The sequence below is a fragment of the Marmota flaviventris genome, chromosome 18 (assembly GCF_047511675.1).
Source record: "Marmota flaviventris isolate mMarFla1 chromosome 18, mMarFla1.hap1, whole genome shotgun sequence".
NCBI lineage: Eukaryota > Metazoa > Chordata > Mammalia > Rodentia > Sciuridae > Marmota > Marmota flaviventris.
In genome coordinates, this window is record NC_092515.1 from 12,304,519 (window position 1) to 12,443,936 (window position 139,418).

General features: G+C 53.8%; 3 protein-coding genes and 1 long non-coding RNA gene across 4 annotated transcripts in view; all 4 read right to left on the reverse strand.

The window, feature by feature from the left end:
• Positions 1-8,126: 8,126 nt before the first annotated feature.
• On the reverse strand, positions 8,127-8,946 carry LOC139702818 (uncharacterized). Its single transcript, XR_011705409.1, has 2 exons — positions 8,731-8,946; positions 8,127-8,468 (listed from the first exon to the last, which is right to left on the reverse strand). It is a non-coding gene; the product is annotated as an uncharacterized lncRNA (long non-coding RNA).
• Positions 8,947-16,711: 7,765 nt separating this feature from the next.
• Positions 16,712-73,888, reverse strand: LOC139702646 (cell adhesion molecule CEACAM5-like). The gene is made up of 19 exons (XM_071604175.1): positions 73,792-73,888; positions 72,580-72,939; positions 68,563-68,841; positions 67,800-68,054; positions 67,407-67,673; positions 66,644-66,764; positions 65,654-65,706; positions 65,288-65,319; positions 64,751-64,792; positions 64,436-64,500; positions 55,807-55,904; positions 54,606-54,965; positions 45,856-46,131; positions 45,124-45,399; positions 20,386-20,506; positions 19,424-19,476; positions 19,046-19,077; positions 18,507-18,548; positions 16,712-17,198 (listed from the first exon to the last, which is right to left on the reverse strand). Exons 1-19 carry the CDS (start codon positions 73,853-73,855, stop codon positions 16,983-16,985), a joined length of 3,012 nt encoding a protein of 1,003 aa, XP_071460276.1. The 5' UTR covers positions 73,856-73,888; the 3' UTR covers positions 16,712-16,982.
• Positions 20,462-27,378, reverse strand: LOC139702817 (cell adhesion molecule CEACAM6-like). Its single transcript, XM_071605229.1, has 5 exons — positions 27,259-27,378; positions 26,042-26,401; positions 22,305-22,583; positions 21,541-21,795; positions 20,462-21,414 (listed from the first exon to the last, which is right to left on the reverse strand). The coding sequence occupies exons 1-5, from the start codon at positions 27,320-27,322 to the stop codon at positions 21,122-21,124; spliced, it is 1,251 nt and encodes a 416-aa protein (XP_071461330.1). The 5' UTR covers positions 27,323-27,378; the 3' UTR covers positions 20,462-21,121.
• A 22,800-nt stretch (positions 73,889-96,688) lies between the features above and the next one.
• LOC139702647 (uncharacterized) overlaps positions 96,689-139,418 on the reverse strand; it is an 80,460-nt gene continuing 37,730 nt past the window's right edge. The window contains exons 21-39 of the mRNA XM_071604176.1: positions 136,416-136,682; positions 135,654-135,774; positions 134,669-134,721; positions 134,291-134,322; positions 133,752-133,793; positions 133,443-133,496; positions 126,891-127,026; positions 125,671-126,034; positions 110,256-110,341; positions 109,021-109,380; positions 104,999-105,277; positions 104,242-104,496; positions 102,646-102,921; positions 99,952-100,218; positions 99,190-99,310; positions 98,198-98,250; positions 97,820-97,851; positions 97,282-97,323; positions 96,689-97,026 (exon numbers count right to left, since the gene is read on the reverse strand). Of these exons, the coding sequence (XP_071460277.1) occupies positions 96,961-97,026; positions 97,282-97,323; positions 97,820-97,851; positions 98,198-98,250; positions 99,190-99,310; positions 99,952-100,218; positions 102,646-102,921; positions 104,242-104,496; positions 104,999-105,277; positions 109,021-109,380; positions 110,256-110,341; positions 125,671-126,034; positions 126,891-127,026; positions 133,443-133,496; positions 133,752-133,793; positions 134,291-134,322; positions 134,669-134,721; positions 135,654-135,774; positions 136,416-136,682 (2,906 nt within the window). The 3' untranslated portion in view covers positions 96,689-96,960. The remainder of the gene's footprint in view (positions 97,027-97,281; positions 97,324-97,819; positions 97,852-98,197; positions 98,251-99,189; positions 99,311-99,951; positions 100,219-102,645; positions 102,922-104,241; positions 104,497-104,998; positions 105,278-109,020; positions 109,381-110,255; positions 110,342-125,670; positions 126,035-126,890; positions 127,027-133,442; positions 133,497-133,751; positions 133,794-134,290; positions 134,323-134,668; positions 134,722-135,653; positions 135,775-136,415; positions 136,683-139,418) is intronic.

A 139,418-nucleotide genomic window follows, 5' to 3' on the forward strand; every position in this document is an offset into this window, starting at 1 on the left:
AAAGGCCTTGTAGCTTTACCTAGGTGAAATCTCCATTGCAATGTTCAAAAACTCCACAGTCAAAAAATAAAACTGATCAGAGAAAACATTAACCTAGGTCTGTATGAGCTCAAAAATAAAATAGAACTTTATGATGTGGGAAAAAGCAATAATAAAATAGATATTGAAAAAAGCATCCTGGTTAATCACTGTCGCAGATGTAAGAATAGCCAAGCTGGAGATCTGGATATCAGCTGTTATGGATTTGAGTCGAATCATTTTCCTTTTGGCCTGTAGAAATTGTTTTAGTTAATCTCTCTGGAATCCAAATTGGCTGCTGTTCTTCCTGTGGAAAAACACAAACAGAGCCCCGACTCCAGACTATCACTGGGTCAGGACCTTTCCATTGTCCTGTTAGAATATCTTTCCAAAGTACCTTAGGCTTATGTACATTTTTTGGATACAAATGTCTTTCCGCAGCACTAAGCCCTGATGAATCCAAATTTAAAAAGTTTAGAGTAAAAAGGGTTATTTTAAGTTTATCTTTGGGGGATATATACCCCTTTCCAATTCCCTCCTTTTGTTTTAATAAGTACATTTTAATAGTTTGATGAGCTCTTTCAACTATGCCTTGTCCTTGTGGATTGTATGGAATTCCTGTTATGTGAGTAATGCCAAATGATGAGCAAAATTGTTTAAAAGAGGTAGAGGTATAGCCAGGACCATTATCGGTTTTTTACTGTTTTGGAACGCCCACAGTGGCAAAATTTTGTAAGCAATGAGCTATAACATCTTTAGTTTTTTCTCCAGCATGAAGGGAGCCCATCAGAAATCCGGAAGAAGTATCAACTGTAACATGTAAATATTTTAATTTTCCAAATTCTGGCAAGTGTGTGACGTCCATCTGCCAAATATGGTTAGGTATCAGTCCTCTAGGATTGACTCCAAGATTAACTTGTGGTAAAAATGTCACACAATTTTGACATTGTTTTATTATATGTCGGGCTTGTTCTTTAGTTATTTTAAAACGCTTTTGTAAAGTATTAGCATTGACATGGAACCTTTTATGAAAATTTATAGCTTCTTCTATTGTGGAGAAAATATGTATGTCATGTGTAGATTTATCTGCTAACTCATTGCCCAAACTAAGGGCTCCAGGCAATCCTGTATGTGCCCTGATATGTCCTATAAAGAATGGATCTTTTCTGTCCCAGATTAGACTTTGTATAGTGGAAAACAAAGAGAAAACAGTAGAAGAAGGGGAAATCCTACCAGCATCTTCAAGGGATACTATAGCATTAACTACATACTGACTATCAGAAAATAAATTAAATACAGAATCTTTAAACATCATAAAAGCTTGTAATACTGCATTAAGCTCTACCTTTTGAGCTGATTGTTTGGGTACTAAAAATGTAAAAGTTTGATCAGGGGTAACTACTGTTGCTGTACCATTATTTGACCCATCAGTGAATATATTTGGAGCATTTATGATAGGGTTTTTTTTTTTTGTCATCTTTGGAAAAACTACAGGATGTTTAGACCAAAAAGACAACAAAGGATTAGACGGTAAGTGATTATCAAATGAAACATTAGATTTACACATGATTATTGCCCAAGTATTTAACTCATTAGCTAACTCATCAATTTGATCTATAGTATATGGAGTAATAATTTTATTGGGAGAAATCCCAAACACTCCCTTGGCTGCTTTTATTCCTTTGAGTATTAATTGTCCTACAGCCTCAGGATACCTAGTAAGAATAGTGTTAGGAGAATAAGATAAATGTATCCACAATAATGGACCTTCTTGCCAGAATACTCATGTAGGAATATTTTTTGTTGGCAGTACAATAAATAATAAAGGCAAACTTATATCAATTCTATCCAAATGCATATTTTCTATATATGTTTCAATGATTTTTAATGCCTTTCTTGCTTCAGGCGTCAACATGTGGGGTGAATTTGGATCTGATGGACCTTTTAGACTATCAAATAAAGGTCCCAACTCTCCTGTTGGTATGCCTAGATAAGGCCTTATCCAATTTATGTCTCCTAATAACTTTTGAAAGTCGTTAAGTGATTTGAGTTGATCTACTCGTATTTGAATTTTGGGTGGACGGACCATGGTTGAGGATAATAAAACCCCTAAATAATTAATTGGAAGATTTAATTGTACTTTATCTATTGCTATCTCTAGATTATAATTTTTTAATAAATTTGTAAGTGTGGCATAACATTTTAGCAATGTGTTTTTATCTTTATGTGCCAATAACACATCATCCATATAGTGAAATATTTGTAGTTCAGGATTTTGATTTCTAAGTGGCTGGATTGCTTTGTTAACATAAATTTGACACATAGTTGGACTATTAGCCATCCCTTGAGGGAGTACTTTCCATTCATATCTCTGATCAGGACCTTTATGATTTAGTGCAGGGATAGTAAATGCAAAATGTGGACTATCCTCGGGATGAATTGGAATTGAAAAAAAACAATCTTTAATATCTATAGCTAAAACATACCAGGTTTTTGGTAAAGCAGACAATTGGGGAATCCCTGATTGAGCAGGTCCCATAATAACCATCTCATTATTAATGGCTCTTAAATCTTGTAATAATCTCCATTTACCAGATTTTTTTTTTAATGACAAAAATGGGAGTATTATGGGGAGATACGGAAGGTTGTATATGTCCCTCCGCTAATTGTTGTTCGACCAGGTCATGGGATATTTGTATCTTTTCCTTAGTCAGGGGCCACTGAGGAACCCACACTGGTCTTTCTGATTTCCAAGTAATTTTGATTGTCTCAGTGGCCCTTTCTGAAAACCCAATCCATGTCTATTTGTTTCTTGATCTATTTGAATTGGTGCTGTCATACCTTGTTCTTGTTCTCTTAATCTTTCTTCTTTCCTAAAGCCTTGTCTAGCCCTAGTAGTGGGCGCATTAGGATTGATGTTATTTGTTAATGTCAAACCTAATTGATCTAGGACATCTCGTCCCCATAAATTTATAGGAAGATGATCCAATACATAGGGCTGTATAGTTCCTTCACATCCTTCAGGATCCTTCCAATCTAATACCATTGCACTTCTATGGGGATTAGTTGCCACTCCTAGGCCTCGAAGCGTTTGAGTGGCTTGTTGTAATGGCCAATGTTTCGGCCATTCTTGATGAGATATGATGCTAAGGTCTGCACCTGTATCAAGTAGCCCATTAAAGTCATGTCCTTGAATATTTAGTTTTAGCATTGGGCGAGAATCTAGATTTAAAGACAGCATAGCCCAATCTACACCTGTGGAGCCTAATCCCCTGGAACCTCTTTCTACAGTACGACTGGAAAATTTATCATGTAGGCTGGGTATTATTAATAACTGTGCTATTCTATCTCCTGGTGAAATTACTGATATACCTCTTGGAGAACTAGCTATAATTTTTATTTCACCTTCATAATTGGGATCAATTACCCCAGGACTTATCATAAGTCCTTTTAGTGTTGAAGAACTGCGTCCCAATAATAAGCCTACTGTTCCTTGGGGAAGAGGTCCTTTTACTCCTGTGGGAATGATTTGAACTCCCATCTCTGGAGTTAGTACTGCTCTGGCAGAGGCGCAGATGTCCAACCCTGCGCTCCCTCTAGTTTGTCTGATGAGGGATTTAATGGATAATGCGTCCTGGGCACTACCTTGATGGTGTTGCTGGGTTCCTCCACTGCCCCGTATATTTGTGGTTTTGGGCCCTGGAGCATTGGGCCCTCCAGTCCGTTTTTTGGCAATGGAGCCTGATGTCTTTCTCCAGGATATTGTGGGTAAACACTTGGTCCTTGTCTGTTTTTTGATAACGGAATACCCTCTATGGTGGTTTGAGAACGGCATTCATTAGCCCAATGTTTCCCTCTACGGCATCGTGGGCAAATACCCGGTATTCTATTCCTCTGATACCTAGCCTTGTTAAACCCTCCTCCTATGGGGCAACTCCTTTTAAAATGTCCTGTTTGATCACAATTATAGCATGTTTTTGGCCTGGCATCTAAAGCCTGTTGTACTGCTGCTAAGACTTGCCCTTGTTTATTAATGTCTCTACATAATTTAATATATGTGTTTAAATCTTTATGTTTCCATGGTCTGATGACCTCTCTGTAGCAACGATTTGCTTGGTCATAAGCCAGTTGTTTTATAAATGGCATTGCCTGTTCTGTATCTCCAAATACTCTAGATGCTGTCTGAATAAGCCTATCTACAAATTTAGCGTAAGGTTCATTAGCTCCTTGTATTACCTTAGATAATTGTCCTTGTAAATCTCCATGCCCCTGTAAAGTTTTCCATGCCTTAATTGCATCTACAGCAATTTGTGCATATATGCCAGGATCATATTCAATTTGTTGCCGTTGACCCTCATAAGGTCCTTTTTTTAATAACATATCTAGATTTCTTTGAGGGTAACCGGCTGCTGCATTTCGCCTAGCTGTCTCCATGCAAAATTCCTCATTGGCAACCTTCCATAACAAATATTGTCCTCCATTTAGCACAGATCGACACATGTTAGCCCAATCTGCTGGCTTCATGTCTAAGTTGGTAATGGATTCGACCATGCTCACAGTGAAGGGTGCTTGCGGCCAGTAGGTTGTTACAGCCTCCTTTAATTGCTTCACTGTTTTGAAATCTAAAGCACGGTGAATTCGTTGCCCTCCTGCCTGCTCAAGTACAGGGCATGCTAATCTTTGGGGTCCTGCCTCAGGATTCCGTCCATCAACTACGGGAGTTGAGGGCCGCTCAGCTGTAGATGGAGCTGTTGGTTGAATTACGCCCTCTGGTGATAGAACGGGTTTAGTAGCAGCCTCCTATTGTAATTCCCCGCCTGATGGTTGTTTTTCCTCTAAGCTTTCTTTCTTCAAATCTTTCTCTGTCTGACTAGCTTGAGAGACCTTCTCTTTTGCTTGACCTAACATGTTTTCTACCATAGTCTGGACCTCTAACAATTTACTTAACAGTCTTTCAGTTTGTTTTTTACTAGTTTCTAATCTACTATAAAGGTAACGCAACCCAATAAGATAGCATAAAACAAAACCGAAACAGAATGAAACAAAAACCGAACAAAGAATAGTTGTATCAATTTTCTCTTTCTCAGGGCCGAACAACTTCAAACCTTGAGCCAACCATTTTTCCCAGTTTGCCTGAGAAAATTTTAGGGATAGGCAGCTTGAAACAAAAACAAGATAAATCAAAACGAGAACACATTGTTTTTTGAAATGGTCACCCATTTTGTTGCCTTCCCTCAGGGGCGAGCAATTTTACTCACCTCCAAGCTTCAGGCGTTCCCCGTACGGGCCACCAGTTGCCGCAGTCTGGCTGGGCACAAAATCACGAGCCACTCAAGCAGGAACAAAGTTTATTTTTTGAAACTGCCGCCAATGTCCGGTACCGCCCGGGCAGATTTTTTTCACCCACGCGGCCTCCTCCCAGACCGCAGAGAGAGCTCCTCCCCCGGAACTCCCTCCTACTGTACTTCCCCAACCAATGGGAACTCTCCAGGAGTCCCGTAGCCGGCCTAGGTGAACAGCAGGAGTCCAATATCCATATGAATGCAAATCTTAACATAATCATATCATCTCAATGGCTAGCTGGCGTCACCTTTCGACCAAAAATGCCATGCATCATATACTTGGCTCTTAGCAGGTTCCCTGACCGGGTGGAGGGTACCCCAGGCAAAAGAGCACCTGCTGTCACAGGGAGAGAGCAGCAAGGGGGTTGCTCTTCAGGCTGCAGCTGACAAGGGGTGGTAGGTAGCCTGGGAGTGGCCTTCATGCTGGATGGTGAGGCCAGGTGTGTTGTACGTGTCTGTCCCTCTCACAGGTGTGAGGAGGGATGGGCTGAGGGTGTCCTTGGCAGTGGAATTTCCTAGTGGCAGCTACCTCAGTGCCTGTCCCTGGAGAGGGACCTGAAGCTGTGCTCTGGACAAAAATCTGGTTGGGCCTGCTGCCCTCAGGGAGGGAGGAGAGGGACTAGGGTGCTCCTGCATGCTGGAGCCTCAGGTGTCCCACCTGGTGAGTCTGCTCAGACACCTGCCGTGGGTGAAGATGTCGGAGCTGGTGGCTGTCACTGACCTGAAGCCGACATGAGTGGGGGCAGGTGTTCAGGAGCCCAGAGCACAAGGCACCTGTAGAGAGGAGGGTCACAAGGGCCTGAGCATCATCACGAGGTAGGAATGGGAAGGACTCCTGGAGAGACAGCACCTTAACTCTGCCTGTCAGGATCTGAGGCTGTGTCCAGGGAGAAACAGTGGTACAGAGGACCCTGGGAACTGCTCAGATGCAGAAGGTGAGGAGGACTCCACCCCATCCAAGCCAGAGAGCCTCCCCTGAGGGCACAGGTGACCCTTCCCCTGGGCAGCCTGGGTAGTGTGAGTGTGACCTGCAGGGACACTGCAGGGACTGCACCTGAGTCCCTTGAGGGCCAGGGCTGGCTCTATAGGAGCAGAATTGTCTATGTGGATGGGACGAGATGGGAATGACTACGATGGGGTGACACTCTTGGCTTGGAGGACTCTGCTTGGCTCCCAGGGGCTCACGTGTGGCTCAGGGAGCAGGATGCTGTGCTCATGGGGAGCTCCAGCTGGTGTGGTTCCCGGATGGGCCCTGGGGCCAGAAGTGAGTTAAAAGTTCCTATCAAGTTTTAAGATGCAGCAGTGACCTGAGGCACAGGGGACTGTGTTCCTGTGCACATGCTGGAGCTTCGGAAGAATGCAGCTTCAGGACACCTTGATTCTGTTTTCTGAGCCACTGTGTTGGAGCCAGTCTGTGGCAACAGCACCAGGAAACCAAGGCTAGAGAAGTCACCATGTGTGACCTGATGCTATGTTCATGCAGGATGAGCCTCACTAGAGCTGGGTCACGGGGGAATCTCCGAGGGTCTCTTCCTACTTCTCATCTCAGGACAGACAACTCTCAGGCATCAGCAGAGTGTCTTCTGATTTCCATGAATGTAGTGGCCTGATCCACGTGAACCTATCTGACAATGTCACCCTTCCCAGCCTTCAGCGAAGAAGTCAGAGCAGTGGCCAGGTGTGTGGAGGAGGCTGCAGTGGACATCCTGGGCCCAGGTCAGGGAGGAGACCCTCTGTCCCATCACCATGGAGCCTGGAGAGCCCCATGTGGGGAGCCCTGAGCCTCTGCCCTGGGTGCTGGAGTGTGCAGAGGAGGCTGGTCCCAGAGAGACCAGGCAGGACAGAGTGGAAGGTGATGGGAGGGCAGGGCTGGAGCCTCGGGCAGGGCCTGAGGCCCTTGTTCAGGGCTGAGTCTGGGTCTGGCCCTGTCCCCTGATTACTCTGACAGCCTCAGTCTATGTCCCCGCAGAGGTGAAGATGTCCTGAGTACTGGCCTTTTGGCGGAGAAGCAATCAGTGGCCTTGGAATGTGAGGGCCACTGAGTGCTCTGCTGGCTGCAGGGCCTTGGGACCCTCACCCTTCCCTGTGGACAGACCCGACCTTTGCCCTGGCTCCCACCTCCCAGTGAAGCCAGATTTAAAGTTAGGTAGTCAGTGTAGTTAGGTAAATTGGGTCTAATATGGGTCTAATATCAGTGAAATCTAAAATGGAGGCCGTGCAGAGAATGACTCAGGGAAAACACAGGACAACTCATGGAATGTTAATGAAGTCCCGAAAAGGCCCTAGGCCAAAGTCCACCTCAAAGAAATGTTAATGAACAGCCCCCAGCAAAAAGGTGCTGACTCAGAAGTCCTTCCTGACCAGATTACTTCTTTGGCCCACCTGTGTCCCACCCCTCGGGCCTTCCCACTTACATTCCATCACTGAAAGAACTATAAAAAGGGGAGACAACATCCCTTCCACGGATTCCACCTCTTGGGTCCCCTTCTTCCTCCGGGAGAAGTCTTTTCTGCTGTCCTTTAATAAACTTCTAATTTCTACTCTGACCTTGCCTCGGCGTGCTTCTTTGGTGTTATTCTTCAACATTGGGGAAGCAAGGACTCGTCACCGGTCAACAGCGGTAACACCAGCTCCTGTCTCCCAGGAAGAGAAACCCTGTGGGAGCAACTCAGAGACCACGGTTCCCCTGCGTGACACAGGAGAGAGCTGACCTGGAACTTGAGGGGAGTGTCTGCCAAGATACGTTCCCACAAGAACCAAAAGAGCGAAGGAGGGAAGGGGGTCTTTATTCAGCGCCTTCCCAGGTGACCCACAGGGCCCTTCCCTCTCCCTGAAGCCCCTGCTCCTGGGCACGGGCAGCCTGGTTCTGGCCATTCAGAGCCCAGGGCAGCCTGTCTGGGTCTCCAGGAACCCAGGGACCCTGTAGCACTTCAAGGTGCCAGAGTCTCCCAGGGCTCTGGATTCACTTCTGCCCCATCACCCAAAGTCTGTGGTCCTAGTGGGACCCTCCCTCAGCCCATATGGAGCCTTGTCTGGTGGGAACTAAGAATCCACATCAGCCTTGTGGTCGACCCAGCAGTAGATGTCCAGGTCAGGGTTTAGTAATTCCTGAAAAAGAACAAAGAGGCTCTGACCCTGTGGCTCTCTGAGAACAGGAAGCAGGTGTCCTAGCCCCTGGCCCACCTGACTGCTCTGCCTCTGCCCCTGGCTGGGCTCAGAGGATCCTGTTCTCAGGCCCCTCCCCCTCTTACTCTCCACCCCCTGATCCTGTTTTGGCTGGTGTCTCCTGGAAAGCTCAGGAAGGTCTGCCTATGGGTACCTCCTGGGTCCCCCTTAAATTGTGGGCAGGATATGCATCACTCACACTCACCTGGTAAATGGGAACAGCTACTCTGTGGCCAGGGATAGGGCCTGGGCAGGGGAATGAGAGTGGACATCAGTATCACTAAGGGAGGGTCATCAAGGCTGAGACTAGAGTATGTGGGCAGACAGCATGTCCTTGGGGAGACCCTGTAGCCCTTTCCGTGGCCCAGGGAGCCAGGGAACCTGATGCCACAGTTGTGGGCTGACTTGACCAGTTGTGTCTGCTGACCTGAGTGTTTGATGACAGGGTTCTTGAAGCACCAGGAAAATGACTCTGAAGGGGTAGGTGACTGCAAGAGTGGACACTGTGGGGCAGGCCTAGGGGCTTCCAGCCAACCTTAGGCTGAAGGGGCATTCACCAGGTCTTGATGCTGGGGTGCGGTGGTCTCTGAGGCTATGCTGGACACTGGCCCTAGTAAAGGTCAGGCTTAATCATGAGTGTGCAGGGAGAGGTCATGAACTGGAGTCAGATAGGGGATGAGGAGGGTACCCCATTTTCCAAGGAGGGTGTGAAACCTTTCTTACTCCATCAGGTCTGTGTACACGGGGGCCCAGGAGAGGGGAGCAGAGGAAAAGCCTTAAGAAGCCCCTTCTGCCCTGGGCCAGACGTGAACGTCCCTTCCAGATGCAAACCCAGGAGAACATTGGCCGAGGGACCCAGAAAACGGACTGAGGGATGAGGAAGAATTAGAGCAGGAGGGTTTGACTGCGTGGAAGGGTCCAGGGCCTGGGGGCAGGAAAGTAGGGACACTCTGGGGCAGGACACTGGGGGAGCCACGTGCATGTTTACTCTTCCTGACCTCAGTGTCCCTGCTGTGGCCACACACTCTTCTCAGACCAGGATGTGCTGAAATGTGACAGTGGCCTTGTCCTCTATCCACCCACCTGGCCATAAGGCAAAAGGCATTCCAGGACATACTATCCTGGCGAGTCTTGGGACTCCCATCTACATATCAGGGGTCGCGGGGAACCCAGCTGCTGAGGAGGGCCGGGCGCACCAGGCTTCAAGGCCCCTCTAATGCGTTGAGTGACCTCGGAAAGACCACCCCTCGGATACACAGCTTCACCCCTCACTTTGGCTGAATGAAATAAACTAGGACATGGCAATTCTGAGCAGGAGGTGCAGCACCTTGGCCTTGTGAGGAAAGAAGGACAGTGCTGTGGGGAAGGTCCCTAGTGACCAATGTGCAGAGGAGGGAGCTGTTGAGGCAGCAGCCCAGGGCCAGCAGCTGGTGAGGGACAATCTGGGGCTGATGAGAGGATGGTGTCCTCGGGAAGTGGGGAGGTCGGGGTCAGGCCAGAGTCTGAGGATGGGTCTCCTTCCCTCAGGCCTGGGGTCACCTGGAGCCAGGAGCCTGGGACAGAGGTCTGGGGCATGGCTTCCTGGGCTGACCTTCTCTGTGAGGACTCCAGGGCCCTCAGGTCAGGCCTGACTCAGTCCTGCAGGGTCTTTCTCAGGGCCATGCTCCTGGGAAGGACACAGGGGCTGGGCTGAGACTGTTCTGCCTGGGCTTAGTCTCCCACCAGACCACCCTGCTCTCTGCCAGTGGATTCAGGCAGAGGACTCGGATCTTTTGAAGTCTGTCTGCACTGTGTGTGTCCTGCAGTAAGTGCTCCAGCTCCACTGTGGGGATGTAATGCACAGGAGGAGGTAGGCAGAGTTCAGTCCTCAGCGTCCTGTGTGTGCAGTGGAGTTAACCCCACCAACACCCAGAGGGCTGGGACATCACTCACCATGTACACAGAACCCTCCAGTTGCTGTGACAGCATCAAAATTGGCAGTTGTGGTTTGCAGGGTGTAGAATCCTGTGTCCTCCTGTGTCACATTCATGAGCAGAAGGGACCCATTGGGGTATATTCTCTCTCGACCACTGAATGCAGAACCTTGGGTAATTGAGTGTGTGACATTCGAGTAGGATACAATTACATGGTCATGGTCTGTTATTTGCCCTCTGTACCAGTGGTAGCCTATGGCATTCTCTAGAGCATCGTGGACAAGTAGAATAACGTCTCTCCCTTCAGCAGCATCGAAAGGCACTGGTTCAATAGTGAGCTGGGCAGTGGGGTGCAGGTTCCAGAAGGTTAACAGTGAGACTAGGAGGGAAGAGAGAGAAATCCATCAATACTGGGACCTCATACTGGGTGGAAAGTTGGAACTCAGGTCCGCAGCAGGAGTCCTCACTCCTCAGCCTTGGGGTGTGTGGTGTGTGTGTGTGTCCCTGGGTCAAGGCCAGCTGCATGACCTCCATACCTTCAATACCCCTGTACCTGTCATCCTCTCCTAGGAACAGCTTTCCCCAGGTGTCTGCAAGGCTGGCCCCTCAGTGCCCTCAGATCCCTGCTCACACCCAGGGCACCTGGGCACCCACCTCCTTACAGACCCGACGGCTTCCCTGTGGACATTTCCCTGCTCTCTGCCCTCCTAGATCTACACAGCACCTGGCCTCACCTGCAGATCTCCCTCTGGCCTGGCTTCCTGCCCTCTAGAGAGGAAGCTCCAGGAGGCAGAGACTAGTCTGACCCTTGTGGTAGCCCAGGGCCTGGACCAGGCTCAGCCTCCTGTGGATGAGTGAAGCAGGGTCCCCACCCTGAGGGTCCAGGTGTCTCTGTGCCAATATCTGAGTCTGGTAGCTGTAGACAATGTCCACTTGTCTTTCTATTTGGAGAGTGGCCCTGACAGAGCTGTTAACACCGATTTTCAAAATATAATGGCCCCTGGTGAGGAACTTGGGGAAGAGAACCCCTGAGCTTTCCATCCCCCTTCATCAGCTCCAGGTCACTGAGAGTTCCCTGTTGGTGAGCTTCTGTCTTCTGTGTTCTGTTCCCATCAGGTTCCCCATGAAGCCCTGTGTCCCCTGTGAGGGTTATGTCCTCCCCAGGGGGCACCAGCAAGACTGTGCTCCACCTTCCGCCCTCTTTCGGGGAACTGTCCCCTCTTACCTGCCAGCAGGATCCCCTGCCAGGGGATGCCCCCTCTGCAGGGACAGGCTGAGGGGGGCTGCATGGTCCCTCTGCTCTGTCCCCTCTGTGGAAGGAGCTTCACTGAGACCCGCTGGGAAGCCCAGGTCCAGGCCACTCAGCCCTGCTGCCTGCTCCTCTCTGAGCTCAGCCTCCTCCCAGGGCAGGAGCACTTTCCTGGGTCACAGGGCTGGGGGCGGGGTCTCTGTGGAGGAACCTCTCTGTCCCTTCCCTCTCAGTCCTGCCTCCTGTCCCTTCTGCTTTCCCTGTTGGGTTTCACTACTGCATGCCACACCCTGAGGAGCAAGGCAGGTGGGGACGCTGTCCCCTGAGAGAAGTGGCTCACCCAGCACTGGCCTCAGCTGTGTCCTGGCCTCAGGGCTCTCAGCACCACCCAGGGAGCCCCTGGGGTCCCCTCACCCCTGGGCATATTTTCCTTCATGACAGAGAACCCCAGTTTGGCCCATGTCTCCCCCTTGTTCTCCCCCCTCTGGGAAGGTGGATTGCTCCTGGCAGGAAGGGGTCCTACTTGGCTCTGGAGCTAGAATGGGTCCCACTGAGGAATGACTGTGTGTGGGGGGGGGGACCTGTCCTCTATCTCTGTGTCACCACCTAGCTCAGAGTTCCACATCCACATGTCTCAGAGGGAGCCTTGGTGTGCAGGGGCAGGCGACCTGTGTCCTTGGAAGGGAGGATGTGGCAGTGGGAGGCAGGTGACCCTGGCTCTGCTGCCCTTGGTGAAGGATTTCAGGAGAGATTTTCTCTTCATTTCTTGGTAGAGCCGTGGCTCAGACCTGTCATGGCCTCTTGGGTGGCCTCTGTCCTCTCTGGATTGTTCTTTTGTGGTCACCCTGCTTTTCCCCAGGTGTGATACCAGGAAGGAGGGAAATACATGTGGTAGAACAGGGTTCTCCAGGACCAAAAAGGATTGGTGGGGACAGCAGGCATGAGGGTGGGAGCCCATGTGGCCATTGGTTCCAAGGTGGAAATCAGGCTATGTGTGCACCTCCATCTCTAGCCAAAACCAATCTCCTGTCTCAAAGAATCAGCATGCAGAGGGTTGGCTGTGAGTCTAAGTGATCACCAGTTGAGCTCCTGAGAAGACCCATGGTCAGTGTCAGGGACTGTAGCAGGGATGCTGCCCTGGGTCTAAATGCTGAGAGCTGGCCCTGACACCCAGGCACAGGTGGCCCTAACCTCCAACTGCAGGGCGAGTCCTATTCACCTTGGGTCCCAGGCTGCCTGACACCCAGTGAAGAGTGAGTGTAGGGAGATGACAGGAGTTGTCCTGAGGACTGCTGCTCAGAGTTGGGAGAGTTTTGCACCCGGGGATGGGCAGCCCAGGAGGAGCCATCTGTCCCAAGGTTTCAATGGAAGGACATGGGTGGTGTCTCTTGGATCTTTGGGGAGAGGGAACCAGCATGGGAGCTGGTCCAAGAATACCAGGTTTCTCCAAAGTCAGGTCCTGTGTGCTGAGCTCCCCTCATGCCCCAGACTCCTTGGGCTGCTGAGATGTCTGCAGGGACCATAGGCACAGGAATCCTCAGGCCTGGTGCCCTTGAGGCTGAGAGTCACCTTCCTCTGTGGTCACATGGGGCTCTGGCTTTCCCTGGTAGAAATTCCATCTGGGATGGGGAATCTGGAGTGAATGGAGGAAGGACAGGCAGCTGCCCAGACCTCCTGGGAAAAGTGATGTCACTCACTGGGTAGAGATGGGGAGAGGCTGTCAGGGCTGTGGAAAGAATCAGGAATGACCCCTCACTGTTAGGAGGCCTCTGTCTTCCCCAACACTACCAGCATGAAGGCCTCATCTCTGGGCAGCTTCAGGCACTTGCTGGCCTTCTCCAGAGCTGAGGCCAGTGTTCCTTTGTGCACATGGAACATACTCTGACTTTGGTGGCCACATGGAGGTCATGTGCTTTGAGTGATTGGTTCTCCCTACATTTCATGAGTATTCATTGAGCATCTGTTACGCGTCAGGCACTGGGCTGGGAGTCCCACGGAGGGCAGGACAGACGTGGTCCCTGCATTCATGGAGTCTCTCTTGTTCGTGGCAGACAGACACTCGGGGAGCACCTGGAACCGAGGAGCCAGCTGAGACAGAGAGAAGGGCCACTAGTGACAGAGCTTAGGCAGCCAGGTCCTGTGCTGGTTTGGGAGCTTAGAAGGCTACTCTGGGAAAGGGCCTTTCTGACCAGAACTTGAAGCCAGAGGACATTGCCAGGGAAGACCTGAAGGAACAGGGGCAGGAGCTGGCTGCAGAGGATGGCCTTCAGCATGGAGCTGGCAGAGGCCATCTGGGGCAGCTTAGAGAGGCAGGAGGACTGTGGGCTGAGGCAGAGCTGGGGAGCCCTGGGGAGCAGCCAGGTTGGACTCTGCTGCCCTCTGGTGGACAGTGAGGAGAGCACAAATGGGAGTCTCGGAATTGTTTTCTTATATTGTCTTTAAGCCTGTAAGAAATGTGCGTTTAATTTCAAAAAAGTACCACTTTTAGTCTTAAATTCTCAATATCACCCAACAAAGCCCTTCTGTGACCTCAGGTTTGTGGTCTCATGTCCAGTCTAGTTTTGTCTGTAGTACTGGGGATCCAGCACCACGTCACTACCCTGTGGAGCCTGGACCACAACGGAGGTTCAATATCCATGACCCTCACATGAGCCGGAGTGTTCAGGTGGACAGGTGCTGCCCCCTTCCTCACCATCAAAGACCTGAGAGTCTGCTTAAATCAGAACCCAGGGTGGTGAGGGTCTCTGGGACTCCTCTTCCCTCCTCAGGGACTTCCCCATCCCCTCTGTCCTCAGGGTGTCTGGGCTGCACTGTCAGGAAAGCTGGAGGATCCTTCCAGACCCCACCTGGAGACACCTTAGGCAGAGAATCAGGCTCAGGGTCAGAGACCCTGTCACACCTCATGGTTCCCAATCCTCCACAAAAGTCACACTGCTGAGGCTCGGCTTGGAATCAGAGTCCTCAGCTCTGCAGATTCTCCCAGAGCCACAGAATTTGTCGAAGATCATTTGGAGGTTTCTTCTAGCCATTCACAAAGAAGGTCTGGATGGGATTGGAGAGGATCACGCTGCCCTCTCCGTGCAGTGTGACCCAGGGAGCATCCTAGGAGGCACGGCACTGTGTGGGATGGGGAAGGAAGGGGTCCCAGGAACCTGCCATTTCTCCCTGACAAGGTGCCATCAGCCTTCCTGGGTGGTGATAACAGGGTGGCTAGGGCCATCCAGATCATCCACCTGAGCCTGTGTCTGTCACGTCACCTGGCTCAGCGCCCTACTCATGATTGTGTTTTGAGGAGCTTCCTCATCTGCACAGAGAGGGGGAGATAACAGTTCCCAAGAGTGTAAGTTATTTTTCCCTAGGGAGCACTAGGCTGGGAAGTTCAAGGCCAAGGTGGTGCACTATTAGGAATTCAGGGGAGTCTTTTGCCTTCTGATTTCTGGTTAGACATTGCTCATCTTCAAAGGCATGTGGGAGGCTTTTTATTTCTTCCTGTCCCTCAGATTACCTGACCTGAGCACAGGTGACTCTGAAGAACCCGTATGATCACTGAAGGCTGGCAGTGAGCAGGGAGAGTGCTAGGAGGGCTGTCCCCTCTCCGTGCAGGATTAGGGAAGATGGAGGGGAGCAGGTGGCTGAGGAGTTTGGCTGGAGGCAGGTGCACAGGCAGGTTTGGGTGCCTGGGGCTGGAGGTTGGGGGCAGCCTGTGGGGCCTGTTGCCCTCAGGGAGGGAGGAGAGGGACTAGGGTGCTGCTGCATGCTGAAGCCTCAGGTGTCCCACCTGGTGAGTCTGCTCAGACACCTGCCTTGGGTGAGATTGTCAGAGCTGTTGGTTGTCATTGACCTGAAGCTGGCATGATGTGGGGGCAGGTGTTCAGGACCCCAGGGTACAAGGCACTTTAGAGAGGAGGGTCCCATAGGATGAGCATCTTCCTGTGGTAAGAATGGGAAGGACTCCTGGAGAGACAGCACCTCAAATGCCCCTGTCAGGATCTGAGGCTGTGTCCAGGGAGAATCATTGAGCAGAGAGACAGGGTACAGAGGACCCTGGTGACTGCTGAGATGCAGAAGGTGAGGAGGAATCACCCCACTGTAGTCAGGGAGGCTCCCCTGAGCGCATAGATGACCCTTCCTCTGGGCAACCTGTTGCTGTAAGTGTGACCTGCAGGGACACTGGATGGCTAGAGCCAGTTTCCCAGGGGCTCATGTGTGGCTCAGGGAGCAGGATGCTGTGCTCAGGGGTTGCTCCAGACTGGTGTGGTTCTCAGGACAGGCACTGGGGACAGAAGTTAGGGAAAAGTTCCCACCAGGTTTTAGGCCACAACAGGGACTTGAGTTTCAGGGGACTTGTGTTGGCGTGTGCATAAACACATGCACGTATCATGCTGGGATCATCCCCAGGGCCTCATGTAGGCAAGGCAACTGCCTCTCACTGAGCTTGAACCCAGCCCCTGAGTCTCAGTCACCAGGAGCCTGCAGCAGGCTCTCAGCCTCCTGAGGTCCACTGTGGTGCAGCAATCTGCTAGTGGACGAGTCAACAACCCTCACGCCCCGACATGTGCAGAGGCCTCACAGTATAGTAGAGGCCACTCGGATCATGCCTGGAATAACTCTCTTGTGCAGAATGGAAATGGGCGGATTTCCCAGTAGACACTTCTCTGGGTCCTGCCTGCTGCATTGCCTGGGAACCAGCAGCCTGGGACTCTGTCCGTGGTGCTGACAACCAGCAACTGCTGAAGGCTGCTGAGCTGGGATCTCAGGGTTCTGTTGTTCCTAAGATCTGAGCATCATCAGCAGGGAGAAGGTGGGGAGGGGCTGGAGTGTGGCCTGTCCCCTGCCTCCCTTTCAGGAGCTAGAGGTGCTGTAGATGTCACTTCAGATTACAGGTGACCCAGTTCAGCTACCCATGTGCACTTTTCAGTGAAAGAAGAAGAAAAAAAAAATGTCCTTGAGAAGTGTGGTCGATAGAGAAATGTCCCCACAGAGATATCCCCATCCTCACCCACAGAATCAGAATTTGCCACATGGTAGAAAATGCCTTACAGATGACATTAATTTTCGTGAGATTTAGAGGTTCTTGTGGCCATCTGGTGGGTCCATGTATCACAAGGTCCTTCCCTTGCAAGTGAGAGAGGGAGGCAGGACTGCAGGGGTGGGGGGAGCAGAGCAGAGAGGATGCAGGGTGACGCTGCTGGCTTCAAAGGGGAGTCGGGCCCACAGGCCAGGGAAGCAGGCAGCAGCTAGAAGCTGGGAAAAGTGAGGAAACTGACTCCCTTGGAGCCTCCAGAAGAATGCAGCTCATGGCCACCTTGGTATCTGCTGTTGGAGCCACTGTGTGGGAGCCAGTCTGTACCAAGAGCACCAGGACACCAAGGCGAGAGCAGTCACCGTGTGTGACGTGATGCTGTTCATGCAGAGGAGCCTCACTAGAGCTGAGTCAGGCTGCACACTCCGAGGGTCTCTTCCTACTTCTCCTCTCAGCACAGACCACTGTGAGGCATCAGGAGAGCGTCCCTGAGCTTTAGTACACGAACCGTTTATTTCCAGGAATGTAGTAGCCTGGTCCATGTGAACCTACCTGAGAGTGTCACCCTTGCAAGCCTTAGGGAATGAGCTGGGCAGTGCTCCAGGTTTGTGGAGAGGTGGCAGTGGACATCCTTGGCCCCAGGTCAGGGAGAAGACCCTCTGTCCTGTCACCATGGAGCCTGGAGAGCCCCATGTGGGGAGCCCTGAGCCTCTGCCCTGGGTGCTGGAGTGTGCAGAGGAGGCTGGTCCCAGGGAGACCAGGCAGGGCAGAGTGGAAGGTGATGGGAGGGCAGGGCTGGAGCCTCGGGCAGGGCCTGAGGCCCTTGTTCAGGGCTGAGTCTGGGTCTGGCCCTGTCCCCTGATTACTATGACAGTCCCATGTCCCAGCAGAGGTGAAGATGTGCTGAGTACTGGCCTTTGAGTAGGAAAGAAACCAGTGGCCACAGCTAGCCACCCTGGGTCCCTGGAGTGTGAGGGCCACTGAGTGCTCTGCTGGCTGCAGGGCCTTGGGACCCTCACCCTTCCCTGTGGACAGACCTGACCTTTGCCCTGGCTCCACCTCCCAGCTCCTGTCTCCCAGGAAGAGAAACCCTGTGGGAGCAACTTAGAGACCACGATTCCCCTGCGTGACACAGGAGAGAGCTGACCTGGAACTTGAGGGGAGTGTCTGCCAAGAGACGATCCCATATGAACCAAAAGAGTGAAGGAGGGAAGGGGGTCTTTATTCAGTGCCTTCCCAGGTGACCCACAGGGCCCTTCCCTCTCCCTGAAGCCCCTGCTCCTGGGCACAGAGAGCCTATATGTGGCCATTCAGAACCCAGGGCAGCCTGTCTGGGTCTCCAAAACCCCAGAGACCCCACCCCCTCTAGGTTCCAGAGTCCAGTAGGGCTCAGGCTCCACCTCTGTCCCATCACCCAGCATCTGGGGTCTGGAAGGACCCTCCCTCAGCCCACATGGAGCATCCTGTGGTGGAAACTAAGAAGCCACATGAGCCTTGTGGTCGACCCGGCAGTAGATGTCCAGGTCAGGGTTTAGTAATTCCTGAAAAAGAACAAAGAGTCTCTGACCCTTCTGAACCAGGGGACCATGAACTCCTAGGCCCTGGCCCACTGGGGACTGCTCTGTCCTTGTGTCTGTCTGGGCTCAGAGGCTCCTGTTCTCAGGCCCCCCATCCCCTGCTCACCACCCCCTGATCCCATTTTGGCTGCTGTTTCCTGGCAAGATCAGGAAGGTGTGGGGAGGGGCATCTCTTGGGTATGCCCTGGACTGTGGGCAAGGGTCATCACCCACACTCACCTGGTAGATGGGAACAGCAGCTCCGTGGCCAGGGGGTGGGGCCTGGCAGGGAGGGAGATTGGAAATCAGGGTCAGCAAAGGGAGGATCATCAAGGCTGAGACTCCAGTGAGCAGGTGCTGGGTGGTGCCTGGAAGGTTCTGGTCTCTGACAGGCCAGAGCTTACTCCCTGTGTCTGCTTTAGCCCTTTCTTCTCAAGAGTTACCAGCTCTGGGTCCTGAGGACCAGCCTCCATTTCTGGACAGACACCCCAGTTTCTGTCCAGACTATGGTCCCCATCATTAACCCAGGGCCACTGATAGAAGCTCCCAACACCCATTCTGCACCAGGACTCTCCTGAGATGGCAGGAAGTAGGGTGGGCTGAGGACAGAGTGATGGTGGTCCTGTCCCTGAGAGTGGCCAAGTCTCTGGCCAGGGCCAGGCTAACCTTGTCCTGGTCCAACATGAGTGGGGCTGTCTGTGCTGTGTGGGGGTTGACAGTGCCCAAGCCCTGAGACTGCACAGCTCGTCCCCTGTGTAGAGACAGCTGGGGGGACTTACCAGGGAGGTGGAAGTGTCAGAGGGACCTTGGCCTGGGGACAGAGACAAGAGTTAGCAGTAGTGTGAAGAGGGATGGGCCCCTTCTGCAGGTAGGGCTGGGGGACCTCAACTATCAGAGTGTCAGGGGAGGCACTATGTCCTGGGAGAGACCCTTTTGCCCTTGTAGTGGTCCAAAGAACCAAGGAACATGAGGAGGAGACCAGATGCCACAAGTCTGGGCTGGCTTGGCCAGGTGGGTCCCCTGTTGTGTTTGATGACAGGGATCCTTGAATCCCCAGGGTAAACATTCAACCCTGGACGTGTGGTTGTGGGCAAGAGTGGACACTGTGGGGCTGGCCTAGGGGCTCCCAGCCACCCTCAGGCTGAGGGGACACTTACCAGGTCTTGATGCTGGGGTGCGGTGGTCTCTGAGGCCAAGCTGGACACTGGCCCTAGGAAAAGTCAGCCTTATTTATGAGGGTCATGGACTGGGACAAGATAGGGGATGAGGAGGGTACCCCATTTCCAAGGAGGGTGTGAAACCTTCCTCTCTCCATCAGGTCTGTGTACCAGGGGGCCCAGGGGAGGGGAGCAGAGGAAAGGCCTTAAGAAGACACTGCTGCCCTGGGCCAAGGTGAAAGACCCTCCCAGGTGCAGACCCAGGAGAATGTTGGCTGAAGGACCCAGAAAATGGACTGAAATTGAGGAAGAATTAAAGCAGGAGAGTTTGAGTGGAAGGATGCATGCCATGGGGGTGGGGACAGGGAAGCAGGGTCACCACGTGCATCTTGAAAATCCCTGACCCCCATTGGTGATCCTGCTGTGGAGGACCCTCTGCTCAGGCCAGGAGATGAGGTGATGTGACAGTGGCCTTTTGTGCTCTCCACCCACCTGACCAGGAGACAGAGAACTTTCCAGGACACATGACTGGCTGGGCCCTGGGATCCCACCTCACACATCAGGGGCCTTGGGTCACAGAGGAGGTGTGGAGAGTGGACCCACCTTCCTCTCCAGGCCCCAGCCGTTGCCCTGAGTGACCTGGGACAGGACCCCTCATACACATAGCTCAGCCCTCTATTGGTGTGGGGGCAAACACTGCAGGAGGTGCCGTTTTTGAACCCTAGTCTAGGGAGGGACACCAGTGCTATGGGGACAGGTCCTGGTGACCAATGTGCAGAGGAGGCAGCTGTTGAGCAATCAGCCCAGGGCCAGCAGCTGGTGAGGGACAGGGGGCGGCTGGGGTGAGAGGGGAGGGTCCCCGGGAATTGGGGAGGTCGGAGTCAGGCCAGAGTCTGAGGATGGTCTCCTTCCCTCAGGCCTGGGGTCACCTGGGTGGGATCAGGTGGGGGAAGCCTGGGTACCTTCCAGTTCTTGTGTGGAGCAGGAAACACCCCAGAGCAGCCACCAGAGCCACCCCGACCAGGACCCCAGTCACGATGCCAGCGACAGCCCCCACAGGGAGGCCTGGGGTCCTCTCTTCTGCTGAAAGAGAAGAGAAAGGGGCTGAAGGGCAGGTCTTCAGGGGAACCAGCTGGGCCCTGCAGGGGGCCACAGAGGGTGGAAGGAAATGGCACCAAGGTCCCAGTGCAGTTTGTCATGTCGTCACCATGTCCTCCTGACTCTGCTTCTGGAGATTTCCTCACGTTTGGTTTTGAAACCTGCATGTGCTCTAGCCTGACCCTCTCCACATGGAGCTGGGCCACATCCTGGTCATGCTCCTGTTAAGGTCTCTTCCTCTTCTCTTTCATTTTAATATATATTTTTTAGATGTTGAAGGACCTTTATTTAATTCATTTGTTTGTTTGATGCTGAGAATTGAACCCAGGTTCTCACACAGGCTGGGCAAGTGCTCTACCACTGAGCCACACCCCACCCCCTCTTCCTCTTTTCTTCCTTCCCATCACAGGACAGTGTCAGTGGGCAGCCCTCACAGACTGTCTAGCCCAGGCCTAGCCTCGGGTACAGATCAGAACCAAGGCGACATCAAGGCACCTAATTTCTGCGTAGTCAACCACATTCTCTCCAAGCTCTGGCATCTACCCCATGCTCATGGCTGGTGCCATATGATGGCCCTTGACAGTGAAATATATGACAGAATCACTGGTGGCTCGGGGGCCACTCACAGATCACAGCCAGTCTGTAGTGGTCACTCCTGGTGGAACTGGCGGGGTTGGAGGCCTCACACTGATACTCCCCTGCATCCTCCTGTCTGATGGGGTCTATGCTGAGGGTCCTGTGGTCCGGGGAGAGCTGCATCCTGTCTGTGAGCTGCAGAGTCTGGCTATTGAAGATCCACGTGATGGAGATTCCAGGGTCATCTGAGAGGCAGGTCATGGCCACAGAGTATGGTTCTGTGTTGGTGGCTCTGAGGGTGGGCTGGGCCACAAGCCCTGTGGAAAAACAGCAGGGGGCTGACTGAGAGTGGGCCTGAAGCTAGGAAGTAACTTCTTCCATGTTGTTTCCAGAAAATCAAAACTCCACCCAGTACTTGATACTGTGCTCCTGGGTCCACTTACCAGAGACAGCAATATTCTTGGTTGTGGTCCTATTGAGGTTAGTGACAGGGTTATGGGCGACACACACATAGGATCCACTATTATTTGTAGAGAGGTTGGGGACTGAGAGCTGTTGTGTGGATTCCAGGGGCCTCCCATTGAAAGACCAAGAGTACTGAGCAGGCGGGTTAGAGTCTGTGTGGCAGGAGAGGTTGAGATTTGTCCCTGGACGGAAATGTGAGTCTGGGGGATTTATGATGGGAGTATCCGGGCCATCTGGAGCAAACAGAATAAAGCCACATATAATGACATCAGAGGGAAAGGGAACTTCCTAGACTGTAGAAGACAACAATATAACTACTGATCTATGTCACAACCTTGTTTCTTTTTTTTTTTTTAAGTCACAACTAGGCTGGGGAGTACAGGGGTACAGCACCTGCCCAGCATGCAAGAGGCCCTGGGTTCAAATCCCAGCACCATACACACTCACAGAAACTCTCAACCAAACCCCCTTGGTTCACTGAAATTAATCTGTGACTTTCCCCTGCTTCTCAGTTCCAGGTGGCTGACCCCAGGCCTCTCCAGGGAACCACAAGCCCTCCCCTCCTATTCATGGCCCAAGGCTGGGCCTGCCTGGATATGCCTGGGGCAAATGGCACAGCCCGACCAGGTGCCCAGGAGAGAGGGTCTGTGTACTTGGACCCAAGAGGGACTAAGTGGCCCAGCCTCTGGCCCTGTGTATTTGAGTTCACAGCCAGGGTAATGGAGGAATAGAAGTTACTCACAGGAAATATTCAGAGTGAGTGGGTCACTGCGGTTGGCACTCACTGGGTTCTGGGTTTCACACTCATAGGGTCCTGTGTCATTCCTTGTGACATTGAATAAAGTGAGAGTCCTGTTGTTGTTGGACAGCTTCAGCCTGTCACCATCTGGGATCATCTGATTGTTTATCTTCCACAGGTAGGTTGCATAATTAATCTCAGGTTCACACGTTAATGCTAGAGAGTCCTCACCCTCCATGGGTTGGGAGTTGTTGATTGTGATGTTGGGTTTGGGTAATTTCTCTGTGCAGACACCAAAGAGAGGATTGCCCTGTGATCCCCACAAAAGCATCTTTCCACCTGAGCTGGCCTCTCACCTCCCACCAACCTGAGTCCTGAAGAACCAGGCAGAGTGGGTATCCTGGGCAGATGTAGGAGGATCTGAGGGATCAGAGGTCGTGGGGCCCCCTGGGCTGTGTCTGGGAGAAGCACAGAGTTTCTCACAGGTGCACTTAATTCCAGAGTTTGGTCCTGGACAGACCCAGGACTGGGAGTTAGAAACCCCGTGTCTCTGCTGGTCCTTGCTGGCCCTGCTGGCCTTGAGACACAGAGTCCCTTCAGCTGCACAGACTCCAGGGCTCGGCCCACGTATGTGTCCTCTGAGCCTTTGGTTCTCAAGGCCATCCTAGAGGTGGGTCATGATGGGACACCCCATTGTGCCTAAACCCCAAGAAGATCCCACAGCCTGATGTGAGAATGGGGTTGTGAACAGAAATCCCACACTAGGAGACCAGGGGGCATTCAGTTGGGTGGTCAGCCTGGGGCCACAAGGGGGCAGTTCTGCTCAGGTGTTTCCTGGTGACTGAGAGGAGCCAGTGACACCTGAAAGGCAAAGCATGAGTCCAAAGAATGCTCTAAGGTGAGGGGGACAGACAAGGTTTAGAGCAGAATCATGTTCCTGTCCTTGGTCTTTACATCCCTTCTCCCCCTGCAGAGAGCAGGTGAGGCATGTGGAATGCCTTCTTCCTTTTCTTTTCACCCCAGGAAGTGCAGTGAGATCATCAAATTGATCCAAATCAGAGCCTACAGCCTAATGTAAATGACCGTGGCTGGAGCATCACACCATGTGGGGACAGACCTCCCTTGTGGTGACGGTGTCCTCCTGAGGACACAGGCACATATGGAATAGACAGTTAGCCCCTGAGACAGCACCGTTCAGTCCAGCTCCCCCTTGGGGAAGGTCCTGGGAGTCACTGGAGGAGCGTGAGCCCCACTTAGGGACCAGGATGGAGCCACCAGTCATCTGGGTGTAAGGAGCCTGGGACCTAGGGGCTTGCCGCCCTGTCCTGCCTGTGCCCCCCTCGCTGAGTCAGTGCAGAGAGTGGATGGAGGAGATGCTCAGGCCTGTGTCCTGGCCTATTTCATATGTCATTGTCATGGAAGGAAGGAGCCCTGGAAGGGACACAGTGGGGACTCCTTCACAGTCAGGGACATTGTCCCTGATGCAGCCTGACAGGGGCACCTGCCTCGACTGTTTCTGTGCCCTTTACTATGGCCAGGAGGGGGTCTGGCCCCAGGTGTTAGCAGGAAGTAGACAGGACAGATGGCCATTAGTGCAGGAGGGAAGGGCATGGCTCATTGTGCAGGGCAGGGCCAGTCCTGCCTGAATGAGAAGGAGGGAGAGGACGGACAGGCAGGAGCAAGACAGCCAGAATCGCCATGGCAGGGAGCAGTGGCTACAGTGACTTAAAGCCCCAGGTCCAAGAGCCTCATGGCCACCTCAGAACTGACCCAGGGCCACCCTGAAGACCCTCCACAGCCCGGCCACCCCAAGGGCATCCTGTGATGTGGCTCCTGGGTGGCCTCAGGAGAAGTGGTTGATGGGACGGAGCAAGAGCCTCAGCCTCCAGGAGGGACAGGGAGCAGGTGGCAGAACCCCCTGGGATTGCACATGCAGGTTCCAGGCTCTGAAGGGGTTCAGGGTCATTCATTTATGATCCCTCCCCCCCTTATCCCAAAACCATTGAGAGTTGGCCACACACTGGGCCCTGTGCTGGTTGGAGGGTCTTGTGGGGAGTGAGAAAGTCCTGTTCTTTATGCTGCAGAGTGAGTGACACCCAACACACCAAGAAACACATGACCTCAAGTCCACCAAGGGAGCTCGTGGACCTACTTATGAAGGGGAATCCTGGACATATTGTTGAGGAAGGGGATTTGGTTCTAGAATAAAACTTGATTATTCTCCATTTGCTCTCACTCCCAGACCACAGTGTCCCCTCCAGGCTGCCAGTGCCCAGGACTAAACTACCTGAGCCAATGTCTGGTCTCTGGTTCACCGATACCTAATAGGCCCTCAGCATGCAGAGCACGAGGCTCTAGCTGCACAGTGACATGCACCACTGATCTGCCACCCATGGTCTGTGTGGCCTGATTCAGCAACTGTGTTCCCTGTGCCTCAGTTTCCTGTGGGAAGCCATTCTCACACGTGACTGGGCAACTCCCAGTTTGGGTCTGAGGCGCTCTGGCTAAACTGTGTCTGAGCTTTCCCGACCCCCTTCTGGTGCGAGAGCCTGTCCGTGTGGGGGTGTGTCTTGACCACTGACCCTGGGGCCAATCACTGACCCTGACCTTGGAGTGCTGCCCCCCTCAACCTTCATTGGATGGAATTCTCCCCTGAATTTCTTGTTCCCCAATAAAAGGCTACTCCCTGGCGTGCTCTCTCTCTCTCTCTCCTGCTAGCCCTGAGTAATCCCTGCTGCCCTACCGGGTGGTTTGAGGTGGGAACCAGAGGGGGAGCCGTCTCGGACCTGGTCATAGAAAAAGGTAACTGAGTCTCTGTGTTTATTTCGATCTCACTAGTTAACTTTTATGCCAAGAACCTCATTAATGAAACCAGTGCGCTGGTCGCATGGTAGAAGTTTCCCTTTATTGGATACATGGGAAGTGGTGTCTGGTTCACCATGTTGTCTATAAATTAACCTTGAAATCCTCACAGTAACTGACTTGGTTTAGAGGAGCTGCCCCCAAAGAAAAAGCCCCTACTCTGATCTGCCTCCCAGTGAGAGCGCCCTGGGCTGGTCCCGGGAGGACCAGGAGCTCCAGGGGCATCTCTTTCCTCTGTTCCTCCCCTTGGGGACATGGACCTTCCTGTGGAGCCTCATAGAGGTCCATCAGGGCACCTGACTTGGCCTGAGGCACCTGTCCCTCTGTGCTCACCACACCTAGTCCCAGGAGAAGGAGATGCCCAGGTGCCCTTGCCCAGATGTGGCTCCTGGGACTGTGCCCTGGCTGGTGGCCACCTCCAGGAGCTACCAGATCAGGTAGCCAGTAAATCATTGCTCCCCAGCGGACCTCAACAGGAAGCCAAACTCCAACCCTGGCCACATGTCCTCAGGGTCACCTGGAGCCAGGAGCCTGGGACAGAGATCTGGGACAGGAGTTTCCTGGGCTGACCTTCTCTGTGAGGACTCCAGGGCCCTCAGGACAGGCCTGACTCAGTCCTGCAGGGTCTTTCTCAGGGCCATGCTCCTGGGAAGGGCACAGGGGCTGGGCTGAGACTGCTCTGCCTGGGCTGAGTCTCCCACCAGACCACCCTGCTCTCTGCCAGTGGATTCAGGCAGAGGACTCGGATATTCTGAAGTCTGTCTGCCCTGCGTGTGTCCTGAGTTAAATTCTCCAACGCAAAGTCCAGGCCTCAGGGTCCTGTGTGTGCAGTGGAGTTAACCCCTTCAACACCCAGCAGGCCTTGGGATGTCACTCACCATGTACGAGGAACTCTCCAGTTGCTAATTCAACTATAGCATCGGCAGTTACAGTTTGCAGGGTGTAGAATCCTGTGTCGTTCTGTGTCACTTTCTGTAACAGCAGGGATCCATTGGAGTATATTTTCTCTCCACCATTGAATGCAGGCCCTGGGGTAGTCATCTGTGAGGATACCAGGTATGATATAATTTTGAAACTGTTGTTTGCTGTGTTTCCTTTGAACCAGTTGTAGCCTATTGCATTCTCTGGCACATTGTGGACAAGGAGAAGAACGTCTCTCCCTTCAGCAGCATCGAAAGGCACTGGTTCAATAGTGAGCAGGGCAGTGGGGTGCGGGTACCAGAAGGTTAACAGTGAGACTAGGAGGGAAGAGAGAGAAATCCATCAATACTGGGCTCTTTATATGGGGTGGGAAGATGGGGCCCAGGTCCTCAGCAGGAGTCCTCATCCTCAGCCTTGGAGTGTATGGTGTGTATGTTCCTGGGTCAAGGCCAGCAGATTGATTTACATTCCTTCAGTACCCCTGTCCCTATCATCCTCTCTTAGAAACACCTTTCCCCAGGTGTCAGCAAGGCTGGCCCCTCAGTGCTGTCAGATCTCTGCTCTGACCAGGGCACCTGGGCACCCGCCTCACCTGACCACCTCCTTACAGACCCCAGGTCTTCCCTGTGGACATTTCCCTGCTCTCTGCCCTCCTAGATCTACACAGCACCTGGCCTCACCTGCAGATCTCCCTCTGGCCTGGCTTCCTGCCCTCTAGAGAGGAAGCTCCAGGAGGCAGAGACTAGTCTGACCCTTGTTGTGGCCCAGGGCCTGGACCAGGCTCAGCCTCCTGTGGATGAGTGAAGCAGGGTCCCCACCCTGAGGGTCCAGGTGTCTGTGCCAATGTCTGAGGCTGGTGGCTGCAGACAGTGTCCACTGCTCAAATTCCTTTCTATTTGGAGGGTGGCCCTGACAGAGCTGTTAACACTGATTTTCAAAATATAATGGCCCCTGGTGAGTCACTTGGGGAAGAGAACCCCTGAGCTTTCCATCCCCCTCATCAGCTCCAGGTCACTGAGAGTTCCCTGTTGGTGAGCTTCTGTCTTCTGTGTTCTGTTCCCATTGGGTTCTCAGTGAATGCTTGTGTCCCCTGTGAGGGTCGTGTCCTCCCCGGGGGACACCAGCAAGACTGTGTTCCACCTCCCACCCTCCTCAGGGAACTGTCCCCTCTTACCTGCCAGCAGGACCCCCTGCCAGGGGATGCCCCCTCTGCAGGGACAGGCTGAGGGGGGCTGCATGGTCCCTCTGCTCTGTCCCCTCTGTGGAAGGAGCTTCACTGAGACCCGCTGGGAAGCCGAGGTCCAGGCCACTCAGCCCTGCTGCCTGCTCCTCTCTGAGCTCAGCCTCCTCCCAGGGCAGGAGCACTTTCCTGGGTCACAGGGCTGGGGGCGGGGTCTCTGTGGAGGAACCTCTCTGTCCCCTCCCTCTCAGTCCTGCCTCCTGTCCCTTCTGCTTTCCCTGTTGGGTTTCACTACTGCATGCCACACCCTGAGGAGCAAGGCAGGTGGGGACGCTGTCCCCTGAGAGAAGTGGCTCACCCAGCACTGGCCTCAGCTGTGTCCTGGCCTCAGGGCTCTCAGCACCACACAGGGAACCCCTGGGGTCCCCTCACCCCTGGGCATATTTCCTTTATGATGAGAGTCCCAGTTTAGCCCTGTGTCTTCCCCAAAGCTCTAGGAAGGAGGATTTCCTCCCTGCAGGAAGGGGACAGAGAGAGCTCTGGGGTCAGGAAAGGGGCCCACTGAGTGATGGCTGGTGAGGGGACCTGCTCTCTGTACCTGGTGTCCCCAGCTTGGCCTCTGAGTGGCTATCTCAGGACTTCAGACCTTTTGTGTCCTGGGAGGGGAGGACTGTGGTAGTGGAGGTAGGTGACCATGGGCTCTTTGTTCCTCAGGGAGAGATTTTAGGGAGACCCTCTCTCTCCAATTTTTGGCAGAGCTGTGGCTCAGGCCTGCCCATGCCTTCCTTGGGTGGCCTCTGTCCTCTACCTAGTGATTCTCCTGTGGTCACCCTGACTTTCCCCATGGGTGATGCCTGGGTGCAGGGCCTGCTCAGAGACCCCTGGCAGTGCAGGGTCCTCACAGGTCCAGGAAGGAACACTAGTGGGAGCCGAGAAGGTTCGTGGGAGGCACCCTGCAGTCTACTGGGGATGGAAATCAGACCACACTTCCACCTCCTGACTCAAAGCCTAGTCCAAGTGTCAGAATCAATCTGCCAAGTGTTGACTGTGAGTCCCATGTCGCCCCCTGGTGGTTATGAGGAGACCTGTGGCCAGTGTCAGGGACTCAAGCAGGGATGCTGTCCAGGATCCAAATGGTGAGAACTGGCCCTGACCCTGGGCACAGGAGGCTCTGACAGGCTGTATGATGGTTCCTGTTCACCTTGGGTCCCAAGGCTGACTGACTCTGTCCAATGCAGGGTGAATATAGGGAATGACGGGAGCTGTCCTGGGGACTCCTGCTCAAGAGTAGGGAGAACTGTGCACCCAGGGGATGGGCAGCCTCAGGAGGGGCCATCTGTTCTTGAGCTTTCAAAGGAAGGGCCTTGGGAAGAGCTCTCGAAGCTTTAGGGTGGAAGCACTGGCTTTGTGAGCAGGGTCTGCAGTTGGCTGGTTTGTTTCTTGTGTTTAAATACTTGGATCTTAGTCTCAAGGTCCTGCAGGGTTGTCATGTGAGTATTTTGAAGACTATCCGGCCAGATGCATGACACAGCCTCTCATCCCAGCTGTTCAGGAGGCTGTGGCAGGAGGAGCACTAGTTTGAGGACAGCCCATGCAACTTAGTGAGACCCTGTTGCAAAATAAAAAATGAAATGTAGTCCAGTGGCAGAGTGCCCTGGGGCCAATCCCCAGTTCCTCACGCCTGTCCCCTACCTTACAGACACACACACATACACACACACAAAAAAAATACCTGAGCAGAATGGGTGTATTTTACACACCTTTCCTAAAGACGTTTCCTTGTGTAGTGTTTATAACAAAAATGTGCTATATGAACCCTTTTAACTGTACAAATACATGCCATGATTCCAGTCAAATATACAGTGACCACTACTATTTCCAGAATCTTTTTATCGCCTGCACTAAAACTCTAAGCATTATGCAATCACATCTCAGGACCCCCAAGCCCCAGGTAAACTTGAATCTATTTCCTGTCTCTATGAATTTCCCTATTCCAGATATTTCATATGAATGAAATTAAACAACCACGTACCATTTTGCCTTGTTTAATCATGTTTTCAGGTTTACTCAGGTTGTGGTGTGCATCAGAAGTTTATTTTTTTGTGGCTGATTAATACTCCAACATATTTATTTGTAAGCCATGTTTATTTATGTATTCCTCTATTGATGGACACTTGTGTGGTTTCCACACTCGGTCTACGGTTAAAAATGGTGTGTCGAGCCTTAGCCTGTGAGGAACTATTGGAGTCCCTGTTTCCATCCTCTGGGCACATGCCCAGCTGTGGGAGTGCTGGGTAATGAGCTTCTGCCTGGCTCTGTTAGAAGTGCTGAAGTCCACAGCGCTTAGAGTCCCTCAGGAATGTAGGAAGGTGTGGGGTGAGAAGTTGTGATTTGGGTTTGTTTCCATAGTGACTGATGACACTGAGCATCTTGTCATGTGCTTATTGGCCACGCAACGTCTCTGGAGATGTGGCTATCCAAACCCTTTGCCCTCCCCCTTCTCTTTCACTGCTGGGGTTTGATCTGAGGGGTGCTGTCCCTCTGAGCTACACCCCCGAGCCCTTTACATATATCTATTTATTTTTGGTTTGAGACAGTTCCCCAGGCTGGCTTCAAACTTGCCAATCTCATGTCTTAGACACCTAGGGTTACAGACACCCAGGACTGTGCCAGGCTCCTTGGCCTCTTTTTTTTTTTTAGTTATACACGGACAGAATATCTTTATTTTGTTTATTTATTTTTATGTGGTGCTGAGAATCTAAACCAGTGCCTCACATGTGCAAGGCATGTACTCTGCCACTGAGCCATAACCCCAGCCCTCCTAGGCCTCTTTTAAACATCGGTTATTCTTTGGTTGCACATTTGTACCTGTTCTTTATATATTCTAGCATGAAACCCATATCCCATGTATGATTTGCAAATATTTTCTTCCATTCTGTAACTTCAATTTCTTTTTTTAAAAAATTCATCCCTAATTATTTTATTAGTAATTTTGTTAAAAGCCCATGGATCAATATTCATTTACAAAAACAGTATTTTATGGTAAATACTTTATGGTTTTAAAAAATAAATTCGTTTTCCACATTTGAACATCTTTACAAGTGAGGATCCATTGTCCCTCTGCCTCCTGCTTCCTGGAAGGTGCTGTTGAGGTGGGTCTGTTCGGGATTCTTCTCCTCCTTCTTGGTCTCTCCCCCTCTCTCTTTCCAGAAGCAGAGGATTTTGTGTCCTGGGCATTTTTCTTTCTCTCCCAACAGCTCAAAGGACTGGGGCAGCTTATTTTCCTGCAGTTGTTCTTCTCTGTGCAGAGTTTCTGCTAAACCTGCTCTTCTTGGAGTTGCTGCTACTCTGTCCCTCGAAGACATGGACAAGCTGGTCACGGTCATAAAGCAGCTGTGTTGGTAGAGTTTGTGCAAAACCTTTAGAGTTCTGAATACTAAGCCTGAGAGGAGCTCCAGCCAACCCTCTTTACCTTCAAAGACAGATTCTGATCCCATTTTGCCACAAAATCATGATGCGGATCGCCCTGTCCAAACATGAAAGAGGACATTCTGATCCACTGATGGCATTCTTGGGATGGGGACAATGTCAGAGTTGGTTTTCCTGTGCCATCAGTTTTGCTCCATGGAAGTCCTTCCCCGTGTCTTTTTGCTGGCACCCATCTGGGGGTACCCAGCTACATCTCCCCTCTAACACAGTGAGGCAGCTGCTCCCACAGCTGGATGTGGCCCCAAGGAGCTCCTGGTGCTTGGGTGGGACCAGGCAGTGCCCAACAGACCTGAAAATAGGTGGCTGCTTTCCAATGGGGGTTCAGCTTCCAGAAGTTCCCAGTACCTGTGAGCAGAGTCAGAGGCAGAGAAGGCGGGATTCCAGGGAGAACTGGAATTGTAGGGGGAAAAAAAGAGCCTGAGACTTTTCATGTCCAACTCCTCAGCCACCAGCCAGGGCTCCTGTGGACATGGGATATCCCAGGCTCAAGGACAGCACTGGGAAGTGCCCAGCTGCAGTGGGTGGCACTGTTGGCCCTGGAGGATGTTAGGAGCTGCTTTTAGTAATGTAACAAATTCAAGGAGGAGAAACATTGTAATTTCCACCAGAACACAATGCTGGAGATGGTACATGAGCACCTTTTCAACATCTTAAAAATGAGCAGAACACACTTGTATGGAAAATAATACCAGTAATTGTGATGCGTGTTCTGTTCTTCTAGAAGCCTGTGAATGCCACATTTTGCAATTTCTCTCTTAAGGAGCTGGGAGAGCTGTCCCCACAATGTGGATTTAAGTGGACTGTGCTGTCCATGTAGCTGCCATACATTCTTGTGGCTCACCCTCTCTGCATAGCAACGAGGTGCTCTGTGTCTCTGTCCACTGTCACCCCTGCACACAGCGGGAGGAGGCTCATGCTCCCCCTAAGAGCTGGAAAGTGTCTTGGTTCCTCTTCATCCCACCATTCAGAATGGTCCAAATTCTGCTGGTCACAGTGTTGGGACCCCAGGTCGAGGTCTGTTCAGGATGATGTGAAGGAAACCGTCTCTGAGAACATGTCCCTCCAGATCACCTGCAGAGGGCATTTTGGACCTGTGATGATGTCAAGATAAGTGAGAGAAGCAGAGGTCAGGGATAAGGACACTGAATCCAAGAGTGGACAACAGAATTGCCCAGAGACTGAGAGGTGGTGGGTAAACAGTGAGGACCCTAAAAGCTCCCTCTCACCTGCCCCCTGAAGAAAAATCAGCGAAGGCCCCTGTGGCTCTGAATGGGCCCAGAGTTGGGGCAGCAGAGTGCTGAAGGCCCAGGGGCTGGTGAGACCCCAGCTCTGTCCAGCCACTTGGTCAGTTTGGGGTCAAGTCAACTTAATGAACGATCCACAGTCTACAATTTGAACATGAAGAGAAATTCCTGTGCTGTCCTTTCCTCTTACTAAGACCTTTCTTCCTAACTTAGAATTGACTTTGCCGTCTTTGCTTAGAAGCCTCCTGAGTGGCCCAGGGACTGTCCAGGGTGCTGTTTCTGGGCTCAGATCACAGGCTTCCTGTGCACAGAGCTCCCTGCATCCACGATGTCATGGACCCAGCAGGTGTCACTGATGTATGGCTACAGATCCTTGGGAAGCCCACAGTGCTGTGGAGGTTCAGGCAGGTATGCAGCCTTCACCTAGAAACATGTCTTCTCCAGGGACTTCAAGTGATTGACAGTGACCAGCACCAGTCAGTCTCTGCCCCCCCCCCCCCATCAGGGCCTGAGGGAGCAGAAGGTCTCTGGACTTAACTGTCACCCTTGAGTCAAGACAGGAAGTTGGCTGTGTGTGGTCCTGCCCACTCACCTCAGCAGGGGCCATTGCTGGTTATCTGTAGAGAACCTGGATTCCCTCCACCCCCTTGCAGGGTAGAGGAGGATCTGAGGTCTCCTGACAAGAGGGGAGATTTTATCTGTGGAGTTATTTACTGCAGGTTGGTGTAGACCAGTGAGTCTCAGCCAGGGGCCATGTTGCCATCCAAGGGACAGCGGCAGCATCTGGAGACACTTTATGTTGTCACATCTGGAGGAGAGAGTCCTACTGGACTTAGTAGATGGGATCCCAGATGGTGCTCAACACCCCACAGCACACAGCCCCCCAAGGATGGCCAGCCCCAGTGTCAGTGGAGAGGAGGGGGGAGCCCTGCTCTATGTCCTCCATCGACCTCCCTAAGCTTCCCCTCCCTCTGCTCCTTCCCACCCTCCCCACCTCTATCCCTCCTCAGTCCCCTCCCCTTGCATCTTCAGTTCCATCCTCTGAAGGTGCCCTTTGCCCAAGGTCAGCCCTCACTGGCCCTGAGGGCCCCTTTGCGCCTCTAGTAGGAAGCGTCCACTAGAGGGCGAGCGTGCTCTTCCCTGAGCTCAGGGGAGCCTTGCTGTCCTCTGAGACCAGTGCAGCTGCTTTTCTCACTCCAGCTGGAGTCCTGGCTGAGCTGCAGATTTTCCCAGTAGGAAGCTCCTGGGACAGGCACCAGGAACCCCAGGGAAGAACCTCACGTAGGAGGTGGGCAACACAGCCTGGCAACCCGGAAATAATGCCAGCGCCCTGGTCAGTGGGGAAGGAGTAGATCTCAGACTCAGTGACTGGACACTAAGTGCCCTGATGCCCCTGCCCATGTGGTCTCTGGGGAAATGGCTGTGAGCCTGTGTCCCTAAAGGCTGTGTCACCTGGGATTTGTGTAAATAGGTGTCAGCAGGGCTGCTGTGGAACATTCTAGACTGGACCTTCTACAATGGGATACGGGTCCTCCCAGGTATGCTCACTTGGAAGAATCAGGAGGGATGTGACAGTCACCAGGCACAGATGCCCATCAGGGTCTGAGGGAGCAGGAGGTCTCTAGGCCTCACTTTCAACCCTGAGTCAGGACCAGGAAGTTGAGGGTGTGTGGTCCTGCCCACTCACCTCAGCAGGGGCCATTGCTGGTTGTCTGTAGGGGACTGGGCTTCCCACCACCCCCTTGCAGGGCAGAGGAGGATCTGGAACCTTCCCCTAGAGTCAAACCGTGGAGGAAGCAGGTGAGATACGAGATGGAGGTGGGAGCTCTTGGTTGATGGGCAGCCAGGAGGTGCCCAGCCTGAGTGCAGTGGCTGACAGTAGTCAGGGTGGTCCTCTGGGAATCCAGTCTTGTCCCTGCAAATGTTCATGAACTTCCCACCGCTGTGCTCCTAGTTTTGTTCCTGAGCTCCTCGCCACAGCCACCTTCACATTTGGATCCTGCACCAGCACTTTGTCCCCATCTCCCTTTGCAGCTCTGTATGATCTCCTATCCCCAGGTAGGTGGCTGTCATTATGCCCCTGTCCCCACACAGGTAAATGGCCAGCTGAAGGCAGAGTCCTTCCTGATGGGCTGTAGGACCAGCACTGGGACCCTGGGTCCTGATTATCAGTGAGTCCCCAGGAGGTAAGCTGGGGAGCCAGGGACTCGGGTGGGTGGGGCCCAGGAATGACTGAACTTGCTAATGTTGATGGCAGGTGGCTTGTGCTGTGGGAACAGGGAATTTAATGGGAAATGTGAGGTGTTTTCTTATTTCTTAGATTTTGGAGTTTGGAGCTGCAGGTTCCCTTGAATGTCCCTGTCAACCTCAGTGCTATGCATGCAAGGCACAGACTTCAGTTTCCACACTCCGATGCAGGTTGGTACTGGGAGCTCCATCAGCCTGGCCCAGGGGACCCTCTGCATGTGCAGCTGCTGCAGACAGCTTTGCCCTCTCTTGGGAATTGTGCTCCTTCCCCCCTGGGCCTCCTGATCCCAGGTCCCGGAAGCCCCAGCCTCCTGGCAGACCCAACATCTCAGTCCTCACAGAGGTCCGTGAGCTGACTGCCCAGGGACATCGTGCCTGTCATTGGCTGCATGTGCTCCTGATGTCTGTCTGGTGCTGTCCAATGCCACCTGCGTCCAGTACAGATGGCTAACTTAAGGTCACTCAGGGGAAATTCCCAAGATATTAAAATAAAATAAAGACACACAATTTACCTTTAAACCAAGCTGCAGGATGGCTCCTCTACCCTCGACCTCAAGCTCTCTAAACGGGAGAGCGAGGAACTGCACGAGTGGCTGGTGAGAGTGAGCGAGAAGGCTTTGGAGTGGACTTTTACGAGGGGGACTCTAAATTCTTAGGAATTCCCATCCAATGAAGGTCAAGGGGGTAGGGTTACAAGGACAGTAAGGTAATTGGATCCCTGGGGATGGGGGAAGGCACACCCATGCAGGAAGACACAGTTGCTTGCATCCTAGAAGATCAGGGCAATTGTCTCGGTTACCTAGGCAACCAGACTGACAAAGGCTGCACTGGTCAGCAGGGCAGTCAGACACAGTCATGTGCAAGTTCGGCCTCCCACAGTCCAAGATCCTGCAGGTATCCTGAGGGGAGAGTGGGGGAGGGGGCAACGTCATACATGTGCAACCTCAGTCTACTGCATTTTGAGTCATTTAACAGATATTTATTCAAATGTAAGAATCAAAGGAGCAGGACTTGTATCTATAATAAATGGTGTTTGCTGCTGTGGACTGTCCACTCTTGTTCGCTGTTCATTTTGACAACGCATTGACACTCTTGGCCACTGACCTTGGAATTATACCTACGAGACAGAAGCATATGGATGGACTGCAGGGGAGGGACCTGAGTCAGCTCTCCCTCACCAGAGAAGGCTCAGCACCTTGCCCTCACTCTGTCCAGATCTGCCACAAGAAGTATGTTTTCTGTAGGCGCCTTGATCTACAGTGTATGTGGGGACCCTGCTGGGTGCCTCACTCCTGGTCACCTCAGAGTCGCCCCCTGGGAAAGGTCCAGGCTGGCTTCCCATGGGTGGTCTGTGGTCCGGGAGGTGAGCCTGGCTCTCTGGGTCCCTGGAGCTGCCCTCTCTGAGGCCCAGGTCTCCTCAGGAAGCTCTGCCCCCACCAGGGTGCCACTCACCCACCCTCCTGTCAGGAGTGGCAAATCAATTATGGCTCTGAACTCTACAGCCCTGGACGGCTTGACTGCCCCATCTGGGAATCTTCCCATGTGAAGGTGTATAAAGACATGCCCATTTGCAGGCACCCACTGTTAATGGGGCTGAATCCGTGCCTGACTAGGAATCTGTGAGGTCAGTAGTGTTGGCTTTAGATGCCTGTTGGCCTTGGTGAAAGAGATAGCAGTGTGCCTATTCAGCCTGAGGCGCCAGCTGCCTGGGGGAGGAAGAATGACTGTGAAGGTGATGGACCTCACACCAGCTCAGCTCAGGGAGCCCAGTCTTTTAGTGGTGATCAGTGAGTCTGATGCTTGCTGTAAGATTTGTCAATAGACACAGTTACCGGGCTGGGTTTGTGGCTCAGTGGCAGAGTGCTTGCCTAGCACATGAGAGGCACTGGGTTCGATCCTCAGCACCACATAAAAACAAACAAAATAAATGCACTGTAATGCCAGATTCGTGGGACCCCAGTAGACCTCCAGGAGCCGCATCCGACGCAATCACACAAGAGTCTTTATTGCAAGCTCGAGCCTGGAGTCACAACCGTTCTTGATGCAGCGGTCCCAGGGAGTGAGTCCCGGTCCTTTGTTCAGTGAGATTTTATAGGTTTGGGGGATACTCTATGCATCACAACATCACCCAGTAAATCATTCCATACTTCGGGAAAATCAAACAACAACTCTTAACATTGATTAGCACATTCACTGGCGGGAACAAGTTGGGTAGGGGTGATTGGTTAGTACAACAGGGGGATTTGTTTGAACTGATTGGTTTGGGCCACAAGGGGTGTACGTGCTAAACTACATGGTTTCCCAACATGTTGTCAACCACCATTAACTACTGGGGGGTCATCTGGCATCCCAGGTATTTTCCCTGTCTCATGCTGATTGGTGGTTGCTAGGGGGGTTGCTATGGGTTCTCACCTAGCCTAACTGCTGCCATGTTGTGCAGCAATGTTTATGGTGGAAAATGGAAGTGAGGTGTGGAGACTGCAGTGAGGTTCAGAGTCTGGCTCATTTGCTTTTTTGAATCAGTTGGCTGCCCAGGACAGATTGATTGACACCTGTGTCCCACTGAAGCTCCGTAACTGTAACCAACAGTCACTCAGCCATTGTTACAAGAAAGACTGCTCTGCTGATCAGTTTCATTTAGTAGAATGACTCCAAGTTTGATTGTTCTTTTGGGCTCAGTGTAGGGGCCAGTCAAATCCAAGGGCTTCCTAAGATATTTATTCAGCTGTTTTGGTTTGTTTGCTTGCTTGTTTATTTTTTGGTACCAGGGATTGTGCTCAAGGGCATTTGACCACTAAGCTTCGTCTTCAGTCCTTTTTATTTTTTTTCCTTTTGGACAGAATCTCACTAAGTTTTGGGGGGTCTTGCTAGGTTGCTGAGACTGGCCTGAAACTGGTGCTCCTCCTGCCTCAACTTCATGAACCACTGGGATTACAGTCCTGTGCCATGATGCCAGCAATTTACTAGGTGAAGGAGTCCCCCTCTTTCCATAGTTTGTCATTGGTTTCTGTGTTGTCTGAATCACAAGGGGATGGCAATCAAAGGCCATTACAGATTTCTCCTGCTTCAAGGTGTGGAATCATCTGTCCTGGAATTTCTGGTTCTTTTAATGAAGAGAAGAGAAAAGAAATCTCACAGACTACAGTCTGGGCTTTAGAGAATTTGTAGCTGTTGCCCATGAAGGCATGTGTCAGGGTGGATGATCATGTGGGAGGTCATACCTCTAAGACAACTAGAACAAATATTTATTTACATCTCCTAGTTCATAAGAAATTTCCAAAATTACCTTCAAGGGCCAGGGAATGCAGCTCCCTGGCAGAGTGCGTGCCTAGCATGTGCTAGGTTTCTGTCCCTAGAACCTCAAAAAACAAGCTAGTCAGTGAGTCAACCCTCAGTTCTGTAGTGACCTGAGTGTTAATTTTCCTCCTCTGTGACCTGCCTCCTCCTACTGATCTCCACCCACGTGCTTCTTGGCCCTGCTTCTATGTGGACCCCCATTTCTCATTCACTCCACTCTGCAGGGATCCTACCCCACAGTGAGGTGGACCCTGAAGGTCCAGTTCCACTGCCACCTGTTGACACCAGTAACTTGACAGATGGAGTGAGGGGGAGTAAGCATTATTGACAATGAGCGGGCAACTTAGCAGGTGGGGATTTCCATCCTGAGAAAGCCACTGTGCCAGGGGGTCACAGACACAGGGCCTGGGTGGGGACTTTAGTGAAATTTCTCTTTAGTTCCAGGCAGCGTGGGTGCTAGAGGCTCATAAATCCTGTGGTGCTCTGCTTTTCTTTTCTTTCTTCTTTTTTTAAACTGGGATTGAAGCCATAGTGTTTACTACTTAACTACAGCCCCAGCCCTTTTTCTTTTTTCTCTTGAAACAGGGTCTTGCTAAGTTGCTGAGGCTGGCCTTGAACTTGTGACCTCCTGCCTCAGCCTCTGGAGTCACTGGGGGGCCAGGAGTTTGCCACTGGGCCCAGCGGGGGTCTGAGTTTCTGGTGCATGTGCTATTGTTATCTGAAAGTCATCAAATGTTCTGGGATCTGTAACTCTAGAGATCAGTTACTGATTGGACACTGTCTTTCTTTAGGAATAGCTGACCTATTGTTTAAGATAACAGAAGAAGAGCTGGGCACAGTGGTGCACACCTGTAATCTCTGTAACTCTGCAGGGTGAGGCAGGAGGAGCCTAGGTTTGAGGCCAGTCTCAGCAACTTAGCAAGGCCCCCAAAACATAGTGAGATCCTGTCTCAAAATAAAAGGGGTTAGCAGGGCATGTTGGCACATGCCTGTAATCCCAGCGGCTCAGGAGGCTTAGGCAGGAAGCCAGCCTCAGCTAAACTGAGGTGCTAAGCAACTCAGTGAGACCCTGTATCTAAATAAAATATAAAATAGGGCTGAGGATGTAGCTCAGTGGTTGAGTGTACCTGAGTTCAATCCCCGGTGTCAAAAAATAAAAAATAAAAAATGCTGGAGATGTGATTCAATAATTAAGCACCCCTGGGTTGGATCTTTTTTTTTGGGGGGGGGTTATTTTTTTTTTATTTTTTATTTTTTTTTTTTAATTTTTTATTGTTGGTTGTTCAAAACATTACAAATTTCTTGACATATCATATTCCACACTTTGATTCATGTGGGTTATGAACTCCCACCTTCACCCCATACACAGATTGCAGAATCACATCAGTTACACATCCATTGATTTACATATTGCCATACTAGTGTCTGTTGTGCTCCGCTGCCTTTCCCATCCTCCACCATCCCCCCTCCCCACCTCTCCCCTCCCCTCCCCTCCTCTCTCTCTACCCCCTCCACTGTATAACCCTGAGGGTCTCCTTCCATTTCCATGCAATTTCCCTTCTCTCTCCCTTTCCCTCCCACCTCTCATCCCTGTTAAATGTTAATCTTCTTCTCCTGCTCTTCGTCCCCACTCTGATCTTAGTTACTCTCCTTATATCAAAGAAGACATTTGGCATTTGTTTTTTAGGGATTGGCTAGCTTCACTTAGCATAATCTGCTCTAATGCCATCCATTTCCCTGCAAATTCTATGATTTTGTCATTTTTTAATGCAGAGTAATACTCCATTATGTATAAATGCCACATTTTTTTTATCCATTCGTCTATTGAAGGGCATCTAGGTTGGTTCCACAGCCTTGCTATTGTGAATTGTGCTGCTATGAACATCGATGTAGCAGTGTCCCTGTAGCATGCTCTTTTTAGGTCTTTAGGGATCTTAAAGCCCACAAAAAACAAAACAAAACAAAAAGACCAAAAGATGACAACAACAACAACAAAACAATGGCAGAACAAGTGAGAAGAGCAAAAAACAAACAATTTTTAAAACACCCCAACTTTGCTGGAGAACAGTTTAACCCATGTTGGCCAAATAGTGAGAGGCTAATAGTGGATCGCTCCAGGTTGTGACCTCCCAAACTAGTGCTATTTAAAGTCAACTAAAAGGAATTCAAGCTAGACAGTGTATTTAGGGTCTCCCCCAGTTACAAGGGGAGGGTGTGCCTTTGTGAGGAGGAGAGTGAGGTCTTCAGGAGGAGGTGTGGGCGCTCAGCCTTGGAAAGTTCCAGAGCCAGAGCAGCAGGTGCTGAGGGTTTCCTCTCCCCTGTGTGTTTATGGCTCCTGACGTGAGTCAGTGGGAAAAGCATTGATCTGTGAGGCACATGAGGCATCCTGATGCCCTGGCATCCCCTGGGAGACAGCAGAGGCCCTGAGGAGGCCAAACCTGCTGGCATTTGGGGAATTAGACCTAGTGATTTGCACTGAAGCGACAATCTGCGGATTCTGTCCTGCAGGCTGACAATGTCAGTCCCTTGGGCTGCATGTGGCCCTCAATGAGACTCCACCTGTTGGGGCCAAACCCCCTTTAGGGCAGGTCCTAAAGCGGGGTGGGGCAGACCCCCATATTCAGCTTGGAGAGGTTCTCTGTGGGGTGTTTTGCTGACTGGAATCTGCCCATCCCCACAAATCACCACCAGTGTCTGGAGCTCTGCTGTCTCCCCAGCAGGAAGCTCAATGCCTGGCCACATGTGGTTCCCCTCAGCACCCCCAGTTCTCCATATCCCAACAGTAGCCACCATCTGCATTCCCTGGATGGTCAAGAAGACATGACCCTGCCTGTGGCCAGGCCTAGACCTCCCCCATGGGCCCTGTGAGTCTGTCAGAGAAGGATCTGGAAGGGCTCTGTGAGTCAGGAGGAGGGGGAGATGGGACCTCCTTGCTTCTGGGGTGACTGTGGTTTGTGACATTCATCAGTGATTGAGACTAGGAAGAGGAGGAGGGGTCAGAGCAGGGCAAAGACACACTTTATTTATGGGCAGAAAGATCCTTTCTGTGCATGCAGAACTGAGGCCTGAGGGGCCTGTGTCCTGAAGAAAGTGTCCCATCCTGGCCTGGTGTCATGGGAACAGAGCATCAGCCTCCCCAGACACAGACTGCAGGATGCGCTGACACAGGAGGGCCTGGCCCAGGTCTTGCTGCAGGGTGACCAGGCCTGACTCTCTGCAGAAGGACCCATGCAGCACTTAGGGAACCCAGGATTGGCACTTCCTGTCTCACATGGAGGAGCTGGAGCCCTGTCCCTCCTCTTCAGTCCTGGACACCAGAGATGTTCGTGATGTGGCTCTGAGACACATGCCCCAGAGACTCAGCCTCTCCACACACCTCACAGGGGCACAGCCACACCAGGTTTGTCTAGAGGCACCTGGAGAAGGACCCAGGGAGTGGGCTGGGCAGGGCAGGGCAGGGCAGGAGGGCGTAGACACTGTCCACAGAGCCAGGCTGGGCAGAGGGACACCCTCTTGGACAGCAGCTTCAGGACATGCCCTTGGGAAGGCATGCAGCAGGGCCCAGGGCTTCCATGTGTCCATTTGTCTCTGAGCTTCTGTCTCGTGGTCTTCTCTGATGATGTGTTCAGGCTGAGGGACACAGTGAGAGCTCAGCTGGAAGGACCTGCCTGCTCATTCACCGGTCCCCCACCTGGGTGGGAACACTGGGATCCCTTTGTCCTAAAGGTCCCTTGTCCTTGCTTTCATTTATTCCCCCTCTCTCCCCCGGAGCTGAGGACTGAACTCAGGGTGTTGTGCATGGTAGGCAAGACTTCTGTCACCGAGCTAAATCCCCACCCCTGTTGTGTGACTTCTCTGGAAAAACACCTCTTAGCAGGTTCTATGGGGCAGGACCCACCACTATGCTCAGGACAAGGACCTGAGCTGGCATATGCTCCCTGGGGACAGGTGTGGATGGATGTCACCACATCAGCTCTGTGTTTGAAAATCTGAAGCCTAGAGCACAGAGATGGTCAACCCACCAGCAGGGACTCTCTATAGCTACAGGGCCTGGGGGGCCTTGGAGATATCTATGATGGTGCCCACCTGTGACCAGCTGTCCCTCATAGGGTCATGGGCGCATTGGGGTAGCTTCTTTCTGGGGCTCAGAAGTACACAGTTATGGGAACACTTAAGGACAGGGAGAGAGCCCTAGGCCTTGGGGAGGACAGAGGAGGCCTGTTATGGAGAAACTGTGGTCCCTACTCCAGTGACATTATGTGTGTCTAGGAACCCTCTGTGTCGTGGTGGATGAAGGCCACTCCCTGGGTAGGGGCTGGTGTTTGCTGGTCCAGGAGGGTGAGGCCTGCAGGGGCTGGTGCAGGCCTGGGGGTGGGTGCTCGGGGCTTTAGGGTTCATCCTTTGCAGGACTCAGCCTGGGCTTGGGTCCCCTGGGGCAGGAGTGCCTGGGAGCATCTTCCAGGGGGATGGTGAAACCACATGGGGGGAGAGGCCTTGTTCACTCAGTGCCATGTCTCATTGGGTCTCAGCCCAGGTGCCCCTGTCCCTCCATAACACCATCTCGCTTTGAAGAGGGCACAAGTGAGACCTGCAAAGGGTGGGACCTGGTGTTGCACAGACCTTAGGTCAAGAAAAATGGGCCTGTCAGTTCATGGTTCTGAGCATTTACAGACTTGTCAGGAGCTGCCCTGGATGAACACGCCTCCTGACACATGAGGCTCTGACCAATCACTACATTTCATAGTGACTTGAGCATTGTCCCAGCTCAGATATCAAGGTGTGGCTTCAGGAGTAATACCCACTGCGGTTGGACTCACTTATTTCTTTTTAATCCTACCCCTTTGCCCTGTTTGGGATAGAATGTTCCATGGAACCTCCTTTGTGTGTCTCCTTCTCTTGCTCTGGCCTATGATGCCCACACAGCTCATGAGATGGGTATGGCCTCCCCAGATGTCAGTCAACCTGCTGACAGCAGGCATCAGGAAGCTAGACTCAACCCCCTGAAACCTGACCCCTTGCCTCATTTGAATGGCTTCCCAATAAAAGGGTTCAGCATGTGCTCCTCACTCTCTCTCTTTCCACAGACCCCTAAGGTCAGAGGAGCCATTACAAGACCCCAAAAAAAGTATTTCTTTGTCTCTGTGTGATTATTTCCTGACAGCCCCGTTCACCTGGAGTGACCCTGAGTGTTTACTCATGGGACGTTACAGAGAATCAGTCCAAGCTCTGAGGACTTTCCACCTTCACATGATTAACAATTTTCACCAGCTGTATAAACACAAGTGCCTGATAACTACCACTTTACCATAAAAAATATTCAGTGCAGAGTTAAATAACTGATAGCTGGGGCCTTCTGTGCATCCAAGGACATTATCAACCACATAATCCAGGAATTCCACTTCCCAATATAGGCACAGAAGGAGTTGAAATAGTCTGTCAGAGAGAGAAGTAACCCCCCCATGTTCATGCAGCATTGCCAATAGCCAAGTGTCCGTCAATGGATGAACAGATAAAGAAAAGGTGGCATATGTTCACAGTGGAATGCTGGCCAGCCTTTCAAAAAAAAAGGCATTCTATCACTGTGACAACACAGGAAGTGAAATAAACTGGGAACAGGAAGCGGGACCCTGCAGGATCTCACCTGTATGTGGAATCTACAAATGTTGAATTTCTAGAAGTAGAAAGCAGAATGGGGGTTACCAGAGACTGGGTGGTCAAGGAGGTCAGAGGGTTTGAAGTTTCAGACAGACAAGAGGAATATGTTTTGAGATCTACTGCTCAGTAGGATGGGAAAGTTCTGGAAACAGACAGTGGTGATGGTTGCACAAGAATATGAACCTGGTTAATGCTGCTGAATCGTATGCTCAAGGGGGCCAAGATGGCAAATCTTAGGTTGTGTGTATTTTACCACACACCAAAAAAAAAAAAGTGAACAGAAAAGAATCTTGAACCAGGTACATGGTGCACACCTGTAGTTTTGATACTTGAGAGGCTGAGACAGGAGGATTGCAAGTTGAGGCCAGCCTGAGCAACTTAGCCAGACCCTGTCTCAAAATAAAATAAAAAGGGATGGGGATTTAACCTGGTGGTAGAGTCTGCCGCGCGACCAGCACGCTAGCTTCACACTAGAGGTTCCAAACATAGAAGTTAACTAGTGAGATGAAAATAAAGACACATAAAACTCAGTTTACCTTTTTCTTGCCCAACTCAGAGACGGCTTCTCCCGGCTCCTGCCTCGAGCCACCTGGCGGTAGCGAGGTTTACTTAAGAAACCAGCAGGAGAGGGGAAGAAGCACGCCAGAGAGTGGGCTTTTATTGGGGAACAAAAAATTCAGGGGAAAATTCCATCCAATGAAGGTCGAGGGGGACAGCATTCCAAGGTCAGGGTCAGTGATTGGTTTCCAGGTCAATGGTCAGTCACACCCCCACACGGACAGGCCCTCGCACCTGGAAAGGGTGGGGATAAAGTTCTGACACAGCTGACCTGAGCGCCTCACACCCAGTCAGGGAGGTAGCCCAATCACGTGTGAGAACGGCTTCCCATAGTAGAGCACTTGCCACTTGCCTAGCCTGAGTCCAACCCTCGGTACTGTCAAAAAAAAAAAGGAACAAAGTGGATTCACCCAACTGCAGAAGGAAAACAGTCCGACAAAATTGTGTTCTCACTGAAAATGTACAGAGGTTTTTTCTGTTATTATTCCTTAAATGATACAGTATAACAATTATTTATATAGCATTTACATTGTACGAGATATTAAAAAAAAATCTAGAGCTGATTTAAGGTGTATGGAAGTTACTGGGCATGGTGGTACATGCCTGGAATCCCAGCTACTTGGGAGGCTGAAGCAGGAGGATCAAAAGTTTGAGGCCATCCTGGGCAATTTAGTGAGACTAAATTGACTCAAATATAAAAGGGCTGTGGATAAAAATAACAGCTCAGTGGTAGTGCACTTACCCAGTATGTGTGAAGCCCTGGGTTCTATCCCCAGCACTGTAAAGTAAAATTAAAATAAAAAGGGCTTGGATATAGTTCAGCGGCAGAGCTCTTGCTAGTCAGCATGAGGCCCTGGGTTCCATTCCCAGTACTTCAAAATAAAGTGTAGGGAATAGGGAGAGTGTTGGTTATACACAAACACTATGCCATTCTTATTTATTTTTTGTACTGGGGATTGAACTCAGGGCCACTTTACCACTGAGCTAAGTCCCCAGACCTTTTTATTTTATTTTTTTTGTTTGAGACAAGGTCTCATTAAGTTGCTTAGAACCTCGCTAAGTTGCCGAGACTGGCCTTGAACTTGTGATCCTCCTGTGGCAGCTTCCCAAGATGCTGGGAACTATGCCATTCTTTATAAGGCTCTAGAGCATCCTTTGGTATATGCAGGGCTTCTGGAAGCAGTTCCTCATGAATGCAGAAGTTGACTACATATTTCACTGACAGCCTAAACTCCGAACCACTTTGCAATTCTGCTTACTGCTTTAGTGTCTTAATTGATATTCTTTCCCCTATGACTTTTATCCATTTTGTATACCATTGATAAAGAAATCCCCCAGTAAGATGTAGGAGGGCCAGAGCGTCACTCACCGATCACAGTCAGTGTGATGGGGTTGCTCTTTTGGGAAGAGATTGGGTTGGAGACTTGACACTGATACTCTCCTTCATCCATCTTTAGGACCGGGCGTATGGTCAGGATGCTGTTGTTTGGGGACAGCTGCATCCTGTCTGTGAGTTGCAGGGTCTTGTTATTGAAGAACCACTGGATGGAGATTTCAGTGTCATTTGAGATGCAGGTCAGCTGCACAGAGTCCCCTTCTGCCACCTTGGTGTTGCTAGCTGTGAGGTGGGGCGGTGTCAATGGTCCTGTGGACAAAAAGAAGGGGCCAACTGAGGTGGTCCTTCCTCAGAGACCTTACCAGTGATCAGGGCCCACAGTGAGTTGTGTAAGGTGGCCCAGATGATGGCCCTGACCCTCTGCAGAGTTTGGGTGTCGTAGTTCAGGTGACAATGTAAGGAAAGTGCTGCCCCTCCTTCGACCTCAGATCACCCTGAGGGTCCCTGGACATCTCTATAGGATCTGTCCAGCAAGCTCATCCTCAGGTAGAACAATTTTTCCATCCACTCTCGAGCAATCGCTTTCTAGAATTTTCTGTGCCTCTAGAAGGTCAGGCTCTCAGGCAGGAAGTAGCTTTACATTCAGAGGCAAAGTGTATAGTTTTCATTAAATAATATACTTTCCCCTGTGACTTTTATCCATTTTGTATACCATTGATAAAGAAATCCCCCAGTAAGATGTAGGAGGGCCAGAGCGTCACTCACCGATCACAGTCAGTGTGATGGGGTTGCTCTTTTGGGAAGAGATTGGGTTGGAGACTTGACACTGATACTCTCCTTCATCCATCTTTAGGACCGGGCGTATGGTCAGGATGCTGTTGTTTGGGGACAGCTGCATCCTGTCTGTGAGTTGCAGGGTCTTGTTATTGAAGAACCACTGGATGGAGATTTCAGTGTCATTTGAGATGCAGGTCAGCTGCACAGAGTCCCCTTCTGCCACCTTGGTGTTGCTAGCTGTGAGGTGGGGCGGTGTCAATGGTCCTGTGGACAAAAAGAAGGGGCCAACTGAGGTGGTCCTTCCTCAGAGACCTTACCAGTGATCAGGGCCCACAGTGAGTTGTGTAAGGTGGCCCAGATGATGGCCCTGACCCTCTGCAGAGTTTGGGTGTCGTAGTTCAGGTGACAATGTAAGGAAAGTGCTGCCCCTCCTTCGACCTCAGATCACCCTGAGGGTCCCTGGACATCTCTATAGGATCTGTCCAGCAAGCTCATCCTCAGGTGGAACAATTTTTCCATCCACTCTCGAGCAATCGCTTTCTAGAATTTTCTGTGCCTCTAGAAGGTCAGGCTCTCAGGCAGGAAGTAGCTTTACATTCAGAGGCAAAGTGTATAGTTTTCATTAAATAATATACTTTCCCCTGTGACTTTTATCCATTTTGTATACCATTGATAAAGAAATCCCCCAGTAAGATGTAGGAGGGCCAGAGCGTCACTCACCGATCACAGTCAGTGTGATGGGGTTGCTCTTTTGGGAAGAGATTGGGTTGGAGACTTGACACTGATACTCTCCTTCATCCATCTTTAGGACCGGGCGTATGGTCAGGATGCTGTTGTTTGGGGACAGCTGCATCCTGTCTGTGAGTTGCAGGGTCTTGTTATTGAAGAACCACTGGATGGAGATTTCAGTGTCATTTGAGATGCAGGTCAGCTGCACAGAGTCCCCTTCTGCCACCTTGGTGTTGCTAGCTGTGAGGTGGGGCGGTGTCAGTGGTCCTGTGGACAAAAAGAAGGGGCCAACTGAGGTGGTCCTTCCTCAGAGACCTTACCAGTGATCAGGGCCCACAGTGAGTTGTGTAAGGTGGCCCAGATGATGGCCCTGACCCTCTGCAGAGTTTGGGTGTCGTAGTTCAGGTGACAATGTAAGGAAAGTGCTGCCCCTCCTTCGACCTCAGATCACCCTGAGGGTCCCTGGACATCTCTATAGGATCTGTCCAGCAAGCTCATCCTCAGGTGGAACAATTTTTCCATCCACTCTCGAGCAATCGCTTTCTAGAATTTTCTGTGCCTCTAGAAGGTCAGGCTCTCAGGCAGGAAGTAGCTTTACATTCAGAGGCAAAGTGTATAGTTTTCATTAAATAATATACTTTCCCCTGTGACTTTTATCCATTTTGTATACCATTGATAAAGAAATCCCCCAGTAAGATGTAGGAGGGCCAGAGCGTCACTCACCGATCACAGTCAGTGTGATGGGGTTGCTCTTTTGGGAAGAGATTGGGTTGGAGACTTGACACTGATACTCTCCTTCATCCATCTTTAGGACCGGGCGTATGGTCAGGATGCTGTTGTTTGGGGACAGCTGCATCCTGTCTGTGAGTTGCAGGGTCTTGTTATTGAAGAACCACTGGATGGAGATTTCAGTGTCATTTGAGATGCAGGTCAGCTGCACAGAGTCCCCTTCTGCCACCTTGGTGTTGCTAGCTGTGAGGTGGGGCGGTGTCAGTGGTCCTGTGGACAAAAAGAAGGGGCCAACTGAGGTGGTCCTTCCTCAGAGACCTTACCAGTGATCAGGGCCCACAGTGAGTTGTGTAAGGTGGCCCAGATGATGGCCCTGACCCTCTGCAGAGTTTGGGTGTCGTAGTTCAGGTGACAATGTAAGGAAAGTGCTGCCCCTCCTTCGACCTCAGATCACCCTGAGGGTCCCTGGACATCTCTATAGGATCTGTCCAGCAAGCTCATCCTCAGGTGGAACAATTTTTCCATCCACTCTCGAGCAATCGCTTTCTAGAATTTTCTGTGCCTCTAGAAGGTCAGGCTCTCAGGCAGGAAGTAGCTTTACATTCAGAGGCAAAGTGTATAGTTTTCATTAAATAATATACTTTCCCCTGTGACTTTTATCCATTTTGTATACCATTGATAAAGAAATCCCCCAGTAAGATGTAGGAGGGCCAGAGCGTCACTCACCGATCACAGTCAGTGTGATGGGGTTGCTCTTTTGGGAAGAGATTGGGTTGGAGACTTGACACTGATACTCTCCTTCATCCATCTTTAGGACCGGGCGTATGGTCAGGATGCTGTTGTTTGGGGACAGCTGCATCCTGTCTGTGAGTTGCAGGGTCTTGTTATTGAAGAACCACTGGATGGAGATTTCAGTGTCATTTGAGATGCAGGTCAGCTGCACAGAGTCCCCTTCTGCCACCTTGGTGTTGCTAGCTGTGAGGTGGGGCGGTGTCAGTGGTCCTGTGGACAAAAAGAAGGGGCCAACTGAGGTGGTCCTTCCTCAGAGACCTTACCAGTGATCAGGGCCCACAGTGAGTTGTGTAAGGTGGCCCAGATGATGGCCCTGACCCTCTGCAGAGTTTGGGTGTCGTAGTTCAGGTGACAATGTAAGGAAAGTGCTGCCCCTCCTTCGACCTCAGATCACCCTGAGGGTCCCTGGACATCTCTATAGGATCTGTCCAGCAAGCTCATCCTCAGGTGGAACAATTTTTCCATCCACTCTCGAGCAATCGCTTTCTAGAATTTTCTGTGCCTCTAGAAGGTCAGGCTCTCAGGCAGGAAGTAGCTTTACATTCAGAGGCAAAGTGTATAGTTTTCATTAAATAATTTGTCAGGGAATTAAGATGGTCCAGTCAGTCTTCATGACCTTAGTGTCTGGAGAAATTCCAATCTACAGGATTTGTCAGTTTGAAGAGCTCTTTATTTCCTGGCCTGTGGATTAAATATCGCAGTGAAAGAAACCTGTGGGGATGAAGGTCACAGTGTTGACCAACCCCGGCACGCTTGTCCTCTCTGCAAACACATGCTCTCGGCACCGCCCTGCCCGGCCTCGCAGGGACTCTGCAGGTGAGGCTCCCGTCCCTCCAGGTGTGCATCTCTTCTATTCTCTGTGGTGCATGACATGGGCTTGTGTTCCCAACCCTATGCACCTGGGGACTTCAGAGCCAGGACACAACTCAGAAGCATCTGCCCCCAGGCTGGCTCTTTCCCTCCCCTGCTCCTGACTTGGGAGGCACCAACTGACCACACGATTGATCCAGATTCCAGATGGGCCTCCCAGGCCTCTTTCCCACTCACCCACCCCTCCCACCCCAGATGGAGTCGGAGCAGGACAGGAGCAGAGCTGCTCATCCCCCATCTGAGGGGGCTTTCCTCCTGTCATTTGGGGAAAAAGAGGATGAACATATTGCAAAGCCATGCAGGTTCCTTGATGCTCACGGAGGAGGTAACAGAAAGCAGAGAGGTGACAGAAAGGGACAAGTTAGTGATGGAAAGAAGGGACTTGACTTCAAGGACACTCCCCCTCTCTGGGAAGCTCCTTCCACTACTTAGGACTTCCTGGGTCTGGGAGAAGCCCCTCCCCACATTCCACATGGACCCTAGATTGGTCATGAGAAGTCAGAGCAAGAGGAGAGACTCTGGGATGGAGCAGGAGGCTCAGGCGAGGACAGGATTTGCTTGTGCCAGGCTAGGAAGTAACTTCTTCCACGTTGTTTCCAGAAAAATCAAGACTCCACCCAGTACTTGATACTGTGCTCCAGGGTCCACTTACCAAGGACAGTAATATTCTTGGTTGTGGTCCTATTGAGATTAGTGACAGAGTTATGGATGACACACATATAGGATCCTCGATTATTTGTAGAGAGGTTGGGGACTGAGAGCTCTTGGGTGGATTCCAGGGGCCTCCCATTGAAAGGCCAAGAGAACTGAGCAGGCAGGTTAGGGTCTGCGTGGCAGGAGAGGTTGAGATTTGTCCCTGGACGGAAATGTGAGTCTGGGGGGTTTATGATGGGGACATCCAGGCTATCTGGAGCAGACAGAATAAAGCCACATGTAATGTCATCAGAGGGAAGGGGAACTTCCTAGACTGTAGAAGACCACAATATAACTACTGATCCATGTCACGACCTTGTTTTTTTTTAAAACTTACAAGCAGGCTGAGTAGTACAGTGGTATAGCACCTGCCCAGCATGCAAGAGGCCATGGGTTCAAATCACAGCACCATACACACTCACAGAAAGTCTCAACCAAACCCCTTTGTTCACTGAAATTAGTCTGTGACATTCCCCTGCTTCTCTTTCTCAGATGGCTGACCCCAGGCCTCTCCAGGGAACCACAAGCCCTCCCCTCCTATTCATGGCCCAAGGCTGGACCTGCCTGGATATGCCTGGGGTAAATGGCACAGCCAGTCCAAGTGCCTAGGAGAGAGGATCTGTGTACTTGGACCTGAGAGGGACTAAGTGGCCCAGCCTCTGGCCCTGTGTATTTGAGTTCACAGCCAGGGTAACGGAGGAATAGAAGTTACTCACAGGAAATATTCAGGGTGAGTGGGTCACTGTGGCTGGCACTCACTGGGTTCTGGATTTCACACTCATAGGGGCCTGTGTCATTCCTTGTGACATTGAATAAAGTGAGAGTCCTGTTGTTGTTGGACAGCTTCAGCCTGTCACCATCTGGGATCGTCTGATTGTTTATCTTCCACAGGTAGGTTGCATAATTAATCTCAGGTTCACACGTTAATGCTAGAGAGTCCTCACCCTCCATGGGTTGGGAGTTGTTGATTGTGATGTTGGGTTTGGGTAATTTCTCTGTGCAGACAACAAACAGAGAATTGCCCTGTGATCCCCACAAAAGCGTCTTTCCACCTGGGCTGGCCTCTCACCTCCCACCAACCTGAGTCCTGAAGAACCAGGCAGAGTGGGTATCCTGGGCAGATGTAGGAGGATCTGAGGGATCAGAGGAGGTGGGCCCCCTGGGCTGTGTCTGGGAGAAGCACAGAGTTCCTCACAGGTGCACTTAATTGCAGAGTTTGGTCCTGGACAGAACCAGGACTGGGAGTTAGCAACCCCGTGTCTCTGCTGGTCCTCGCTGGCCCTGGCTGGCCTTGAGACGCAGAGTCCCTTCAGCTGCACGGACTCCAGGGCTCGGCCCACGTGTGTGTCCTCTGAGCCTTTGGTTCTCAAGGCCATCCTAGAGGTGGGTCATGGTGGAACACCCCATTGTGCCTAAACCTCAAGAAAACCCCACAGCCTGATGTGAGAATGGGGTGTGGGAACAGAAACCAGGATACTGGGGGCAAGCTTGGCATTCCGTTTGGTGGTCATCCTGGGGCCACAAGGGGGACAGTTCTGCTCAGGTGTTTCCTGGTGACTGACAGGAGCCAGTGACACCTGAAATGCAAAGTATGAGTCCAAAGAATGCTCTAGGGTGAGGGGGACAGACAAGGTTTAGAGCAGAATCATGTTCCTGTCCTTGGTCTTTACATCCTTCTCCCCCTGCAGAGAGCAGGTGAGGCATGTGGAATTGTCCTGAGAGACCAGTGGATGGTTCCAAACACATTAGCACTAAGAGGTGGAAGAGGGGACCAGGACCCTGCTGAAAATAGGGCCCTCGTGGGCTTGTGTGTGACAGACCTGGGGTAGAAATGGGGGATGGTAAAGTTTTCCCATATGGGAATATAGTTTTTAATACCCAGGATCTAAGACTCCTTTCTGAAAGAAATATTTCTCTAAAAAGCACACTAAATATTAGTCTGAGCTCTGAAGACTTGTGGGGGTCACATTATGACCCAAGGCAGATGCTAAAGTCAGTTTGAAACCAGCAACCTCCTGAGTAAGAAGAGACCTGTGGGTCCTGGTGGAGGACTGAACTCGTCAGAGGGGAAGTCTGTTATGTAAAATGAGGCACAACATCAAATTCAGAGAAGTATTATTGATCATGTTAATCAATCTAGAAGTCTATGTTCCCAATTGCTATGGAGACTCAGGCAAAGTGGGGAAGCACCTGACACAGGCCTGTGGAATGCCTTCTTCCTGTTCTTTTCACCCCAGGAAGTGCAGTGAGATCATCAAATTGATCCAAATCAGAGCCTAGAGCCTAATGCAAATGACCGTGGCTGGAGCATCACACCATGTGGGGACAGACCTCCCTTGTGGTGATGGTGTCCTCCTGAGGACACAGGCACATATGGACTAGACAGTTAGCCCCTGAGACAGCACCGTTCAGTCCAGCTCCCCCTTGGGGACGGTCCTGGGAGTCACTGGAGGAGCATGAGCCCCACTTAGGGACCAGGATGGAGCCACCAGTCATCTGGGTGTAAGGAGCCTGGGACCTAGGGGCTTGCCGCCCTTCCTGCCTCTGCCACCCTCGCTGAGTCAGTGCAGAGAGTAGATGGAGGAGATGCTCAGGCCTGTGTCCTGGCCTATTTCACATGTCATTGTCATGGAAGGAAAGAGCCCTGGAAGGAACACAGCTGGGCCTCCTTCACAGTCGGGGACATTATCCCTGATGCAGCCTGACAGGGGCACCTGCCTCGACTGTTTCTGTGCCCGTTACTGTGGCCAGGAGGGGGTCTGGCCCCAGGTGTTGGCAGGAAGTGGACAGGACAGATGGCCATTAGTGCAGGAGGGAAGGGCATGGCTCATTGTGCAGGGCAGGGCCAGTCCTGCCTAAATGAGAAGGAGGGAGAGGACGGACAGGCAGGATCAAGACAGCCAGAATCGCCATGGCAGGGAGCAGTGGGCTACAGTGACTTAAAGCCCCGGGTCCAAGAGCCTCATGGCCACCTCAGAACTGACCCAGGGCCTCACTGAAGACCCTCCACAGCCCGGCCACCTCAAGGGCATCCTGTGATGTGGCTCCTGGGTGGCCTCAGGAGAGGTGGTTGTGGGGATGGAGCAAGAGCCTCAGCCTCCAGGAGGGACAGGGAGCAGGTGGCAGAACCCCCTGGGATTGCACATGCAGGTTCCAGGCTCTGAAGAGGTTCAGGGTCATTCATTCATGATCTTCCCTCCCTTGTCATAAAACCACTGAAAGTTGGTCACACACTGGGCCCTGTGCTGGCTGCAGGCTCTGGTGGGGATTGAGAAAGAAAAGTCCTGTTCCTTATGCTCCAGAGGGCTGGGCTGGTGGCGCACACCTATAATCCCAGTGGCTCAGGAGGCTGAGACAAGAGGATCGTGAGTTCAAAGCCAGCCTCAGCAATGGTCAGGCTAAAGCAGCTCAGTGAGACCCTGTCTCTAAATAAAATACAAAACAGGGCTGGGATGTGGCTCAGTGATTGACTGCCCCTGAGTTCAATTCCTGGTACCCACATTCCCCTTACTCCCCCCAGAAAAGAAAAAAAGAAACACCCAGGGCTGGGGATGTGGCTCAAGCGCTAGCGCACTTGCCTGGCATGCATGCAGCCCGGGTTTGATCCTCAGCACCACATACAAACAAAGATGTTGTGTCCGCCAAAAACTAAAAAATAAATATTAAAAATTCTCTCTCTCTCTCTCTTTAAAAACAATATTTTTTAAAAAAGAAACACCTTATGCCACAGAGGGAGTGACACCCAACACACCAGGAAACAGGAGACTTCAAGTTCAGGGAGGGAGGGCGTGGACCAGCTGTGGGAGGGGGAGGCCTGGACATTCTGTTGAGGCAGGTAATTTGGTTCCAGAGTAAAAGTTGATTATCCTCCATTTGCTCTCACTCCCAGAGCAGACTGACCCCTCCAGCTGCCAGTGCCCTGAGCCAATGGCTGGTCTCTGGTCCACAGATGCCTAATAGGCCCTCAGCATGCAGAGCACAGGGCTCTGGCTACACAGTGGCATGCACCACTGACCTCCCACACATGGTCTGTGTTCCCCGTGCCTCAGTTTCCCTTTATTGGATACCTGGGAAGTGGTGTCTGGTTCACCATGTTGTCTCTAAGTTAACCTTGAAATCCTCACAGTAACTGACTTGGTTTAGAGGAGCTGCCCCCAAAGAAACAGCCCCTACTCTGATCTGCCTCCCAGTGAGAGCGCCCTGGGCTGGTCCCGGGAGGACCAGGAGCTCCAGGGGCATCTCTTTCCTCTGTTCCTCCCCTTGGGGACATGGACCTTCCTGTGGAGCCTCATAGAGGTCCATCAGGGCACCTGACTTGGCCTGAGGCACCTGTCCCTCTGTGCTCACCACACCTAGTCCCAGGAGAAGGAGATGCCCAGGTGCCTTTGCCCGGATGTGGCTCCTGGGACTGTGCCCTGGCTGGTGACCACCTCCAGGAGCTACCAGATCAGGTAGCCAGTAAATCATTGATCCCCAGCAGCCCTCAACAGGAAGCCAAACTCCAACCCTGGCCACATGTCCTCAGGGTCACCTGGAGCCAGGAGCCTGGGACAGAGGTCTGGAGCAGGTGCACCCTAGGACTAACCTTCTCTGTGAGGACTCCAGGGCCCTCAGGCCAGGCCTGACTCAGTCCTGCAGGGTCTTTCTCAGGGCCATGCTCCTGGGAAGGACACAGGGGCTGGGCTGAGACTGCTCTGCCTGGGCTGAGTCTCCCACCAGACCACCCTGCTCTCTGCCAGTGGATTCAGGTAGAGGAATAGGATCTTCTGAAGTCTGTCTACACTGCGTGTGTCCTGCAGTAAGTGCTCCAACTCCACTGTGGGGACGTAATGCACAGGAGGAGGGAGGCAGACCCAGTTCTCAGGGTCCTGTGTGTGCAGTGGAGTTAACCCCTCCAACACCCAGAGGGCTGGGGCATCACTCACCATGTACACGGAACTCTCCAGTTGCTGCTTCAGTCCAAAAATAGGCATCTATGGTTTGCAGGGTGTAGAATCCTGTGTCTCCCTTTGTCACATTCATGAACAGCAGGGACCCATTGGGGTGTATTGTCTCTCGACCACTGAATGCAGGGCCTTGGAAACCTGAGTGTGTGATTTTCCAGTAGGATACAATTAGACGGCTTCGGTCTGTTATTTGCCCTCTGTACCAGGCGTAGCCTACAGTGTTCTCCGACACATTGTGGACAAGTAGAAGAACGTCTCTCCCTTCAGCAACATCGGAAGGCACTGGTACAATAGTGAGCTGGGCAGTGGGGTGCGGGTTCCAGAAGGTTAACAGTGAGACTAGGAGGGAAGAGAGAGAAATCCATCAATACTGGGCCCTTCAAATGGGGTGGAAAGATGGGGCCCAGGTCCTCAGCAGGAGTCCTCATCCTCAGCCTTGGGGTGTATGTGCATGTGTGTCCCTGGATCAAGGCCAGCAGCATGACCTCCATTCCTTCAGTACCCCTGTCCCTATCATCCTCTCTTAGAAACACCTTTCCCCAGGTGTCAGCAAGGCTGGCCCCTCAGTGCCCTCAGATCCCTGCTCACACCCAGGACACCTGGGCACCCACCTCCCCTGACCACCTCCTTACAGACCCCAGGTCCTCCCTGTGGACATTTCCCTGCTCTCTGCCCTCCTAGATCTACACAGCACCTGGCCTCACCTGCAGATCTCCCTCTGGCCTGGCTTCCTGCCCTCTAGAGAGGAAGCTCCAGGAGGCAGAGACTAGTCTGACCCTTGTGGTAGCCCAGGGCCTGGACCAGGCTCAGCCTCCTGTGGATGAGTAAAGCAGTGTCCCCACCCTGAGGGTCCAAGTGTCTGTGTGCCAATGTCTGAGGCTGGTGGCTTGAGCGAATGTCCACTGCTCAAGTTGCCTTTCTATTTAGAGTGGCCCTGACAGAGCTGTTAACAGTGATTTTCAAAATATAATGGCCCCTGGTGATTCACTTGGAAAAGAGAACCCCTGAGCTTTCTGTCTCCCTTCATCTGTTCCTCTTTGTGAGCTTCTCTCTGTCTTCTGTGTTCTGTTCTCAATGGGACAGTGTGAAGCCCTGTGTCCCTTGTGAGGGTCCTCCCCGGGGGACACCAGCAAGACTGTGGCCCACCTCCCACACTCCTCAGGGAACTGTCCCTTCTTACCTGCCAGCAGGATCCCCTGCCAGGGGATGCCCCCTCTGCAGGGACAGGCTGAGGGGGGCTGCATGGTCCCTGCTGCTCTGTCCCCTCTGTGGAAGGAGCTTCACTGAGACCCGCTGGGAAGCCGAGGTCCAGGCCACTCAGCCCTGCTGCCTGCTCCTCTCTGAGCTCAGCCTCATCCCAGGGCAGGAGCACTTTCCTGGGTCAGGTGGGTGGGGGCGGGGTCTCTGTGGAGGAACCTCTCTGTCCCCTCCCTCTCAGTCCTGCCTCCTGTCCCTTCTGCTTTCCCTGTTGGGTTTCACTACTGCATGCCACACCCTGAGGAGCAAGGCAGGTGGGGACGCTGTCCCCTGAGAGAAGTGGCTCACCCAGCACTGACCTCAGCCGTGTCCTGGCCTCAGGGCTCTCAGCACCACCCAGGGAGCCCCTGGGGTCCCCTCACCCCTGGGCATGTTTCCTTCATGACAAGGAATCCCAGTTGAGCCCTCTTTTTCCCCATGTTCTCAAATGCTCAGGGAAGGTGGCTTTCCTCCCAGCAGGCAGGGGACAGAGAGAGCTCTGGGGTCTAGAAAGGGGGCCACTGAGTGATGGCTGGTGAGGGGACCCACTCTCTGTACCTGGTGTCCCCAGCTTGGCCTCTGAGTGGCTATCTCAGGACTTCACACACTTTGTGTCCTGGGAGGGGAGGACTGTGGTAGTGGAGGTAGGTGACCATGGGCTCCTTGTTCCTCAGGGAGAGATTTTAGGGAGACCCTCCCTCTATATTGTTTGGCAGAGCTGTGTCTCAGGCCTGCCCATGCCTTCCTTGGGTGGCCTCTGTCCTCTACCTAGTGATTCTCCTGTGGTCACCCTGACTTTTTCATGGGTGTTACCCAGAGGCAAAGGCCTGCTCAGAGGGTCCTCACAGGCCCAGGAAAGAGGGGGATGGGAGCCGAGTAGGTTCGTGGGAGGCACCCTGTTGTCTATTGGTCTATTGGGGATGGAAATCTCGCCACATTTCCACCTCCTGAGCCAAAGCCTAGTCGAAGCCTCAGGATCCATTTGCCAAGTGTTGACTGTGAGTCCCATGTCGCCCCCTGGAGGTCATGAGGAGAACTGTGGCCAGTGTCAGGGACTGTAGCAGGGATGCTGTCCAGGGTCCAACTGGTGAGAGCTGGCCCTGACCCTGGGCAAAGGTGACCCTGACCTACTGGTTGCAGAGTGGGTCCCGTTTACTGAGTGTCCCCAGGATACCTGACTCTGTCCAGTGCAGGGTGAGTCTAGGGAGAGGACGGGAGTTGTCTTGGGGACTCCTTCTCCAGAGTAGGGAGGACTGTGTCCCCAGGGGATGGGCAGCCTCAATAGGGGCCATCTGTGCCTGAGCGTTCAAAGGGAGGACATGGGGAGGTGTCTCCTGAGACTTTAGGGGGCAAGCACTGGCCTTGTGAGCTATATCTGCAGTTGGCTGGTGTCGTGTGAGTATTATGGAGATTATCTGGCCAGATACATGACACAACCTCTCATCCCAGCTGTTCAGGAGGCTGAGACAGGAGGATCGCTAGTTTGAGGCCAGCCCATGCAACTTAGTTTGACTTTGTCTCAAAATAAAAAAAATGCAATGTAGTTCAGTGTTAGAGTGCTCCTGGGGACAATCCCTAGTCCCTTTCACCTTTCTCTCTCTCTCTCTCTCTCTCTCTCTCTCTCTCTCTCTCTCTCTCTCTCTCAACACACACACACAAACACACACACACACACACACTAAGCAGAGTGGCTGTATCTTATACACATCTTTCTTAAAAACTTTTCATAGTGTAATACTTATTACAAAAATGTGCTCTATTAACCCTTTAAACTGTAGAAATACATGCCATGAGTCCATTCAAATATACAACAACCACTACTATTTCCAGAATTTTTTCATCACCTGCACTAAAACTCTGACCATTAAGCTATCACGTTTCAGGACCCTCTAGCCTCAGGTATCCTTGAATCTCTTTCCTGTCTCTATGAATTTCCCTATTCCAGATATTTCATATAAATGAAATTATACAGGGCTGGGGCTGTGGCTCAAGTGGTAGCGCGCTCACCTTGCATGCATGAGGAACTATGTTCGATTCTCAGCACCACATAAAAATGAAATAAAGATATTGTGTCCACCTAAAAACTAAAAAATAAATATTAAAAAAATAAAATAAATGAAATTATACAACCACATGCCATTTGCTTCTTGTTTAATCATGTTTTCAGGTTGACACAGGTTGTAGTGTGCATCAGAACTTTATTTTTTATGGCCAAACAATAATCCAACATATTTGTAAGCCATGTTTATTTATGTATTCTCTGTTGATGGACACGGGGTTGTTTCCACACCTGCCTGTTGTGAAGAATGGTGTAGCGAGCCTTAGCCTGGGGGAGCTATTAGAGTCCCTGTTTCCCATCCCGTGGGCACGTGCCCAGCCGTGGGAGTGCTGGGTACATGGGCTTCTGCCTGGCTCTGGCAGAAAGTGCCCAAGTGCTCTCCACTGTGACTGCAGCTCTTCAGAGTCCTTGGGGAATGTAGGAAGGTGTGGAGTGAGGTGTCATTGTGATTTTGATTTGGTTCCTTAGTGACTGATGACACTGAGCGTCTTGTCATGTGCTTACTGGCCACTGGAACATCTCTGGAGACAGGCCTTCCAAGCCCTTTGCCCTCCCCCTTCTCTTTCACTGCTGGGGATTGATCTGAGGGGTGCTGTACCTCTGAGCTACACCCCCAGCCTTTACATGTATTTATTTACTTTTGTTTTGGACAGGTGCCCAGGCTGGCTTCAAACTTGTGAATCTCATGTCTTAAGACACCTGGGATTACAGATGCCCAGGACTGTGCAAGGGTCCTTGGCGTATTCTAAATTTAGTTTATTCTTTGGTTGCAGATTTATACCCATTTGTTATATAATCTAGACATGAAATCCATATCAAAAAATATATCTGCAAATATTTTCTTCTATTCCTTACTTTTTCTTAAACTCATGCCACATTTTGTTTATAAGTAATTTCAACAAAAGCATATGGGTCCATACTGGTTTACAAAAACAAGTTCAGTCTTTTATGGTAAATACTTTTAGTGTTTTAAAAAAATTAATTCATTTTCATATTTGAATGTCTTTACAGGTAAGGATTCATACTCCTGCATCCTGCTTGTTGGAAGGTAATGTTGAGGATCAGATCACAGGCTTCCTCTTCCCAGTGTGCACAGAACTCCCTGTGTTCACAATGTCATGGACCCAGCAGGTGTCACTCATGTGTGGCTACAGACCCTTGGGAAGCCCTCAGTGCTGTGGAGGTTCAGGCAGCCATGTGGCTGTACCTTGAATCACTTCTTCTCCAGGGACTTCAAGTGATTAGTAGTGACAAGCCCCAGTCAGTCTCTGCCCTCTTACACTCAGTTCTTCTGCCAAGAAGGGGAGGATTTCAAATGCTGAGTTGTTACTGGAGGTTGGTGTAGACACTGTTGATTGTCACAGCTAGGGACGGGTCCTACTGGACTTAGTAGGTACAATTCCAGATGGTGTTTGACACCCCACAGCACACAGCCCCACAAGGATGACCAGCCCCAGTGTCAGTGGAGAGAAGGGAATCCTGCTCTGCACCCTTGCCCGACCTTCCCAGAGCCTCCCCTCCCCCTGCTTCTTCCCACCCCTCACTTCCCTCCAACCCCCTCCCATTGCATATTCACTTCCATTCTCTGAAGGTGCCCTTTGCCCAAGGTCAGCCCTCACCTGCCCTCTCTGGGGGCCTCTGTTCGTGCCTGGCAGGAAGTGTCCACTAGAGGGCGTGCGTGCTCTTCCCTGAGCTCAGGGGAGCCTTGGTGTCCTCTGAGACCAGTGCAGCTGCTCTTCCTACCCCAGCCCCAGTCCTGGGTGGAGCTGAGGATTTGCTCTAGAGGGAGCTCCTGGGACAGGCACTTGGGACAGGGACCCCAGGGAAGAACCTCATGTAGAAAGTTTGTGCACCTGGACTGGTGACCCAGAACCAATGCCAGAGACTAGGTCATTTGGAGGGGGAATGTCTTAGACTCAGTGGCTGGACACTCAGGAACCTGATGCCCCTGCCTGTGTGGCCACCGGAGGAAATGTCTGTGAGCCTGTGTCCCTCAAGGCTGTGTCACCTGGGATTTTTGTAAATAGGTGTCAGCAGGGCTGCTGTGGAATATTCAAGACTGGACCTACTACAATAGGAGATGGGTCCTCCCAGGTATCCTCACTGGAAGAATCAGGAGGGATGTGACAGTCACCAGGCACAGATGCCCATCAGGGCCTGAGGGGGCAGGAGGATCTGGGCCTCATTGTCACTCCTGAGTGGGGATCAGGGTGTGTCATCCTGCCCACTCACCTCAGCAGGGACCATTGCTGGTTGTCAGTAGGGAACTAGGCTTCCCACCACCATCTTGCAGGGCAGAGGAGGATCTGGAACCTTCCCCTAGAGTCAGACAGTGGAGGAAGCAGGTGAGTTAGGAGATGGAGGTGGGAGCTCTTGGTTGATGGGCAGCCAGGAGACGCCCAGGCTCTGAGTGCTGCAGCTGACAGTGGTCAGAGTGGTCCTCTGGGAATCCAGTCTTGTCCCTGCAAATGTTCAGGAACTTCCCACCTCTGTGCTCCTCAGTTCCCTTCCTGAGCTCCTAGCCACAGCCACCCTCACAGCTGAGGCCCTGGGTCCTACACCAGCACTTTGTCCCCATCTCACTGTGCAACTCTGGGTGGCTGCCCACCTCTCTCCTACCCCAGGTCTTCAGAGTGGCTGCCTTACACCACTGTCCCCATAAGGGTAAATGGTCAGCTGAAGGCAGAGTCCTTCCTGGTGGGCTGAGGGACCAGCAACGGGGGCCCCTGAGTCCTGATTATCAATGAGTCACCTCGAGGTGGCAGCAGCTGAGCAGAGCTGGAGAGAGAGACTGGGGTGGGTGGGGCCCAGGAATGACTGCACTTGCTAGTGTAGATGGCAGGTGGCTTGTGCTGTGGGAACAGGGAATTTAATGGGAAATGTGAGGTGTTTTCTTGTTTTTTAGATTTTGGAGTTTGGAGCTGAAGGTTCCCCTGAATGTCCCTGTCAACCTCAGTGCTATGCATGCATGGCACAGACTTCAGGTTCCACACTTTGATGCAGGTTGGTATTGGGAGCACCATCAGCCTGGCCCAGGGGACCCTATGCATGTGCAGCTGCTGCCGACAGATGTGCTCTCAGCTGGGAATAGTGCTCCTTCCTCCCTGGGCCTCCTGATCCCGGCTCCCTGAAGCCCCAGCCTCCTGGCAGACCCAGCAATCATCCCCCAGAGGGAACTTCAGGCCTGGTTGTGCAAGGGCAGGTGACCTGTGTCCTAGGAAGAGGTTTGGCAATGGGAGACAGGTGACCCTGGGCTCTGCTGCTCTTGGGGAAAGAGATAGGGGAAAGCTTTTCTCTCCATTTGTTGGTGCAGCTGTGGCTCAGGCTTGCCCATGTCCTCTGTGGGTGGTCTCTGTCCTCTTGTAGTCACCCTGCTTTTCCCCATGAGTGATGGAGGCAGGAGGGGACTACAAGGGACCCAAGGCCAAGCAGGGTTCTCCCAGGCACAGAGGCTCAGGGCTCCCCACATGGGACTCTCCAGGCTCCATGGTGATGGGACAGAGGGTCTCCTCCCTGATCAGGATGTGCACTACAGCCTGTCTCCATCAGGGACAGCAGGCAGGTGAGGTGGAGCCCACAGGGCCATTGGTGCCCAGGTGAAATCAGGCCACATCTCCACCTCCATCTCCAGCCAAGGCCACACTCCTGTCTCAAAGAATCCCAAGGCTGAATGTGACTGTGAGGCCCATTGTTGCCCCTGAAGGTCATGAGGAGACCCATGGCCATTGTCAGGAACTGTAGCAGGGATGCTGCCTAGGGTCCAAATGGTGACAGTTGGCCCTGACAGACTGGGCACAGGTGGCTCTGACCTACAGGCTATAGGAGAGGTCCTGTTCACCTTGGGTCCCCAGGGTGCCTGTCACCCAGTGCAGGGTGAGTCTAGGGGGAGGACGGGGTTGTCCTGAGGACTCCTGCTCAGAGTCGGGAGAACTTTGCCAACAAGGATGGGCAGCCTCAGGAGGAGCCAACTGTCCTAAGGTTTCAAAAGAAGGACATGGAGGTGTCTCTTGAAGAAGATCACAACCAGGATGGTGCACTGTTAGGAATCCATGGGACGCTCTTGCCTTCAGACTTTTGGTTGAAGTTGTTCTCTGTTTATTTTCCCTGAGAGTCGAAGGCATGTGGGAGGCTTTTCCTGTCTGGCTGGTCCCACAAATGTCCAAACTGAGAGAGGGACTCCTACAGACCCCGTGATGAGCACCCAAGGCTGGCAGTGCGCAGGGAGGGGCTAGGAGGGCTGTCCCCTCTCTGTGCAGGTCAGGGAAGTGGAGGGGAGCAGGAGGCTGAGGAGTGTGGCTGAGGTGGGGCGTAGGCGGGTTTGGGTTCCCTGGGGGGGTGGAGGGGACCCCGGCCACAATGCAAAAGCAGCACCTGCTGTCACAGGAGAGAGCAGCATGTAGATTGCTATTCTGGCTGCAGCTGGCCTGGGAATGACCTCTGGGTCATATGGTGAGGCCAGCTGTATTGTATGTGTCTGTTCCTTTCACAGGTATGAGGAGGGATGGGACCAAGTGTTTCCTTGACAGTAAAATTTCCTAGTGGCTGCTACTGCCCCAGCACCTCTCTCTGTAAAGGGTCAGGAGGGACCTGAAGCTGTGTTTTGGACCCAGGGCTGGTTTCACAGACACCCTGTGGGGTCTGCTGCCCTCAGGGAGAGAGAAGAGGGACTAGGGTGCTCCTGCATGCTGAAGCCTCAGGTGTCCCACCTGGTGAGTCTGCTCAGACACCTGCCTTGGGGGCAAATGTCAGAGCTGGTGGTTGTCACTGACCTGAAGCTGGCATGATGTGGGGGCAGGTGTTCAGGAGCTCAGAGCACATGGCTCCTGTAGAGGGGAGGGTCTCGGGGGCTGAGCAGGTTGACCTGGGGAAAATGGGAAGGACTGCTGGAGAGTCAGCCCCTCATCTGTCCCTGTCAGGGTCTGAGGCTCTGTCCAGGGAGAAACACTGGGCACAGGGACAGGGTACAGAGGATCCTGGGGACGCTCAGATGCAGAAGGTGAAGAGGAATCCACCCCATCCATGTCAGGGAGACTCCCCTGAGTGCACAGGTGACTCTTCCACTGGGCAACCTCGGGGGGGGGGGGGTGAGTGGGACCTGACATGACACTGCCTCAGCATGACACTGCCTGTAGGGCTTGGCTTGACACAGTTTCTCAGGGGCTTGTGTGTGGCTCAGGGAGCAGGATGCGGTGCTCAGGGGGAGCTCCAGCTGGTGTGGTTCCCAGGACAGGACCTGGGGGAAAAGATTCCATGAGCTTTTAAGATGCTTTTAAGATTTTCAGGGGACTTGTGTTCCTGCGCACACCCAGAAGAGCCTCCAGAAGAATGCAGCTCAGGACACCTTCACTCTGCTGTTTCCTGCCACTGTGTGGGAGCCAGTCTGTGGCAGCTGCACCACGAAACCAAGAAAAGAGAAGTCATCGTGTGTGTCCTGATGGTATGTTCATGCAGGACGAGCCTCACTAGAGCTGAGTCACAGTGGAATCTCTGAGGATGACTCCCTACTTCTCATCTCAGGACAGACAACTCTCAGGCATCAGCAGAGTGTCCCCTAATCTTTACTAAATTTACCTCTAATTTCCAGGAATATAGTGGCCTGATCTACATGAACTACATGAGAAGGTCCCCTGCCCAGCCTTCAGGGAAGGAGTCAGAGCAGTGGCCAGGTGTATTGAGGAGGCTGTAGAGCACATCCTGGTCAGGGAGGAGACCCTCTGTCCCATCACCATGGAGCCTGGAGAGCCCCATGTGGGAGCCCTGAGCCTCTGCCCTGGGTGCTGGAGTGTGGGGAGGGGGCTGGTCCCAGGGAGACCAGGCAGGGCAAAGTGGACGGTGATGGGAGGGCAGGGCCTGAGGCCCTTGTTCAGGGCATGATTATAGATCTCGCCCTGTCCCCTCATTACTCTGACAGTCTCTGTCCCTGTCCCAGCAGAGGTGAAGATGTCCTGAGTACTGGCCTTTGGGTGGAGAAGAAATCTTGGTCAGAGTTCCCACCCTGGGTCCCTGGAGTGTGAGGGCCACTGAGTGCTCTGCTGGCTGCAGGGCCTTGGGACCCTCACCCTTCCCTGTGGACAGACCCGACCTTTGCCCTGGCTCCACCTCCCAGCTCCTGTCTCCCGGGAAGAGAAACCCTGTGGGAGCAACGTAGAGACCACGGTTCCCCTGCGTGACACAGGAGAGAGCTGACCTGGAACTTGAGGGGAGTGTCTGCCAAGAGACGTTCCCACAAGAACCAAAAGAGCAAAGGAGGGAAGGGGGTCTTTATTCAGCGCCTTTCCAGGTGACCAGTACTGGCCCTTCCCTCTCCCTGGAATGCCATGTTCCTGGGCACAGGAAGCCTAGCTCTGGCCATTGAGAGCCCAGGGCAGCCTGTGTCTCTAGAATCCCCAGGGACCCCTCCCCCAGTAGGTTCCAGAGTCCTATAGGGTCAGGCTCCACCTCTGTCCCATTACCCAGCATCTGGGGTTTAGCAGGACCCTCCCTCAGCCCACATGGAGCATCGTGTGGTGGAAACTAAGAAGCCACTTCAGCCTTGTGGTCGACCCGGCAGTAGACGTCCAGGTCAGGGTTTAGTAATTCCTGAAAAAGAACAAAGAGGCTCTGACCCTTCTGAACCAGGGGACCATGAACTTCTAGGCCCTGGCCCACCTGGGACTGCTCTGTCCCTGTGTCTGTCTTGGATATGAGGCTCCTGTTCCCAGGCTGCCCCCCAATCACCACCCCCTGATCCCATTTTGGCTGCTGTTTTCTGGCAAGATCAGGAAGGTGTGGGGAGGGGCATCTCTTGGGTACACCCTTGACTGTGGGCAAGGGTCATCACCACACTCACCTGGTAGATGGGAACAGCAGCTCCGTGGCCAGGGGGTGGGGCCTGGCAGGGAGGGAGATTGGAAATCAGGGTCAGCAAGGGAGGATCCTCAAGGCTGAGACTCCAGTGAGCAGGTGCTGGGTGGTGCATGGAAGGTTCTGGTCTCTGACAGGCCAGAGCTTACTCTCTGTGTCTGCTTTAGCCCTTTCTTCTCAGGAGTTACCAGCTCTGGGTCCTGAGCACCAGCCTCCACTTCAGGACACACACCCCAGTTTCTGTCCAGACTATGGTCCCCATCATTAACCCAGGGCCACTGATAGAAGCTCCCAGCACCCATTCTGCACCAGGACTCCCCTGAGATGGCAGAAAGTAGGGTGGGCTGAAGACAGAGCGATGGTGGTCCTGTCCCTGAGAGTGGCCAAGTCTCTGGCCAGGGCCAGGCTAACCTTGTCCTGGTCCAACATGAGTGGGGGTGTCTGTGCTGTGTGGGGGTTGACAGTGACCCTGCCCTGAGACTGCACAGCTCGTCCCCTGTGTAGAGATAGCTGGGGGACTTACCAGGGAGGTGGAAGTGTCAGAGGGACCTTGGCCTGGGGACAGAGACAAGAGTTAGCAGTAGTGTGAAGAGGGCTGGGCCCCTTCTGGGGGACCTCAACTATCAGAGTGTCAGGGGAGACAGCATGTCCTGGGAGAGACCCTTTTGCCCTTGTAGTGGTCCAAAGAACCAAGGAACATGAGGAGGAGACCAAATGCCACAAGTCTGGGCTGTCTTGGCCAGGTGGGTCCCCTGTTGTGTTTGATGACAGGGGTCCTTGAATCCCCAGTGTAAACATTCAACCCTGGACGTGTGGTTGTGGGCAAGAGTGGACACTGTGGGGCAGGCCTAGGGGCTCCCAGTCACCCTCAGGCTGAGGGGACACTTACCGGGTCTTGATGCTGGGGTGCGGTGGTCTCTGAGGCCAAGCTGGACACTGGCCCTAGGAAAAGTCAGCCTTATTCATGAGGGTCATGGACTGGGGCAAGATAGGGGATGAGGAGGGTACCCCATTTCCAAGGACAGTGTGAAACCTTCCTCTCCCCATCAGGTCTGGGTACCAGGGGGCCCAGGAGAGGGGAGCAGAGGAAAGGCCTTAAGAAGACACTGCTGCCCTGGGCCAAGGTGATCGACCCTCCCAGGTGCAGACCCAGGAGAATGTTGGCTGAGGGACCCAGAAAAGGGACTGAAATTGAGGAAGGAATTAAAGCAGGAGAGTTTGACTGAGTGCAGGATGCATGCCATGGGGGTGGGGACAGGGAAGCAGGGTCACCACGTAGGCAAGACGTTTGGGAACCACGTGCATCTTGAAAATCCCTGACCCCATTGGTGATCCTGCTGTGGAGGACCCTCTGCTCAGGCCAGGAGATGAGGTAATGTGACAGTGGCCTTTTGTGCTCTCCACCCACCTGACCAGGAGACAGAGAACTTTCCAGGACACACTACTGGCTGGGCCCTGGGATCCCACCTCACACATCAGGGGCCTTGGGTCACACAGGAGGTGTGGAGAGTGGACCCACCTTCCTCTCCAGGCCCCAGCCCTTGCCCTGAGTGACCTGGGACAGGACCCCTCATACACATAGCTTCAGCCCTCTCTTGGTGTGGGGGCAAACACTGCAGGAGGTGCCGTTTTTGAACACTAGTTTAGGAGGGACACCAGTGCTGTGGGGACAGGTCCTGGTGACCAATGTGCAGAGGAGGCAGCTGTTGAGCAATCAGCCCAGGGCCAGCAGCTGGTGAAGGACGGGGGTTGCTGGGGTGAGAGGGGAGGGTCCCCGGGAAGTGGGGAGGTCGGAGTCAGGCCAGAGTCTGAGGATGGGTCTCCTTCCCTCAGGCCTGGGGTCACCTGGGGTGGGATCAGGTGGGGGAAGACTGGGTACCTTCCAGTTCTTGTGTGGAGCAGGAAACACCCCAGAGCAGCCACCAGAGCCACCCCGACCAGGACCCCAGTCACGATGCCAGCGACGGCCCCCACAGGGAGGCCTGGGGTCCTCTCTTCTGCTGAAAGAGAAGAGAAAGGGGCTGAAGGTCAGGTCTTCAGGGGAACCAGCTGGGCCCTGCAGGGGGCCCACAGAGGGTGGAAGGAAATGGCACCAAGGTCCCAGTGCAGTTTGTCATGTCGTCACCACGTCCTCCCGACTCTCTGCTTCTGGCGATTTCTTCATGTTTGGTTTTGAAACCTGCATGTGCTCTAGCCTGACCCTCTCCACACGCAGCTGGGCCACATCCTGCTCATGCTCCTGTTAAGGTCTCTTCCTCTTTTCTTTTATTTTAATATATTTTTTACATATTGATGGACCTTTATTTTATTCATTGTTTGTTTGATGCTGAGAATTGAACCCAGGTTCTCACACAGGCCGGGCAAGTGCTCTACCACTGAGCCACACCCCACCCCTCTCTTCCTCTTTTCTTCCTTCCCATCACAGGACAGTGTCAGTGGGCAGCCCTCACAGACTGTCTAGCCCAGGCCCAGCCTCGGGTACAGATCAGAACCAAGGTGACATCAAGGCACCTAATTTCCGGGTAGTCAACCACATTCTCTCCAAGCTCTGGCATCTACCCCATGCTCATGGCTGGTGCCATATGATGGCCCTTGACGGTGAAATATGTGAGGGAAGCACTGGTGGCACGGGGGCCACTCACAGATCACAGCCAGTCTGTAGCGGTCACTCCTGGAGGAACTGGCGGGGTTGGAGGCCTCACACTGATACTCCCCGGCATCCTCCTCTCTGACGGGGTCTATGCTGAGGGTCCTGTGGTCCGGGGACAGCTGCATCCTGTCTGTGAGCTGCAGAGTCTGGCTATTGAAGATCCACGTGATGGAGATTCCAGGGTCATCTGAGAGGCAGGTCATGGCCACAGAGTGTGGTTCTGTGTTGGTGGCTCTGAGGGAGGGCTGGGCCACAAGCCCTGTGGAAAAACAGCAAGGGGCTGACTGACAGCGGGTCTGAGACTAGGAAGTAACTTCTTCCATGTTGTTTCCAGAAAATCAAAACTCCACCCAGTACTTGATACTGTGCTCCAGGGTCCACTTACCAGAGACGGTAATATTCTTGGTTGTGGTCCTATTGAGGTTAGTGACAGAGTTATGGGCGACACACACATAGAATCCACTCTTATTTGTAGAGAGGTTGGGGATTGAGAGTTGTTGTGTGGATTCCAGGGGCCTCCCATTGAAAGACCAAGAGTACTGAGCAGGCGGGTTAGAGTCTGCGTGGCAGGAGAGGTTGAGATTTGTCCCTAGACGGAAATGTGAGTCTGGGGGGTTTATGATGGGGGCATCAGGGCCATCTGGAGCAAACAGAATAAAGCCACATGTAATGTCATCAGAGGGAAAGGGAAGTTCCTAGACTGTAGAAGACCACAATATAACTACTGATCCAAATCACAACCTTGTTTCTTTTTTTTTTTTTAAGTCACAACTAGGCTGGGGAGTACAGGGGTACAGCACCTGCCCAGCATGCAAGAGGCCCTGGGTTCAAATCCCAGCACCATACACACTCACAGAAAGTCTCAACCAAACCCCTTGGTTCACTGAAATGAATCTGTGACATTCCCCTGCTTCTCAGTTCCAGGTGGCTGACCCCAGGCCTCTCCAGGGAACCACAAGCCCTCCCCTCCTATTCATGGCCCAAGGCTGGGCCTGCCTGGATAATCCTGGGGCAAATGGCACAGCCCGTCCAGGTGCCCAGGAGAGAGGGTCTGTGTACTTGGACCCAAGAGGGACTAAGTGGCCCAGCCTCTGGCCCTGTGTATTTGAGTTCACAGCCAGGGTAATGGAGGAATAGAAGTTACTCACAGGAAGTATTCAGAGTGAGTGGGTCACTGCGGTTGGCACTCACTGGGTTCTGGGTTTCACACTCATAGGGTCCTGTGTCATTCCTTGTGACATTGAATAAAGTGAGAGTCCTGTTGTTGTTGGACAGCTTCAGCCTGTCACCATCTGGGATCGTCTGATTGTTTATCTTCCACAGGTAGCTCGCATAATTAATCTCAGGTTCACACGTTAATGCTAGAGAGTCCTCACCCTCCATGGGTTGGGAGTTGTTGATTGTGATGTTGGGTTTGGGTAATTTCTCTGTGCAGACAACAAACAGAGAATTGCCCTGTGATCTGCACAAAGTTGTCTTTCCACTTGGGCTGGCCTCTCACCTCCCACCAACCTGAGTCCTGAAGAACCAGGCAGAGTGGGTATCCTGGGCAGATGTAGGAGGATCTGAGGGATCAGAGGAGGTGGGCCCCCTGGGCTGTGTCTGGGAGAAGCACAGAGTTTCTCACAGGTGCACTTAATTGCAGAGTTTGGTCCTGGACAGACCCAGGACTGGGAGTTAGAAACCCCGTGTCTCTCCTGGTCCTCGCTGGCCCTGGCTGGCCTTGAGATGCAGAGTCCCTCCATCTGCACAGACTCCAGGGCTCGGCCCACGTGTGTGTCCTCTGAGCCTTTGATTCTCAAGGCCATCCTAGAGGTGGGTCATGATGGGACACCCCATTGTGCCTAAACCCCAAGAAGACCCCACAGCCTGATGTGAAAATGGGGTGTGTGAACAGAACCCAGGATACCAGGGGCAAGCTTGGCATTCCGTTTGGTGGTCATCCTGGGGCCACAAGGGGGACAGTTCTGCTCAGGTGTTTCCTGGTGACTGACAGGAGCCAGTGACACCTGAAAGGCAAAGCATGAGTCCAAAGAATGCTCTAGGGAGAGGGGGAAAGACAAGGTTTAGAGCAGAATGATGTTCCTGTCCTTGGTCTTTACATCCTTCTCCCCCTGCAGAGAGCAGGTGAGGCATGTGGAATTGTCCTGAGAGACCAGTGGATGGTTCCAAACACATCATCACTAAGAGGTGGAAGAGGGGACCAGGACCTTGCTGAGAATACGGCCCTCGTGGGCTTGTGTGTGGCAGACCTGGGGTAGAAATGGGGGATGTTAAAGTTTTCCCATATGGGAAAATAGTTTTTAATACCCAGGATCTAAGACTCCTTTCTGAAAGAAATATTTCTCTAAGGAGCACAGTGTCTTAGTCTGAGCTCTGAAGTCCTGAGGGGTCACATTATGACCCAAGGCAGATGCTAAATTCAGTTTGGAACCAGGAACCTCCTGAGTAAGGAGACACCTATGGGTCCTGGTGGAGGACTGAACTGGTCAGAGGGGACATCTGAGGGTCTCTGTTATGTAAAATGAGGCACAACACCAAATTCAGAGAAGTATTATTGATCATGTTAATCAATCTAGAAGTCTATGTTCCCAATTGCTATGGAGACTCAGGGAAAGTGGGAAGCACCTGACACAGGCCTGTGGAATGCCTTCTTCCTTTTCTTTTCACCCCAGGAAGTGCAGTGAGATCATCAAATTGATCCAAATCAGAGCCTAGAGCCTAATGTAAATGACCGTGGCTGGAGCATCACACCATGTGGGGACAGACCTCCCTTGTGGTGATGGTGTCCTCCTGAGGACACAGGCACATATGCAATAGACAGTTATCCCCTGAGACAGCACCCTTCAGTCCAGCTCCCCCTTGGGGAAGGTCCTGGGAGTCACTGGAGGAGCGTGAGCCCCACTTAGGGACCAGGATGGAGCCACCAGTCATCTGGTGTAAGGAGCCTGGGACCTAGGGGCTTGCCGCCCTTCCTGCCTCTGCCCCCCTGGCTGAGTCAGTGCAGAGAGTCGATGGAGGAGATGCTCAGGCCTGTGTCCTCGCCTATTTCACGTCATTGTCATGGAAGGAAAGAGCCCTGGAAGGGACACAGTGGAGGCTCCTTCACAGTCGGGGATATTGCCCCTAATGCAGCCTGACAGGGGCACCTGCCTCGACTGTTTCTGTGGACTTGACTCCTGCCCAGGAGGGGCCTGGCCCCAGGTGTTAGCAGGAAGTAGACAGGACAGATGGCCATTAGTGCAGGAGGGAAGGGCATGGCTCACCGTGGAGGGCAGGGCCAGTCCTGCCTGAATGAGAAGGAGGGAGAGGACGGACAGGCAGGAGCAAGACAGCCAGAATCGCCATGGCAGTGAGCAAAAGCCCCAGGTCCAAGTGCCTCATGGCCACCTCAGAACTGACCCAGGGCCTCCCCGAAGACTCTCCAAAGCCCGGCCATCCTAAGGGCATCCTGTGATATGGCTCGTGAGTGGCCTCAGGAGAGGTGGTTGGTGGGATGCAGCAAGAGCCTCAGCCTCCAGGAGGGACAGGGAGCAGGTGGCAGAACCCCCTGGGATTGCACATGCAGATTCCAGGCTCTGAAGGGGTTCAGGGTCATTCATTCATGAACCCTCCCCCACTTATCACAAAACCATTGAGAGTTGGCCACACACTGGGCCCTGTGCTGGTTGCAGGGTCCAGTGGGGAGAGAGAAAGGAAAGTCCTGTTCCTTACGCTTCAGAGGGCTGGGCTGGTGGCGCACACCTATAATCCCAGTGGCTCAGGAGGCTGAGACAGGAGGAACATGAGTTCAAAGCCAGCCTCAGCAATGGTCAGGCTAAAGCAACTCAGTGATACCCTATCTCTAAATAAAATACAAAACAGGGCTGGGATATAGCTCAGTGGTCGAGTGCCCCTGAGTTCAATCCCTGGTACCCCCATTCCCCCACTCTCCCCAGAACAGAAAGAAAGAAACACCTTATGCCACAGAGGGAGTGACACCCAACACACCAGGAAACAGGAGACTTCAAGTTCAGTGAGGGAGAGTGTGGACCAGCTGGGCGAGGGGGAGGCCTGGACATTCTGTTGAGGCAGGTAATTTGGTTTCAGGGTAAAAATTGATTATCCTCCATTTGTTCTCAACTCCCAGACCAGACTGTCCCCTCCAGCTGCCAGTGCCCTGAGCCAATGACGGGTCTCTGGTCCACAGACGCCTAATAGGCCCTCAGCATGCAGAGCACGGGGCTCTGGCTACACAGTGACATGCACCACTGACCTCCCACACATGGTCTGTGTTCCCCGTGCCTCAGTTTCCCTTTACGGGATACATGGGAAGTGGTGTCTGGTTCACCATGTTGTCTATAAATCAACCTTGAAATACTCACAGTAACTGACCTTGCTTTAGAGGAGCTGCCCCCAAAGAACAAGCCCCTACTCTGATCTGCCTCCCAGTGAGAGCGCCCTGGGCTGGTCCCGGGAGGACCAGGAGCTCCAGGGGCATCTCTTTCCTCTGTTCCTCCCCTTGGGGACATGGACCTTCCTGTGGAGCCTCATAGAGGTCCATCAGGGCACCTGATTGGCCTGAGGCACCTGTCCCTCTGTGCTCACCACACCTAGTCCCAGGAGAAGGAGATGCCCAGGTGCCCTTGCCCAGATGTGGCTCCTGGGACTGTGCCCTGGCTGGTGGCCACCTCCAGGAGCTACCAGATCAGGTAGCCAGTAAATCATTGCTCCCCAGCAGCCCTCAACAAGAAGCCAAACTCCAACCCTGGCCACATGTCCTCAGGGTCACCTGGAGCCAGGAGCCTGGGACAGAGGTCTGGAGCAGGTACACCCTAGGACTAACCTTTTCTGTGATGACTTCAGGGCCCTCAGGCCAGGCCTGACTTAGTCCTGCAGGGTCTTTCTCAGGGCCATGCTCCTGGGAAGGACACAGGGGCTGGGCTGAGACTGCTCTGCCTGGTCTGAGTCTCCCACCAGACCACCCTGCTCTCTGCCAGTGGATTCAGGTGGAGGAGTAGGATCTTCTGAAGTCTGTCTACACTGCGTGTGTCCTGCACTAAAGGCTCCAACTCCACTGTGGGGACGTAATGCACAGGAGGAGGTAGGCAGACCCAGGTCTCAGGGTCCTGTGTGTGCAGTGGATTTAACCCCTCCAACACCCAGAGGACTGGGGCATCACTCACCATGTACGCGGAACTCTCCAGTTGCTGTTTCAATTTGAAAATTGGGAGTTGTGGTTTGCAGGGTGTAGAATCCTGTGTCTCCCTTTGTCACATTCACGAACAGCAGGGACCCATTGGGGTATATTGTCTCTCGACCACTGAATGCAGGACCTTGGATAGCTGAGTGTGTGAGATTCGAGTAGGATACAATGAGAAGGTTTGGGGTTGTTATTTCCCCTCTGTACCAGAAGTAGCCTACAGTGTTCTCCGACACATTGTGGAGGAGTAGAAGAACGTCTTTCCCTTCAGCAACATCGAAAGGCACTGGTTTAATACTGAGCTGGGCAGTGGGGTGCGGGTTCCAAAAGGTTAACAGTGAGACTAGGAGGGAAGAGAGAAATCCATCAATACTGGGCCCTTCGTACTGAGTGGAAAGATGGGGCCCAGGTCCTCAGCAGGAGTTTTCATCCTCAGGGTTGGGGTGTGGTGTTAGTTTGTGTCCCTGGGTCAAGGCCAGCAGCATGACCTCCTTTCCTTCAGACCCCTATACCTGTCATCCTCTCTTGGGAACAATTTCCTCAGGTGTCTGCAAGGCTGGCCCCTCAGTGCCCTCAGATCCCTGCTCACACCCAGGGCACCTGGGCACCCGCCTCCCCTGACCACCTCCTTACAGACCCCAGGTGTTCCCTGTGGACATTTCCCTGCTCTCTGCCCTCCTAGATCTACACAGCACCTGGCCTCACCTGCAGATCTCCCTCTGGCCTGGCTTCCTGCCCTCTAGAGAGGAAGCTCCAGGAGGCAGAGACTAGTCTGACCCTTATTGTAACCCAGGGCCTGGAACAGGCTCAGCCTCCTGTGGATGAGTGAAGCAGTGTCCCCACCCTAGGGTCCAGGTGTCTGTGTGCCAATGTCTGAGGCTGGTGGCTGCAGACAGTGTCTACTGCTCTAGTTGCCTTTCTATTTGGAGAGTGGCCCTGACAGCTGTTAACACCAATTTTCAAAATATAATGGCCCCTGGTGATTCACTTGGAAAAGAGAACCCCTGAGCTTTCCATCCCCCTTCATCTGTTCCTCTTGGTGAGCTTCTCTCTGTCTCTGTTTTCTGTTCCCAATGGATTCCCAATGGGACAGAGTGAAGCCATGTGTCCACTGTGAGGGCCGTGTCCTCCCCAGGGGGCACCAGCAAGACTGTGCTCCACCTCCCGCCCTCCTCTGGGAACTGTCCCCTCTTACCTGCCAGCAGGACCCCCTGCCAGGGGATGCCCCCTCTGCAGGGACAGGCTGAGGGGGGCTGCATGGTCCCTGCTGCTCTGTCCCCTCTGTGCAAGGAGCTTCACTGAGACCCGCTGGGAAGCCGAGGTCCAGGCCACTCAGCCCTGCTGCCTGCTCCTCTCTGAGCTCAGCCTCCTCCCAGGGCAGGAGCACTTTCCTGGGTCACAGGGCTGGGGGCGGGGTCTCTGCTGAGGAACCTCTCTGTCCCCTCCCTCTCAGTCCTGCCTCCTGTCCCTTCTGCTTTCCCTGTTGTGTTTCACTACTGCATGCCACACCCTGAGGAGCAAGGCAGGTGGGGACGCTGTCCCCTGAGAGCAGTGGCTCACCCAGCACTGGCCTCAGCTGTGTCCTGGCCTCAGGGCTCTCAGCACCACACAGGGAGCCCCTGGGGTCCCCTCACCCCTGGGCATATTTCCTTTATGACAGAGAACCTCAGTTGAGCCCTCTTTTTCCCCATGTTCTCAATTGCTCAGGGAAGGTGGCTTTCCTCCCAGCAGGAAGGGGACAGAGAGAGCTCTGGGGTCTAGAAGGGGGCCCTCTGAGTGATGGCTGGTGAGGGGACCCACTCTCTGTCCTGGTGTCTCCAGCTTGGCCTCTGAGTGGCTGTCTCAGGACTTCACACACTTTGTGTCCTGGGAGGGGAGGACTGTGGTAGTGGAGGTAGGTGACCGTGGGCTCCATGGTCCTCAGGGAGAGATTTTAGGGAGACCCCCACTCTTCATTTTTTGGTGCAGCTGTGGCTCAGGCCTGCCCATGCCTTCCTTGGGTGGCCTCTGTCCTCTACCTAGTGATTCTCCTGTGGTCACCCTGACTTTTTTTCATGGGTGATGCCAGGAGGCAGGGCCTGCTCAGAGCCCCCTGGCTGTGCAAGGTCCTCACAGAACCAGTAAGGAGTGGGGGTGGGAGACACCCTGCAGTCTATTGGGGATGGAAATCAGGCCACATTTCCACCTCCTGAGACAAAGCCTAGTCCAAGCCTCAGCATCAATTTGCCAAGTGTTGACTGAGCATCTCATGTCGCCCCCTGGTGTTCAAGAGGAGAACTGTGGCCAATGTCAGGGTCTGTAGCAGGGATGCAGCCCAGCGTCTAAATGATGAAGGCTGGCCCTGACCCTGGGCACAGGTGGCCCTGACTTACAGGCTGCAGAATGGGTCCTGCTTACTCAGGGTCCCCAGGCCTCCTGGTTCTGTCCAGTAAGTCTAGTGAGAGGACGGGAGCTGTCCTGGGGTCTCCTGCTCCAGAGTAGGAGAACTGTGCACCCAGGGGATGGGCAGCCTCAGGAGGGGCCATCTGTGCCTGAGGGTTCAAAGGAAGGACCTCAGGAAGTGTCTCTTGAGGCTTTATGGTGGAAGCACTAGCTTTGTGAGCTGGGTCTGCAGTTGGCTGCTTGTTTCTTGTCTTTAAATCCTTGGATCTTCGTCTCAAAGGGCCTATTGGAGTCGTCGTGTGAGTATTATAAAGATTATCTGGCCAGACACATGACACAGCCTCTCATCCCAGCTGTTCAGGAGGCTGAGACAGGAGGATTGCTAGTTTGAGGCCAGCCCAGGCAACTTAGTGAGACTTTGTCTCAAAATAAAAAATGAAATGTATATTGGTGATAGAGTGCCCCTGGGGCCAATCCCTAGTCCCTCACCTCTCTCTCTCTCTCATACACACACACACACACACACACACACACACACACACACACACACTATCTAAGCAGAGTGGGTGTATTTTATACATCTTTCTTAAAAACTTTTAATTGTGTAATACTTATAACAAAAATGTGCTATATTAACCCTTGTAAATGTGCAAATACATGCCATGATTCCATTCAAATATATAACGACCACTACTATTTCCAGGATTATTTCATCACCACTAAAACTCTAACCATTAAGCTATCACATCTCAGGACTCTCTAGCCTTGGATAACCTTGAATCTATTTTCTGTCTCTATGAATTTGCCTATTCTAGATATTTCATACAAATGAAATTATACAACCACATACCATTTGCTTCTTGTTGAATCAGGTTTTCAGGTTTCTTCAGGTTGTAATGTGCATCAGAACTTTATTTTTTATGGCCAATCAATAATGCAACATATTTGTAAGCCATATTTATTTATGTATTCTCTGTTGATGGACACGGGGTTGTTTCCACACCTGCCTGTTGTGAAGAATGGTGTGGTGAGCCTTAGCCTGGGGGAGCTATTGGAGTCCCTGTTTCCCATCCCGTGGGCACGTGCCCAGCCATGGGAGTGCTGGGTACATGGGCTTCTGCCTGGCTCTTGCAGGAAGTGCCCAAGAGTTCTCCACTGTGACTGCAGCTCTTCAGAGTCCCTGGGGAATGTAGGAAGGTGTGGAGTGAGATGTCATTGTGATTTTGATTTGCTTCCTTAGTGACTGATGACACTGAACTTCTTGTCATGTGCTTATTGGCCACTGGAACATCTCTGGAGACAGGCCTTCCAAGCCTTTGCCCTCCCTCTTCTCTTTCACTGCTGGGGATTGATCTGAGGGGTGCTGTACCTCTGAGCTACACCCCCAGCCTTTACATGTATTTATTTACTTTTGTTTTGGACAGGTGCCCAGGCTGGCATCAAACTTGTGAATCTTGCATCTGACTCCTGTGATTACAGGACTGTGCCAGGGTCCTTGACCTATTCTAAATTTAGGTTCTTCTTTGGGTGCAGGTTTATACCCATTTGTTATATAATCTAGACATGAAATCCATATCACAAGTTTATTTGCAAATATTTTCTCCTGGCATTTCACTTGCTCTTAAACTCATGCCACTTCTTTGCTTATAAGTAATTTTGATAAAAACATATGGGTTGATACTCATTTTGAAAAACAAGTTCAGTCTTTTATGGTAAATTCTTTTAAGTTTTTAAAAAATAAATTAATAAATTCATTTTCACTTTTTAACGTCTTTACAAGGAAGGATTCATTTTCCTGCATCCTGCTTGTTGGAAGTACTGCTGAGGATCAGATCACAGGCTTCCTCTTCCCAGTGTGCACAGAGCTCCCCATGTCCATGATGTCATGGACCCAGCAGGTGTCACTGATGTGTGGCTACAGAGCCAGGAAGCCCTCAGTGCTGTGGAGGTTCAAGCAGCCGTGTGGCCATACCTTGACACATGTCTTCTCCAGGGACTTCAAGTGATTGGTAGTGACAAACATCAGTCTCTGCCCTCTTACACTCAGTTCTTCTGCCAAGAGGGGGAGGATTTCAAATGCCGAGTTGTTACTGGAGGTTGGTGTAGACACTGTTGATTGTCACAGCTGGGGGTGGGGGTCCCACTGGACTTAGTAAAAGAATCCCAGATGGTGCTCAACACCCCACAGCACACAGCCCCACAGGATGACCAGCCCCAGTGTCAGTGGAGAGGAGAGGAGAGCCCTGCTCTGCACCCTTCCCCGACCTTCCCAGAGCCTCCCCTTCCCCTGCTTCTTCCCATCCCTCACCACCCCTCCCCCACCAAGGCTCCCTCCCATTGCATCTTCAGTTTCATCCCTTGAAGGTGCCCTTTGCCTAAGGTCAGCCCTCACCTGCCCTCCATGGGGGCCTCTGTTTGCACCTGGCAGGAAATATCAACTAGAGGGCATGCATGCTCTTCCCTGAGCTCAGGGGAGCCTTGATGTCCCAGTCCCAGTCCTGGGTGGAGCTGAGGATTTGCTCTAGAGGGAGCTCCTGGGACAGGCACCTGGGACCCAGGGAAGAACCTCATGTAAGAGGTTTTTGCACCTGGACTGGTGACCCAGAACCAACGCCAGAGCCTAGGTCATTTGGAGGGGGAATGTCAGACTCAGTGGCTGGACACTCAGGGCCCTGATGCCTCTGCCCATGTGACTGGGGGAAATGTCTGCAAGCATGTGTCCTGAAAGGCTGTGTCACCTGGGATTTTTGTAAATAGGTGTCAGCAGGGCTGCTGTGGAACATTCCAGAGTGGACCTTCTACAATGGGATACGGGACCTCCCAGGTATCCTCATTTGGAAGAATCAGGAGGGATGTGACAGTCACCAGGCACAGATGCCTATCAGGGCTTGAGGGAGCAGGAGGGCTCTGGTCCTCACTGTCACCCCTGATTGGGGACCAGGAAGTTGGGCGTGTGTGGTCCTGCCCATTCACCTCAGCAGGGGACTTTACTGGTTGTCTGTAGGGAACTGGGCTTCTCACCACCCCCTTGCAGGGCAGAGGAGGATCTGGAACCTTCCCCTAGAGTCAGACAGTGGAGGAAGCAGGTGAGTTAGGAGATGGAGGTGGGAGCTCTTGGTTGATGGGCAGCCAGGAGGCGCCCAGGCTCTGAGTGCTGCAGCTGACAGTGGTCAGGGTGGTCCTCTGGGAATCCAGCCTTGTCCCTGCAAATGTTCAGGAACTTCCCACCTCTGTGCTCCTCAGTTCCCTTCCTGAGCTCCTAGCCACAGCCACCCTCACAGCTGAGGCCCTGGGTCCTACACCAGCACTTTGTCCCCATCTCACTGTGCAGCTCTGTGTGGCTGCCCACCTCTCTCCTACCCCCCAGGTCTTCTGAGTGGATGTCATTAAACCTCTGCCCCCACGAGGGCAAAGGGCCAACTTAAGGCAGAGTCCTTCCTGTTGTGCTGTAGGACCTGCACTGGGGACCCTGAGTCCTGATTATCAGGAGTCCCCAGGAGGTGGCAGCAGCTGAGCAGAGCTGGGGAGCCAGGGACTGGGGTGGGTGGGACCCAGGAATGACTGAACTTGCTAGTGTAGATGGCAGGTGGCTTGTGCTGTGGGAACAGGGAATTTAATGGGAAATGTGAGGTTTTTCTTATTTCTTAGATTTTGGGGTTTCGAGCTGCAGGATCCCCTGAATATCCCTGTCAACATCAGTGCTATGCATGCACTGCTCAGACTTCAGGTTCCACACTCTGATGCAGGTTGGTACTGGGAGCATCATCAGCCTGGCCCTGACTCTCTGCATGTGCAGCTGTGCAGACAGCTGTGCTCTCTGCTAGGAATAGTGCTCCTTCCTCCCTGGGCCTCCTGATCCCAGCTCCCTGACGCTCCAGCCTCACAGCAGACCCAGCAATCACCCCCCATCTCAGTCCTCACAGAAGTCCATGAGCTGACTGCCCAGCAGCATCGTGCCTGTCATTGGCTGTGTGTGCTCCTGATGTCTCCTGGTGCTGTCTAAGATCCTGCAGGTATCCTGAGGGGGGTGGGGAGAGAGAGAGAGAGAGAGAGATCGAGCGCAAGAGCGAGCAAGCACACCTGCATACATGTGAAGCCTCAGGCTAATAAGGGATTTTGAGATTTTGGGGTTTGGAGCTACAGGTTCCCCTTGAACGTCCCTGTAAACCTCAATGCTATGATTAAACATCATTAAATAGATGTCTATTTAAAGCAAGAATAGAAAGAGTAGGACTTGAAAATGGTGTTTCCTGTTGTGGGTTGGGCCACTCTTCTTCGCTGTTCATATCCTGTTGGGAACTGTCCATGTTAGATGGCACATCCACACTGTTGTCCACGGACCTTGGATTTCCACTCACCAGACAGGAGCAGGGGGTGGACTGCAGGGGAGTGACCTGGAGGGCTCAGCATGTTGTCCTGCTGTGTCCAGATCTGCCACAAGAAGAGTGTCCTCTGGAGGCCCCTCTGTCTACAGTGTATGCAGGGAACCTGCTGTGTGCCACATTCCTGAGGTCACCTCAGAGTCACCCCCAGAAAAGGCCCACAACACTGGCTTCCCATGTGTGGGCTGTGGTCAGGGATGTGAGCCTGGCTCTCCGGGTCCCTGGAGCTGCCCTCTCCGAGGCCCAGGTCTCCTCAGGAAGCTCTGCCCCCCACCAAGTTGCCCCTCACCAACCCTCCTGTGACTCTGCCTTGTCCTCTGCTGTCCTTCTCTGACTGGTGGCTCTGCCCCTGTCCTTGCACCTCTGCACTGAGGCCCAGTCTTAATGGTGATCAGTGAGTCTGGCGCTTGCTGTAAGGTTTGTCCAAAGACACAATTACCACAAATTTGGTTAGAGATAGTAACTGGCTTCTGTACCTGTTTCTGGAATCAGGCAGGGATCAGAACCAGCAGCTTCAAAGAACCCCAGGGCTGCCACGTGGCCCAGCATGGTTTATGGTGGAAAAAGGAAGTGAGGTGTGGAGACCGCAGTGAGGTTCAGAGCCTGGCTGGTTTGCTGTGTTTGAATCAGGTGGCTGCCCAGGACAGACTGATTGACACTGTGACCCACTGAAGCTCCGTGGCTGTAACCAACAGTCACTCGGCCGTTGTACATGAGTAGACCGCTCTGTTGATCAGTTTCAGTGAGTACAAATGACTCCATCTGTGTTTGTTCTTTTGGGCTCATTATGGCTTCCTCAAGGTTTTATTTAAGAGGTTTGTTTGTTTTGTTTTGTTTTTGGTACCAGGTGTTGAATCCATGGGTGCTTAACCACTGAGCAACATCTCCAGCTCTTTTTATTTTGAGACAGGGTCTCACTAGATTGCTTACAGTCTTGCTAAGTTGCTGAGGCTGGCCTTGAACTTGATCCTACTGCCTCAGCCTCATGAGCCACTGGGATTACAGAAGAGCACCCAGTCCAGAGCTCCCCAAAGTACCTTGTGAGACTGTCAAAGAAGGCTCTGGAAGGGCTCTGTGACACCGGAGGAGGGGGAGATGGGGCCTCCTTTCCTCTGGGATGACTATGGTTTGTGACATCCATCCAGTGATTGAGACTGGGAGGAGGAGGGGTCAGAGCAGGGCAAAGACACACTTTATTTATGGGCAGAAAGACCCTTTCTGTGCACGCAGAACCGAGTGGCCTGCATCCTGAAGGTCAAGCAGGAAGTGTCCCTTGGGAGCCTGGTGTCTCAAGAACTGAGCATCGGCCTCCCCAGACACAGACTCCAGGATGCGCTGACACAGGAGGGCCTGGCCCAGGTCTTGCTCCAGGTGACCAGGCCTGACTCTCTGCAGAAGGACCCATGTAGCACTTATGGGAACCCAGAATTGGCACTTCCTGTCACACATGGAGGAGCTGGAGCCCCTTCCCTCCTCTCCAGTCCTGGACACCAGAGATGTTTGTGACGTGGCTCTGAGACACATGCCCCAGAGACTCAGCCTCTCCACACACCTCACAGGGGCACAGTCACACCAGGTTTGTCTAGAGGCACCTGGAGAAGGACCCATGGAGTGGGCTGGGCAGGGCAGGAGGGCACAGGCACTGTCCACAGAGCCAGGCTGGGCAGAGGCACCCGCTCTTGGACAGTGACTTCAGGACATGCCCTTGGAAGGCGAGCAGCAGGGCCCAGGGCTTCTGTGTGTCCACTTCTCTCCAAGCTCTCTGTCTCAGGGCCTTCTCTGGTGATGTGGTCAGTCCTGGGTGCTGGGGGAGGGGGAAACTGAGGGACATAGTGAGCGCTCAGCTGGAGGGGTCTGCCTGCTCATTCACTAGTCACCCACCTGGTGGGAACACTGGGATGCCTCTGTCCTGAGTGTCCCTTGTCCTGTCACTTCTTGCTTTTTACTTTTTCTTTTTTTTTTTCAGGGCTGAGCCCTGAACCAAGGGCACTGCACATGCTAGGTAAGTGCTTGTCCACTGAGCTAAATCCCCAACCCCTGTCCTGTGACTTCTCTGGAAACACTCCTTCTGAGAAGGGTCTGTGGGGCAGGACCCACCACTATGCTCAGGGCAGGGACCTGAGGGGTCTTTTGCTCCTGGGAACAGGTGTGGGTGGGCATCAGCACATCAGCTCTGTGGTTGAGGATCTGAAGCCTAGAATGTGGAGGACGTCACCCACCAGCAGCTCCACCAGGGACCCTCTATAGCTCCAGGGCATGGGGGACCCCTGGAGTTGTCCATGATGGTGCCCACCTGTGCCCAGCTGTCCCCCACAGGGTCATAGGCACATTACAGCAGCTTCCTTCAAACTGAGGCTTAAAGGTACACAGTTCTCAGGGCCCTTAGGGAGAACCAAGAAGAAGAGAGGCCTGGGCCTTGGGGAGGACAGAGGCCAGGCCCGTTATGGGGAAGCTGCTGTCCTCACTTCAACAGCATTACGTGTGTCCAGGAATCCAACACAAAGCCACTGTCTGTGATCAGGACCTGCCTCTCAGATGATGCTGGAATCTCCATCAGGTGGATCTTAAATAGCCAGAGTCTGCAGTTCACATAGAGATTGTAGCTGGGTGCATGAAGGCCATGTTGGATGAAGGCCACTCCCTGGGTAAGGGCTGGTGTTTGCTGGTCCAGGAGGGTGAGGCCTGCAGGGGTTGGTGCAGGCCTGGTGGTGGGTGCTCGGGGCTTTGCGGTTCATCCTTAGCAGGACTCAGCCTGGGCTTGGGTCCCCTGTGGCAGGTGTGCCTGGGAGCATCTTCCAGGGGGATGGTGAAACCATAAGGCTGGAGAGACCTTCTCCTTTTAGCACTGTCTCTCACTGGGTCTCAGCCCAGGTGCCCCTGTCCCTGCAGAATGCCATCTCGTTCCACAGTGGAGATGGCGCAAGTGAGACCTGCAAAGGGGGGACCTGGGGTTGCAGAGGACTTAGGTCAAGAATAAGGTGTGTCAGATCACGGTTCTGAGCATTTACTGACTCAGTTCAAGTTCTCAGGAAATTCCACCTTTAGCAACTGTAAAAACATAAGTGTCTGATAACTGCCTCATTACAGCAAAAATATTCAACAGAGATGAATAATTAATAGGTGAGGCCTAAAGTGGGTTATAATTCACTGCCACCTGAGGGTGTCACTCTTGCTAGAACTGACCATGTTGGGGACCTCCCATTTTACTCCCCGCCATCCTCCTGTCTGCTGGGTCCATGCTGAGGGTGCTGTGGTCCTGGGACAGCTGCAATCTCTGTGAACTGCAGAGTCTGGCTATTTAAGATCCACCTGATGGACATTCCAGCGTCATCCGAGAGGCAGGTCCCGATCACAGAGAGTGGGGTTGTGGTGGTGCCTTGGCTGGAGGGCTCCCTGGTCTGCTCTGTCCTCCTCTGTGGAAGGGGCTTCAGCTTCAGACCTGCTGGGAAGCAGCGGGGCCAGGCCAGTCAGTGCTGCTGCCCAGCTCCTCTCCCAGCTCAGCCCCTCCCAGTTCCCTTTCCGTGCCCCACGCCCCACCTGGAGAGCCAGGCTGATGGGGACCCTGTCCCCTGAGAGAACTGGCTCAGCCCAGCATGTGCCTCAGCTGTGTCCTAGATTAGGGCTTTCAGCACCCCACAGGCAACCCTTGGGGTCCCCATACCTGTGAGATGATTTCCTTTTGTGATCCAGAGCCCAGTTTGGTGCTGAATCTTCCCCAGGTTCTCCAGTGCTCTGGGAGGTAGATTTCCTCCCAGCAGGACGGTGACAGCGTGACTCTGGAAACTGGAATGGGTCCCACTGAAGTATGACAGGTACAGGGACCAACCCTCTATCTCTGGTGTCACCACCCAAGCCTCAGGGACCCAGACCCTAGTGTCTCAGGGAGAGCTCCAGGGCCTGTGGTGTAGGGGCATGTGACCTATTTCCTGGGAAGGGAGGATATGGCAGGGGGAGGTCAGTGACCGTGGGCTCTCTGTCCCTGGGGAAAGATCTGAGGGGAGCTCTTCTCTCCATTTGTTGGAGCCCTAGCTCAGGCCTTCCCATGTCCCTGTGGGGCCCTCTGTCCTCTGCCTGCATCATTCTCATGTGTCACCTGCCTTTACCCATGGGTGATGCCAGGAAGGAGGGGACTACCCAGGGACGCGTGGCCTAGCAGGGTTCTCCCAGGATCAGGAAGGAGCGGTGGGAACAGAAGCTTGTGGGAGGGAGCCCACGGGGCCATTGGTGCCCAGGTGGCAATCAGGCGGCATCTCCACCTCCACCTCCAGCCAAAGCCATGCTCTTGTCACCAAGAATCACCACTCTGAGTGTTGGCTGTGAGTCCCATGTCGCCCCCTGGTGGTCATGAGGAGACTTGTGGTCAGTGTCAGGGACTGTAGCAGTGATGCTGCCCAGGGTCCCAATGGTGAGAGCTGGCCCTGACCCTGGGCACAGGTGGCTCTGACCTACAGGCTGCAGGGTGGGTCCTGTTCAGTGCGGGTCCCCAGGGTGCCTGAAACTGGTGCATGGTGAGTCAGGGAGAGGAGAGGAGCTGTCCTGAGGACTCCTGCTCAGAGTCGGGAGAACTTTGCACCTGGGGATGGGCAGCCTCAGGAGGGTCCATCTGTCTCAAGGTTTCAAAGGTGGTGTCTCTTGAAGATCATGACCAAGAGGGTGCACTGTTAGGAATCCCTGGGACGCCCTTGCCTTCTGACTTTTGGACAGAGTAGTTTTCTCTTTATTTTCCCTTCTGAGAGTCGAAGGCATGTGGGAGGCTTTTCTTGTCTGCCTGGTCCCACATGTGACCAACCTGAGCACAGGTGACTCCTACAGACCCCATGACGAGCACTCAAGGCTGGCAGTGAGCAGGGAGGGGCTAGGAGGGCTGTCCCTCTCTGTGAGATTCAGCGAAGATGGAGAGGACCAAGTGGCTGAGGAGTGTGGCTGAGGCGGGGCACAGGCAGGTTTGGGTTCCCTGGGGCAGGGGGTGGAGGGCACCCCAAGCCACAATGCAAAAGCAGCACCTGCTGTCACAGGGAGAGAGCAGCAAGGAGGTCACTCTTCAGGCTGTGGCTGGCAAGGGGTGGAAAGAAGCCTGGGAGTGGCCTTCATGCAGGCTGGTGGGGCCAGGTGTGTTGTACGTGTCTGTCCCTCTCACAGCTGTGAGCAGGGATGGGCTGAGGGTGTCCTTGGCAGTGGAATTTCCTAGTGGCTGCTACCTCAGTGCCTGTCCATGGAGAGGGTTAGTAGTGACCTGAAGCTGTGCTCTGGACAAAAATCTGGTGTGGCCTGCTGCCTTCAGGGAGGGAGGAGAGGGACCAGGGTGCTCCTGCCTGCTAGAGCCTCAGGTGTCCCACCTGGTGAGTCTGCTCAGACACCTGCCGTGGGTGAGGATGTCAGAGCTGGTGGCTGTCACTGACCTGAAGCTGGCATGTGTGGGGGCAGGTGTTCAGGAGCCCAGAGCACAAGGCACCTGTTGAGGGGAGGGTCACAAGGACCTGAGCATCATCACAAGGTAGGAATGGGAAGGACTCCTGGAGAGCCAACACCTTAACTCTGCCTGTCAGGATCTGAGGCTGTGTCCAGGGAGAAACAGTGGCTGCAGGGACGGGGTACAGAGGACCCTGGGGAGTGCTCAGATGCAGAAGGTGAGGAGGAATCCACCCCATCAAAGTCAGGGAGGCTCCCCTGAGCGCATAGGAGACCCTTCCCCTGGGCAGCCTGGGTGGGGTGAGTGTGACCTGCAGGGACACTGAAGGGACTGGACCTGAGTCCCTGGAGGGCCAGGGCTGGCTCTATAGGAGCAGAGTACCTCCATGGATGGGATGAGATGGGAAGGAGGAAGAAGGGGTGACACACCTGGCTTGGAGGACTCTGCTTGGCTCAGGTTCCCAGGGGCTCACGTGTGGCTCAGGGAGCAGGATGCTGTGCTCAGGGCGAGCTCCAGTTGGTGTGGTTCCCAGATGGGCCCTGGGGCCAGAAGTGAGTTAAAAGTTCCCATCAAGTTTTAAGATGCAGCAGTGACCTGAGGCACAGGGGACTGTGTTCCTATGCACACGCTGGAGCCTGGGAAGAATGCAGCTTCAAGGACACCTTGATTCTGTTTCCTGAGCTACTGTGTTGGAGACAGTCTGTGGCAGCAACACCAGGAAACCAAGGCTAGAGAAGTCACCATGTGTGACCTGATGCTATGTTCACACAGGACGAGCCTCACTAGAGCTGAGTCCCGGGGGAATCTCCGAGGGTCTCTTCCGACTTCTCATCTCAGGACAGACAACTCTCAGGCATCAGCAGAGTGTCCCTGAGCTTTAGTACTTGGACATCTGATTTCCAGGAATGTAGTGGCCTGATCCACGTGACCTACCTGAGAACATCACCCTACCCAGCCCTCACCAGAGTCAGAGCAGTGGCCAGGTTTGTGGAGGAGGCTGCAGTGGACATCCTGGGCTCCAAGTCAGTGGACATCCTGGGCTCCATGTCCTGTCACCATGGAGCCTGGAGAGCCCCATGGGGGAGCCCTGAGCCTCTGCCCTGGGTGCTGGAGTGTGGAGAGGAGGCTGGTCCCAGGGAGACCAGGCAGGGCAGAGTGGAAGGTGATGGGAGGGCAGGGCTGGAGCCTCGGGCAGGGCCTGAGGCCCTTGTTCAGGGCTGAGTCTGGGTCTGGCCCTGTCCCCTGATTACTCAGACAGTCTCTGTCCCTGTCCCAGCAGAGGTAAAGATGTCCTGAGTACTGCCTTTGGGCAGAGAAGAAATCAGTGGCCACGGCTAGCCACCATGGGTCCCTGGAGCACGAGGGCCACTGAGTGCTCTGCTGGCTGCAGGGCCTTGGGACCCTCACCCTTCCCTGTGGACAGACCCGACCTTTGCCCTGGTCCCACCTCCCAGCTCCTGTCTCCCAGGAAGAGAAACCCTGTGGGAGCAACTTAGAGACCACGGTTCCCCTGCGTGACACAGGAGAGAGCTGACCTGGAACTTGAGGGGAGTCTCTGCCAAGAGACATTCCCACAGGAACCAAAAGAGCAAAGCAGGGAAGGGGGTCTTTATTCAGCGCCTTCCCAGGTGACCCACAGGGCTCTTCCCTCTCCCTGGAGCCCCTCCTCCTGGGCACAGGCAGCCTGGTTCTTGCCATTCAGAGTCCGGGACCCTATAGCGCTTCAAGGTGCCAGAGTCTCCCAGGGCTCTGGTTGCACTTCTGCCCCATCACCCAAAGTCTGTGGTCCTACCAGGACCCTCTGCAATCCATCTGGAGCCTTGTCTTGTGGGAACTAAGAAGCCACATCAGCCTTGTGGTCGACCCGGCAGTGGATGTCCACGTCAGGGTTTAGTAATTCCTGAAAAAGAACAAAGAGGCTCTGACCCTGTGGCTCTCTGAGAACAGGAAGCAGGTGTCCTAGCCCCTGGCCCACCTGACTGCTCTGCCTCTGCCCCTGGCTGGGCTCAGAGGATCCTGTTCTCAGGCCCCTCCCCCTCTTACTCTCCACCCCCTGATCCTGTTTTGGCTGCTGTTTCCTGGAAAGCTCAGGAAGGTCTGCCTACCTCCTGGGTCCCCCTTAAACTGTGGGTGGAATATGCATCACCACACTCACCTGGTAAATGGGAACAGCAACTCTGTGGCCAGGGACAGGGGCCCGGGCAGGGGAAGGAGAGTGGACATCAGTGTCACCAAGGGAGGGTCATCAAGGCTGAGACTCCAGGGAGCAGGAGATGGTGGTGCTTGAAGGTTCTGGTCTCTGACAGACCAGAGCTTACTCCCTGTGTCTGCTTTGGATCTTCACTCTCAGAAGTTACCAGCTCTGGGTCCTGAGCACCAGCCTCCGCTTCTGGAGAGACAGCCCAGTTTCTGTCCACATGTTGTCCCCCATCATTAACTCAGGATGACTGATAGAAGATTTGAGCACCCCCTCTGTAGCTGCTGGCCTCAGGGGTCCCCTGAGACAGATGGAGAAAAGCAGGGTGGACTGAGGTCAGAGTGAGGGTGGCCCTATCCCTGAGATGGCCCAGCCTCTGTCCAGGGTCAGGCTAAGCTTGTCCTGGTCCAACATGAGAGGGGGTGTCTGTGCTGTGCTGGGGTTGACAGGGCCCTGCCCTGAGCCTGCTCAGCTGGGTCCCGGGTATGTAGGGAGGTGGGGACTTAGCAGGGAGGTGACTCTGTAGGAGGACCTTGGCCTGGGGAAGAGACAAGAGTCAGCAGGAGGGTGAGAGGAGGGCTGGCCCTGCTGCAGGAGGGGCTGGGGGTCTTTAGAGTATGTGGGCAGACAGCATGTCCTCGGGGAGACCCTGTAGCCCTTTCCGTGGCCCAGGGATCCAGGGAACCTGATGCCACAGTTGTGGGCTGGCTTGACCAGTTGTGTCCGCTGACCTGAGTGTTTGATGACAGGGTTCTTGAAGCACCAGGAAAATGACTCTGAAGGGGTGGGTGACTGCAAGAGTGGACACTGAGGGGCAGGCCTAGGGGCTCCCAGCCACCTGCTTTCTGAAGGGGCACTCACCAGGTCTTGATGCTGGGGTGCGGTGGTCTCTGAGGCCATGCTGGACACCAACCCCAGAAAAGGTCAGGCTTCATCATGAGCGTGCAGGGAGAGGTCATGGACTGGGGTCAGATAGGGGTTGAGGAGGGTACCCCATCTCCAAGGAGGGTGTGAAACCTTTCTTACTCCATCAGGTCTGTGTACACGGGGGCCCAGGAGAGGGGAGTAGAGGAAAAGCCTTAAGAAGCCCCTTCTGCCCTGGGCCAGAGGTGAACGTCCCTTCCAGATGCAGACCCAGGAGAACATTGGCCGAGGGACCCAGAAAACGGACTGAGGGATGAGGAAGAATTAGAGCAGGAGGGTTTGACTGAGTGGAAGGGTCCAGGCCCTGGGGGCAGGGAAGTAGGGACACTCTGTGGTCAGGACACTGGGAGAGCCACGTGCATGTTTACTCTTCCTGACCTCAGTGTCCCTGCTGTGGCCACACACTCTTCTCAGACCAGGATGTGCTGAAATGTGACAGTGGCCTTGTCCTCTGTCCACTCACCTGGCCATAAGGCAAAAGGCATTCCAGGACATACTATCCTGGCGAGTCTTGGGACTCCCATCTACATATCAGGGGTTGTGGGGAACCCAGCTGCTGAGGAGGGCCGACCACACCAGCATTCAAGGCCCCTCTAATGCGTTGAGTGACCTCGGAAAGACCACCCCTCGGATACACAGCTTCACCCCTCACTTTGGGTGAATGAAATAAACTAGGACATGGCAATTCTGAGCAGGAAGTGCGGCACCTTGGCCTTGTGAGGAAAGGACAGTGCTGTGGGGAAGGTCCCTAGTGACCAGTGCACAGAGGAGGGAGCTGTTGAGGCAGCAGCCCAGGGCCAGCAGCTGGTGAGGGACAATCTGGGGCTGATGAGAGGATGGTGTCCTCGGCAAGTGGGGAGGTCGGGGTCAGGCCAGAGTATGAGGATGGGTCTCCTTCCCTCAGGCCTGGGGTCACCTGGAGCCAGGAGCCTGGGACAGAGGTCTGGGGCAGGAGCTTTCTGGGCTGACCTTCTCTGTGAGGACTCCAGGGCCCTCAGGTCAGGCCTGACTCAGTCCTGCAGGGTCTTTCTCAGGGCCATGCTCCTGGGAAGGACACAGGGGCTGGGCTGTGACTGCTCTGCCTGGGCCGAGTCTCCCACCAGACCACCCTGCTCTCTGCCAGTGGATTCAGGCAGAGGACTCGGATCTTTTGAAGTCTGTCTGCACTGCGTGTGTCCTGCAGTAAGTGCTCCAACTCCACTGTAGGGACGTAATGCACAGGAGGAGGTAGGCAGAGTTCAGTCCTCAGCGTCCTGTGTGTGCAGTGGAGTTAACCCCACCAACACCCAGAGGGCTGGGACATCACTCACCATGTACACAGAACCCTCCAGTTGCTGTGACAGCATCAAAATTGGCAGTTGTGGTTTGCAGGGTGTAGAATCCTGTGTCCTCCTGTGTCACATTCATGAACAGAAGGGACCCATTGGGGTATATTCTCTCTCGACCACTGAATGCAGAACCTTGGGTAATTGAGTGTGTGACATTCGAGTAGGATACAATTACATGGTCACGGTCTGTTATTTGCTCTCTGTACCAGTGGTAGCCTATGGCATTCTCTGGAGCATCGTGGACAAGTAGAATAACGTCTCTCCCTTCAGCAGCATCAAAAGGCACTGGTTCAATAGTGAGCTGGGCAGTGGGGTGCGGGTTCCAGAAGGTTAACAGTAAGACTAGGAGGGAAGAGAGAGAAATCCATCAATACTGGGACCTCATACTGGGTGGAAAGTTGGAACTCAGGTCCGCAGCAGGAGTCCTCATTCCTCAGCCGGTGTGTGGTGTGTGCGTGTGTCCCTGGGTCAAGGCCAGCTGCATGACCTCCATTCCTTCAGGACCCCTGTACCTGTCATCCTCTCCTAGGAACAGCTTTCCCCAGGTGTCTGCAAGGCTGGCCCCTCAGTGCCCTCAGATCCCTGCTCACACCCAGGGCACCTGGGCACCCGCCTCCCCTGACCACCTCCTTACAGACCCCAGGTCTTCACTGTGGACATTTCCCTGCTCTCTGCCCTCCTAGATCTACACAGCACCTGGCCTCACCTGCAGATCTCCCTCTGGCCTGGCTTCCTGCCCTCTAGAGAGGAAGCTCCAGGAGGCAGAGACTAGTCTGACCCTTGTTGTAGCCCAGGGCCTGGACCAGGCTCAGCCTCCTGTGGATGAGTGAAGCAGTGTCCCCACCCTGAGGGTCCAGGTGTCTCTGTGCCAATATCTGAGTCTGGTAGCTGTAGACAATGTCCACTTGTCTTTCTATTTGGAGAGTGGACCTGACAGAGCTGTTAACACCGATTTTCAAAAATATAATGGCCCCTGGTGAGTAACTTAGGGAAGAGAACCCCTGAGCTTTCCATCCCCCTTCATCAGCTCCAGGTCACTGAGAGTTCCCTGTTGGTGAGCTTCTGTCTTCTGTGTTCTGTTCCCATCAGGTTCCCCATGAAGCCCTGTGTCCCCTGTGAGGGTTATGTCCTCCCCAGGGGGCACCAGCAAGACTGTGCTCCACCTCCCGCCCTCTTTCGGGGAACTGTCCCCTCTTACCTGCCAGCAGGATCCCCTGCCAGGGGATGCCCCCTCTGCAGGGACAGGCTGAGGGGGGCTGCATGGTCCCTGCTGCTCTGTCCCCTCTGTGGAAGGAGCTTCACTGAGACCCGCTGGGAAGCCCAGGTCCAGGCCACTCAGCCCTGCTGCCTGCTCCTCTCTGAGCTCAGCCTCCTCCCAGGGCAGGAGCACTTTCCTGGGTCACAGGGCTGGGGGCGGGGTCTCTGTGGAGGAACCTCTCTGTCCCCTCCCTCTCAGTCCTGCCTCCTGTCCCTTCTGCTTTCCCTGTTGGGTTTCACTACTGCATGCCACACCCTGAGGAGCAAGGCAGGTGGGGACGCTGTCCCCTGAGAGCAGTGGCTCACCCAGCACTGGCCTCAGCTGTGTCCTGGCCTCAGGGCTCTCAGCACCACACAGGGAACCCCTGGGGTCCCCTCACCCCTGGGCATATTTTCCTTCATGACAGAGAACCCCAGTTTGGCCCACGTCTCCCCCTTGTTCTCCCCCCTCTGGGAAGGTGGATTGCTCCTGGCAGGAAGGGGTCCTACTTGGCTCAGGAGCTAGAATGGGTCCCACTGAGGAATGACTGTGGGGGGGACCTGTCCTCTATCTCTGTGTCACCAGCCTAGCTCAGAGTCCCACATCCACATGTCTCAGAGGGAGCCTTGGTGTGCAGGGGAGGCGACCTGTGTCCTTGGAAGGGAGGATGTGGCAGTGGGAGGCAGGTGACCCTGGCTCTGCTGCCCTTGGTGAAGGATTTCAGGAGAGATTTTCTCTTCATTTCTTGGTAGAGCCGTGGCTCAGACCTGTCATGGCCTCTTGGGTGGCCTCTGTCCTCTCTGGATTGTTCTTTTGTGGTCACCCTGCTTTTCCCCAGGTGTGATACCAGGAAGGAGGGAAATACATGTGGTAGAACAGGGTTCTCCAGGACCAATAAGGATTGGTGGGGACAGCAGGCATGAGGGAGGGAGCCCATGTGGCCATTGGTTCCAAGGTGGAAATCAGGCTATGTGTGCACCTCCATCTCTAGCCAAAACCAATCTCCTGTCTCAAAGAATCAGCATGCAGAGGGTTGGCTGTGAGTCCATGTGATCATCAATTGAGCTCCTGAGGAGACCCGTGGTCAGTGTCAGGGACTGTAGCAGGGATGCTGCCCTGGGTCTAAATGCTGAGAGCTGGCCCTGACACCCAGGCACAGGTGGCCCTCACCTCCAACTGCAGGGCGAGTCCTATTCACCTTGGGTCCCAGGCTGCCTGACACCCAGTGAAGGGTGAGTGTAGGGAGAGGACAGGAGTTGTCCTGAGGACTGCTGCTCAGAGTTGGGAGAGTTTTGCACCCGGGGATGGGCAGCCCAGGAGGAGCCATCTGTCCCAAGGTTTCAATGGAAGGACATGGGTGGTGTCTCTTGGATCTTTGGGGAGAGGGAACCAGCATGGGAGCTGGTCCCAGAATACCAAGTTTCTCCAAAGTCAGGTCTTGTGTGCTAAGCTCCCCTCATGCCCCAGACTCCTTGGGCTGCTGAGATGTCTGCAGGGACCATAGGCACAGGAATCCTCAGGCCTGGTGCCCTTGAGGCTGAGAGTCACCTTCCTCTGTGGTCACATGGGGCTCTGGCTTTCCCTGGTAGAAATTCCATCTGGGATGAAGAATCTGGAGTTAGTTCCAGATCAGGCATCAGTGAGTGGAGGAAGGACAGGCAGCTGCCCAGACCTCCTGGGAAAAGTGATGTCACTCACTGGGTAGAGATGGTGAGAGGTTGTCAGGGCTGTGGAAAGAATCAGGAATGACCCCTCACTCTTAGGAGGCCTCTGTCTTCCCCCAACACTACCAGCATGAAGGCCTCATCTCTGGGCAGCTTCAGGCACTTGCTGGCCTTCTCCAGAGCTGAGGCCAGTGTTCCTTTGTGCACATGGAACATACTCAGACTTTGGCGGCCACATGGAGGTCATGTGCTTTTATTGGTTGGTTCTCCCTACATTTCATGAGTATTCATTGAGCATCTGTTACGAGTCAGGCACTGGGCTGGGAGTCCCACGGAGGGCAGGACAGACGTGGTGTCTGCATTCATGGAGTCTCTCTTGTTCGTGGCAGACAGACACTCGGGGAGCACCTGGAACCGAGGAGCTAGCTGAGACAGAGAGAAGGGCCACTAGTGACAGAGCTTAGGCAGCCAGGGCCTGTGCTGGTTTGGGAGCTTAGAAGGCTACTCTGGGAAAGGGCCTTTCTGACCAGAACTTGAAGCCAGAGGACATTGCCAGGGAAGACCTGAAGGAACAGGGGCAGGAGCTGGCTGCAGAGGATGGCCTTCAGCATGGAGCTGGCAGAGGCCATCTGGGGCAGCTTAGAGAGGCAGGAGGACTGTGGGCTGAGGCAGAGCTGGGGAGCCCTGGGGAGCAGCCTGGTTGGACTCTGCTGCCCTCTGGTGGACAGTGAGGAGAGCACAAATGGGAGTCTCGGAATTGTTTACTTATATTGTCTTTAAGCCTGTATGAAATGTGCGTTTAATTTCAAAAAAGTACCACTTTTAGTCTTAAATTCTCAATATCACCCAACAAAGCCCTTCTGTGACCTCAGGTTTGTGGTCTCATGTCCAGTCTAGTTTTGTCTGTAGTACTGGGGATCCAGCACCACGTCACTACCCTGTGGAGCCTGGACCACAACGGAGGTTCAATATCCATGACCCTCACATGAGCCGGAGTGTTCAGGTGGACAGGTGCTGCCCCCTTCCTCACCATCAAAGACCTGAGAGTCTGCTTAAATCAGAACCCAGGGTGGTGAGGGTCTCTGGGACTCCTCTTCCCTCCTCAGGGACTTCCCCATCCCCTCTGTCCTCAGGGTGTCTGGGCTCCACTGTCAGGAAAGCTGGAGGATCCTTCCAGACCCCACCTGGAGACACCTTAGGCAGAGAATCAGGCTCAGGGTCAGAGACCCTGTCACACCTCATGGTTCCCAATCCTCCATAAAAGTCACACTGCTGAGGCTCGGCTTGGAATCAGAGTCCTCAGCTCTGCAGATTCTCCCAGAGCCACAGAATTTGTCGAAGATCATTTGGAGGTTTCTTCTAGCCATTCACAAAGAAGGTCTGGATGGGATTGGAGAGGATCACGCTGCCCTCTCTGTGCAGTGTGACCCAGGGAGCATCCTAGGAGGCACGGCACTGTGTGGGATGGGGAAGGAAGGGGTCCCAGGAACCTGCCATTTCTCCCTGACAAGGTGCCATCAGCCTTCCTGGGTGGTGATAACAGGGTGGCTAAGGCCATCCAGATCATCCACCTGAGCCTGTGTCTGTCACGTCACCTGGCTCAGCGCCCTACTCATGATTGTGTTTTGAGGAGCTTCCTCATCTTCACAGAGAGGGGGAGATAACAGTTCCCAAGAGTGTAAGTTATTTTTCCCTAGGGAGCACTAGGCTGGGAAGTTCAAGGCCAAGGTGGTGCACTATTAGGAATTCAGGGGAGTCTTTTGCCTTCTGATTTCTGGTTAGAGATTGCTCATCTTCAAAGGCATGTGGGAGGCTTTTTATTTCTTCCTGTCCCTCAGATTACCTGACCTGAGCACAGTTGACTCTGAAGAACCCGTATGATCACTGAAGGCTGGCAGTGAGCAGGGAGAGTGCTAGGAGGGCTGTCCCCTCTCCGTGCAGGATTAGGGAAGATGGAGGGGAGCAGGTGGCTGAGGAGTTTGGCTGGAGGCAGGTGCACAGGCAGGTTTGGGTGCCTGGGGCTGGAGGTTGGGGGCAGCCTGTGGGGCCTGTTGCCCTCAGGGAGGGAGGAGAGGGACTAGGGTGCTGCTGCATGCTGAAGGCTCAGGTGTCCCACCTGGTGAGTCTGCTCAGACACCTGCCTTGGGTGAGATTGTCAGAGCTGTTGGTTGTCATTGACCTGAAGCTGGCATGATGTGGGGGCAGGTGTTCAGGACCCCAGGGTACAAGGCACTTTAGAGAGGAGGGTCCCATAGGATGAGCATCTTCCTGTGGTAAGAATGGGAAGGACTCCTGGAGAGACAGCACCTCAAATGCCCCTGTCAGGATCTGAGGCTGTGTCCAGGGAGAATCATTGAGCAGAGAGACAGGGTACAGAGGACCCTGGTGACTGCTGAGATGCAGAAGGTGAGGAGGAATCACCCCACAGTAGTCAGGGAGGCTCCCCTGAGCCCATAGATGACCCTTCCTCTGGGCAACCTGTTGCTGTGAGTGTGACCTGCAGGGACACTGGATGGGCTAGAGCCAGTTTCCCAGGGGCTCATGTGTGGCTCAGGGAGCAGGATGCTGTGCTCAGGGGTTGCTCCAGACTGGTGTGGTTCTCAGGATAGGCACTGGGGACAGAAGTTAGGGAAAAGTTCCCACCAGGTTTTAGGCCACAACAGGGACCTGAGTCTTAGGGGACTTGTGTTGGTTTGTGCACACACAGGTGCACGTATCATGCTGGAGTCATCCCCAGGGCCTCATGTAGGCAAGGCAACTGCCTCTCACTGAGCTTGAACCCAGCCCCTGAGTCTCAGTCACCGGGAGCCTGCAACAGGCTCTCAGCCTCCTGAGGTCCACTGTGGTACAGCAATCTGCTAGTGGACGAGTCAACAACCCTCACACCCCGACATGTGCAGAGGCCTCACAGTATAGTAGAGGCCACTCTGATCATGCCTGGAATAACTGTCTTGTGCAGAATGGAAATGGGCAGATTTCCCAGTAGACACTTCTCTGGGTCCTGCCTGCTGCATTGCCTGGGAACCAGCAGCCTGGGACTCTGTCCGTGGTGCTGACGACCAGCAACTGCTGAAGGCTGCTGAGCTGGGATCTCAGGGTTCTGTTGTTCCTAAGATCTGAGCATCATCAGCAGGGAGAAGGTGGGGAGGGGCTGGGGTGTGACCTGTCCCCTGCCTCCCTTTCAGGAGCTAGAGGTGCTGTAGATGTCACTTCAGATTACAGGTGACCCAGTTCAGCTACCCATGTGCACTTTTCAGTGAAAGAAGAAGAAAAAAAATGTCCTTGAGAAGTGTGGTCGATAGAGAAATGTCCCCACAGAGATGTCCCCATCCTCACCCACAGAATCAGAATTTGCCACATGGTAGAAAATGCCTTACAGATGACATTAATTGTCGTGAGATTGAGAGGTTCTTGTGGCCATCTGGTGGGTCCATGTATCACAAGGTCCTTCCCTTGCAAGTGAGAGAGGGAGGCAGGACTGCAGGGGGGGGAGGGGGGAGCAGATCAGAGAGGATGCAGGGTGACGCTGCTGGCTTCAAAGGGGAGTCAGGCCCACAGGCCAGGGAAGCAGGCAGCAGCTAGAAGCTGGGAAAAGTGAGGAAACTGACTCCCCTGGAGCCTCCAGAAGAATGCAGCTCATGGCCACCTTGGTATCTGCTGTTGGAGCCACTGTGTGGGAGCCAGTCTGTACCAAGAGCACCAGGACACCAAGGCGAGAGCAGTCACCGTGTGTGACGTGATGCTGTTCATGCAGAGGAGCCTCACTAGGGCTGAGTCAGGCTGGACACTCTGACGATTTCTTCCTGCTTCTCATCTCAGCACAGACCACTGTGAGGCATCAGGAGAGCGTCCCTGAGCTTTAGTACATGAACCATTTATTTCCAGGAATGTAGTGGCCTGGTCCATGTGAACCTACCTGAGAGTGTTACCCTTGCAAGCCTCAGGGAATGAGCTGGGCAGTGGCCCAGGTTTGTGGAGAGGCAGCAGTGGACATCCTTGGCCCCAGGTCAGGGAGGAGACCCTCTGTCTCATCACCATGGAGCCTGGAGAGCCCCATGTTGGGAGCCCTGAGCCTCTGCCCTGGGTGCTGGAGTGTGCAGAGGAGGCTGGTCCCAGAGAGACCAGGCAGGGCAGAGTGGACGGTGATGGGAGGGCAGGGCTGGAGCCTCGGGCAGGGCCTGAGGCCCTTGTTCAGGGCATGATTATAGATCTCACCCTGTCCCCTGATTACTATGACAGTCCCATGTCCCAGCAGAGGTGAAGATGTGCTGAGTACTGGCCTTTGAGTAGGAAAGAAACCAGTGGCCACAGCTGGCCACCCTGGGTCCCTGGAGTGTGAGGGCCACTGAGTGCTCTGCTGGCTGCAGGGCCTTGGGACCCTCACCCTTCCCTGTGGACAGACCCCACCTTTGCCCTGGCTCCACCTCCCAGCTCCTGTCTCCCAGGAAGAGAAACCCTGTGGGAGCAACTTAGAGACCACGATTCCCCTGCGTGACACAGGAGAGAGCTGACGGGGAACTTGAGGGGAGTGTCTGCCAAGAGACGTTCCCACAAGAACCAAAAGAGCGAAGGAGGGAAGGGGTCTTTATTCAGCGCTTTCCCAGGTGACCCACAGGGCCCTTCCCTCTCCCTGAAGCCCCTGCTCCTGGGCACAGGCAGCCTGGTTCTGGCCATTCAGAGCCCAGGGCAGCCTGTCTGGGTCTCCAAGAACCCAGGGACAACCCCCCACCTCTAGGTTCCAGAGTCCTATAGGGTCAGGCTCCACCTCTGTCCCATCACCCAGCATCTGGGGTCTAGCAGGACCCTCCCTCAGCCCACATGGAGCATCGTGTGGTGGAAACTAAGAATCCACATCAGCTTTGTGGTCGACCCGGCAGTAGATGTCCAGGTCAGGGTTTAGTAATTCCTGAAAAAGAACAAAGAGGCTCTGACCCTTCTGAACCAGGGGACCATGAACTCCTAGGCCCTGGCCCACTGGGGACTGCTCTGTCCCTGTGTCTGTCTGGGCTCAGAGGCTCCTGTTCCCAGGCACCCCCACCCCCCGCTCACCACCCCCTGATCCCATTTTGGCTGCTGTTTTCTGGCAAGATCAGGAAGGTGTGGGGAGGGGCATCTCTTTGGTCGCCCTGGACTGTGGGCAAGGGTCACCACCCACACTCACCTGGTAGATGGGAACAGCAGATCTGTGGCCAGGGGGTGGGGCCTGGGAGGGAGGGAGATTGGAAATCAGGGTCAGCAAAGGGAGGATCATCAAGGCTGGGACTCCAGTGAGCAGGTGCTGGGTGGTGCTGGAAGGTTCTGGTCTCTGACAGGCCAGAGCTTACTCCCTGTGTCTGCTTTAGCCCTTTCTTCTCAAGAGTTACCAGCTCTGGGTCCTGAGGACCAGCCTCCATTTCTGGACAGACACCCCAGTTTCTGTCCAGACTATGGTCCCCATCATTAACCCAGGGCCACTGATAGAAGCTACCAGCACCCATTCTGCACCAGGACTCCCCTAAGATGGCAGGAAGTAGGGTGGGCTGAAGACAGAGTGATGGTTATCCTGTCCCTGAGAGTGGCCAAGTCTCTGGCCAGGGCCAGGCTAACCTTGTCCTGGTCCAACATGAGTGGGGGTGTCTGTGCTGTGTGGGGGTTGACAGTGACCCTGCCCTGAGACTGCAGAGCTAGTCCCCTGTGTAGAGATAGCTGGGGGGACTTACCAGGGAGGTGGAGCTGTCAGAGGGACCTTGGCCTGGGGACAGAGACAAGAGTTAGCAGTAGCGTGAAGAAGGCTGGGCCCCTTCTGCAGGTAGGGCTGGGGGACCTCAACTATCAGAGTGTCAGGGGAGACAGCATGTCCTGGGAGAGACCCTTTTGCCCTTGTAGTGGTCCAAAGAGCCAAGGAACATGAGGAATGGACTAGATGCCACAAGTCTGGGCTGGCTTTACCAGGTGGGTCCTCTGTTGTGTTTGATGACAGGGATCCTTGAATCCCCAGGGTAAACATTCAACCCTGGACGTGTGGTTGTGGGCAAGGGTGGACACTGTGGGGCTGGCCTAGGGGCTCCCAGTCACCCTCAGGCTGAGGGGACACTTACCGGGTCTTGATGCTGGGGTGCGGTGGTCTCTGAGGCCATGCTGGACACTGGCCCTAGGAAAAGTCAGCCTTATTCATGAGGGTGCATGGAGTGGGGTCTGATAGGGGATGAGGAGGGTACCCCATTTCCAAGGAGGGTGTGAAACCTTCCTCTCCCCATCAGGTCTGGGTACCAGGGGGCCAAGGAGAGGGGAGCAGAGGAAAGGCCTTAAGAAGACACTGCTGCCCTGGGCCAAGGTGATCGACCCTCCCAGGTGCAGACCCAGGAGAACGTTGGCTGAAGGACCCAGAAAATGGACTGAAATTGAGGAAGAATTAAAGCAGGAGACTTTGACTGAGTGGAAGGATGCATGCCATGGGGGTGGGGACAGGGAAGCAGGATCACCACGTAGGCAAGACCTTTGGGAACCACGTGCATCTTGAAAATCCCTGACCCCCATTGGTGACCCTGCTGTGGAGGACCCTCTGCTCAGGCCAGGAGATGAGGTGATGTGACAGTGGCATTTTGTGCTCTCCACCCACCTGACCAGGAGACAAAGAACTTTCCAGGACACACTACTGGCTGGGCCCTGGGATCCCACCTCACACATCAGGGGCCTTGGGTCACACAGGAGGTGTGGAGAGTGGACCCACCTTCCTCTCCAGGCCCCAGCCCTTGCCCTGAGTGACCTGGGACAGGACCCCTCATACACATAGCTTCAGCCCTCTCTTGGTGTGGGGGCAAATACTGCAGGAGGTGCCGTTTTTGAACACTAGTTTAGGAGGGACACCAGTGCTGTGGGGACAGGTCCTGGTGACCAATGTGCAGAGGAGGCACCTCTTGAGCAATCAGCCCAGAGCCAGCAGCTGGTGAGGGACGGGGGGCGGCTGGGGTGAGAGGGGAGGGTCCCCGGGAAGTGGGGAGGTCGGAGTCAGGCCAGAGTCTGAGGATGGCCTCCTTCCCTCAGGCCTGGGGTCACCTGGGGTGGGATCAGGTGGGGGAAGCCTGGGTACCTTCCAGTTCTTGTGTGGAGCAGGAAACACCCCAGAGCAGCCACCAGAGCCACCCCGACCAGGACCCCAGTCACGATGCCAGCGACGGCCCCCACAGGGAGGCCTGGGGTCCTCTCTTCTGCTGAAAGAGAAGAGAAAGGGGCTGAAGGGCAGGTCTTCAGGGGAACCAGCTGGGCCCTGCAGGGGGCCACAGAGGGTGGAAGGAAATGGCACCAAGGTCCCAGTGCAGTTTGTCATGTCGTCACCATGTCCTCCTGACTCTCTGCTTCTGGTGATTTCTTCATGTTTGGTTTTGAAACCTGCATGTGCTCTAGCCTGACCCTCTCCACATGCAGCTGGGCCACATCCTGCTCATGCTCCTGTTAAGGTCTCTTCCTCTTCTCTTTTATTTTAATATATTTTTTAGATGTTGAAGGTCCTTTATTTTATTCATTTGTGTGTTTGATGCTGAGAATTGAACCCAGGTTCTCACACAGGCCGGGCAAGTGCTCTACCACTGAGCCACGCCCCACCCCCTCTTCCTCTTTTCTTCCTTCCCATCACAGGACAGTGTCAGTGGGCAGCCCTCACAGACTGTCTAGCCCAGGCCTAGCCTCAGGTCAGATCAGAACCAAGGTGACACCAAGGCACCTAATTTCTGGGTAGTCAACCACATTCTCTCCAAGCTCTGGCATCTACCCCATGCTCATGGCTGGTGCCATATGATGGCCCTTGACAGTGGAAATATATGACAGAAGCACTGGTGGCACGGGGGCCACTCACAGATCACAGCCAGTCTGTAGCGGTCACTCCTGGTGGAACTGGCGAGGTTGGAGGCCTCACACTGATACTCCCCGGCATCCTCCTGTCTGACGGGGTCTATGCTGAGGGTCCTGTGGTCCGGGGACAGCTGCATCCTGTCTGTGAGCTGCAGAGTCTGGCTATTGAAGATCCACGTGATGGAGATTCCAGGGTCACCTGAGAGGCAGGTCATGGCCACAGAGTGTGGTTCTGTGTTGGTGGCTCTGAGGGAGGGCTGGGCCACAAGCCCTGTGGAAAAACAGCAGGGGGCTGACCGACAGCAGGCCTGAGGCCTGGGGCCCTGTCTGTCCTCAGAGACGTCTGCCTGTTCTCAGGGCCATCGTGATGTGGGTGAGGTGGTCCAGAGGATGAGCTGGATGGTTGAGGCCATGGACAGTGGTTGAGGACCCAGAAATAAGATGCCCTTGTTATGATCTTGGGTCTGAAGTGGTTCAAGTCTGTTCTGGGAAACTACAAAATATACTGCAATACATTGACCTTGGACTACACAGCAACCTCCTCAGGTTCCTCATCTTAAAATAGGAACTTGCTGAACCTCCCTCTGACCCTAGATGACCCCAGGGAGACCCCAGACTGGTCCCCTTGATATCTCTCTGGGATCCAGATGGGAAACCTCTTCTCAGGCCCCAGGTCCAGCCACCTCATTATCAAGTGGGTTTTCCCGTGGACTCTTGTGCCTTATCTTCCAGAACTTCTGTGCTGGTCTTGGTGCATCTTGTGCTGCTCTAACAGACCACCTGAGACTGGGTGGTGTGTGAAGAAGAGAGATCTCCTGCTCACAGTTCTGGAGCCAGGGAAGTGCAAGATCTAGGGGCCCCATGTGAAGAGGGCTGCTTGCTGCATCTTAACAGCAGGGGGCATCCCATGGTGAGAGAGCACGTGGGAGAGGAGAAGGGGAAGGGGCCATACTCACCCCTTATCAGAAAGCCACCTCTGCAGGACTTGGTTCCCTTGTTCCTTTCATAGGGACCAACGTCCTTCCCTGAGGCCACACCTCAGATCCCTGGGAGTTCAGTTACCACTACATGCTTTTGGGGGCACATTCACACCACAGCAGTGACTCTATAAAAGTTTGGTTTGTGATTTCTGGAATCTCTTCCTTGTATGTTGGGGAAGGAGGGATTATCAGCCTGTCCACCTTGGACCCAGGCGGGATTTGCATGGAGTAGAGCAGTTCAGTGACCACTAGGGAGTGAGGACGCCCAGCCCAGTTCTCATGCTTTAGATGGTTGGATTCAGATGTAAAGGATTTCTCAATTAATGCAGGATTGACACTCTGGTCCTGGATAGCTGTGTGAGGGGGAGGCCTGGGCACTCTGTTGAGGGAGGGTATTTGGTTGTAAAGTAAAAGTTGATTATTCTCCATTTGCTCTCACTCCCAGACCACACTGTCCCCTCCAGACTGCCAGTGCCCTGAGCCAATGACTGGTCTCTGGTCAATAGATGCCTAATAGGCCCTCAGCATGCAGAGCACGGGGCTCTGGCTACAGAGTGACATGCACCACTGATCTGCCACTCATGGTCTGTGTTACTTGATTCAGCAACTGTGTTCCCCGTGCCTCAGTTTCCCTTTATTGGATACATGGGAAGTGGTGTCTGGTTCACCATGTTGTCTATAAATTAACCTTGAAATCCTCACAGTAACTGACTTGGTTTAGAGGAGCTGCCCCCAAAGAAAAAGCCCCTACTCTGATCTGCCTCCCAGTGAGAGCGCCCTGGGCTGGTCCCGGGAGAACCAGGAGCTCCAGGAGCATCTCTTTCCTCTGTTCCTCCCCTTGGGGACATGGACCTTCCTGTGGAGCTCCATAGAGGTCCATCAGGGCACCTGATTGGCCTGAGGCACCTGTCCCTCTGTGCTCACCACACCTAGTCCCAGGACAAGGAGATGACCTGGAGAAGATACCCCTGAGCTTTCTGTCCCCCTTCACCAGCTCCAGGTCACTGAGAGTTTCCTGTTGGTGAGCTTCTCTTCTGGGTTCTGTTCCCATCAGGTTCCATGTGAAGCCCTGTGTCCCCTGTGAGGGTTGTGTCCTCCCCAGGGGGCACCAGCAAGACTGTGCTCCACCTCTTACCTCCCACCTTCTTTCAGGGAATTGTCCCCTCTTACCTGCCAGCAGGATCCCCTGCCAGGAGATGCCCCCTCTGCAGGGACAGGCTGAGGGGGTCCCTGCTGCTGCCCTGTCCTCCTCTGTGGAAGGAGCTTCAGTTGCAGGCCTGAGGTGGTCCTTCCTCAGAGACCTTAGCCAGTTCTCAGGGCCCACAGTGAGTTGTGTAAGGTGCCCCACAAGATGGCCCTGATCCTCCGAGGGTTTGGGTGTCATCATTCAGATGACAATTTAAAGAAAGTGCTGCTCCTCCTTCTCACCTCAGATCACCCAGAGTGACCCCTGAGAGTCCCTGGACATCTCTATAGGATCTATCCAGCAAGCTCATCCTCAGGTGGAACAATTTTTCCATTCACTCTTGTACAACCTCTTTCTAGTACTTTCTGTGCCTCTAGAAGGTCAGGCTCTCAGGCAGGAAGTAGCTTTACATTCAGAGGCAAAGTGTATAGTTTTCATTAAATAATATTCTTTCCCCTGTGACTTTTCTCCATTTTTTATACCACTGATAAAGAAATCCCCACAGTAAGATGTAGGCCAGAGGGTCACCCACCGATCACAGTCAGTGTGATGGGGTTGCTCTTTAGGGAAGAGATTGGGTTGGAGACTTCACAATGATACTCTCCTTCATCCATCTTTAGTACCGGGTTTATGCTCAGGATGCTGTTGTTTAGGGACAGCTGCATCCTGTCTGTGAGTTGCAGGGTCTTGTTATTGAGGAGCCATGGGATGGAGATTTCAGTGTCATTTGGGATGCAGGTCAGCTGCACAGAGTCCCCTTTTGCCACCCTGGTGTTGCTAGCTGTGAGGTGGGGCGGTGTCAATGGTCCTATGGACAAAAAGGAGGGGACAACTGAGGTGGTCCTACCTCAGAGACCTTAGCCAGTGCTCAGAGCCCACCATGAGTCGTGTAAGGTGGCCCAGAAGATGGCCCTGACCCTCTGCAGAGTTTGGGTGTCATTGTTCAGGTGACAATGTAAGGAAAGTGCAGCCCCTCCTTCGACCTCAGATCACCCAGTGTAACCCCTGAGGGTCCCTGGACATCTCTATAGGATCTGTCCAGCAAGCTCATCCTCAGGTAGAACAATTTTTCCATCCACTCTCGAGCAATCGCTTTCTAGAATTTTCTGTGCCTCTAGAAGGTCAGGCTCTCAGGCAGGAAGTAGCTTTACATTCAGAGGCAAAGTGTATAGTTTTCATTAAATAATTTGTCAGGGAATTAAGATGGTCCAACCTGTCTTCATGACCTTAGTGTCTGGAGAAATTCCAATCTACAGGATTTGTCACTTTGAAGAGGACTTTTATTTCCTGGCCTGTGGATTCAATATCACAGTGAAAGAAACCTGTGGGGATGAAGGTCACAGTGTTGACCAACCCCGGCACGCTTGTCCTCTCTGCAAACACATGCTCTCGGCACCGCCCTGCCCGGCCTCGCAGGGACTCTGCAGGTGAGGCTCCCGTCCCTCCAGGTGTGCATCTCTTCTATTCTCTGTGGTGCATGACATGGGCTTGTGTTCCCAACCCTATGCACCTGGGGACTTCAGAGCCAGGACACAACTCAGAAGCATCTGCCCCCAGGCTGGCTCTTTCCCTCCCCTGCTCCTGACGTGGGAGGCACCAACTGACCACACGATTGACCAGATTCCAGATGGGCCTCCCAGGCCTGTTTCCCATCCACCCCTCCCACCCCAGATGGAGTCGGAGCAGGGCAGGAGCAGAGCTGCTCGTCCCCCATCTGAGGGGGCTTTCCTCCTGTCATTTGGGGAAAAAGAGGATGAACATATTGCAAAGCCATGCAGGTTCCTTGATGCTCATGGAGAAGGTAACAGAAAGCAGAGAGGTGACAGAAAGGGACACGTTAGTGATGGAAAGAAGTGACTTGACTTCAAGGACACTCCCCCTCTCTGGGAAGCTCCTTCCACTACCTAAGACTTTCTGCGTCAGGGAGAAGCCCCTCCCCACATTCCACGTGGACCCTAGATTGGTCATGAGAAGTCAGAGTAAGAGGAGAGACTCTGAGATGGAGCGGGAGGCTCAGGCAAGGACAGGATTTGCTTGTGCCAGGCTAGGAAGTAACTTCTTCCACGTTGTTTCCAGAAAAATCAAGACTCCACCCAGTACTTGATACTGTGCTCCAGGGTCCACTTACCAGAGACGGTAATATTCTTGGTTGTGGTCCTAGTGAGGATAGTGACAGAGTTATGGGTGACACACACATAGGATCCGCTATTATTTGTAGAGAGGTTGGGGATTGAGAGCTCTTGGGTGGATTCCAGGGGCCTCCCATTGAAAGACCAAGAGAACTGAGCAGGCGGGTTAGAGTCTGCGTGGCAGGAGAGGTTGAGATTTGTCCCTGGATGGAAATGTGAGTCTGGGGGGTTTATGATGGGGGCATCCGGGCCATCTGGAGCAAACAGAATAAAGTCATATGTAATGTCATCAGAGGGAAGGGGAAGTTCCTAGACTGTAGAAGAACACAATATAACTACTGATCCATGTCACAACCTTGTTTTTTTTTAAAGTCACAATTAGGCTGGGGAGTACAGTGGTACAGAACCTGCCCAGCATGCATGAGGCCCTGGGTTCAAATCCCAGCACCATACACACTTACAGAAAGTCTCAACCAAACCACCTTTGTTCACTGAAATTAGTCTGTGACATTCCCCTGCTTCTCTGTCCCAGGTGGCTGACCCCAGGCCTCTCCAGGGAACCACAAGCCCTCCCCTCCTATTCATGGCCCAAGGCTGGGTCTGCCTGGATGTGCATGGGGCAAATGGCACAGCCAGTCCAGGTGCCCAGGAGAGAGGGTCTGTGTACTTGGACCCGAGAGGGACTAAGTGGCCCAGCCTCTGGCCCTGTGTATTTGAGTTCACAGCCAGGGTAATGGAGGAATAGAAGTTACTCACAGGAAATATTCAGGGTGAGGGGGTCACTGCGGTTGGCACTCACTGGGTTCTGGATTTCACACTCATAGGGTCCTGTGTCATTCCTTGTGACATTGAATAAGGTGAGAGTCCTATTGTTGTTGGACAGCTTCAGCCTGTCACCATCTGGGATCGTCTGATTGTTTATCTTCCACAGGTAGGTTGCATAATTAATCTCAGGTTCACACGTTAATGCTAGAGAGTCCTCACCCTCCATGGGTTGGGAGTTGTTGATTGTGATGTTGGGTTTGGGTAATTTTTCTGTGCAGACAACAAAGAGAGGATTGCCCTGTGGTACCTGTGTTCCCCACAAAGGCATCTTTCCACCTGAGCTGGCCTCTCACCTCCCACCAACCTGAGTCCTGAAGAACCAGGCAGAGTGGGTATCCTGGGCAGATGTAGGAGGATCTGAGGGATCAGAGGAGGTGGGCCCCCTGGGCTGTGTCTGGGAGAAGCACAGAGTTTCTCACAGGTGCACTTAATTGCAGAGTTTGGTCCTGGACAGACCCAGGACTGGGAGTTAGAAACCCCGTGTCTCTGCTGGTCCTCGCTGGCCCTGGCTGGCCTTGAGATGCAGAGTCCCTCCAGCTGCAGGGACTCCAGGGCTTGGCCCACGTGGGTGTCCTCTGAGCCTTTGGTTCTCAAGGCCATCCTAGAGGTGGGTCATGATGGGACACCCCATTGTGCCTGAACCCCAGGAAGACCCCACAGCCTGATGTGAGAATGGGGTGTGTGAACAGAAATCCCACACTAGGAGACCAGGGGGCATTCAGTTGGGTGGTCATCCTGGGGCCACAAGGGGGGCAGTTCTGCTCAGGTGTTTCCTGGTGACTGACAGGAGCCAGTGACACCTGAAAGGCAAAGCATGAGTCCAAAGAATGCTCTAGGGAGAGGGGGACAGACAAGGTTTAGAGCAGAATCATGTTCCTGTCCTTGGTCTTTACATCCCTTCTCCCCCTGCAGAGAGCAGGTGAGGCATGTGGAATGGTCCTGAGAGACCAGTGGATGGTTCCTAACACATCAGCACTAAGAGGTGGAAGAGGGGACCAGGACCTTGCTGAAAATACGGCCCTCGTGGGCTTGTGTGTGGCAGACCTGGGGTAGAAATGGGGGATGTTAAAGTTTTCCCATATGGGAATATAGTGTTTAATACCCAGGATCTAAGACTCCTTTCTGAAAGAAATATTTCTCTAAGGAGCACAGTGTCTTAGACTGAGCTTTGAAGTCCTGAGGGGTCACATTATGACCCAAGGCAGATGCTAAAGTCAGTTTGAAACCAGGAACCTCCTGAGTCAGGAGAGACCTGTGGGTCCTGGTGGAGGACTGATCTGGTCAGAGGGGACACCTGAGGGTCTCTGTTATGTAAAATGAGGCACAACACCAAACTCAGAGAAGTATTATTGATCATGTTAATAAATCTAGAAGTCTATGTTCCCAATTGCTATGGAGACTCAGGGAAAGTGGGAAGCACCTGACACAGGCCTGTGGAATGCCTTCTTCCTGTTCTTTTCACCCCAGGAAGTGCAGTGAGATCATCAAATTGATCCAAATCAGAGCCTAGAGCCTAATGTAAATGACCGTGGCTGGAGCATCACACCATGTGGGGACAGACCTCCCTTGTGGTGATGGTGTCGTCATGGGGACACAGGCACATATGGACTAGACAGTTAGCCCCTGAGACAGCACCCTTCAGTCCAGCTCCCCCTTGGGGAAGGTCCTGGGAGTCACTGGAGGAGCGTGAGCCCCACTTAGGGACCAGGATGGAGCCTGGGACCTAGGGGCTTGCAGCCCTGTCCTGCCTGTGTCCCCCTCGCTGAGTCAGTGCAGAGAGTAGATGGAGGAGATGCTCAGGCCTGTGTCCTGGCCTATTTCACATGTCATTGTCATGGAAGGAAAGAGCCCTGGATGGGACACAGCAGGGCCTCCTTCACATCGGGGACATTGTCCCTGATGCAGCCTGACAGGGGCACCTGCCTCGACTGTTTCTGTGCCCTTTACTACAGCCAAGAGGGGTCTGGCCCCAGGTGTTAGCGGGAAGTGGACAGGACAGATGGCCATTAGTGCAGGAGGGAAGGGCATGGCTCATTGTGCAGGGCAGGGCCAGTCCTGCCTGAATGAGAAGGAGGGAGAGGACGGACAGGCAGGAGCAAGACAGCCAGAATCGCCATGGCAGGGAGCAGTGGGGTACAGTGACTTAAAGCCCCAGGTCCAAGAGCCTCATGGCCGCCTCAGAACTGACCCAGGGCCACCCTGAAGACCCTCCACAGCCCGGCCACCCAAGGGCATCCTGTGATGTGGCTCCTGAGTGGCCTCAGGAGAGGTGGTTGGTGGGATGGAGCAAGAGCCTCAGCCTCCAGGAGGGACAGGGAGCAGGTGGGCGAACCCCCTGGGATTGCACATGCAGGTTCCAGGCTCTGAAGGGGTTCAGGGTCATTCATTCACAATCCCTCTTCCCCTCCTTCCTCATAGGACCATTGAGACTTGGCTACACCTTGGGCCCTGTGCTGGTTGCAGGGTCCGGTGGGGAGTGAGAAAGAAAAGTTCTGTTCCTTATGCTCCAGAGGGCTGGGCTGGTGGCGCACACCTGTAATCCCAGTGGCTCAGGAGGCTGAGACAGGAGGATCATGACTTCAAAGCCAGCCTCAGCAATGGTCAGGCTAAAGCAGCTCAGTGAGAACTTGTCTCCAAATAAAATACAAAACAGGGCTGGGATGTGGCTCAGTGGTAGAGTGCCCCTGAATTCAATCCCTGGTACCCCCATTCCCCCACTCTCCCCAGAACAGAAGGAAAGAAACACCTTATGCCATAGAGAGATTGACGCCTAACACACCAGGAAACAGGAGACTTCAAGTTCAGTGAGGGAGAGTGTGGACCAGCTGTGGGAGGGGGAGGCCTGGACATTCTGTTGAGGCAGGTAATTTGGTTTCAGGGTAAAAATTGATTATCCTCCATTTGCTCTCAACTCCCAGACCAGACTGTCCCTTCCAGGCTGCCGGTGCCCTGAGCCAATGGCTGGTCTCTGGTCCACAGATGCCTAATAGGCCCTCAGCATGTAGAGCACGGGGCTCTGGCTACACAGTGACATGCACCACTGACCTGCCACCCATGGTCTGTGTTCCCTGTGCCTCAGTTTCCCTTTATTGAATATATGGGAAGTGGTATCTGGTTTGTAATGTTGTCTTTAAATTAACCTTGAAATACAGTAACCTGACCTTGGTTTAGAGGAGCTGCCCCCAAAGAAAAAGCCCCTACTCTGATCTGCCTCCCAGTGAGAGTGCCCTGGGCTGGTCCCGGGAGGACCAGGAACTCCAGGGGCATCTCTTTCCTCTGTTCCTCCCCTTGGGGACATGGACCTTTCGTGGAGCCTCATAGAAGTCCATCAGGGCACCTGATTGGCCTGAGGCACCTGTCCCTCTGTGCTCGCCACACCTAGTCCCGGGAGAAGGAGATGCCCAGGTGCCCTTGCCCAGATGTGGCTCCTGGGACTGTGCCCTGGCTGGTGACCACCTCCAGGAGCTACCAGATCAGGTAGCCAGTAAATCATTGCTCCCCAGCGGTCCTCAACAGGAAGCCAAACTCCAACCCTGGCCACATGTCCTCAGGGTCACCTGGAGCCAGGAGCCTGGGACAGAGGTCTGGGACAGGAGCTCCCTGGGCTGACCTTCTCTGTGAGGACTCCAGGGCCCTCAGGCCAGGCCTGACTCAGTCCTGCAGGGTCTTTCTCAGGGCCATGCTCCTGGGAAGGACACAGGGGCTGGGCTGAGACTGCTCTGCCTGGGCCGAGTCTCCCACCAGACCACCCTGCTCTCTGCCAGTGGATTCAGGCAGAGGAGTAGGATCTTCTGAAGTCTGTCTGCACTGCGTGTGTCCTTCAGTAAGTGCTCCTACTCCACTGTGGGGACGGTATGCACAGGAGGAGGTAGGCAGAGTTCAGGTCTCAGGGTCCTGTGTGTGCAGTGGAGTTAACCCCTCCCAACACCCAGAGGCCCTGGGGCATCACTCACCATGTACATGGAACTCTCCAGTTGCTGTTTCAATATGTAAACTGGCAGCTATAGTTTGCAGTGTGTAGAATCCTGTGTCCTCCTTTGTCACATTCACGAACAGCAGGGAACCATTGGGGTAGATTGTCTCTCGACCACTGAATGCAGGACCTTGGGTAGCTGAGTGTGTGAGATTTGAGTAGGATACAATGAGAAGGTTTTGGTTTGTTATTTGCCCTCTGTACCAGAAGTAGCCTACAGGGTTCTCCGACACATTGTGGACAAGTAGAAGAACGTCTGTCCCTTCAGCAACATCGGAAGGCACTGGTACAATAGCGAGCTGGGCAGTGGGGTGCGGGTTCCAGAAGGTTAACAGTGAGACTAGGAGGGAAGAGAGAGAAATCCATCAATACTGGGCCCTTCTTATGGGATGGAAAGATGGGGCCCAGGACCTCAGCAGGAGTTTTCATCCTCAGCCTGGGGGTGTGTTGTGTGTGTGTGTGTGTGTGTGTGTGTGTGTGTCCCTGGGTCAAGGCCAGCAGCATGACCTCCATTCCTTCAGGACCTCTGTACCTGTCATCCTCTCTTGGGAACACATTTCCCGAGGTGTCTGCAAGGCTGGCCCCTCATTGCCTTCAGATTCCTGCTCACACCCAGGACACCTGGGCACCCACCTCCCCTGACCCCCTCCTTACAGACCCCAGGTCTTCCCTGTGGACATTTCCCTGCTCTCTGCCCTCCTAGATCTACACAGCACCTGGCCTCACCTGCAGATCTCCCTCTGGCCTGGCTTCCTGCCCTCTAGAGAGGAAGCTCCAGGAAGCAGAGACTAGTCTGACCCTTGTTGTGGCCCAGGGCCTGGAACAGGCTCAGCCTCCTGTGGATGAGTGAAGCAGTGTCCCCACCCTGAGGGTCCAGGTGTCTGTGTGCCAATGTCTGAGGCTGGTGGCTGCAGACAGTGTCTACTGCTCAAGTTGCCTTTCTATTTGGAGAGTGGCCCTGACAGCTGTTAACACCAATTTTCAAAATATAATGGCCCCTGGTGATTCACTTGGAAAAGAGAACCCCTGATCTTTCCATCCCCTTCATCTGTTCCTCTTGGTGAGCTTCTGTCTGTCTTCTGTGTTCTGTTCCCAATGGATTCCCAGTGGGACAGAGTGAAGCCCTGTGTCCCCTGTGAGGGTCGTGTCCTCCTAGGGGCACCAGCAAGACTGTGCTCCACCTCCCGCCCTCCTCAGGGAACTGTCCCCTCTTACCTGCCAGCAGGATCCCCTGCCAGGGGATGCCCCCTCTGCAGGGACAGGCTGAGGGGTGCTGCATGGTGCCTGCTGCTCTGTCCCCTCTGTGGAAGGAGCTTCACTGCAGACCCGCTGGGGAGCCCAGATCCAGGCCAGTCAGCCCTGCTGCCTGCTCCTCTCTGAGCTCAGCCTCCTCCCAGGGCAGGAGGACTTTCCTGGGTCACGTGGGCTGGGGGCGGGGTCTGTGTCTAGGAAGTCTGTCTGTCCCCTCCCTCTCAGTCCTGCCTCCTGTCCCTTCTGCTTTCCCTGTTGGGTTTCACTACTGCATGACACACCCTGAGGAGCAAGGCAGGTGGGGACGCTGTCCCCTGAGAGAAGTGGCTCACCCAGCACTGGCCTCAGCTGTGTCCTGGCCTCAGGGCTTTCAGCACCACCCAGGGAACCCCTGGGGTCCCCTCACCCCTGGGCATATTTCCTTTATGATAGAGAATCCCAGGTTGGCCCCACATCTTTCCCATGTTCTCAAATGCTCTAGGAAGGTGGCTTTCCTTCCAGTAGGAAGGGGACAGAAACAGCTCTAGGTTCTAGAAAGGGGCCCTCTGAGTGATGGCTGGTGAGGGGGACCTACTCTCTGTGCCTGGTGTCTCCAGCTTGGCCTCTGAGTGGCTATCTCAGGACTTCACACACTTTGTGTCCTGGGAGGGGAGGACGGTGGTAGTGGAGATAGGTGACCATGGGCTCCGTGGTCCTCAGGGAGAGATTTTAGGGAGACCCTCACTCTTCATTTTTTGGTGCAGCTGTGGCTCAGGCCTGCCCATGCCTTCCTTGGGTGGCCTCTGTCCTCTACCTAGTGATTCTCCTGTGGTCACCCTGACTTTTTTTCATGGGTGATGCCAGGAGGCAGGGCCTGCTCAGAGCCCCCTGGCTGTGCAGGGACCTCACAGAACCAGTAAGGAGTGGGGGTGGGAGACACCGTGCAGTCTATTGGGGATGGAAATCAGGCCACAATTCCACCTCCTGAGACAAAGCCTAGTCCAAGCCTCAGCATCAATTTGCCAAGTGTTGACTGTGCATCTCATGTCGCCCCCTGGTGGTCATGAGGACAATTGTGGCCAGTGTCAGGGTCTGTAGCAGGGATGCGGCCCAGTGTCCAAATGATGAAGGCTGGCCCTGACCCTGGGCACAGGTGGCCCTGACTTACAGGCTGCAAAATGGGTCCTGCTTACTCAGGGTCCCCAGGCCTCCTGATTCTGTCCAGTGAGTCTAGTGAGAGAACGGGAGCTGTCCTGGGGTCTCCTGCTCCAGAGTAGGAGAACTGTGCACCCAGGGGATGGGCAGCCTCAGGAGGGGCCGTCTGTGCCTGAGGGTTCAAAGGAAGGACCTCAGGAGGTGTCTCTTGAGGCTTTATGGTGGAAGCACTAGCTTTATGAGCTGGGTCTGCAGTTGGCTGCTTGTTTCTTGTCTTTAAATCCTTGGATCTTCGTCTCAAAGGGCCTATTGGAGTCGTCGTGTGAGTATTATAAAGATTATCTGGCCAGACACAAGACACAGCCTCTCATCCCAGCTGTTCAGGAGGCTGAGACAGGAGGATTGCTAGTTTGAGGCCAGCCCAGGCAACTTAGTGAGACCTTGTCTCAAAATAAAAAATGAAATGTATATTGGTGATAGAGTGCCCCTGGGGCCAATCCCTAGTCCCTCACCTCTCTCTCTCTCTCTCTCTCTCTCACACACACACACACACACACTCACACACACACTATCTAAGCAGAGTGGGTGTATTTTACACATCTTTCTTAAAAACTTTTAATTGTGCAATACTTACAACAAAAATGTGCTATATTAACCCTTGTAAATGTGCAAATACATGCCATGATTCCATTCAAATATACAAGGACCACTACTATTTCCAGGATTTTTTTCATCACCTGCACTAAAACTCTAACCATTAAGCTATCACATCTCAGGACTCTCTAGCCTTGGATAACCTTGAATCTATTTCCTGTCTCTATGAATTTGCCTATTCTAGATATTTCATATAAATGAAATTATACAACCACATACCATTTGCTTCTCGTTTAATCATGTTTTCAGTTTATTCAGGTTGTAATGTGCATCAGAACTTTATTTTTTATGGCCAATCAATAATCCAACATATTTGTAAGCCATGTTTATTTATGAATTCCTCTGTTGATGGACACGGGGTTGTTTCCACACCTGCCTGTTGTGAAGAATGGTGTGGCGAGCCTTAGCCTGGGGGAGCTATTGGAGTCCCTGTTTCCCATCCCGTGGGCACGTGCCCAGCCGTGGGAGTGCTGGGAAGATAGGCGTCTGCCTGGCTCTGGCAGGAAATGCCCAAGTGCTCTCTACTGTGACTTCATCTCTTCAGAGTCCCTGGGGAATGTAGGAAGGTGTGGGGTGAGGTGTCATTGTGATTTTGATTTGGTTCCTTAGTGACTAATGACACTGAGCATCTTCTCATTGGCTTATTGGCCACTGGAACATCTCTGGAGACAGGCCTTCCAAGCCCTTTGCCCTCCTTCTTCTCTTTCACTGCTGGGGATTGATCTGAGGGGCGCTGTACCTCTGAGCTACACCCCCAGCCTTTACAAGTATTTATTTATTTTTGTTTTGGGACAGTTGCCCAGGCTGGCATCAAACTTGTGAATCTTACATTAGACTCCTGTGATTACAGATGCCCAGTACTGTGCCAGGGTCCTTGACCTATTCTAAATTTAGGTTCTTCTTTGGCTGCAGGTTTATACCCATTTGTTATATAATCTAGACATGAAATCCATATCACAAGTATATTTGCAAATATTTTCTTCTGGCATTTCACTTGCTCTTAAACTCATGCCACTTATTTGCTTATAAGTAATTTTGATAAAAACATATGGGTCCATACTCATTTAGAAAAACAAGTTCAGTCTTTTATGGTAAATTCTTTTAAGTTTTTAAAAAATAAATGAATAAATTCATTTTCACATTTGAACGTCTTTACAAGGAAGGATTCATTTTCCTGCATCCTGCTTGTAGGAAGTACTGCTGAGGATCAGATCACAGGCTTCCTCTTCCCAGTGTGCACAGAGCTCCCCATGTCCATGATGTCATGGACCCAGCAGGTGTCACTGATGTGTGGCTACAGACCCAGGAAGCCCTCAGTGCTGTGGAGGTTCAGGCAGCCGTGTGGCCATACCTTGACACATGTCTTCTCCAGGGACTTCAAGTGATTGGTCGTGACAAACATCAGTCTCTGCCCTCTTACACTCAGTTCTTCTGCCAAGAGGGGGAGGATTTCAAATGCCCAGTTGTTACTGGAGGTTGGTGTAGACACTGCTGATTGTCAGCTGGGGGAGGGGGTCCCACTGGACTTAGTAAAAGAATCCCAGATGGTGCTCAACACCCCACAGCACACAGCCCCACAGGATGACCAGCCCCAGTGTCAGTGGAGATGAGAGGGGAGCCCTGCTCTGCGCCCTTCCCCGACCTTCCCAGAGCCTCCCCTGCCCCTGCTTCTTCCCATACCTCACCACCCCTCCCCCACCACTGCTCCCTCCCATTACATCTTCAGTTTCATCCTTTGAAGGTGCCCTTTGCCTAAGGTCAGCCCTCACCTGCCCTCTATGGGGGCCTCTGTTTGCACCTGGCAGGAAATGTCCACTAGAGGGCGCGCACGCTCTTCCCTGAGCCTAGGTGAGCCTTGCTGTCCCAGCCCCAGTCCTGGGTTGAGCTGCAGATTTGCTCTAGGGAGCTCCTGGGACAGGCTCCTGGGACCCAGGGAAGAACCTCACGTAGGAGGTTTGTGCACCTGGACTGGTGACCCAGAACCAATGCCAGAGCCTAGGTCATTTGGAGGGGGAATGTCCTAGACTCAGTGGCTGGACACTCAGGACCCTGATGCCTCTGCCCATGTGACCACTGGGGGAAATGTCTGCAAGCATGTGTCCCTAAAGGCTGTGTCACCTGGGCTTTTTGTAAATAGGTGTCAGCAGGGCTGCTGTGGAACATTCCAGAGTGGACCTTCTACAGTGGGATACGGGTCCTCCCAGGTATGCTCACTTGGAAGAATCAGGAGGGATGTGACAGTCATCAGGCACAGATGCCTATCAGGGCCTGAGGGAGCAGGAGGTATCTGGGCCTCATTGTCACCCCTGAGTGGGGCCCAGGAAGTTGAGGGTGTGTGGTCCTGCCCACTCACCTCAGCAGGAGCCATTGCTGGTTGTCTGTAGGGAACTGGGCTTCCCACCACCCCCTTGCAGGGAACCTTCCCCTAGAGTCAGACAGTGGAGGAAGCAGGTGAGTTAGGAGATGGAGGTGGGAGCTCTTGGTTGATGGGCAGCCAGGAGGTACCCAGGCTCTGAGTGCTGCAGCTGACAGTGGTCAGAGTGGTCCTCTGGGAATCCAGCCTTGTCCCTGCAAATGTTCATGAACTTCCCACCTCTGTGCTCCTCAGTTCCCTTCCTGAGCTCCTAGCCACAGCCACCCTCACAACTGAGGCCCTGGGTCCTACACCAGCACTTTGTCCCCATCTCACTGTGCAGCTCTGTGTGGCTGCCCACCTCTCTCCTACCCCAGGTCTTCTGAGTGGCTGCATTACACCACTGTCCCCATAAGGGTAAATGGTCAGCCTGAAGGCAGAGTCCTTCCTGGTGGGCTGAGGGATCAGCAACGGGGGCCCCTGAGTCCTGATTATCAGGAGTTCCCAGGAGGTGGCAGCAGCTGAGCAGAGCTGGAGAGAGAGACTGGGTGGGTGGGACCCAGGAATGACAGAACTTGCTAGTGTAGATGGCAGGTGGCTTGTGCTGTGGGAACAGGGAATTTAATGGGAAATGTGAGGTTTTTCTTATTTTTAGATTTTGGGGTTTGGAGCTGCAGGTTCCCCTGAATGTCACTGTCAACCTCAGTGCTATGCATGCGTGGCACAGACTTCAGGTTCCACACTCTGATGCAGGTTGGTACTGGGAGCACCATCAGCCTGGCCCTGACTCTCTGCATGTGCAGCTGTGCAGACAGCTGTGCTCTCTGCTAGGAATAGTGCTCCTTCCTCCCTGGGCCTCCTGATCCCAGCTACCTGATGCCCCAGCCTCCAGGCAGATCCAACACTCATCCCCCATCTCAGTCCTCACAGAATTTGGTGAGCTGACTGCCCAGGGGCATCGTGCCTGTCATTGGCTGTGTGTGCTCCTGATGTCTGCCTGGTGCTGTCTAAGATCCTGCAGGTATCCTGAGGGGGGAGAGAGAGAGACAGAGAGAGAGGGGGGGGGAGGGAGGGAGAGAGAGAGAGAGAGAGAGCACACCTGCATACATGTGCAGCCTCAGGCTAATAGGGATTTTGAGATTTTGGGGTTTGGAGCTACAGGTTCCCCTTGAATGTCCCTGTCAACCTCAATGCTGTGATTAAACATCATTAAATAGATGTCTATTTAAAGCAAGAATAAAAAGAGCAGGACTTGTAATAAATGGTGTCTCCTGTTGTGGGTTGGGCCACTCTTGTTCATGTTCATTTCCTGTTGGGAACACTGTCCATGTTAGATGGCACATCCACACTCTTGGCCACGGACCTTGGATTTCCACCCACCAGATAGGAGCAGGGGGTGGACTGCAGGGGAGTGACCTGAGTCAGCTCTGCCTCACCAGAGAGGGCTCACATGTTGTCCTACTGTGTCCAGATCTGCCACAAGAAGAGTGTCCTCTGGAGGCCCCTCTGTCTACAGTGTATGCAGGGAACCTGCTGTGTGCCACATTCCTGAGGTCACCTCAGAGTCACCCCCAGAAAAGGCCTGGGCACTGGCTTCCCATGTGTGGGCTGTGGTCAGGGATGTGAGCCTGGCTCTCCAGGTCCCTGGAGCTGCCCTCTCCGAGGCCCAGGTCTCCTCAGGAAGCTCTGCCCCCCCACCATGGTGCCCCTCACCAGCCCTCCTGTGACTCTGCCTTGTCCTCTGCAGTGCTGTCATGTCTGGTGGCTCTGCCCCTGTCCTTGCACCTCTGCACTGAGGCCCAGTCTTAATGGTGATCAGTGAGTCTGGTGCTTGCTGTAAGGTTTGTCCAAAGACACAATTACCACAAATTTGGTTAGAGATAGTAACTGGCTTCTGTACCTGTTTCTGGAATCAGGCAGGGATCAGAACCAGCAGCTCCAAAGAACCCCAGGGCTGCCACGAGGCCCAGCATGGTTTATGGTGGGAAAAGGAAGTGAGGTGTGGAGACCGCAGTGAGGTTCAGAGCCTGGCTGGTTTGCTGTGTTTGAATCAGGTGGCTGCCCAGGACAGACTGATTGACACTGTGACCCACTGAAGCTCCGTGGCTGTAACCAACAGTCACTCAGCCGTTGTACATGAGTAGACCGCTCTGTTGATCAGTTTCAGTGAGTACAAATGACTCCATCTGTGTTTGTTCTTTTGGGCTCATTATGGCTTCCTCAAGGTTTTATTTAAGAGGTTTGTTTGTTTTGTTTTGTTTTTGGTACCAGGTGTTGAATCCATGGGTGCTTAACCACTGAGCAACATCTCCAGCTCTTTTTATTTTGAGACAGGGTCTCACCAGATTGCTTACAGTCTTGCTAAGTTGCTGAGGCTGGCCTTGAACTTGATCCTACTGCCTCAGCCTCATGAGCCACTGGGATTACAGAAGAGCACCCAGTCCAGAGCTCCCCAAAGTACCTTGTGAGTCTGTCAGAGAAGGCTCTGGAAGGGCTCTGTGAGACAGGAGGGGGAGATGGGGCCTCCTTTCCTCTGGGATGACTGTGGTTTGTGACATCCATCCAGTGATTGAGACTAGGAGGAGGAGGAGGGGTCTGAGCAGGGTGAAGACACACTTTATTTATGGGCAGAAAGACCCTTTCTGTGCATGTAGAACCCTAGGCCTGAGTGGCCTGCGTCTTGAAGGTCAGGCAGGAAGTGTCCCATCGGGGCCTGGTGTCCCAGGAACTGAGCATCGGCCTCCCCAGACACAGACTCCAGGATGTGCTGACACAGGAGGGCCTGGCCCAGGTCTTGCTCCAGGTGACCAAGCCTGACTCTCTGCAGAAGGATCCATGTAGCACTTAGGGAACCCAGGATTGGCACTTCCTGTCACACATGGAGGAGCTGGAGCCCCGTCCTTCCTCTCCAGACCTGGACACCAGAGATGTTTGTGACGTGGCTCTGAGACACATGCCCCAGAGACTCAGCCTCTCCACACACCTCACAAGGGCACAGCCATAACAGGTTTGTCTAGAGGCACCTGGAGAAGGACCCAGGGAGTGGGCTGGGCAGGGCAGGAGGGCACAGGCACTGTCCACAGAGCCAGGCTGGGCAGAGGCACCTGCTCTTGGACAGTGACTTCAGGACATGCCCTTGGAAGGCAAGCAGCAGGGCCCAGGGCTTCTGTGTGTCCACTTCTCTCCAAGCTCTCTGTCTCAGGGCCTTCTCTGGTGATGTGGTCAGTCCTGGGTGCTGGGGGAGGGGGAAACTGAGGGACATAGTGAGCGCTCAGCTGGAGAGGCTGCCTGCTCATTCACTAGTCACCCACCTGGTGGGAACACTGGGATGCTCTGTCCTGAGTGTCCCTTGTTCTGTCACTTCTTGCTTTTCACTTTTTCTTTTTTTTTTTTTTTTTCAGGGCTGAGCACTGAACCAAGGGCACTGCACATGGTAGGTAAGTGCTTGTCCACTGAGCTAAATCCCCAACTCCTGTCCTGTGACTTCTCTGGAAAAACTCCTTCTGAGAAGGGACTACGGGGCAGGACCCACCACTATGCTCAGGGAAGGGACCTGAGGGGACTTTTGCTCCTGGGAACAGGTGTGGGTGGGCATCAGCACATCAGCTCTGTGGTTGAGGATCTGAAGCCTAGAATGTGGAGGGGGTCACCCACCAGCAGCTCCACCAGGGACCCTCTATAGCTCCAGGGCATGGGGACCTCTGGAGTTCATGATGGTGCCCACCTGTGCCCAGCTGTCCCTCACAGGTCACTGGCACATTAAAGCAGTTTCCTTCAAACTGGGGCTTAAAGGTACACAGTTCTCAGGGCCCTTCGGGAGAACCAAGAAGAAGAGAGGCCTGGGCCTTGGGGAGGCCAGCATTATGTGTATCCAGGAATCCAACACAAAGCCACTGTCTGTGATCAGGACCTGCCTCTCAGATGATGCTGGAATCTCCATCAGGTGGATCTTAAATAGCCAGACTCTGCAGTTCACATAGAGATTGTAGCTGGGTGCATGAAGGCCATGGTGGATGAAGGCCACTCCCTGGGTAAGGGCTGGTGTTTGCTGGTCCAGGAGGATGAGGCTTGCAGGGGCTGGTGCAGGCCTGGGGGTGGGTGCTTGGGGCTTTGGGGTGCATCCTTAGCAGGACTCAGCCTGGGCTTGGGTCCCCTGGGGCAGGTGTGCCTGGGAGCATCTTCCAGGGGGATGGTGAAACCACAGGGAGGGAGAGACCTTCTCCTTTTAGCACTGTCTCTCACTGGGTCTCAGCCCAGTTGCCCCTGTCCCTGCAGAATGCCATCTCGTTCCACCGTGGAGATGGCGCAAGTGAGACCTGCAAAGGGGGGACCTGGGGTTGCACAGGACCTTAGGTCAAGAATAAGAGCATGTCAGATCACGGTTCTGAGCATTTACTGACTCAGTTCAAGTTCTCAGGAAATTCCACCTTCCATAACTGTATAAACATAAATGTCTGATAACTGCCTCATTACAGCAAAAAAATATTCAACAGAGATGAATAATTAATAGGTGAGGCCAAAGTGGGTTATAATTCACTGCCAACTGAAGGTGTCACTCTTGCTAGAACTGACCATGTTGGGGATCTCCTATTTTACTCCCCGCCATCCTCCTGTCTGCTGGGTCTATGCTGAGGGTGCTGTGGTCCTGGGACAGCTGCAATCTCTGTGAACTGCAGAGTCTGGCTATTTAAGATCCACGTGATGGAGATTCCAGCATCATCTGAGAGGCAGGTACTGATCACAGAGAGTGGTGTTGTGGTGGTGGCTTGGCTGGAGGGCTCCCTGGTCTGCTCTGTCCTCCTCTGTGGAAGGGCCTTCAGCTTCAGACCTGCTGGGAAGCAGCGGGGCCAGGCCAGTCAGTGCTGCTGCCCAGCTCCTCTCCCAGCTCAGCCCCTCCCAGTTCCCTTTCCGTGCCCCACGCCCCACCTGGAGAGCCAGGCTGATGGGGACCCTGTCCCCTGAGAGAACTGGCTCAGCCCAGCATGTGCCTCAGCTGTGTCCTAGATTAGGGCTTTCAGCACCCCACAGGCAACCCTTGGGGTCCCCATACCTGTGAGATGATTTCCTTTTGTGATCCAGAGCCCAGTTTGGTGCCAAATCTTCCCCAGGTTCTCCAGTGCTCTGGGAGGTAGATTTCCTCCCAGCAGGACGGTGACAGCGTGACTGTGGAAATGGAATGGGTCCCACTGAAGTATGACAGGTACAGGGACCAACCCTCTATCTCTGGTGTCACCTCCCAAGCCTCAGAGACCCAGACCCTAGTGTCTCAGGGAGAGCTCCAGGGCCTGTGGTGTAGGGACATGTGACCTATTTCCTGGGAAGGGAGGATGTGGCAGGGGGAGGCCAGTGACCGTGGGCTCTCTGTCCCTGGGGAAAGATCTGAGGGGAGCTCTTCTCTCCATTTGTTGGAGCCCTAGCTCAGGCCTTCCCATGTCCCTGTGGGGCCCTCTGTCCTCTGCCTGCATCATTCTCATGTGTCACCTGCCTTTACCCATGGGTGATGCCAGGAAGGAGGGGACTACCCAGGGACGCGTGGCCTAGCAGGGTTCTCCCAGGATCAGGAAGGAGCGGTGGGAACAGAAGCTTGTGGGAGGGAGCCCACGGGGCCATTGGTGCCCAGGTGGCAATCAGGCGGCATCTCCACCTCCACCTCCAGCCAAAGCCATGCTCTTGTCACCAAGAATCACCACTCTGAGTGTTGGCTGTGAGTCCCATGTCGCCCCCTGGTGGTCATGAGGAGACTTGTGGTCAGTGTCAGGGACTGTAGCAGTGATGCTTCCCAGGGTCCCAATGGTGAGAGCTGGCCCTGACCCTGGGCACAGATGGCTCTGACCTACCGACTGCAGGGTGGGTCCTGTTCAGTGCGGGTCCCCAGGGTGCCTGGCACCGGTGCATGGTGAGTCAGGGAGAGGAGAGGAGCTGTCCTGAGGACTCCTGCTCAGAGTCGGGAGAACTTTGCACCTGGGGATGGGCAGCCTCAGGAGGGTCCATCTGACTCAGGGTTTCAAAGGTGGTGTCTCTTGAAGATCATGACCAAGATGGTGCACTGTTAGGAATCCCTGGGACGCCCTTGCCTTCTGACTTTTGGACAGAGTAGTTTTCTCTTTATTTTCCCTTCTGAGAGTCGAAGGCATGTGGGAGGCTTTTCTTGTCTGCCTGGTCCCACATGTGACCAACCTGAGCACAGGTGACTCCTGCAGACCCTGCGATGAGCACCCAAGGCTGGCAGTGAGCAGGGAGGGGCTAGGAGGGCTGTCCCTCTCTGTGAGATTCAGCGAAGATGGAGGGACCAAGTGGCTGAGGAGTGTGGCTGAGGCAGGGCACAGGCAGGTTTGGGTTCCCTGATGGGGTGGAGGGCACCCCAGGCAAAAGAGCACCTGCTGTCACAGGGAGAGAGTAGCAAGGAGGTTGCTCTTCAGGCTGCAGCTGACAAGGGGTGGTAGGTAGCCTGTGAGTGACCTTTGGACGTATGGTGGGGCCAGGTGTGTTGTACGTGTCTGTCCCTCTCACAGCTGTGAGCAGGGATGGGCTGAGGGTGTCCTTGGCAGTGGAATTTCCTAGTGGCAGCTACCTCAGTGCCTGTCCATGGAGAGGGTTAGTAGTGACCTGAAGCTGTGCTCTGGACAGAAATCTGGTGGGGCCTGCTGCCTTCAGGGAGGGACGAGAGGGGCTGGGGTGCTCCTGCATGCTGAAGCCTCAGGTGTCCCACCTGGTGAGTCTGCTCAGACACCTGCCGTGGGTGAGGATGTCAGAGCTGGTGGTTGTCACTGACCTGAAGCTGGCATGTGTGGGGGCAGGTGTTCAGGAGCCCAGAGCACAAGGCACCTGTTGAGGGGAGGGTCACAAGGACCTGAGCATCATCACAAGGTAGGAATGGGAAGGACTCCTGGAGAGTCAGCACCTTAACTCTGCCTGTCGGGATCTGAGGCTGTGTCCAGGGAGAAACTGTGGGTGCAGGGACGGGGTACAGAGGACCCTGGGGAGTGCTCAGATGCAGAAGGTGAGGAGGAATCCACCCCATCAAAGTCAGGGAGGCTCCCCTGAGCGCATAGGAGACCCTTTCCCTGGGCAGCCTGGGTGGGGTGAGTGTGACCTGCAGGGACACTGCAGGGACTGGACCTGAGTCCCTGGAGGGCCAGGGCTGGCTCTATAGGAGCAGAGTACCTCCATGGATGGGATGAGATGGGAAGGAGGAAGATGGGGTGACACTCTTGGCTTGGAGGACTCTGCTTGGCTCAGGTTCCCAGGGGCTCACGTGTGGCTCAGGGAGCAGGATGCTGTGCTCAGGGGGAGCTCCAGTTGGTGTGGTTCCCAGATGGGCCCTGGGGCCAGAAGTGAGTTAAAAGTTCCCATCAAGTTTTAAGATGCAGCAGTGACCTGAGGCACAGGGGACTGTGTTCCTATGCACACGCTGGAGCCTGGGAAGAATGCAGCTTCAAGGACACCTTGATTCTGTTTCCTGAGCTACTGTGTTGGAGACAGTCTGTGGCAGCAACACCAGGAAACCAAGGCTAGAGAAGTCACCTTATGTGACCTGATGCTATGTTCACGCAGGACGAGCCTCACTAGAGCTGAGTCACGGGGGAATCTCCGAGGGTCTCTTCCGACTTCTCATCTCAGGACAGACAACTCTCAGGCATCAGCAGAGTGTCCCTGAGCTTTAGTACTTGGACATCTGATTTCCAGGAATGTAGTGGCCTGATCCCACGTGACCTACCTAAGAACATCACCCTACCCAGCCCTCACCAGAGTCAGAGCAGTGGCCAGGTTTGTGGAGGAGGCTGCAGTGGACATCCTGGGCTCCAAGTCAGGGAGGAGACCCTCTGTCCCATTACCATGGAGCCTGGAGAGCCCCATGTGGGGAGCCCTGAGCCTCTGCCCTGGGTGCTGGAGTGTGCAGAGGAGGCTGGTCCCAGGGAGACCAGGCAGGGCAGAGTGGAAGGTGATGGGAGGGCAGGGCTGGAGCCTCGGGCAGGGCCTGAGGCCCTTGTTCAGGGCTGAGTCTGGGTCTGGCCCTGTCCCCTGATTACTCTGACAGTCTCTGTCCCTGTCCCAGCAGAGGTGAAGATGTCCTGAGTACTGCCTTTGGGCAGAGAAGAAATCAGTGGCCACGGCTAGCCACCATGGGTCCCTGGAGCGTGAGGGCCACTGAGTGCTCTGCTGGCTGCAGGGCCTTGGGACCCTCACCCTTCCCTGTGGACAGACCCGACCTTTGCCCTGGTCCCACCTCCCAGCTCCTGTCTCCCAGGGAGAGAAACCCTGTGGGAACAACTTAGAGACCACGGTTCCCCTGCATGACACAGGAGAGAGCTGACCTGGAACTTGAGGGGAGTGTCTGCCAAGAGACGTTCCCACAGGAACCAAAAGAGCGAAGCAGGGAAGGGGGTCTTTATTCAGCGCCTTCCCAGGTGACCCACAGGGCTCTTCCCTCTCCCTGAAGCCCCTGCTCCTGGGCATGGGCAGCCTGGTTCTGGCCATTCAGAGCCCAGGGCAGCCTGTCTGGGTCTCCAGGAACCCAGGGACCCTATAGCACTTCAAGGTGCCAGAGTCTCCCAGGGCTCTGGTTGCACTTCTGCCCCATCACCCAAAGTCTGTGGTCCTACCAGGACCCTCTGCAATCCATCTGGAGCCTTGTCTGGTGGGAACTAAGAAGCCACATCAGCCTTGTGGTTGACCCGGCAGTAGATGTCCAGCTCAGGGTTTAGTAATTCCTGAAAAAGACCAAAGAGGCTCTGACCCTGTGTCCTTCTGAGAACAGGAAGCAGGTGTCCTAGGCCCTGGCCCACCTGACTGCTCTGCCTCTGCCCCTGGCTGGGCTCAGAGGATCCTGTTCTCAGGCCCCTCCCCCTCCTACTCTCCACCCCCTGATCCTGTTTTGGCTGCTGTTTCCTGGAAAGCTCAGGAAGGTCTGCCTACCTCCTGGGTCCCCCTTAAACTGTGGGTGGAATATGCATCACCACACTCACCTGGTAAATGGGAACAGCAACTCTGTGGCCAGGGACAGGGGCCTGGGCAGGGGAAGGAGAGTGGACATCAGTGTCACCAAGGGAGGGTCATCAAGGCTGAGACTCCAGGGAGCAGGAGATGGTGGAGCTTGAAGGTTCTGGTCCCTGACAGGCCAGAGCTTACTCCCTGTGTCTGCTTTGGATCTTCACTCTCAGAAGTTACCAGCAACAAGTCCTCAGCACCAGCCTCCGCTTCTGGACAGACAGCCCAGTTTCTGTCCACATGTTGTCCCCCATCATTAACTCAGGATGACTGATAGAAGATTTGAGCACCCCCTCTGTAGCTGCTGGCCTCAGGGGTCCCCTGAGACAGATGGAGAAAAGCAGGGTGGACTGAGGTCAGAGTGAGGGTGGCCCTATCCCTGAGATGGCCCAGCCTCTGTCCAGGGTCAGGCTAAGCTTGTCCTGGTCCAACATGAGAGGGGGTGTCTGTGCTGTGCTGGGGTTGACAGGGCCCTGCCCTGAGCCTGCTCAGCTGGGTCCCGGGTATGTAGGGAGGTGGGGACTTAGCAGGGAGGTGACTCTGTAGGAGGACCTTGGCCTGGGGAAGAGACAAGAGTCAGCAGGAGGGTGAGAGGAGGGCTGGCCCTGCTGCAGGAGGGGCTGGGGGTCTTTAGAGTATCTGGGCAGACAGCATGTCCTCGGGGAGACCCTGTAGCCCTTTCAGTGGCCCAGGGATCCACGGAACCTGATGCCACAGTTGTGGGCTGCTTGACCAGTTGTGTCTGCTGACCTGAGTGTTTGATGACAGGGTTCTTGAAGCACCAGGAAAATGACTCTGAAGGGGTGGGTGACTGCAAGAGTGGACACTGAGGGGCAGGCCTAGGGGCTCCCAGCCACCCGCATTCTGAAGGGGCACTCACCAGGTCTTGATGCTGGGGTGCGGTGGTCTCTGAGGCCATGCTGGACACCAACCCCAGGAAAGGTCAGGCTTCATCATGAGCGTGCAGGGAGAGGTCATGGACTGGGGTCAGATAGGGGATGAGGAGGGTACCCCATTTTCCAAGGAGGGTGTGAAACCTTTCTTACTCCATCAGGTCTGTGTACACGGGGGCCCAGGAGAGGGGAGTAGAGGAAAAGCCTTAAGAAGCCCCTTCTGCCCTGGGCCAGAGGTGAACGTCCCTTCCAGATGCAGACCCAGGAGAACATTGGCCGAGGGACCCAGAAAACGGACTGAGGGATGAGGAAGAATTAGAGCAGGAGGGTTTGACTGAGTGGAAGGGTCCAGGCCCTGGGGGCAGGGAAGTAGGGACACTCTGTGGTCAGGACACTGGGGGAGCCACGTGCATGTTTACTCTTCCTGACCTCAGTGTCCCTGCTGTGGCCACACACTCTTCTCAGACCAGGATGTGCTGAAATGTGACAGTGGCCTTGTCCTCTGTCCACTCACCTGGCCATAAGGCAAAAGGCATTCCAGGACATACTATCCTGGCGAGTCTTGGGACTCCCATCTACATATCAGGGGTCGTGGGGAACCCAGCTGCTGAGGAGGGCCGACCACACCAGCATTCAAGGCCCCTCTAATGCGTTGAGTGACCTCGGAAAGACCACCCCTCGGATACACAGCTTCACCCCTCACTTTGGGTGAATGAAATAAACTAGGACATGGCAATTCTGAGCAGGAAGTGCGGCACCTTGGCCTTGTGAGGAAAGGACAGTGCTGTGGGGAAGGTCCCTAGTGACCAGTGCACAGAGGAGGGAGCTGTTGAGGCAGCAGCCCAGGGCCAGCAGCTGGTGAGGGACAATCTGGGGCTGATGAGAGGATGGTGTCCTCGGCAAGTGGGGAGGTCGGGGTCAGGCCAGAGTATGAGGATGGGTCTCCTTCCCTCAGGCCTGGGGTCACCTGGAGCCAGGAGCCTGGGACAGAGGTCTGGGGCAGGAGCTTTCTGGGCTGACCTTCTCTGTGAGGACTCCAGGGCCCTCAGGTCAGGCCTGACTCAGTCCTGCAGGGTCTTTCTCAGGGCCATGCTCCTGGGAAGGACACAGGGGCTGGGCTGTGACTGCTCTGCCTGGGCCGAGTCTCCCACCAGACCACCCTGCTCTCTGCCAGTGGATTCAGGCAGAGGACTCGGATCTTTTGAAGTCTGTCTGCACTGCGTGTGTCCTGCAGTAAGTGCTCCAACTCCACTGTAGGGACGTAATGCACAGGAGGAGGTAGGCAGAGTTCAGTCCTCAGCGTCCTGTGTGTGCAGTGGAGTTAACCCCACCAACACCCAGAGGGCTGGGACATCACTCACCATGTACACAGAACCCTCCAGTTGCTGTGACAGCATCAAAATTGGCAGTTGTGGTTTGCAGGGTGTAGAATCCTGTGTCCTCCTGTGTCACATTCATGAACAGAAGGGACCCATTGGGGTATATTCTCTCTCGACCACTGAATGCAGAACCTTGGGTAATTGAGTGTGTGACATTCGAGTAGGATACAATTACATGGTCACGGTCTGTTATTTGCTCTCTGTACCAGTGGTAGCCTATGGCATTCTCTGGAGCATCGTGGACAAGTAGAATAACGTCTCTCCCTTCAGCAGCATCAAAAGGCACTGGTTCAATAGTGAGCTGGGCAGTGGGGTGCGGGTTCCAGAAGGTTAACAGTAAGACTAGGAGGGAAGAGAGAGAAATCCATCAATACTGGGACCTCATACTGGGTGGAAAGTTGGAACTCAGGTCCGCAGCAGGAGTCCTCATTCCTCAGCCGGTGTGTGGTGTGTGCGTGTGTCCCTGGGTCAAGGCCAGCTGCATGACCTCCATTCCTTCAGGACCCCTGTACCTGTATTCCTCTTCTAGGAACAGCTTTCCCCAGGTGTCTGCAAGGCTGGCCCCTCAGTGCCCTCAGATCCCTGCTCACACTCAGGGCACCTGGGCACCCGCCTCCCCTGACCACCTCCTTACAGACCCCAGGTCTTCACTGTGGACATTTCCCTGCTCTCTGCCCTCCTAGATCTACACAGCACCTGGCCTCACCTGCAGATCTCCCTCTGGCCTGGCTTCCTGCCCTCTAGAGAGGAAGCTCCAGGAGGCAGAGACTAGTCTGACCCTTGTTGTAGCCCAGGGCCTGGACCAGGCTCAGCCTCCTGTGGATGAGTGAAGCAGTGTCCCCACCCTGAGGGTCCAGGTGTCTCTGTGCCAATATCTGAGTCTGGTAGCTGTAGACAATGTCCACTTGTCTTTCTATTTGGAGAGTGGCCCTGACAGAGCTGTTAACACCGATTTTCAAAAATATAATGGCCCCTGGTGAGTAACTTGGGGAAGAGAACCCCTGAGCTTTCCATCCCCCTTCATCAGCTCCAGGTCACTGAGAGTTCCCTGTTGGTGAGCTTCTGTCTTCTGTGTTCTGTTCCCATCAGGTTCCCCATGAAGCCCTGTGTCCCCTGTGAGGGTTATGTCCTCCCCAGGGGGCACCAGCAAGACTGTGCTCCACCTTCCGCCCTTTTTCGGGGAACTGTCCCCTCTTACCTGCCAGCAGGATCCCCTGCCAGGGGATGCCCCCTCTGCAGGGACAGGCTGAGGGGGGCTGCATGGTCCCTCTGCTCTGTCCCCTCTGTGGAAGGAGCTTCACTGAGACCCGCTGGGAAGCCCAGGTCCAGGCCACTCAGCCCTGCTGCCTGCTCCTCTCTGAGCTCAGCCTCCTCCCAGGGCAGGAGCACTTTCCTGGGTCACAGGGCTGGGGGCGGGGTCTCTGTGGAGGAACCTCTCTGTCCCTTCCCTCTCAGTCCTGCCTCCTGTCCCTTCTGCTTTCCCTGTTGGGTTTCACTACTGCATGCCACACCCTGAGGAGCAAGGCAGGTGGGGACGCTGTCCCCTGAGCGAAGTGGCTCACCCAGCACTGGCCTCAGCTGTGTCCTGGCCTCAGGGCTCTCAGCACCACACAGGGAACCCCTGGGGTCCCCTCACCCCTGGGCATATTTTCCTTCATGACAGAGAACCCCAGTTTGGCCCACGTCTCCCCTTGTTCTCCCCCCTCTGGGAAGGTGGATTGCTCCTGGCAGGAAGGGGTCCTACTTGGCTCTGGAGCTAGAATGGGTCCCACTGAGGAATGACTGTGGGGGGGCACCTGTCCTCTATCTCTGTGTCACCAGCCTAGCTCAGAGTTCCTCATCCACATGTCTCAGAGGGAGCCTTGGTGTGCAGGGGCAGGCGACCTGTGTTCTTGGAAAGGAGTATGTGGCAGTGGGAGGCAGGTGACCCTGGCTCTGCTGCCCTTGGTGAAGGATTTCAGGAGAGATTTTCTCTTCATTTCTTGGTAGAGCCGTGGCTCAGACCTGTCATGGCCTCTTGGGTGGCCTCTGTCCTCTCTGGATTGTTCTTTTGTGGTCACCCTGCCTTTCCCCAGGTGTGATACCAGGAAGGAGGGAAATACATGTGGTAGAACAGGGTTCTCCAGGACCAAAAAGGATTGGTGGGGACAGCAGGCATGAGGGAGGGAGCCCATGTGGCCATTGGTTCCAAGGTGGAAATCAGGCTATGTGTGCACCTCCATCTCTAGCCAAAACCAATCTCCTGTCTCAAAGAATCATCATGCAGAGGGTTGGCTGTGAGTCTAAGTGATCACCAGTTGAGCTCCTGAGGAGACCCGTGGTCAGTGTCAGGGACTGTAGCAGGGATGCTGCCCAGGGTCTAAATGCTGAGAGCTGGCCCTGACACCCAGGCACAGGTGGCCCTGACCTCCAACTGCAGGGCGAGTCCTATTCACCTTGGGTCCCAGGCTGCCTGACACCCAGTGAAGGGTGAGTGTAGGGAGATGACAGGAGTTGTCCTGAGGACTGCTGCTCAGAGTTGGGAGAGTTTTGCACCCGGGGATGGGCAGCCCAGGAGGAGCCATCTGTCCCAAGGTTTCAATGGAAGGACATGGGTGGTGTCTCTTGGATTTTTGGGGAGAGGGAACCAGCATGGGAGCTGGTCCCAGAATACCAGGTTTCTCCAAAGTCAGGTCCTGTGTGCTGAGCTCCCCTCATGCCCCAGACTCCTTGGGCTGCTGAGATGTCTGCAGGGACCATAGGCACAGGAATCCTCAGGCCTGGTGCCCTTGAGGCTGAGAGTCACCTTCCTCTGTGGTCACATGGGGCTCTGGCTTTCCCTGGTAGAAATTCCATCTGGGATGAAGAATCTGGAGTTAGTTCCAGATCAGGCATCAGTGAGTGGAGGAAGGACAGGCAGCTGCCCAGACCTCCTGGGAAAAGTGATGTCACTCACTGGGTAGAGATGGTGAGAGGTTGTCAGGGCTGTGGAAAGAATCAGGAATGACCCCTCACTCTTAGGAGGCCTCTGTCTTCCCCCAACACTACCAGCATGAAGGCCTCATCTCTGGGCAGCTTCAGGCACTTGCTGGCCTTCTCCAGAGCTGAGGCCAGTGTTCCTTTGTGCACATGGAACATACTCTGACTTTGGCGGCCACATGGAGGTCATGTGCTTTGATTGGTTGGTTCTCCCTACATTTCATGAGTATTCATTGAGCATCTGTTACGAGTCAGGCACTGGGCTGGGAGTCCCATGGAGGGCAGGACAGACGTGGTGCCTGCATTCATGGAGTCTCTCTTGTTCGTGGCAGACAGACACTCGGGGAGCACCTGGAACCGAGGAGCTAGCTGAGGCAGAGAGAAGGGCCACTAGTGACAGAGCTTAGGCAGCCAGGGCCTGTGCTGGTTTGGGAGCTTAGAAGGCTACTCTGGGAAAGGGCCTTTCTGACCAGGACTTGAAGCCAGAGGACATTGCCAGGGAAGACCTGAGGAACAGGGGCAGGAGCTGGCTGCAGAGGATGGCCTTCAGCATGGAGCTGGCAGAGGCCATCTGGGGCAGCTTAGAGAGGCAGGAGGACTGTGGGCTGAGGCAGAGCTGGGGAGCCCTGGGGAGCAGCCTGGTTGGACTCTGCTGCCCTCTGGTGGACAGTGAGGAGAGCACAAATGGGAGTCTCGGAATTGTTTTCTTATATTGTCTTTAAGCCTGTAAGAAATGTGCGTTTAATTCCAAAAAAGTACCACTTTTAGTCTTAAATTCTCAATATCACCCAACAAAGCCCTTCTGTGACCTCAGGTTTGTGGTCTCATGTCCAGTCTAGTTTTGTCTGTAGTACTGGGGATCCAGCACCACGTCACTACCCTGTGGAGCCTGGACCACAACGGAGGTTCAATATCCATGACCCTCACATGAGCCGGAGTGTTCAGGTGGACAGGTGCTGCCCCCTTCCTCACCATCAAAGACCTGAGAGTCTGCTTAAATCAGAACCCAGGGTGGTGAGGGTCTCTGGGACTCCTCTTCCCTCCTCAGGGACTTCCCCATCCCCTCTGTCCTCAGGGTGTCTGGGCTGCACTGTCAGGAAAGCTGGAGGATCCTTCCAGACCCCACCTGGAGACACCTTAGGCAGAGAATCAGGCTCAGAGTCAGAGACCCTGTCACACCTCATGGTTCCCAATCCTCCATAAAAGTCACACTGCTGAGGCTCGGCTTGGAATCAGAGTCCTCAGCTCTGCAGATTCTCCCAGAGCCACAGAATTTGTCGAAGATCATTTGGAGGTTTCTTCTAGCCATTCACAAAGAAGGTCTGGATGGGATTGGAGAGGATCACGCTGCCCTCTCCGTGCAGTGTGACCCAGGGAGCATCCTAGGAGGCACGGCACTGTGTGGGATGGGGAAGGAAGGGGTCCCAGGAACCTGCCATTTCTCCCTGACAAGGTGCCATCAGCCTTCCTGGGTGGTGATAACAGGGTGGCTAGGGCCATCCAGATCATCCACCTGAGCCTGTGTCTGTCACGTCACCTGGCTCAGCGCCCTACTCATGATTGTGTTTTGAGGAGCTTCCTCATCTGCACAGAGAGGGGGAGATAACAGATCCCAGAAGTCTAAGTTATTTTTCCCTAGGGAGCACTAGGCTGGGAAGTTCAAGGCCAAGGTGGTGCACTATTAGGAATTCAGGGGAGTCTTTTGCCTTCTGATTTCTGGTTAGAGATTGCTCATCTTCAAAGGCATGTGGGAGGCTTTTTCTTTCTGCCTGGTCCCTCAGATTACCTGACCTGAGCAGAGGTGACTCTGAAGAACCTGTATGATCACTGAAGGCTGGCAGTGAGCAGGGAGAGTGCTAGGAGGGCTGTCCCCTCTCTGTGCAGGATTAGGGAAGATGGAGGGGAGCAGGTGGCTGAGGAGTTTGGCTGGAGGCAGGTGCATAGGCAGGTTTGGGTGCCTGGGGCTGGAGGTTGGGGGCAGCCTGTGGGGCCTGTTGCCCTCAGGGAGGGAGGAGAGGGACTAGGGTGCTCCTGCATGCTGAAGCCTCAGGTGTCCCACCTGGTGAGTCTGCTCAGACACCTGCCTTGGGTGAGATTGTCAGAGCTGTTGGTTGTCATTGACCTGAAGCTGGCATGATGTGGGGGCAGGTGTTCAGGACCCCAGGGTACAAGGCACCTTAGAGAGGAGGGTCCCATAGGATGAGCATCTTCCTGTGGTAAGAATGGGAAGGACTCCTGGAGAGACAGCACCTCAAATGCCCCTGTCAAGATCTGAGGCTGTGTCCAGGGAGAATCATTGAGCAGAGAGACAGAGTACAGAGGACCCTGGTGACTGCTGAGATGCAGAAGGTGAGGAGGAATCACCCCACTGTAGTCAGGGAGGCTCCCCTGAGCGCATAGATGACCCTTCCTCTGGGCAACCTGTTGCTGTAAGTGTGACCTGCAGGGACACTGGATGGGCTAGAGCCAGTTTCCCAGGGGCTCATGTGTGGCTCAGGGAGCAGTATGCTGTGCTCAGAGGTTGCTCCAGGCTGGTGTGGTTCTCAGGACAGGCACTGGGGACAGAAGTTAGGGAAAAGTTCCCACCAGGTTTTAGGCCACAACAGGGACCTGAGTCTAGGGGACTTGTGTTGGTGTGTGCACAAACACATGCACGTATCATGCTGGAGTCATCCCCAGGGCCTCATGTAGGCAAGGCAACTGCCTCCCACTGAGCTTGAACCCAGCCCCTGAGTCTCAGTCACTGGGAGCCTGCAGCAGGCTCTCAGCCTCCTGAGGTCCACTGTGGCACAGCAATCTGCTAGTGGACGAGTCAACAACCCTCACGCCCCGACATGTGCAGAGGCCTCACAGTATAGTAGAGGCCACTCGGATCATGCCTGGAATAACTCTCTTGTGCAGAATGGAAATGGGCAGATTTCCCAGCAGACCCTTCTCTTCTGGGTCCTGCCTGCTGCATTGCCTGGGAACCAGCAGCCTGGGACTCTGTCCGTGGTGCTGACGACCAGCAACTGCTGAAGGCTGCTGAGCTGGGATCTCAGGGTTCTGTTGTTCCTAAGATCTGAGCATCATCAGCAGGGAGAAGGTGGGGAGGGGCTGGGGTGTGACCTGTCCCCTGCCTCCCTTTCAGGAGCTAGAGGTGCTGTAGATGTCACTTCAGATTACAGGTGACCCAGTTCAGCTACCCATGTGCACTTTTCAGTGAAAGAAGAAGAAAAAAAAATGTCCTTGAGAAGTGTGGTCGATAGAGAAATGTCCGCACAGAGATGTCCCCATCCTCACCCACAGAATCAGAATTTGCCACATGGTAGAAAATGCCTTACAGATGACATTAATTGTCGTGAGATTGAGAGGTTCTTGTGGCCATCTGGTGGGTCCATGTATCACAAGGTCCTTCCCTTGCAAGTGAGAGAGGGAGGCAGGACTGCAGGGGGGAGGGAGCAGAGAAGAGAGGATGCAGGGTGACGCTGCTGGCTTCAAAGGGGAGTCGGGCCCACAGGCCAGGGAAGCAGGCAGCAGCTAGAAGCTGGGAAAAGTGAGGAAACTGACTCCCTTGGAGCCTCCAGAAGAATGCAGCTCATGGCCACCTTGGTATCTGCTGTTGGAGCCACTGTGTGGGAGCAGTCTGTACCAAGAGCACCAGGAAACCAAGGAGAGAGCAGTCACTGTGTGTGACGTGATGCTGTGTTCATGCAGAGGAGCCTCACTAGAGCTGAGTCAGGCTGCACACTCTGACGATTTCTTCCTACTTCTCCTCTCAGCACAGACCACTGTGAGGCATCAGGAGAGCGTCCCTGAGCTTTAGTACATGAACCGTTTATTTCCAGGAATGTAGTGGCCTGATCCATGTGAACCTACCTGAGAGTGTCACCCTTGCAAGCCTCAGGGAATGAGCTGGGCAGTGGCCCAGGTTTGTGGAGAGGTGGCAGTGGACATCCTTGGCCCCAGGTCAGGGAGGAGACCCTCTGTCCCATCACCATGGAGCCTGGAGAGCCCCATGTGGGGAGCCCTGAGCCTCTGCCCTGGGTGCTGGAGTGTGCAGAGGAGGCTGGTCCCAGAGAGACCAGGCAGGGCAGAGGGGAAGGTGATGGGAGGGCAGGGCTGGAGCCTCGGGCAGAGCCTGAGGCCCTTGTTCAGGGCTGAGTCTGGGTCTGGCCCTGTCCCCTGATTACTCTGACAGTCCCATGTCCCAGCAGAGGTGAAGATGTGCTGAGTACTGGCCTTTGAGTAGGAAAGAAACCAGTGGCCACAGTTGGCCACCCTGGGTCCCTGGAGTGTGAGGGCCACTGAGTGCTCTGCTGGCTGCAGGACCTTGGGACCCTCACCCTTCCCTGTGGACAGACCTGACCTTTGCCCTGGTCCCACCTCCCAGCTCCTGTCTCCCAGGAAGAGAAACCCTGTGGGAGCAACTTAGAGACCACAGTTCCCCTGCGTGACACAGGAGAGAGCTGACCTGGAACTTGAGGGGAGTGTCTGCCAAGAGACGTTCCCACAGGAACCAAAAGAGCGAAGGAGGGAAGGGGGTCTTTATTCAGTGCCTTTCCAGGTGACCCACAGGGCCCTTCCCTCTCCCTGAAGCCCCTCCTCCTGGGCACAGGCAGCCTGGTTCTGGCCATTCAGAGCCCAGGGCAGCCTGTCTGGGTCTCCAGGAACCCAGGGACCCCCCCCCCTCTAGGTTCCAGAGTCCTATAGGGTCAGGCTCCACCTCTGTCCCATCACCCAGCATCTGGGGTCTAGCAGGACCCTCCCTCAGCCCACATGGAGCATCGTGTGGTGGAAACTAAGAATCCACATCAGCCTTGTGGTCGACCTGGCAGTAGATGTCCAGGTCAGGGTTTAGTAATTCCTGAAAAAGAACAAAGAGGCTCTGACCCTTCTGAACCAGGGGACCATGAACTTCTAGGCCCTGGCCCACTGGGGACTGCTCTGTCCCTGTGTCTGTCTGGGCTCAGAGGCTCCTGTTCCCAGGCACCCCCACCCCCCACTCACCACCCCCTGATCCCATTTTGGCTGCTGTTTCCTGGCAAGATCAGGAAGGTGTGGGGAGGGGCATCTCTTGGGTCGCCCTGGACTGTGGGCAAGGGTCATCACCCACACTCACCTGGTAGATGGGGACAGCAGCTCTGTGGCCAGGGGGTGGGGCCTAGCAGGGAGGGAGATTGGAAATCAGTGTCAGCAAAGGGAGGATCATCAAGGCTGGGACTCCAGTGAGCAGGTGCTGGGTGGTGCCTGGAAGGTTCTGGTCTCTGACAGGCCAGAGCTTACTCCCTGTGTCTGCTTTAGCCCTTTCTTCTCAAGAGTTACCAGCTCTGGGTCCTGAGGACCAGCCTCCATTTCTGGACAGACACCCCAGTTTCTGTCCAGACTATGGTCCCCATCATTAACCCAGGGCCACTGATAGAAGCTCCCAGCACCCATTCTGCACCAGGACTCTCCTGAGATGGCAGAAAGTAGGGTGGGCTGAAGACAGAGTGATGGTGGTCCTGTCCCTGAGAGTGGCCAAGTCTCTGGCCAGGGCCAGGCTAACCTTGTCCTGGTCCAACATGAGTGGGGGTGTCTGTGCTGTGTGGGGGTTGACAGTGACCCTGCCCTGAGACTGCAGAGCTAGTCCCCTGTGTAGAGACAGCTGGGGGGACTTACCAGGGAGGTGGAGCTGTCAGAGGGACCTTGGCCTGGGGACAGAGACAAGAGTTAGCAGTAGCGTGAAGAAGGCTGGGCCCCTTCTGCAGGTAGGGCTGGGGGACCTCAACTATCAGAGTGTCAGGGGAGACAGCATGTCCTGGGAGAGACCCTTTTGCCCTTGTAGTGGTCCAAAGAGCCAAGGAACATGAGGAATGGACTAGATGCCACAAGTCTGGGATGGCTTTACCAGGTGGGTCCCATGTTGTGTTTGATGACAGGGATCCTTGAATCCCCAGTGTAAACATTCAACCCTGGATGTGTGGTTATGGGCAAGGGTGGACACTGTGGGGCTGGCCTAGGGGCTCCCAGTCACCCTCAGGCTGAGGGGACACTTACCGGGTCTTGATGCTGGGGTGCGGTGGTCTCTGAGGCCATGCTGGACACTGGCCCTAGGAAAAGTCAGCCTTATTCATGAGGGTGCATGGACTGGGGTCAGATAGGGGATGAGGAGGGTACCCCATTTCCAAGGAGGGTGTGAAACCTTCCGCTTTCCATCAGGTCTGGGTACCAGGGGGCCCAGGAGAGGGGAGCAGAGGAAAAGCCTTAAGAAGACACTGCTGCCCTGGGCCAAGGTGATCGACCCTCCCAGGTGCAGACCCAGGAGAACGTTGGCTGAGGGACCCAGAAAAGGGACTGAGGATTAAGGAAGAATTAAAGCAGGAGAGTTTGACTGAGTGCAGGATGCATGCCATGGGGGGACAGGGAAGGAGGTACAACACGTAGGCAAGACATTTGGGAACCACGTGCATCTTGAAAATCCCTGACCCCCATTGGTGACCCTGCTGTGGAGGACCCTATGCTCAGGCCAGGAGATGAGGTAATGTGACAGTGGCCTTTTGTGCTATCCACCCACCTGACCAGGAGACAAAGAACTTTCCAGGACACACGACTGGCTGGGCCCTGGGATCTCACCTCACACATCAGGGGCCTTGGGTCACACAGGAGGTGTGGAGAGTGGACCCACCTTCCTCTCCAGGCTCCAGCCCTTGCCCTGAGTGACCTGGGACAGGACCCCTCATACACATAGCTCAGCCCTCTCTTGGTGTGGGGGCAAACACTGCAGGAGGTGCCGTTTTTGAACACTAGTTTAGGAGGGACACCAGTGCTGTGGGGACAGGTCCTGGTGACCAATGTGCAGAGGAGGCACCTCTTGAGCAATCAGCCCAGAGCCAGCAGCTGGTGAGGGACAGGGGTGGCTGGGTGAGAGGGGAGGGTCCCCGGGAAGTGGGGAGGTCGGAGTCAGGCCAGACTCTGAGGATGGTCTCCTTCCCTCAGGCCTGGGGTCACCTGGGGTGGGATCAGGTGGGGGAAGCCTGGGTACCTTCCAGTTCTTGTGTGGAGCAGGAAACACCCCAGAGCAGCCACCAGAGCCACCCCGACCAGGACCCCAGTCACGATGCCAGCGACGGCCCCCACAGGGAGGCCTGGGGTCCTCTCTTCTGCTGAAAGAGAAGAGAAAGGGGCTGAAGGGCAGGTCTTCAGGGGAACCAGCTGGGCCCTGCAGGGGCCCACAGAGGGTGGAAGGAAATGGCACCAAGGTCCCAGTGCAGTTTGTCATGTCGTCACCATGTCCTCCCGACTCTCTGCTTCTGGAGATTTCTTCACGTTTGGTTTTGAAACCTGCATGTGCTCTAGCCTGACCCTCTCCACATGCAGCTGGGCCACATCCTGCTCATGCTCCTGTTAAGGTCTCTTCCTCTTTTCTTTTATTTTAATATATTTTTTAGATGTTGAAGGACCTTTATTTAATTCATTTGTGTGTTTGATGCTGAGAATTGAACCCAGGTTCTCACACAGGCCGGGCAAGTGCTCTACCACTGAGCCACACCCCACCCCCTCTTCCTCTTTTCTTCCTTCCCATCACAGGACAGTGTCAGTGGGCAGCCCTCACAGACTGTCTAGCCCAGGCCCAGCCTCGGGTACAGATCAGAACCAAGGTGACATCAAGGCACCTAATTTCTGCGTAGTCAACCACATTCTCTCCAAGCTCTGGCATCTACCCCATGCTCATGGCTGGTGCCATATGATGGCCCTTGACAGTGAAATCTATGACGGAAGACCTGGTGGCACGGGGGCCACTCACAGATCACAGCCAGTCTGTAGCGGTCACTCCTGGAGGAACTGGCGGGGTTGGAGGCCTCACACTGATACTCCCCGGCATCCTCCTGTCTGACGGGGTCTATGCTGAGGGTCCTGTGGTCCGGGGAGAGCTGCATCCTGTCTGTGAGCTGCAGAGTCTGGCTATTGAAGATCCACGTGATGGAGATTCCAGGGTCATCTGAGAGGCAGGTCATGGCCATAGAGTGTGGTTCTGTGTTGGTGGCTCTGAGGGAGGGCTGGGCCACAAGCCCTGTGGAAAAACAGCAGGGGGCTGACTGACAGCGGGTCTGAGACTAGGAAGTAACTTCTTCCATGTTGTTTCCAGAAAAATCAAGACTCCACACAGCACTCGATACTGTGCTCCAGGGTCCACTTACCAGAGACAGCAATATTCTTGGTTGTGGTCCTATTGAGGTTAGTGACAGAGTTATGGGCGACACACACATAGGATCCACTCTTATTTGTAGAGAGGTTGGGGATTGAGAGCTCTTGTGTGGATTCCAGGGGCCTCCCATTGAAAAACCAAGAGTACTGAGCAGGCGGGTTAGAGTCTGCGTGGCAGGAGAGGTTGAGATTTGTCCCTGGACGGAAATGTGAGTCTGGGGGGTTTATGATGGGTGCATCAGGATCATCTGGAGCAAACAGAATAAAGCCACATGTAATGTCATCAGAGGGAAGGGGAAGTTCCTAGACTGTAGAAGACCACAATTTAACTACTGATCTATGTCACAACCTTGTTCCTTTTTTTTTTTTAAGTCACAACTAAGCTGGGGAGTATAGTGATACAGCACCTGCCCAGCAATGCAAAAGGCCCTGGGTTCAAATCCCAGCACCATACACACTCACAGAATGTCTCAACCAAACCCCCTTTGTTCACTGAAATTAGTCTGTGACATTCCCCTGCTTCTCAGTTCCAGGTGGCTGACCCCAGGCCTCTCCAGGGAACCACAAGCCCTCCCCTCCTATTCATGGCCCAAGGCTGGGCCTGCTTGGATATGCCTGGGGCAAATGACACAGCCAGTCCAGGTGCCCAGGAGAGAGGGTCTGTGTACTTGGACCCAAGAGGGACTAAGTGGCCCAGCCTCTGGCCCTGTGTATTTGAGTTCACAGCCAGGGTAACGGAGGAATAGAAGTTACTCACAGGAAATATTCAGGGTGAGTGGGTCACTGTGGCTGGCACTCACTGGGTTCTGGATTTCACACTCATAGGGGCCTGTGTCATTCCTTGTGACATTGAATAAAGTGAGAGTCCTGTTGTTGTTGGACAGCTTCAACCTGTCACCATCTGGGATCATCTGATTGTTTATCTTCCACAGGTAGCTCCCATAATTAATCTCAGGTTCACACGTTAATGCTAGAGAGTCCTCACCCTCCATGGGTTGGGAGTTGTTGATTGTGATGTTGGGTTTGGGTAATTTCTCTGTGCAGACACCAAAGAGAGGATTGCCCTGTGATCCCCACAAAAGCGTCTTTCCACCTGAGCTACCCTCTCACCTCCCACCAACCTGAGTCCTGAAGAACCAGGCAGGAGTGGGTATCCTGGGCAGATGTAGGTGGATCTGAGGGATCAGAAGACGTGGGGCCCCCTGGGCTGTGTCTGGGAGAAGCACAGAGTTTCTCACAGGTGCACTTAATTGCAGAGTTTGGTCCTGGACAGACCCAGGACTGGGAGTTAGCAACCCCGTGTCTCTCCTGGTCCTCGCTGGCCCTGGCTGGCCTTGACATGCAGAGTCCCTCCATCTGCACAGACTCCAGGGCTTGGCCCACGTGGGTGTCCTCTGAGCCTTTGGTTCTCAAGGCCATCCTAGACGTGGTCATGGTGGGAAACCCCATTGTGCCTAAACCCCATGAAGACCCCACAGCCTGATGTGAGAATGGGGTGTGTGAACAGAAATCCCACACTAGGAGACTGGGGACATTCAGTTTGGTGGTCAGCCTGGGGCCACAAGGGGGCAGTTCTGCTCAGGTGTTTCCTGGTGACTGACAGGAGCCAGTGACACCTGAAAGGCAAAGCATGAGTCCAAAGAATGCTCTAGGGTGAGGGGGACAGACAAGGTTTAGAGCAGAATCATGTTCCTGTTCTTGGACTTTACATCCTTCTCCCCCTGCAGAGAGCAGGTGAGGCATGTGGAATGGTCCTGAGAGACCAGTGGATGGTTCAAACACTTTATCACTAAGAGGTGGAAGAGGGGACCAGGACCTTGCTGAAAATACGGCCCTCGTGGGCTTGTGTGTGTCAGACCTGGGGTAGAAATGGGGGATGGTAAAGTTTTCCCATATGGGAAAATAGTTTTTGATACCCAGGATCTAAGACTCCTTTCTGAAAGAAATATTTCTCTAAGGAGCACAATGTCTTAGACTGAGCTCTGAAGTCCTGAGGGGTCACATTATGACCCAAGGCAGATGCTAAAGTCAGTTTGAAACCAGGAACCTCCTGAGTAAGGAGAGACCTGTGGGTCCTGGTGGAGGACTGAACTGGTCCGAGGGGACATCTGAGGGTCTCTGTTATGTAAAATGAGGCACAACACCAAACTCAGAGAAGTATTATTGATCATGTTAATCAATCTAGAAGTCTATGTTCCCAATTGCTATGGAGACTCAGGGAAAGTGGGAAGCACCTGACACAGGCCTGTGGAATGCCTTCTTCCTTTTCTTTTCACCCCAGGAAGTGCAGTGAGATCATCAAATTGATCCAAATCAGAGCCTAGAGCCTAATGTAAGTGACCGTGGCTGGAGCATCACACCATGTGGGGACAGACCTCCCTTGTGGTGATGGCGCCTCCTGAGGACACAGGCACATATGGACTAGACAGTTAGCCCCTGAGACAGCACCCTTCAGTCCAGCTCCCCCTTGGGGAAGGTCCTGGGAGTCACTGGAGGAGCGTGAGCCCCACTTAGGGACCAGGATGGAGCCACCAGTCATCTGGGTGTAAGGAGCCTGGGACCTAGGGGCTTGCAGCCCTTCCTGCCTCTGCCCCCCTCGCTG

Bases quoted from the DNA above. Each gene is read 5' to 3' on its own strand.
- LOC139702817 (XM_071605229.1), bottom strand. From the start codon at position 27,322: ATGCAGCCCCCCTCAGCCTGTCCCTGCAGAGGGGGCATCCCCTGGCAG. The intron at 22,584-26,041 runs GTGAGTGACATC...GTGTCTGCACAG, and splicing joins TGGAGAGTTCCTCGTACATG to AGAAATTACCCAAACCCAAC. The intron at 21,415-21,540 runs GTAAGTGGACCC...GTTTTTCCACAG, and splicing joins CAAGAATATTGCTGTCTCTG to GGCTTGTGGCCCAGCCCACC.
- LOC139702646 (XM_071604175.1), bottom strand. From the start codon at position 73,855: ATGCAGCCCCCCTCAGCCTGTCCCTGCAGAGGGGGCATCCCCTGGCAG. The intron at 65,707-66,643 runs GTACCCAGTCTT...GACTTTTCCTAG, and splicing joins CTCCACACAAGAACTGGAAG to GGCCAGTGTCCAGCTTGGCC. The intron at 18,549-19,045 runs GTAAGTCCCCCC...CCTCCCTGCCAG, and splicing joins CTGACACTTCCACCTCCCTG to GCCCCACCCCCTGGCCACGG.